Source organism: Mytilus galloprovincialis, chromosome 5, assembly GCF_965363235.1.
Source record: "Mytilus galloprovincialis chromosome 5, xbMytGall1.hap1.1, whole genome shotgun sequence".
Lineage (NCBI taxonomy): Eukaryota > Metazoa > Mollusca > Bivalvia > Mytilida > Mytilidae > Mytilus > Mytilus galloprovincialis.
Genome location: NC_134842.1, coordinates 76,595,335 through 76,739,513, shown reverse-complemented (window position 1 = coordinate 76,739,513; position 144,179 = coordinate 76,595,335). Strand labels below are relative to the sequence as shown.

General features: G+C 32.2%; 2 protein-coding genes and 1 long non-coding RNA gene across 3 annotated transcripts in view; 1 reads left to right on the top strand and 2 right to left on the bottom strand.

Annotated features, from left to right (window-relative positions):
* LOC143074730 (uncharacterized) overlaps nt 1–12,807 on the bottom strand; it is a 21,902-nt gene extending 9,095 nt beyond the window's left edge. Inside the window, exons 1-2 of the long non-coding RNA XR_012978039.1 lie at nt 12,540–12,807; nt 1,960–2,126 (exon numbers count right to left, since the gene is read on the bottom strand). This is a non-coding gene — a long non-coding RNA (uncharacterized LOC143074730). The remainder of the gene's footprint in view (nt 1–1,959; nt 2,127–12,539) is intronic.
* Nucleotides 12,808–18,034: 5,227 nt separating this feature from the next.
* Nucleotides 18,035–32,605, top strand: LOC143074729 (uncharacterized). Its single transcript, XM_076250044.1, has 5 exons — nt 18,035–18,321; nt 27,533–27,699; nt 30,403–30,563; nt 31,392–31,582; nt 32,362–32,605. Exons 1-5 carry the CDS (start codon nt 18,171–18,173, stop codon nt 32,400–32,402), a joined length of 711 nt encoding a protein of 236 aa, XP_076106159.1. The 5' UTR covers nt 18,035–18,170; the 3' UTR covers nt 32,403–32,605.
* A 29,720-nt stretch (nt 32,606–62,325) lies between these two features.
* Nucleotides 62,326–107,414, bottom strand: LOC143074150 (uncharacterized). The gene is made up of 9 exons (XM_076249698.1): nt 107,199–107,414; nt 103,819–104,234; nt 102,682–102,847; nt 100,091–100,200; nt 96,393–96,432; nt 72,017–72,052; nt 68,673–68,717; nt 63,423–64,952; nt 62,326–62,489 (listed from the first exon to the last, which is right to left on the bottom strand). Exons 1-9 carry the CDS (start codon nt 107,299–107,301, stop codon nt 62,326–62,328), a joined length of 2,610 nt encoding a protein of 869 aa, XP_076105813.1. The 5' UTR covers nt 107,302–107,414.
* Between the last annotated feature and the right edge of the window lie 36,765 nt (nt 107,415–144,179).

Below are 144,179 nucleotides of genomic sequence, written 5' to 3'. Positions count from 1 at the left end.
CAAAGAGCTGTACTTAAATGTTTATTTTTTAAAAATAATTTACCCATCCATAGAAAAAATGTTGACGGTAGACGTTTGCTTCAAGTCGTTGAAAGAACTAGAACGAAATCGTTCCATACTAAACCAATTGGAACTTGTTGAAAGGTTGCGATCAAAATAAATAGCTAAATCAAATTTTCCATTTGAAAATAGTTCAACTTTTACCTAAAATGATACTATACCATACTATATTTTTAAAGTAATTGTTATTATTTAAAGTAAGTCATGGTAAATACAATTCATATTTTGAGGCAGACCTCATGATTTCCTCTCACTAATTAATCAAAGGTTTGGTGACTCTATAGAAAGCATAAACCTCATCGAACTTTAAATAAAGAATGAAAAAGGTACATTGAATTTGCGTCACATCTTGACTTATATTAATGTAAGTGACAATAGATGTCAGTAAGGAACAAAACTTTACGACAAAAGAGATGATTGCAGTTTCTTCATTGTGAAATCACCATTTCAAAAGATTACACATTGTTACAACAGCGCATGTTCATGGAGTATGTATTTCCGGTTGATACGATATTCCAGAGCTTGTATATCTCATAATGATTTCCATGATAAAAGGTTACCGTTTACAAGGAAGATATAAAACCAAACAAATGAGGTCGTCCATTTCTAACAGTTTACGGACACCATCAGGAAATAGTTGATTGTAATGGAATATCTATTTTACGGATGACGACGGATATGTTTCATTTGTAGTAACTCAATCCTGTCTTCTATTCCTTGAATGTAACTTGACATTATCAGACTTATCACCAAATTTGAACTTACACGAGCAACACGACGGGGCCACACATGAAGCATCAGAAATCACCACCTATTGTTTGCCTTTTCGTCTTTGTTTTATTTTTGCAATGGCGTTCTTAGATTATGAACTTGTTATCCGTTTGGTATTTTCCGCCTCTGTTTCATTTCACATTAAAAGTTATTAAGTTCAAAACAGATTATTATTACTTTTCAATGTTTAGTCATACGTTTTGTTTCCAGATAAGAAATTCAGAAGTATTTATAACAAATTAATAAAGGCTATTTTATATCTTTGATTGATTCTAGTTTCACGCAAAGTTTCAGGATATGCATTCTTAGTTATTCTTAGTTATTCTTAGATTTGTTTAGACTATATTGTTGATTATGGTGACAGGCTAGATTATTTATTGACCATTTATATGTTGGGTTGCTATTGAAGTAGCACCAACACCACCTTTCAGTTTCAATTAAAGTGAAAAGTGTCAATTGTTTAAATGTTAAAGGTTTCTTGCTGTGTTTATCAGTACTTGGAGATACATTTACGCTGTATAATTCTTCACATCGATATGTTGTCATTTGAGACACTTTCAATAAGACAAATACTTTAACTTTCTACATTGCTGGCGTGGTATTGTACGTCAAAAGTCTTTATGCAATTCAACTACTGACTGATTAAGACTATTTTCGATGAAATATAATTTTTATTCACCAAGTTCTTAACATATTCAAAGTAGATTTTCTACTCATTAAATCTTATCTTAATATTATTTTTAAAGAAACTGTTTATTTTTTTTTATCCAAATACAGTTTGAAAGATGAGGCCATTTTTTGGTATGACATGGATGTAAGTATATATCTATGTTACATATATCAAATATGCATTGAAAAGTGTGTGTTTTTGGAGGAACCTTTGTCTCTACCGTTAGATATTGCATAGCTAACTGACGTGTCGTATTGTATGTCTGTCTTCATGTTTTTCTATTTTGCGTATGGTGTTGTCAGCTTGTCTTCAATTATTATTTGTCTGTATTTCCCTTTCGTCATCTTTTTTTTTTAACATACTTTTTTAGCTTTAAATCGAGTATTCTGTTTCAGTATTTACATAATTGAAGACACAATAGTTGTTTACGAGATGCACTTTGTTAAATCTTAATATACCTGATCAATTTGCGACTGATCCCAGTTGTCAATAATCGAACTTCTGAGATGTCCAGCTGTACATGAATCATTAATGTTTACAATTTCTCCACCCATAGACGGCGTTCTCCATGTATCCAGTACTGACTGTTGATTTCCACTGCATGCTACGAATATTGGTTTAAATTCTAAAAATAAAGAGCAATCTTACGTTAATTGACACTCTGAAAGGAAAAGGTATGATACGGTTATTTGTGAACCCTTGAACTCGAAAATAGTAAAAGTTAATAAATTTATCAAATAACATCATTAAAACGATCACAATATAGTTGTTCTCTTATAGTGAAAGAAAGGTAAATGATGAATATCTAATGGGTAATTCCACGACCATGTTTGTACTAAACCAACTAGATCGTATTATCTGTCTCTTGTGTGTCTATATTTGTCATTTCATATTTCCGTTTTATCATTTGGGTTTTTAGTTTTATTTTATTCTTTCTTTGTGTTCACACGTCCGAGTGGACAAACACAATCCTAATGATAAAAATGAAATGTAAAGTGACAAATATAAACACGCAAGAGAAGATTTTTTTGGTATATATACCATGTACGGATTCAGAAAAAATATCTGATTCAACTTGGATATATTTTGTAAACCGACAACCTATTGTGGAGTTTGGCACATTTAGTTAAAACAAATTATTTCAATGGGTAAATGTACTAATTATTTTCTCATTTAGCCATTTGTTTTTGCACTTATATAAAATAGAACATTATACATAATTTTTTTTAAACCAAGGAGATAAATCATCAAGCAAAACCCTCAACCTTCATATATTTAGATATGATGATGCGTCTTTTAGTAATTAAACACTTATATGTTATATATCGTTTTAAATTGTTTATGATACTAAAGAGAAAAGTGGATATGCTTTAGTTCTTTTTTTTCCCCTTCTTTTTAAAAATGAGGTAGTAAATTAAGACATAAAGGCCGAACAAAAAAAGGGATAATTTTTTTGTTCAATAACTGTCGTTAACGATCATGCACCAGTGTACACATGATGCGCATGTCAGGAAATCAGTATGTTTTATCAATTTGTTTGCCCTAATTAAAAGTCTTGGAATTACCTGAGTTCGTTTGTACATTTTAAAAGTACATGGACAGTTGTAGCATGCTTTTGTAAAACATAGTGGTCTTTGAACGAAAACAAAAAATGGATTTCTATGATGTTTTTAAAAGCAAATGAGCATAGATCGTCCTATTTTTAAGCAACCAGTTACGTTTAAGTTATGAAGAACATAACATCAACTGGACTAATGAAGATTTTGGTGAGTGGTATGATGTAAAAGGGTCCAAACAAAGAGTTTATAATTTAAAGTGGATTGCGCAGATGTGTATTCACAACCAGCAAAGATATGAGAAAGAACACTGAAATTAGCTTTCCAAAAATGTTCAAGTGGCTATCATTATTAAATGATCGTTAGAGCAATTATTCCAGTCTCGTTAAAGCCATTCATTTAACATGTTTAACTCTGTCAAAAATCAAACATTCTACTCAAGTCAATCTAAACTGTTTTTGTCTTTTGCATAGTTTTGACAATTTCTAATATTCTGACTTCGGATCATGTGGTTTATTGCATATATAAAGGGTTTTTTGTTGTTGAGACATGTAACCATAATATCAATTATTTACAATGGTTGTAACTCTAGAAATTGTTCTACAAACTAGTAACTATCGATTTGGCAAGGAATTTACACAAGCTGTTCGTATCTAAAGGTCGAAGGTTATTGGAGTTCAAAGCACGTGCAAGTGTTTATGATCGTGTGTTTTGAGGAAAAGCTACACATATCATTTTCTAGGTCTTTATTTTGAATTTGTAGATTTCAACAACAAACTAACACACTCGAGGCGATCAAACATCTGCAAGACAACTGAACTGTTTTGGAGTAATTCGGGTTACGGCAATGTAAGTTTAATACCTTCGTTATTTTGTTTAACGCCAATGCAGGTAGCGCAAACATCCTGGAGTAGATAATACTCATACTTTATAAAACGCCATCGGTTTCCTAGCAAAAAAGTATTGAGCCAAGGTTTTGTCAAAGAACATCTCGTCCTCTTTCTCAAAAAGTTAATCGAAAAGTACCAAGATATAATAGATAAAATATTCTACTGTGTCTTCTAAATAATACATATAATACAAGATGGCCTATAGTTATAGATTCTGGGTGCTGCATTTGTGTATCATTTTATCTTTTAATTTTACTTAGTTTCCCCGTTATTTTTCTTCGTGCTGTTATGTTTTTTTGGTCGTATGACTTTTGACGTGAATCCGTATTGATGCATCCCGCCATTGGGTTTTTTACTTTGTATTTTTATCTACTTAATTTTTACTCTACCGAGAAAGTGTATTTTTATACCGTATGTATTATCAACGACAAATTTACTACCTGCACCTCTTTTTGTTCGCGTTTCTTTTATATTTATTTGAATATATATAAATAAGAAGTCATATGTATTTGTAAATATCATGTATATATAAATAAGAAGAGGTGGTATGATTGCCAACGAAACAACTCTCCACAAGAGCAGAAATTAACAGAAATAAACAACTATAGGTCACCGTACGGCCTTGTATGAATTTTGTAGTCAGTTATGTCTATGATGTATGTTTACACAGTTTTGGCTGCTGGGTTCCATTTATTGTCATCTTAATCGTTTATGCCTGTTTGAGTTGCTCGACCAATTGTGTCAATATAACGGAACTATAAACAACTGTCATACAAGATGGAAGTTTCGCTAGCTATAAACCCAGGTTTAACCTACCATTTTCGTCGGAACTACGTCAGGAATACGGCAGTCGTTTTCACTTGTTTTGTTCGTTGAAAGCGTTTATATTTGTCAGTTTTAATGGACTTCCTCTTTTTGAATATGTCTTGGAGTTTGGTATTTTTGTTATACATTTTTCTAACATAAACTCTTAATGATGTACGTTCTAAAGAACAACTTTTGGTTAACATCAGATAAAAAAAACAAGTGAATCTGTCAGATACTGTTCACTTATGATACCCGCGACCAGCTTAAAGTATAAGGTAAACAGGAAGTTGTTGAGTGATGAATCACACGGTATAACTAACTCTCACTAACATGTTTAACCCCGCCACATTCTGTATGTATGTGCCTGTCCCAAGTCAGGAGCCTGTAATTCAGTGGTTGTCGTTTGTTTATGTGTTAGATATTTGTTTTTCGTTCATTTTTTGTACATAAATTAGGCCATTAGTTTTCTCGTTTGAATTGTTTTACATTGTCATTTCGGGGCATTTTATAGCTGACTGTGCGGTATGGGATTTGCTCATTGTTGAAGGCCGTATAGTTGTTAATTTCTGTGTCATTTGGTCTCTTGTGGAGAGTTGTCTCATTTGCAATCAAACTACATCTTCTTTTTTATATCATATAAACCCTGAAATCAAATTTCAGAAATCCTTGTATCATGGTTCCTTAGAGAGATGCGACGATAAAATATTCGCGGGACGGACGGACGGATGGACGGACGGATGGACAGACGGACAGACAGAGGTAAAACAGTATACCCCACTACTTTTAAGCGGGGGTGTAAAAAGAGATATATAAGATTAGGAGATGTGGTATGATTGCCAATGAGACAACTCTCCACCATAAACCAAATGATATAGAAGTTAACAGTTATATGTCACCGTATGGCCTTCAGTAATGAGCAAAACCCATACCGTATAGTAAGCTTCAAAAGGCCCAGATATGACAAATGTAACACAATTCAAACGAGCAAACTGACGGCCTGTTTCATGTGCAGAACAATAAACGAAAATCAAATATAATAAACAGCAACAAACGACAACCACTGAATTACAGGCCCGAGTCCTGACTTGGAACAAGTACATACAGAATGTGTCGGGGTTAAACATGTTTGCCGGCTCCAATCTCTCCACTTACCTGGTAGAGTAGTGTACCAGTACAACAGAAGAACAATCTATAAAAATCAGATCAACAGGGCTTACTAAGTAAGTCATCAGATCGATACAAAGCATATAAAAATCCTAACAAAACTCAAAATCCACAAAGTACAGATCTGAGAGTACTCACTGTTACTAAAAGCTAGTTCGAAGTCAAAGACATGTAATAAAAATTCATATGTTTAAGAATACAATATCAATCATCACATATCCAACTATGAACTTCCAATTACCTTTGCAATGCAAAACTGATCGCGATCTCATTATTTTTATAACATTAATCAACAGGAATGACGTTAATCATTTCATGCTTTAACAGTTACAAATTATTTCAGTTTAAACTTTGAAAATATCACATTCGAAAAAAAAAGTAAAATCACAAAAATACTGAACTCCAAGGAAAATTAAAAAAGGAAAGTCCCCAATCAAATGGCAAAATCAAAAGTTCAAACACATCAAACGAATGGATAACAACTGTCATATCCCTGACTTGTTACAGGCATTTTCTTATGTGGAAAATGGTGGATTGAACCTGGTTTTATAGATAGCTAAACCTAAAATCGAATTAATACTTCGGTGATGACTACGCAACATTTATTAAAAAGTAAAATAACAAAAATACCGAACTCCAAGGAAAATTCAAAATAGAAACTACCTTATCAAATGGCAAAATCAAAAGCTCAACCTCATCAAACGAATGGATAACAAATGTCATATTCCTGAATTGGTACAGACATTTCTCATGTAAAAAATTGGTGGATTGAAACGAAAGTAGATATTGCAACTTGTTTGATTTCTTAAGTAGAATTGAGAATGGAAATGGGGAATGTGTCAAAGAGACAACAACCCGACCAAATAAAAAACAACAGCAGAGGGTCACCAACAGGTCTTCAATGTAGCGAGCAATTCCCGCACCTGGAGGCGTCCTTCAGCTGGCCCCTAAACAAATATATACTAGTCCAGTGATAATGAACGCCATACTAATTTCCAAATTGTACACAAGAAACTAAAATTAAAATAAAACAAGACTAACAAAGGCCAGAGGCTCCTGACTTGGGACAGGCGCAAAAATGCGGCGGGGTTAAACATTTTTGTGAGATCTCAACCCTCCCCCTATACCTCTAACCAATGTAGTAAAGTAAACGCATAACAATACGCACATTAAAATTCAGTTCAAGAGAAATCCGAGTCTGATGTCAGAAGATGTAACCAAAGAAAATAAACAAAATGACAATAATACATAAATAACAACAGACTACTAGCAGTTAACTGACATGCCAGCTCCAGACTTCAATTAAACTGACTGAAAGATTATGATTTCATCATATGAACATCAGGCACAATCCTTCCCGTTAGGGGTTTAGTATCATACCATCATAACATATATGAGAAGAACATAACCCGTGTCATGCCAACAACTGTTTTAAGAATAAATGTGTTTAGTTCCGATGCAAAGACCTTATCAGTGACTCAATATTAACGCCAAAATATGCAATCTTTAATGACTTGACAACAGTATCGTAATTATATCCCTTCTTAATAAGTCTATTCAAAGGTTTTGTAAGTTTCTGAGGTGAATACTGACACCTTTGTGCTTTATAAAGAATATTTCCATAAAAAATTGGATGTGAAATACCTGAACGTATTAGAAGTCTGCATGTTGAGCTATATTTACGAATGATGTCTTCATACCGATGATAAAATTTAGTAAATGTTTTGACTAGTTTGTGATATCGAAAACCCTGGTGTAATAATTTTTCAGTAATACATAAATTTCTCTCGTTAAAATCTAAAACATTATTACATACACGAGTGAATCGTTCAAGTTGAGATATATAAACACCGTAAGATGGTGACAAGGGAACGTCACCATCTAAAAACGGATAATTAACGATAGGAAATGAAAATCATCCCTTTTATCATAAATTTTAGTATTCAGCTTTCCATTAGTGATATAGATATCAAGATCGAGAAAAGGGCAGTGGTCATTGGTAGTATTAGCTTTATTTAAAGTAAGTTCAACAGGATAAATTTCATTAATATACATACTGAAGTCGTCATTATTGAGAGCCAAAATATCATCCAAATATCTAAAAGTATTATTAAATCTGTTTATCAGATGTTGTTTCGATGGGTCTTTGCTTATTTTTGTCATAAAGTGTAACTCGTAACAATACAAAAACAGGTCCGCAATAAGTGGTGCACAGTTAGTCCCCATTGGAATTCCGATAATCTGACGATATACGGAATCCCCAAAGCGAACAAAAATGTTATCTAGTAAAAATTCAAGGGCATATATAGTATCAAAGCATGTCCAATTAACATAGTTTTTTTGTTTATTGCTACTAAAAAATGACCTAAAAGAGTTTGAACATATATATTCACATTCTGATTTTTTGAATGCCCATTTAATTAGGTGTGTGATTTTTTTCTTAATGAGAATGTGAGGCAATGTGGTATACAGGGTAGAAAAATCAAAACTCGCCTAGTGTCCCTTATAAATTGCAATCAACAATAGTAAATACAATGTAAATAGTTATCAAAGGTACCAGGGTTATAATTTAGTACGCCAGACGCGCGTTTCGTCTACATAAGACTCATCAGTGACGCTCAAATCAAAAATATTTATAAACCCAAACAAGTACAAAGTAACGATTATGCTTATTTTTTGTTTTGTTTTTTTGTTGTTTTTTTTTTTTTTTTTTTTTTGCGTAATGAGCATGATGAGAGGATATAACCTTGTTTTATAGCGAGCTAAACCTCTCACCTGTATGACAGTCGCATTAATTTCCATTATATTGACAACAATGTGTGAGCAAAACAAACAGACATAATAGGTAAAATGTCAAAAATTAGAGTACAGCAGTCAACATCGTGTTATTACCTTCATCACTATAAAACAAATAACTATTTCAACAAAGAAAAACAAAGTGGTATATATACAAATTATTAAATGTAACACTTAAGATCGTGTATTTCGAGAAAAACAGTCGTCTTTGTTTATTTACTAGTATCTGTTTCTTTAAAGAGAACAACATTAATCTCTATCTTCATCATTCAAACGTTGCAAAACTTTTCATTAAATATTCGCGTTCGAAAAGGTAAACTGTTATTTCCCTAACGTTTATCGTTTCATATAAATTAGGCAATGTAAACTTTTTAAAAGTGACGACATCTTTACGAAATTTTAAATAAAACAAACCGATACAGAGATACCAATGCTTTTTATTTTCTACATCAGTGTGATAATGTGGTTAAGATATTTGACATCGTATAATTAAGTATTTGAAAATTCCCGGTATATATTTCATAACTTTAGGTATATGTTATGTGCAGCAAAACACATTTGATTTTCATCAGATGAACATTTTCTTTTATTATAATCGGACGATCCCATCTTTTTACGAAATTCAATAGTTGTTTTTGGTTGTGTTTTACCATATAGTTAAGGATACAGAACAGTACATATATATAAATGATTTGATATTGCTGGAAGGATAAAATACATGTTACACATAGTATAGAAAATTTACGAATTTCAGGGACAAAATTGTTTCCGTCTGGGGAAAGATTGGAGGAATGTTTAATACAATAAAACAACCTATATTCTAACATGTGGAAATTCCATGACTAAGATTTAAAAAAGAAATATGCCTTTATTTGTCATCTTAACTTTTTTATAAGAGCGTCAATGATCAGTCTTTTGTAAACGAAACGCGTGTCTGGCGTACAAAATAATCAGCCTTGTATCATTGATGAGATCTTTTTTTATACATGCAAGATAATTTAACGCGTTTGTAAAAAAATCAATCACAGGTATATTTATTATTCATTTTCTATGAATTACCAGAAAACATTTATTTCAGTTTGAGTAAATATTGAGAAAATGTTGCAATTTAAAAAACACTTAAACTTCATTTGCTTTCCTATTATGAATCAGATTGTGTCTGACAAATGTTGTACTTAATTTAGTTATAAGGCTTTAGAAATTAACAATTACATATTTATGATATTCATATTGGAAGCGATGATGTTTGAAATTAAATATTGGCATGTTAAATAACTTTTATTTATTTTTTGAATTATATTTTTTTTATGGTGAATATGTTTAAGACCATATGAGTATTTGTTCTGGATCATATGCATACATTTTTTTCAAAATACGAATACGATCGGACTGTAAGCGTACGGTCTGTCTGAAGTTGGTCAAGTTTCTTAGATACAAATATATATTACAAATCAACATAACTGAAATCTAGAAATAATATACTTAATCTAGTAAAAGTTTAATTGTAATTGAAAAAACAACTTTTATACATAAAATATTATAATTTAAAAAAAATCACCTTTATTTAGTATGCCAGTAATACATGAAATTGAAATATGCTCACTAAAATTGAAGTTATCTAAAATAAATATGATACTGGAAGAAAAGTTTTAGAATATTTAGGATTTTTTACTACAAAAACCAGCTGTGTACTTGTTGAAGGAATTTCATGACATGCTGCCGCAAAACAAGAATTTCTCTTGCTAGAAAGAGATGCAAAACCAAAGGCACATGCATGAATAAAAAATGTTAATGTAAAAAATCTGACGTTTCTTGTGGCAGCTAGACATTAATGTCACCCTATACGAGAATGCCAAAATAGGAATCAAAAAGCCATTTATTTAATTTCAACTCATTGAATGTTCACTTGTTCACTTTATTCATCTAATTTTATTCATTTAATAATATTTATTTGTAAATCTCAATAAAAAAATTGGATAACTGTTGTCTAAAATTAATCATTATGGTCCAAATACATGTATGGTCTAGCTCGTACTAGACCAAATACTCATACGGTCTGGAACAGATATTATACCTTATAGTTTTGTATTTTTCTAGTCTTAAGTAAGAAAAAAATCATGGTTTCTTTGTCACTTTTTATTTTTATGAACTAAAACGCAGAGAATTAATCCAATAAGGTGTTGAAATGATACACGATATTGTACGTTAAAGGCATTGTGTATGGAACAGTCTGTAGATAAAACTGAATATATTTGAAAGATTTTATTTTGTATTTTGAAAATGCGACGGTAGTGCCTTTCATATTTGGTATATTTCTGTTACTGCTGTTGGACTGTTGGTATATGGCTAAATAGGTATTTAGTAGTAGTGTATGCCCTTATATTTTTTACAGTAAGAGGTTTTTTGCTTGTGTTATTCTATTATCATGATTAATGATCTATTTCTTATACTGTATTGTCATTTTGGTCCCTTGTGGACAGTTGTCTCATTGGCAATCATATCACATCTTCTTTGTTATAGACAGCACAATCATGTCAAACCAAAACTAATATAAAATAGACACAGAATGAGAGCAAAAAAGATTTGATAATATTAAGAAACAACAGTGGTACAATAACTATTTTATACTAATAAAGAGTAAATAAAGATTATGGAACAGACTTACCTGATATTTTTGTTTTATGGAAATGCCTGTTTATTCGTTGAAAATATAACTTAAATTATGATCAAGGTCAGATACAACTTACAACTTACAACTATTCCATACGCCAAACATAGGTGACTTAATGGTTGTAGTCTCTAAGATACGGACTTGACCACGTAACTTCAACCTTGATCCCTGATCAAGAAAATGAGGTTGAGATTCAGCTGAATTTTATTTGACGGACATATAAAACGTATACCAAATACAGTTATCCTATTATTCATAATAAGTGAGTATTTTACTTTACGAAAAAATCTATTTCAAGTAGTCAATGAACTATTGAAATTGACTCAAGGACAATGAACATATGACAAACGGAAACTTCGTAACATAAGTTTTTTTTGTAAAAAAAGGTATGAAGCGTCTACCTTCTGAAATGTAAGATTTTAACGAACAGTTTGTGTCGTCACCGTCGCCACCGTCGCTACCGCTGTATTGTTACCCTTATGTCTCGTATTCTGCTACTTCTGCTACTTCCGTCGTAAGCGAGACAAAAATATTTTGTCAAAGGGTAAAATGTAAAAACAAATAAAAGATAAAAACAAATAAAGATAAAAACAGTTAATAGATAAAAAAAAAAAAAAAAAGATAAAAACAAATAAAAGATAAAAACAAATAAAGATAAAAACAAATAAAAGATAAAAACAAAAAAAAAAGATCAAAACAAATAAAAGATCAAAACAAATGAAGGATCAACATGATCAAAACAAATAAAAGATAAAAACAAATGAAAGATAAAAACAACTAAAATATAAAAACAAAAAAAAGATAAAAACAAATGAAAGATAAAAACAATTAATAGATAAAAACAAATAAAAGATAAAAACAAATAAAAGATAAAAACAAATAAAAAATAAAAACAAATAAAAGATAAAAACAAATGAAAGATAAAAACAAATAAAAGATAAAAACAAATAAAAGATAAAAAGAAAAAAGATAAAACCAATTAAAAGATAAAAACAAATAAAAGATAAAAACAAATAAAAGATAAAAACAAAGATAAAAACAAATAAAAGATAAAAACAAATGAAAGATAAAAACAAATAAAAAATAAAAACAAATAAAAGATAAGATGCTTTTGCTAAATTAAAAAAGAATACAATTTGAATAAATGTACAAACCTCGTTTGCTACGTTTTCTGATGAATGTTGCAGTTGGTAAGACCAGTGTTTCCGGATTGCATGACGAAGAGAGGTTGCACGACGTCGTCTCAGAATCGAAACTTGCTGTTTTACAAAAATCATAACTGCTGCATTGAGAAGCGCACTCCATCAAAGATTTGACGATCACATCCCTTTTGATTAATTTTGTTGAAATGATCCCTTTAGATGACTTTAAATCAAATTTTGTTGTGTTTTTAGCTGCACTATCCACTGTGTATACAAAAGAAATAAGAAGACAAGCTATTCTTGTTACAAACATACTTTTTCGTTATCTAAGAATTATTGAATATATAATAATGACGTATAAATTGAACCAATTAACACAATGACAGACAGTTCATCTTTAATAGAAATAACAGTAAGTTTAATGAATATTACAACAAAAATATAATACATAACACATTAAGTGTTATACAATAGATTTATAAAGGTAACAAACTTGTTTTTGTAATTAGTTCTTTTAAGCCTGCTCGCTTACATTTCAACAATCATCTTTCTTAAATTCCCAGATCATTGATTACATGTATCATAAATTTCACTTATAATAAAGAAACGTTCGATTTTTGCAAAATACACTATTATGTTCAAGCTTATTTGTACGATTTGCTTGTACCAAGTCAGGAATATGATAGTTGTTAATCATTCGTTTGATGTATTTTAGGTTTTGATTTTACTATCTTATTAGGGACTTTAAATTTTGAATTTTCCTCGGAGTTCAGTTTTTTTGTAATTTTATTTTCTACACCTTTATACAATGTAATTAAACGTTTGGTGATTGTTGTATGCATCATACCATCCCTTCGAACCCGAGATAAAGGATACAACATATACAGTTGAGTCTGCTTCATAACTTGACTTACGTCTAGAAATCGACTACAAAGGTCTGTTAAAACAAAATTGGAAGACAAACAAGATGATATTTGATTACCAATTGTGAACTTTCCATGTATATGTCAAAATATTCCACCAGTGCCTGCTTATAGGGTATATATCTCGATTTTTATGCGGCATTCAAGGGCTTCTAGTTTCTGTAATGATTTATTGATAGATGGTTGCTGCTTACAAAGACGCTGTTGCATCAAGGGTTCCAAGTGGTAATGTTGAAATTGTCTCTATTTTACAGACACAATCACGAACTGGTTGACCGTTATTGAATATCCGTTTCAAATATGATGACGGATAATTATGTTTGAATGGCCGCTATTTGAAATTATACAAAAAGACTAATCACCGGGTATGTACGTACATGAGCAAAACGACTGGTGTCACATATAAAGCAGAATCTGCTTTCTCTTCCGGAGCATCGGAGTTCAACCCCCGTATTTGGTGTGGTTCGTTTCTAGCTTAATTAGTTTCGAGGCGGATTTGCAATTAATGCAAGACTTCCCTATGTGACTAGAATGTGCTTTTTTTCTGTCAGATCTGCTCTTGCACTATTTGGCACTACAACCCTATCACCTTTGAAAATCAATCTGTTCTGAATCGTTAGTTTTTCTCGAAACGGAAAATACCTCTGTATCTTAATATCTACGGCATCCTTGTTAATCGGCCATCTTTCCTTTATAACTTTAGAAAGAATTTGAAGTTCTTCATCTTCTGCGGTAGCTGATTGTAGTGTTTTACATCTTATGGCGGTGATCGGTGAGAATTGAATCGCATTCACAGTTTCAAGTTCCTTCTCGGTTTCCGATCGTCTATCTTGTCCACTTGATTCTTTGTTAATATATGCTCTACTTAATGTGTCTGCCATATGCATTTCAACTCCTGGTTTGAAAACAGCAGCATATTGAAACTTTTGTAAACGTAACAACATTCTTTGCAGTCGTTTGGAGCGATAAGCACAACTTGCTTACATGTAATCTCAAGCGGTTTGTGATCTGATTCGATAACGATTTTTCTTCCATATGTGTAGGTTTCAAATTTTTCCATTCCAAAAACTACTGCTAGTATTTTTTTTTCAATTTGAGCATAATTTTCTTCGGTTGGTGTTAAAGCTCTCGAAGCATAGCATACTGGTTGTCCCTCCTGCAACAAGGAAGCACCCAGTCCTGATTTCGATGCATCACACTGTAAAATGAAAGTATCGAAGTGCCATTGTATTTGAGCAAATGAAAGTCCGTGTACGTGAGGATCCCATCTGAAATCATTTTCGGGCTTGAGCAATTATCTCTCAACTGCTTGTCGGTCCTCAGGTATCGGCATTTCGGTAATAGCTTTTACTTTTTCAGAGTCTATTTGCAGTCCTTCAGCGGTAATTCGATGCCCAGGATAGGTAACTTCCTGTAATGTTAGTGTCAGTTGTTCTTTATTTAGTTTCAAACCTTTCTGTCTACACCGACCAATTAACCCTATCAGGTTCTTATCTTGATCTTCGTGTGCGTCCTTGTCGTTAGTTCCGCAACCATATATCAAAATATCATCATGCATAATTTTCACGCCTTTTAAGCCCTCGAGCGCTTCATCTATTCTACGCTTGAATTCCTCGGGCGCTGGCGATATACCGAACGGCATTTTCTTCCAACGGTATCGTCCCCACGGAGTACCGAAAGTTGTCGAGTAACTAGTATCTTCCTCTAACTGCACATGCCAAAATCCGTTTTTTGCAATTGCTACTGAGAATCATCTTGCTTTTTCTAAATCTTGTAGCAAGTCGTCAATCGTCAGATTCGGGTAATGATTCCTTTTCAACGCTTCAACACTTTTGGATTAAAAAGAATCAATGCAATTATGAACGTTCAAAAAAGCAAGTTAAGTTCTACCTCAACTGTGGATCGACCATGAATGTTCTTCCGACAAAAGACTACAAGATGATAATCAATGATAAAGAACTTGCGCAATTGAAACCGTCAAATCAGACACCAGTTATGTTCAACAAGACCGAAACTAAGCGGTTGAAAACGATATTATTTCACAAGTTGATGTTCCGACCGATTGGATATCGTCGATGGTTGTTGTCACGAAATAGTCCGGGCAAAATAAGACTTTGTATAGACCCGAAACCACTGAATGAAGCGTTGAAAAGGATTCATTACCCGAATCTGACGATTGACGACTTGCTACAAGATTTAGAAAAAGCAAGATGATTCTCAGTAGCAATTGCAAAAAACGGATTTTGGCATGTGCAGTTAGAGGAAGATACTAGTTACTTGACAACTTTCGGTACTCCGTGGGGACGATACCGTTTGAAGAAAATGCCGTTCGGTATATCGCCAGCGCCCGAGGAATTCAAGCGTAGAATAGATGAAGCGCTCGAGGGCTTAAAAGGCGTGAAAATTATGCATGATGATATCTTGATACATGGTTGCGGAACTAACGACAAGGACGCACACGAAGATCAAGATAAGAACCTGATAGGGTTAATTGATCGGTGTAGACAGAAAGGTTTGAAACTAAATAAAGAACACCACACTAACATTACAGGAAGTTACCTATCCTGGGCATAGAATTACCGCTGAAGGACTGCAAATAGACTCTGAAAAAGTAAAAGCTATTACCGAAATGCCGATACCTGAGGACCGACAAGCAGTTGAGAGATAATTGCTCAAGCCCGAAAATGATTTCAGATGGGATCCTCACGTACACGGACTTTCATTTGCTCAAATACAATGGCACTTCGATACTTTCATTTTACAGTGTGATGCATCGAAATCGGACTGGGTGCTTCCTTGTTGCAGGAGGGACAACCAGTATGCTATGCTTCGAGAGCTTTAACACCAACCGAAGAAAATTATGCTCAAATTGAAAAAAAGTACTAGCAGTAGTTTTTGGAATGGAAAAATTTAAAACCTACGCATATGGAAGAAAAATCGTTATCGAATCAGATCACAAACCGCTTGAGATTACATGTAAGCAAGTTGTGCTTATCGCTCCAAACGACTACAAAGAAGGTTGTTACGTTTACAAAAGTTTCAATATGCTGCTGTTTTCAAACCAGGAGTTGAAATGCATATGGCAGACACATTAAGTAGAGCATATATTAACAAAGAATCAAGTGGACAAGATAGACGATCGGAAACCGAGAAGGAACTTGAAACTGTGAATGCGATTCAATTCTCACCGATCACCGCCATAAGATGTAAAACACTACAATCAGCTACCGCAGAAGATGAAGAACTTCAAATTCTTTCTAAAGTTATAAAGGAAAGATGGCCGATTAACAAGGATGCCGTAGATATTAAGATACAGAGGTATTTTCCGTTTCGAGAAAAACTAACGATTCAGAACAGATTGATTTTCAAAGGTGATAGGGTTGTAGTGCCAAATAGTGCAAGAGCAGATCTGACAGAAAAAAAGCACATTCTAGTCACATAGGGAAGTCTTGCATTAATTGCAAATCCGCCTCGAAACTAATTAAGCTAGAAACGAACCACACCAAATACGGGGGTTGAACTCCGATGCTCCGGAAGAGAAAGCAGATTCTGCTTTATCTGTGACACCAGTCGTTTTGCTCATGTACGTACATACCCGGTGATTAGTCTTTTTGTATAATTTCAAATAGCGGCCATTCAAACATAATTATCCGTCATCATATTTGAAACGGATATTCAATAACGGTCAACCAGTTCGTGATTGTGTCCGTAAAATAGAGACAATTTCAACTTTACCACTTGGAACCCTTGATGCAACAGCGTCTTTGTAAGCAGCAACCATCTATCAATAAATCATTACAGAAACTAGAAGCCCTTGAATGCCGCATAAAAATCGAGACATATACCCTATAAGCAGGCACTGGTGGAATATTTTGACATATACATGGAAAGTTCACAATTGGTAATCAAATATCATCTTGTTTGTCTTCCAATTTTGTTTTAACAGACCTTTGTAGTCGATTTCTAGATGTAAGTCAAGTTATGAAGCAGACTCAACTGTATATGTTGTATCCTTTATCTCAGGTTCGAAGGGATGGTATGATGCATACAACAATCACCAAACGTTTAATTACATTGTATAAAGGTGTAGAAAATAAAATTACAAAAATACTGAACTCCGAGGAAAATTCAAAATGTAAAGTCCCTAATAAGATAGTAAAATCAAAACCTAAAATACATCAAACGAATGATTAACAACTATCCTATTCCTGACTTGGTACAAGCAAATCGTACAAATAAGCTTGAACATAATAGTGTATTTTGCAAAAATCGAACGTTTCTTTATTATAAGTGAAATTTATGATACATGTAATCAATGATCTGGGAATTTAAGAAAGATGATTGTTGAAATGTAAGCGAGCAGGCTTATAAGAACTAATTACAAAAACAAGTTTGTTACCTTTATAAATCTATTGTATAACACTTAATGTGTTATGTATTATATTTTTGTTGTAATATTGATTAAACTTACTGTTATTTCTATTAAAGATTAACTGTCTGTCATTGTGTTAATTGGTTCAATTTATACGTCATTATTATATATTCAATAATTCTTAGATAACGAAAAAGTATGTTTGTAACAAGAATAGCTTGTCTTCTTATTTCTTTTGTATACACAGTGGATAGTGCAGCTATAAACACAACAAAATTTGATTTAAAGTCATCTAAAGGGATCATTTCAACAAAATTAATTAAAAGGGATGTGATCGTCAAATCTTTGATGGAGTGCGCTTCTCAATGCAGCAGTTATGATTTTTGTAAAACAGCAAGTTTCGATTCTGAGACGACGTCGTGCAACCTCTCTTCGTCATGCAATCCGGAAACACTGGTCTTACCAACTGCAACATTCATCAGAAAACGTAGCAAACGAGGTTTGTACATTTATTCAAATTGTATTCTTTTTTAATTTAGCAAAAAAATCTTATCTTTTATTTGTTTTTATTTTTTATTTGTTTTTATCTTTCATTTGTTTTTATCTTTTATTTGTTTTTATCTTTGTTTTTATCTTTTATTTGTTTTTATCTTTTATTTGTTTTTATCTTTTAATTGGTTTTATCTTTTTTGTTTTTATCTTTTATTTGTTTTTATCTTTTATTTGTTTTTATCTTTCATTTGTTTTTATCTTTTATTTGTTTTTATCGATTAATTGTTTTTATCTTTTATTTGTTTTTATCTTTCATTTGTTTTTATCTTTTTTTTGTTTTTATCTTTTAGTTGTTTTTATCTTTCATTTGTTTTTATCTTTTATTTGTTTTGATCATGTTGATCTTTCATTTGTTTTGATCTTTTATTTGTTTTGATCTTTTTTTTTTTTGATCTTTTATTTGTTTTGATCTTTATTTGTTTTTATCTTTTATTTGATTTTTTCTTTTTTTTTTTTTTTTTATCTATTAATTGTTTTTATCTTTATTTGTTTTTATCTTTTATTTGTTTTTATCTATTGATTGTTTTTATTTTTTATTTGTTTTTACATTTTACCCTTTGACAAAATATTTTTGTCTCGCTTACGACGGAAGTAGCAGAAGTAGCAGAATACGAGACATAAGGGTAACAATACAGCGGTGGCGACGGTGGCGACGGTGACGACACAAACTGTTCGTTAAAATCTTACATTTCAGAAGGTAGACGCTTCATACCTTTTTTTACAAAAAAACTTATGTTACGAAGTTTCCGTTTGTCATATGTTCATTGTCCTCGAGTCAATTTCAATAGTTCATTGACTGCTTGAAATAGATTTTTTTCGTAAAGTAAAATACTCACTTATTATGAATAATAGGATAACTGTATTTGGTATACGTTTTATATGTCCGTCAAATAAAATTCAGCTGAATCTCAACCTCATTTTCTTGATCAGGGATCAAGGTTGAAGTTACGTGGTCAAGTCCGTACCTCAGAGACTACAACCATTAAGTCACCTATGTTTGGCGTATGGAATAGTTGTAAGTTGTAAGTTGTATCTGACCTTGATCATAATTTAAGTTATATTTTCAACGAATAAACAGGCATTTCCATAAAACAAAAATATCAGGTAAGTCTGTTCCATAATCTTTATTTACTCTTTATTAGTATAAAATAGTTATTGTACCACTGTTGTTTCTAAATATTATCAATTTTTTTTACTCTCATTCTGTGTCTATTTTATATTAGTTTTGGTTTGACATGATTGTGCTGTCTATAAAAAAGAAGATGTGATATGATTGCCAATGAGACAACTGTCCACAAGGGACCAAAATGACAATACAGTATAAGAAATAGATCATTAATCATGATAGAATAACACAAGCAAAAAACCTCTTACTGTAAAAAATATAAGGGCATACACTACTACTAAATACCTATTTAGCCATATACCAACAGTCCAACAGCAGTAACAGAAATATACCAAATATGAAAGGCACTACCGTCGCATTTTCAAAATACAAAATAAAATCTTTCAAATATATTCAGTTTTATCTACAGACTGTTCCATACACAATGCCTTTAACGTACAATATCGTGTATCATTTGAACACCTGATTGAATTAATTCTCTGCGTTTTAGTTCATAAAAATAAAAAGTGACAAAGAAACCATGATTTTTTTCTTACTTAAGACTAGAAAAACACAAAACTATAGGGTATAATATCTGTTCCTGACCGTATGAGTATTTGGTCTAGTACGAGCTAGACCATACATGTATATGGACCATACTGATTAGTTTTAGACAACAGTTATCCAATTTTTTTATTGAGATTTACAAATAAATATTATTAAATGAATAAAATTAGATGAATAAAGTGAACAAGTGAACATTCAATGAGTTGAAATTAAATAAATGGCTTTTTGATTCCTATTTTGGCATTCTCGTATAGGGTGACACTAATGTCTTGCTGCCACAAGAAACGTCAGATTTTTTACATTAACATTTTTTATTCATGCATGTGCCTTTGGTATTGCATCTCTTTCTAGCAAGATAAAAGCTTGTTTTGCGGCAGCATGTCATGAAATTTCTCCAACAAGTACACAGCTGGTTTTTGTAGTAAAAAAATTTTAAATATTCTAAAACTTTTCTTCCAGTATCATATTTACTTTAGATAACTTCAATTTTAGTGAGCATATTTAAATTTCATGTATTACTGGCATACTAAAAAAAGGTGATAAACAGATTAAGATAAAGTGATTTTTTTTTAAATTATAATATTACAGTAAAACCTGTATAAACCGGCCGGCTACGGGACCATGAAAAAGGGCCGGTTTGGACAGTGAGCCGGTTTATTCAGGTTTCTGTTTTGACCGAAAGTTAATGACTTGTGACGTCCGACATTTTGCATGAAAAAATTCTCTCTGATTGTAAATTATATCTGATAAATTAAAATACTTTCACTTCGTTTTTCATTGTTTGCATTTGCATCATAATGCTCGCGTTGTTTGGATTGTAAGACGAGAGTTTCGATTTACTCCCATGATCAATAATTTGAAATGTTGGAATGGCCGATTAAAAAGCCAGAATATTATCAAACGTAAAGTCATCACTTTCGAAACGTTGTCGTACAGTGTACAATATCCATTGATTGTTGTCATCCGGGTGTTTTTCATTATCAAGGTCATTTGTTTAGGGAACCAAGGATTTCGAAATTACGATGTGAACTTTTTACTTCGCGATTTCAATTTATTTATCCAAGTTAAAACGTAAGTTCAATCCGAGATATATATTCGGTATGTCTTTTCGTTTAATTGACACGTTTATAATGTTTTAATAAATAATACAGCCAACTACTGTACGCTTGTAGGTTCACAGTTTGACACCTGACTAATTGATTATCACGAAAAGTTATATTGTATCAACAAATATGTTTTGATTGCATATCGATCATTGAAATTAATTAGACAAACCGGTTTTGACAGGTAATAATTAATGTAATTAAGAGTATTGGGACTTCATAATAAGACCGGAATTCGGAATACACAGGGTCCGGTTTACAAAGGGTATTTTAACAAAGACTTTGAATGGAAAAATATGGGACTTTCATTTTCGGCCGGAATGGACAGGAAACCGGTTTATTCAGGGTCCGGTTTAATCAGGTTTGACTGTATATGTATAGAAGTTGTTTTTCCAATTACAATTAAACTTTTACAAGACTAAGTATATTATTTCTAGATTTCAGTTATGTTTATTTGTAATATACATTTGTATCTAAGAAACTTGACCAAATTCAGACAGACCGTACGCTTACAGTCCGACCGTATTCGTATTTTGAAAAAAATTGTATGCATATGATCCAGAACAAATACTCATATGGTCTTAAACATATCCACCATAAACAAAAATATAATTCAAAAAATAAATAAAAGGTATTTAACATGCCATATTTAATTTCAAACATCATCGCTTCCAATATGAATATCATAAATATGTAATAGTTAATTTCTAAAGCCTTATAACTAATTTAAGTACAACATTTGTCAGACACAATCTGATTCATAATAGGAAAGCAAATGAAGTTTAAGTGTTTTTTAAATTGCAACATTTTCTCAATATTTACTCAAACTGAAATATATGTTTTCTGGTAATGCATAGAAAATGAATAATAAATATACCTGTGATTGATTTCTTTACAAACGTGTTAAATTATCTTGCATGTATAAAAAAAGATCTCATCAATGATACAAGGCTGATTATTTTGTACGCCAGACACGCGTTTTGTCTACAAAAGACTGATCATTGACGCTCTAATAAAAAAGTTAAGATGACAAATAAAGGCATATTTCTTTTTTAAATCTTAGTCATGGATTTCCACATGTTAGAATGTTAGAATATAGGTTGTTTTATTGTATTAAACATTCCTCCGATTTCTTTCCCAGACGGAAACAATTTTGTCCCTGAAATTCGTAAATTTTCTATACTATGTGTAACATGTATTTTATCCTTCGTATTTGCAGCAATATTAAATCATTTATATATATGTACTGTTCTGTATCCTTAACTATATGGTAAAACACAACCAAAAACAACTATTGAATTTCGTATAAAGATGGGATCGTCCGATAATAATAATAAAAAAATGTTCATCTGATGAAATTCAAATGTGTTTTGCTGCACATAACATATACCTAAAGTTATAAAATATATACCGGAAATTTAAAAAAACTTAATTATATGATGTTAGATAGTTTAACCACATTATCACACTGATGTAGGAAATAAAAAACATTTGTATCTCTGTATCGGTTTGTTTTATTTAAAATTTCGTAAAGATGTCGTCACTTTTAAAAAGTTTACATTGCCTAATTTATATGAAACGATAAACGTTAGGGAAATAACAGTTTACCTTTTTCGAACGCGAATATTTAATGAAAAGTTTTGCAACGTTTGAATGATGAAGATAGAGATTAATGTTGTTCTCTTTAAAGAAACAGATACTACATTTTGTAGTAAATAAACAAAGACGACTGTTTTTCTCGAAATACACGATCTTAAGTGTTACATTTAATAAAGTGTATATATATCTTTATTTACCAAAGTCATAACAACTATAGGCATACAACATATAAACTACACAAAGTATACATAGTTAGCAGAAGGAAATGTGTTAAACATATTACATCATGTTAGATCTTAATTTTTGTGCACGAAATATAAATTTACCCAAATTACATAATTCTCTAAGATTATTAGAACTCATTAATTGTATATATTTATACATAGAAGGTTTTCTCCAATAATATGGTTTTATATATACCACTTTGTTTTTCTTTGTTGAAATAGTTATTTGTTTTATAGCGATGAAAGTAATAACACGATGTTGACTGCTGTACTCTATTTTTTGACATTTTACCTATTATGTCTATTTGTTTTGCTCACACATTATTGTCAATATAATGGAAATCGATGCGACTGTCATACAGGTGAGAGGTTTAGCTCGCTATAAAACAAGGTTATATCCTCTCATCATGCTAATTACGCAAAAAAAAACCACAAAAAAAGACCACAAAAAAAAAATAAAAAAAAAATAAGCATAATGGTTTACATTGTATTTACTATTGTTGATTGCAATTTATAAGGGACACTAGGCGATTTTCTGAACAAGTAATCAATCTTTGTCTGTTCAACTTAAGAAATCAAACAAGTTGCAATATCTACTTTCGTTTCAATCCACCCTTTTCTACATGAAGAAATGTCTGTACCAATTCAGGAATATGACAGTTGTTATCCATTCGTTTGATGAGGTTGAGCTTTTGATTTTGCCATTTGATAAGGGAATTTCTATTTTGAATTTTCCTTGGAGTTCGGTATTTCTGTTATTTTTCTTTTTAATAAATGTTGCGTAGTCATCACCGGAGTATTAATTCGATTTTAGGTTTAGCTATCTATAAAACCAGGTTCAATCCACCATTTTCCACATAAGAAAATGCCTGTACCAAATCAGGAATATGACAGTTGTTATCCATTCGTTTGATGTGTTTGAACTTTTGATTTTGCCATTTGATTAGGGACTTTCCTTTTTGAATTTTCCTTGGAGTTCAGTATTTTTGTGATTTAACTTTTTTTTTCGAATGTCATATTTTCAAAGTTTAAACTGAAATAATATATGACAGTTAAAGTACGAAATGATTAACGTCATGCCTGTTGATAAATTTATTAAGATATATACTTAGATCGCGATCAGTTTTGCAAAGGTAATTGGAAGTTCATATATGGATGTGTGCCGACAGATATTGTATTCTTAACACATTATAGACTTTGAACTAGCTTTTAGTAACAGTGAGTACTCTCAGATCTGTACGTTTTTTAGGATTTTTATATGCTTTGTATCGATCTAAGACTTACTTAGTAAGCCTTGTTAAACTGATTTTTATAGATTGTTCTTCTGTTGTACTGGTAGGGAGAGAGATTGGAGCCGGCCAACCTGTTTAACCCCCACACATTCTGTATGTACCTGTTCCAAGTCAGGACTCGGGCCTGTAATTCAGTGGTTGTCGTTTGTTGCTGTTTATTATATTAAATTTGCGTTTATTGTTTTGTACATGAATCAGGCCGCCTGTTTTCTCGTTTGAATTGTTTTACATTTGTCATTCCGGGGCCTTTTGAAGTTTACCATACGGTATGGGTTTTGCTCATTACTGAAGGCCATACGACGACATATAGATGTTAACTTCTATATCATTTGGTCTATGGTGGAGAATTGTCTCATTAGCAATTATACCACATCCTCTTATTCTAATATATTTCTTTATTTTTCTTATCTAATGCGAAGCAAAAGTTGTTCTTTGAAGCGTACATCATTAAGAGTTTATATAGGGAAAATACCAAACTCCAAGGTATATTCAAATAAAGAAAGTCCATTAAAACTGTCAAAATTATAAGCTTTCAACGAACAAAACAAGTGAAAACGACTGCCGTATTCCTGACCTAGTTCCGACGAAAATGGTAGGTTAAACCTGGGTTTATAGCTAGCTAAACCATCATCTTGTATGACCGTTGTTTATAGTTCCGTAATATTGACAATTGGTCGAGCAACTCAAACAGGCATAAACGATTAAGGTAGAAATGAACTGGATCCAGCAGCTACTTTCCGATTAACTTTTTGAGAAAGAGGACGAGACGTTCTTTGACAAAACCGTGGATCAATAATTTTGTGCTAAGACACCGATAGCGTTTTACAAAGGCTGAGTATTATCTACTCCAGGATGTTTTCGCTACCTGTATCGGCGTTAAATAAAACAATGAAGGTACTAAACTTAAATTTGCCGTAACCCGAATTACTTCAAAACAGTTCAGTTATCTTGCAGAAGTTTGATCGCCTCGAGTGCGTTAGTTCAAATCCCCAAAATCAAAACAAAGACGTAGTAATTGATATTTGCAGGTTTTCTTCAAAACACACGATCAATATCATAAACACTTGAAAAAAATGAAACAACACACATAAATTTAATGCGTATGAAGCGCTTCTCTTGATTAACCTTCATAAGGAACGATCAAAGCCGAATATTTGAAAGCCAATGATGTATAAATTTGAACTTACTTTGAACTCTCATAAACTTCGTCTTTTTGATACGAAGAGCTTGTTTAAAGTCCTTGCCAAATTGATAGTTACTAGTTTGTAGAACATTTCGTGCAAATAATTGAAATTAAGGTTGCATGTCTCAACAACAAAAACCCTTTATATATGCAATAACCACCACATGATCCGAAGTCAGAATATTTGGAATTGTCAAAACTATGCAAGAGACAAAAACAGTTTAGATTGATTTTAGTAGAATGTTTGATTTTTGACACAGTTAAATTGTTAAAACCGCCATTTTGTTATTGTTCTATGATCATTTTTGTATTTTTGGCTTTCATATTTGCTAATGCTTTGTCTATATCCCCTTTTGTGTTTCTTTGATACATAATGACGTGGCTCCTTCTTAGAAGAAATTCACAACAAACAAGGGAAATCTCGAATTTATATTATTTAGAGGATTTGCCTAAAAGAATTATAGACTATATTATGTTCATACTTTGAACGACAAAATTATTTTATATCTACCAGTGTGACGTTTACATGCTGATCAACCGATGTAAGTCAAACGCGCGATTCTACGTCAGAGTTAATGTTAACCTAACCATGTGCCTGTCAGGGTAATGATTCGGTCCCAGTACTTAAAATCATTCAATCCTTTATGAGTGGATTTAACATAGATGCCTTTTGGTGCTTCTTTTGTTACATATCTGTTTGTTTTGATAGTGACTAAGATTATAACACAATGTTGACTGCTGTACCTCTTATTTTTGACATTTTTACCTATTATGTCTGTTTGTTTTGTTCACGCATCGTTGTCAATTTAATGGAATTTGATGCAACTGTCATACAAGTGAGAGGTTTAGCTAGCTATAAAACCAGATTCAATCCAACATTTTCTACATAAGAAAATGCCTGTACCATGTCAGAATATGACAATGTTATCCATTCGTTTGATGTGTTTGAGCTTTTGAATTTGCCATTTGATTAGGGACTTTCTGTTTTGAATTTTCCTCAGAGTTCAGTATTTTTGTGATTTTACTTTTTGCACTAGCAATACTTGCTGTAACGATCATCTTGATAGTCACTTGAACATTTTTAGAATGCTAATTTCAGTCGTTCTTTCTAATAACTTTTTGGCTGTGAATACACATCTCCGCAATCTATTATAAATTATAAACTCTTTGTTTGGACTCGTTTACATCATACTATGCACCAACATCTTAATTAGTCCTGTTGATGTCATGTTTTAGTAACTTAAACTTAACCGGTTGCCTAAAATTGGACGATCTATGCTCCTTTGCTTTTAGAATCATCATAAAAATCCGTTTTTTTTATTGTTCATAGATCACGTCATCATAAATAATTTGAAACGGATATATAACATGTACGTGCTTAAATACTAAAACATTGTAAAAGACTGATTATCATATCTAAATATATAAAATTTGAGGATTTTGCTAGATGATTTATCTCCTTGGTCTTTGAAAAATGTATAATGTTCTGTTTTATATAAGTGCAAAAACAAATGGCTGACATGAGTAAAAAAATAGTACATTTACCCATTGAAGTACATGCTTTTAACTGAATGTGCCAAACGCCACAATAGGTTGTCGGTTTAAAAAATATATCCAAGTTGAATCAGATATTTTTTCTGAATCCGTAAATGTTGATATATAGACCAAATAATCTGTCTCGTGTGTGTTTACATTTGTCATTTCATAATTCCTTTTTATCATTAGTTTTTTTTTGTCCACACGGACGTGTGAACACAAAGAAAGAATTAAATAAAACTAAAAACCCAAATGATAAAACGGAAAATTGAAATGACAAATATAGATACACAAGAGACAGATAATACGGTCTAGTTGGTTTGGTACAAAAAAGGTTTTGTACGAGATGCTCGTGACATTTCCAATTAGATATTCCTCATTGACCTTTCTTTTGCTATAAGAGACCAACTATATTGTGACCGTTTTAAGGATGTTATTTGATAGATTTATTATCTTTTACTATTTTCGAGTTCAAGGGTTCACAAATAGCCGTATCATACCTACTCCTTTCAGAATGTCAATTAACATAAGACTGGTCTTTATTTTTAGAATTTAAACCAATATTTGTGGCATGCAGTGGAAATGGACAGTCAGTACTGGACACTTGGAGAACGCCGTCTATGGGGAGAGAAATTGTAAACATTAATGATTCATGTAAAGCTGGACATCTCAGAAGTTCGATTATTGACCACTGGAATGGGTCGATTATTGACCAGGTACATTGAAATTTAACAAAGAGCATCTCGTACAAAACCATTGTGCCCTCAATTATGTACGGACTGAAAACACATACTCGGTGCAGAGCTACAAAGACAATTAGTTGACCCTATAACATGTAGAAATGAAAAAAAGACAAGGGGGAATAAAAATATTTAATAATGCAAAGAAAGGCAGAAAATACCATGTTCAAAAGAAAAAAGCATAAAGACATACAATATGACACTTCAGTTAGAAATGAAACGAGTAAAGACAAAGTATCCTCCACAAAACATACATTTTCAATACATAACTAACACACGTACATGTAACATAAACATGATAAATATACATTTCATTGCAAATAATTGACATTTTTTAAAACTACAATAAGGTAAAAATGAGGTTAAGATTAAATTACTCCAGCAGACAATCTACTTTGAAGTTACAAAGAACTTAGTCTATACGAATAAATTTTCATCTAAAATGCTATTAATCTGTTAATATTTTAATTGCATAAAATACTTTTGACGTACAAAACAACTTCATTAATGTTGAAAATATAAGTATTTTTTTTTTAAATCAACGGTGTTTCCATCGACAACATAGTGATGTGAAGTGAAAGAGGGGTTATTTCTTTTAATATTATGTCTGTATACTTTTTCAATGTGATCAACTTTACGAACTTCTCCACATAAGCATATTTGTGACATGAAAAGTTTGCAGGCACGAGTTTTATGTAAAGTATTGTAAGCTGGAAAACAAGTGGATTGCTAACTTCAAATGTCTCGACATTAGCAGATTGGGGATGGCGGTCTTAATCCATACTTTTTTTCAATAATTAGTCAAATGGTTTTATCATGCATTTTTCCAAAATATGATAAAATGTATGGGTCACCGGACTATTTTTCACGCTACGGTCTGTGCAAAATTGTCAAATTTTGTATAGATTATGCATGGAAATCCAATTTTTTGTGATAAAAAGAAAGTTACACCATATAATTTTAAAATCTTTTAAGATGAAATGTGAGAAATTAGCTCTTATAACATGCTTTCAGATAAGAAAAAGAAAAAAATGGGATCACTGGACTTGTTTTCCTGCTACATATACAAATTGGTAAATTCACAACACTTTCTAATATAAAAAATTACCTCAGTTTTCTCCCTTATTATCTGGGTTATCTTACCTTATGTGGCAAAATAGAAAAAAAAATCAAACCAAAATATTGTGTATTTTTTAGAAAATATAGCCGTAAATATGATAAAACATTTAGTTTTCTATATCAACATGACAAGTCTTACACATAAATTATATAGTTCTCTCAAAATTTGCACATTTTATTAAAGATCTAGACCAATTGGTATCTGCTACTTCAAAATCCAAGATGGAGGAAGACACCCGAGCAACCTTAAGTGTTGTCAGCTGGAAAATAATTAGGACTATAAACTTCAAATGTAAACCTTTTTACATTTTATGTTAATTCTGTTATACTCAATTTTTTTTATTTCCCGTAACAATTTAACTTTTCATATAATTGAAAAATGTATACAATATATGGTCATGAAAATGACATATTAAGAGGGTAATACACTAACATTACCAAAACACATAATCTATCGTTTTTATTTCTTAATCATGTTAATACCAAGATCTCAGTCAAAAAACATTTCTGAAGTTTCCGAAAATCACACAAGGACTGGATCAACAATACATATTTCTACTATAGATAACTAATATGGAATGAAGTTAATAATCAATGGTTTATTAATAATCTAGCCTGTCAGCTTATTTTTTTCATAAAATATAAAGTACAAACTAATGAAAGAATAACTAAGAGTGCAAACCCTGAAGTTTTACTGTCGTAAATTAGTGGGAGGTGTCTGTTGTTATGCGGCGTTTTACATGTTGTAATATACTGTTAAATTATTTATCTATGTACATGTATGTATCTGTTATGAGTGTTCTTGTGTTTATTTGTACTATATTCCTGTCACGGAGTGTTGTCATTTGAGCGGTATTTTAAACATTGCCATATAAGCGGGAAGTTTGGCAAGCCATAAAACCAGGTTCAATTCGGGATAAAAGGGACGGCCTGGTGGTAACGACACTTTGGATTGTGTCTTTCGACATTTGTGAAACAGATATTCTATAACGGTCAACTATCGTGTGATAGCGTCCGTTAAAATTCAAAACGGATGACTTTAACTTGAGACCTTTAGTTTATATCTTCTTTGTAAGCAGCAAACCTCTATCAAAGAAACCGTGATGGAAAATGAAAGCTCTTGAATATTGTATCTAAAGTAGAGATTTTCTCCATATTCAGGCGCTGGTGTAATGTTGCTACGCAGAAATGTAGAGTCCATAATAAAGAAGCTGAAATTATTTCTTGTGTCGTAAAGTATTGTTTTCAACCGACCTTTATTATCATTTTCTAGATGCACGTCAAGTTTATGAAGCATACTTGACTGCATCTATAGTTCCTTTTATTGAAGTTCGATTAGAAATATGCGCTCAGAACAGTCATCAAACATTGAATTATTTAGTGAGTGGACATTATCTTAATAGCGGATCGTAAAGTTAAACGATAATGCTAGGTTCTTTAAATATTTTATAAGAAGCATCTGTATGAAGTCAGCCTTAAAATATGAATTTTCTTTGATATGGATTGGTTTAGATAATTACAATAACTTAGAAAATATAGTATAGTAAACTATCATTTTAGGTAAAAGTTGAGCTATTTTCAAATGGAAAATTGGGTGTAGAGATCTATTTCGATGGCCACCTTTCAACAAATTCCAATTGGTTTTCTATGGAACGGCTGTGTTATAGTTCTTTCAACGACCTGACACACACGTCTATCTCCAACATTTTCTCTATGGATGGGTAAATTATTTCATTTCTTTAGAGTTGCATGTTACCATTATAATGTCAATAATTGATTTTAAACATATTATGTTCAAATGTTAACATGCATATATTTTATAAGTAAAATACAAGACATTTACTCTCAACTAAAATACCAGCTTCATTAGTTGATACGCTAGAACGTATCGAAGGGCTGGCATTTTGTCTACATAAAAATCAGCAGTTGCAGTAGCAGGGGCTTTCCGTTTTGGGTTTTCCTTTGAGTTTGGTATTCTTGGTTATTTTCCGTTTTATACGAATCAAAGCTGTTCGAAGGCAACTTAAAACTTGGAATTAAAAAATGTTAAAAACATCAAACTCTTAAAAGAAATTTGTTAATTTGCTGTTTTAGAATCTGAAGAACCATGGGTAATTTCATAGTTCGTACCCCAAAAAGAAAATAACGTCACGTCATTGGTTAAATTGTCATTGTGTATGACATTTTAAACCAATCACAGCGTTTTGGTGTCCACTTTTGAAAATGTTACTCAGGATGCATTAGATTCTGAAACGGCGACTTATGGCTAAGGTATGACTAGAAAAAGGAAATCGAAGGTGTTTCGAATACATTTACATTTAATAAAGAGTACTGTAAATAGTCGTTACAATAACACTGTCTACAAGATCGAAATGCCACCCGGCAGTTGCTTCGACCCAATGGTTATAAAAACTCAACAAAAGCTAAAATAATTATAAAATCTCATACAAATATTTAGCTAAGCATATTTTTGGGGTCATTTGGAGTGCAAAATAAATATGTCTTTAAGTAAATGGGATAACATATATTTGTTTAATTTCTTTACACAGCGACCAAACCGTTGATCGCCATTTCTACATCAGCAGTAGTTATGGCGGCTGTTCAGAAGACACCATTTGGATGGTAGTGATTGATACGGCGAATGCTAATTATCGCCCCTGTTTCTACGATAAATTGACCGAAAGGGAATGCCCATACATATTATATGGTCCTGATCAGCATACGGTTAAATTGAACGATGGTATGTTGAATACTTTTTTGCTGTTAAGTTATGGATGTTTATCATACTTAATTTTGTTTGATTTATTGTAAAGTAGCTGATATTGATTTTAAGAAAAGTATACCGAGTCTATCTTTTTACCTCTTCATATAAAAATACGAACATAGGTTTTCATTGCACTACCTGACTACAAAACTGAAGAATAAGAAAAAAACAAATATAGTTCGCTGTTCGGATTTCAATAACGATTACCACAACGAGTGTACATGTGTTAGTTTTTAAATGTAACGGATGGCTGAACAAAAATCAGAGAAAGCTAAAGGTGTCGTATTCAACAGATTGACATAATTAAAACGACATGCACTGGAAAACTGAATATGTGTCGGACTTTTATATAAAAGTGTGTACTCAGCCCATCGTTGATATTCTATACCTTAGTGTATTTATTTTAAAAAGATAATCCATAAATATATAGCTGTCTCAACGCAGCAACTTCTTTACCGATTATAATGCGGAAACCATCAACTGATGCAATAAAATGAATCTTGTTATCCAGGGTAGAACTGGGAGACAGACAAATCTTAGTAAAGAAATAACTGAGACGAAAAGGCCATTGAAAGTCTTGATTATTTCCATTGAATTTTATCAATCATAAAATACTTAAACATTTAGGGTGAAGAATTTGATTATAGGATAGAGTTATGAAAATTAGGACGACGACATGAGATATATATAAACTAGAATTAAATTGTATTGAGAAGCATGACGACATATTAACATATTTATTCTTCTCATTTCAGGAACCTATGCAGTAGCTGATAAGATGGTGATATCAATATAGACATTTGCATAACATAAAAGGGAAATAACAATGACTAAATGCTAATATCAATATCGACATTTGTATAACATAAAAGGGAAATAACAATGACTAAATGCTAATATCAATATCGACAAATCGTATAAATATAAAAAAGGAAGTAGTATCATAGAGATTGTCTTCTTAAATGTATACGTAAAATTTAAAAAAAACTCGGAACTTTGCATTTAAGCGTACAATATACAACTTGAAAGCAGATTTGGCTATTTAAAAATTGAGTGCCAGAATAGAAGGAATCTCATGTCAAAGTATTTTAACATGCGCTCCCTAGTTTTTGAAGATCATACTGCATAAAAAGTATGTATTGTTAATTTAAAACTGTAATGCTTGTCTTTGGAAAGCTTTCCCATGAGGATGTCCTTAACAGAAAATATCTTATTTAAAGGAAGATATTTTGCCAATAGTGTTAATGGTATAGTTGACATTCCGTATTTTTAACTGCATATCACTTTAAAAACAACATGTTCACCACTTTCTCTATATTTGGGGATTTTCTTTTTAATAGCAACAAAAAGGACGAATAACCGACAGCATGCAGCATCTGCCTACGATAGTTTTCATATTTACAATCATGTCCCAAAATAAAAAAAAGTGCATCTCAACATATAAAATACACAATACGACATAACACAATGCAGTCACCACATATAAAATAGACAATACGACATAACACAATGCAGTCACCACATATAAAATACACAATACGACATAACACAATGCAGTCACCACATATAAAATACACAATACGACATAACACAATGCAGTCACCACATATAAAATACACAATACGACATAACACAATGCAGTCACCACATATAAAATATACAATACGACATAACACAATGCAGTCACCACATATAAAATACACAATACGACATAACACAATGCAGTCACCACATATAAAATAGACAATACGACATAACACAATGCAGTCACCACATATAAAATACACAATACGACATAACACAATGCAGTCACCACATATAAAATACACAATACGACATAACACAATGCAGTCACCACATATAAAATACACAATACGACATAACACAATGCAGTCACCACATATAAAATACACAATACGACATAACACAATGCAGTCACCACATATAAAATACACAATACGACATAACACAATGCAGTCACCACATATAAAATACACAATACGACATAACACAATGCAGTCACCACATATAAAATACACAATACGACATAACACAATGCAGTCAGTACATATAAAATACACAATACGACATAACACAATGCAGTCACCACATATAGAATACACAATACGACATAACACAATGCAGTCACCACATATAAAATACACAATACGACATAACACAATGCAGTCACCACATATAAAATATACAATACGACATAACACAATGCAGTCACCACATATAAAATACACAATACGACATAACACAATGCAGTCACCACATATAAAATACACAATACGACATAACACAATGCAGTCACCACATATAAAATATACAATACGACATAACACAATGCAGTCACCACATATAAAATACACAATACGACATAACACAATGCAGTCACCACATATAAAATACACAATACGACATAACACAATGCAGTCACCACATATAAAATATACAATACGACATAACACAATGCAGTCACCACATATAAAATACACAATACGACATAACACAATGCAGTCAGCACATATAAAATAGACAATACGACATAACACAATGCAGTCACCACATATAAAGGTTCTAATGTTGGTTACTCTAAAGTAAAAGAATTTATCTATAAAGTTTATCTAAGCATATTTTTCTGTTAAAGTTTACTATTCTTAAAAACACTATAATGTACTGTAAAAATCATAATCGCTCATTTGCAGAGTCTCATGAAGGAAGAAAGCGATCTGCCGTAACAAATTGTAAGATTGTGTCTTTTCATTTGTTTTTATCGCTCCTAGAAAGAAAAAAATACCAAAAATACCAAACACAGAGTAAAATTTAAAACAGACAGTCCTAAATCAAATAGCAAAATACAAAGCTCAAAAACTAGGTAAAAGCACAACCATTCTAAACTCTGAGGAAAGTTTTAATCGGGAAGTACCTAATCTAATGGCTAAATCATAAGACAAAACTGACCAAATAAATGGACAACGATTGTCATATAACTGACTTGGAACAGGCATTTTCTTACGATTTTCTACGTGAAATGAACCTGGTTTTATAGCGCTAAACCTCTGAGTTGTATGACGTTCGCATCAGAATCCATTAAATTTACAACGATGCGTTAACAAAACAGAAAAAATTGGGAAAAAAGGTCAAAAAAGGGGTACAGCAGTCATCACCGTGTCACAATCTCAATCAGAACAAAAACAAACAAAGAGAACGGTCATCAAAGATTCGCAATATTGAACTGTTGCATTAATTTTTCGAATAACAATAGTATATTAAAACCAGGCTTCATAATTCTGTCAGATTGACTGACCCTGCAGTAACCACGTGACAACTTAACACAGAGGTAATGCTTACATAAAATGAATGTCTGAAAGCCCACAATCTTATGCGGTTATTGCCTGAATACAGAATTTCAATACATCAAGCTACATTATACGTACGCAGGCTTAACTTTCAATCATGCAGGCAGCTCTTGGTTTTGGTTTGTTTTCTTTGGCAGACTATTGACTAAGTATAAAAAATGTGGTATGATTGCCAATGAGACAACTCTCCACAAGAGACCAACATGACACAGAAATTAACAAATATAGGTCACCGTATGGAATTCAAAAAATGAGCAACGCCTATTCCGCATAGTCAGCTATAAAAAGCTCCAAAATGACAATGTAAATATAAAAAGAAGATGTGGTATGATTACCAATGAGAAAACACTCCACAATAGACCAAAATGACACAGAAATTAACAACTATAGGTCACCGTACGGTTTTCAACAATGAGCAAAGCCTATACCGCAAAGTCAGCTATAAAAAGCCCCGAAATGACAATGTAAATTATTTCAAACGAGAAAAATAACGGCCTCATTTATGTACAAAACATGACCGAAAAACAAATATGTAGCATATAAACAAACGACAAAACTAAATAACAGGCTCCAGACTTGGGACATGCACATACATACAGAATGAAGCGGGGTTAAACATTTTAGCGGGATCACAACCCTCCCCTAACCTAAGATAGTGGTATAATAGTTCAACATAATAACAATATATAAAAATCAGTTGAAAAAGGCTTAACTCATCAGATTGACAAAACTACAAGTGGACTTGGCCGGGTACTTGTACATCACAATAACAAAAAGACACTTAGTACAGAAATGAGACTACTTGCAGTTAACTGACAGCTAGTTCAAAGCCACTAACGACTAATAAAAAGCATGCATCTAAGACTAAATTACACTTATGCACTATATATATTTCCTTACTACAGGTCCAAATTATATGAATTCAGTTTTGATTCCTGTTTTAATGTGTATTCACCATTTTCTAAGAGTGTATGTGGATGATGACTGTTAATCTTCTGGTATGTGTAATGGTCGTTTTCTTTTGTTGTATGTTTAATGGCACTTTTTTAGTGTTTAATGTGTAATGACCGTTTCTTCTTGTTTTATGTGCAATTGCTATTTCTCCCTATTTTATTTACATTGACCGTTTTCTCTTGTTTTAAGCGTAATTGCCGTTTCCAATTGTTTTAACTGTAGTTGTTATTTCCTCTTGTTTTAACTGTAAATGCCGTTTTCTCTTGTTTTAACTGTTATTACCGTTTCCTCTTGATTTAACTGTAGTTGCCGTTTCCTCTTGTTTTAACTGTAATAGCCATTTCCTCTTGTGTTAATTGTAATTGCCGTTTTTTCTTGTTTTAACTGTAATTGTCGTTTCCTCTTGTTTAAACTGTAGTTCCCGTTTCCTCTTGTTTTAACAGTAGTTGCCGTTTCTTCTTGTTTTAACTGTAATTATCGTTTCCTCTTGTTTTAACTTTAATTCCCGTTTCCTCTTCTTTTAACTGTAACTGCCGTTTCTTCTTGTTTTAACTGTTATTTTCGTTTCCTCTTGTTTAAACTGTAATTGCCATTTCCACTTGTTTTAACTGTAATTGCCGTTTCTTCATGTTGTGTGTCTACTGACCGTTGTCTCCTGTTCAATGTTAAATGTTTTGTATTCTCTTTTTCATGTGAAATTACCGTTTAATACATTTCTAGTTATCGTTTCCTCTTTTTTTAACTGTAATTGCCATTTCCTCTTGTTTAAACTGTAGTTGTCGTTTCCTATTGTTTTAACTGTAATTGTCGTTCTCCTTGTTTTAATTGTAATTGCCATTTCCGCTTGTTTTAACAGATGTTGCGGTTTCCTCTTTTTTTCAACTGTAATTGTTTTCCTCTTGATTTAACTGTAGTTGTCGTTTCCTCTTTTTTTTAACTGTAATTCTTTTCCTCTTGATTTAACTGTAGTTGTCGTTTCTTCTTGTTTTAACTGTAATTGTCGTTTCCTCTTGTTTTAACTGTAGTTGCCGTTTCCTCTTGTTTAAACAGTAGTTGCCGTTTCCTCTTGTTTTAACTGTATTTATCGTTTCCTCTTGTTTTAACTGTAATTGCCGTTTCCTCTTCTTTTAACTGTAATTGCCGTTTCTTCTTGTTTTAACTGTTATTTTCGTTTCCTCTTGTTTTAACTGTGCAATTGCTATTTCCGCCTGTTTTTTTTTTACATTGGCCGTTCTCTCTTCTTTTAAGCGTAATGGCCGTTTCCTAGTGTTTTAACTGTAGTTTTCGTTTCTTCTTGTTTGAACTGTAATTGCCGTTTCCTCTAGTTTTAACTGTAATTGTCATTTCCCCTTGTTTTAACTGTAGTTGCCGTTTCCTCTTGTGTTAATTGTAATCGCCATTTCCTTTTGTTTTAACTGTAATTGCCGTTTCCTCTTGTTTTAACTGTAATTGTCGTTTCATCTTGTTTTAATTGTAATTGTAGTTTCCTCTTGATTTAACTGTAATTGCCGTTTCCTCTTGTTTTAACTGTAATTATCGTTTCCTTTTGTTTTAACTGTAATTGCCGTTTGCTCTTCTTTTAACTGTTATTGCCGTTTCTTCTTGTTTTAACTGTTATTTTCGTTTTCTCTTGTTTCAACTGTAATTGCCGTTTCTTCTTGTTGTGTGTCTACTGACCGTTGTCTTTTGTTCCATGTTTTTAAGCGCAATGGCCGTTTTCTGGTGTTTTAAATGTAGTTATCATTTCTTCTTAATTTAACTGTAATTGTCGTTTCCTCTTGTTTTAAATGTAAGTGTCGTTTCCTCTTGTTTTAACTGTAAGTGTCGTTTCCTATATTGTTTTAATTGTAATTACCGTTTCCTCTTGTTTTAACTGTAATTGCCGTTTCCTCTTGTTTTAACTGTAATTGTCGTTTCCTCTTGTTTTAACTGTAATTGTCGTTTTCTCTTGTTTAAACTGTAGTTGTTGTTTCCTATTGTTTTAACTGTAATTGTTTTCCTCTTGATTTAACTGAAGTTGTCGTTTCCTCTTTTTTTTAACTGCAATTGTTTTCCTCTTGATTTAACTGTTACAGTAGTTGTCGTTACCTCTTGTTTTAACTGTAATTGTCGTTTCCTCTTGTTATAACTGTAGTTGCCGTTTCCTCTTGTTTTAACCGTAGTTGCCGTTTCCTCTTCTTTTAACTGTAATTATCGTTTCCTCTTGTTTTAACTGTAATTGCCGTTTTCTCTTTTTCATGTGAAATTGCCGTTTAAAACATTTCTGGTCAAACGTGTCAATACCGCCCCATTTTGTTTGATGTGCTATGTTTTATTTACATTGGCCGTTCTCTCTTGTTTTAAGCGTAATGGCCGTTTCCTCTATTGTTTTAACTGTAATTGTCGTTTCTTCTTGTTTTAACTGTAATTGTCGTTTTCTCTTGTTTTTACTGTAGTTGCTGTTTCCTCTTGTGTTAATGGTAATCGCCGTTTCCTCTTGTTCTAACTGTAATTATCGTTTCCTCTTGTTTTAACTGTAATTGCTGTTTCCGCTTGCTTTAACTGTAGTTGCCGTTTCCCCTTGTTTTAACTGTAGTTGCCGTTTCCTCTTGTTTTAATTGTAATTGCCGTTTCAGCTTGTTTTACTGTAGTTGTCGTTTCCTCTTGTTTTAATTGTAAATGCCGTTTCCACTTGTTTAACTGTAGTTATCGTTTCATCTTTTTTTAACTGTAATTCCAATTTCCTCTTGTTTAAACTGTAGCTGTCGTTTCCTATTGTTTTAACTGTAATTGTCGTTTCCTCTTGTTTTAATTGTAATTGCCATTTCCGCTTGTTTTAACAGTAGTTGCCGTTTCCTCTTTTTTTAACTGTAATTTTTTTCCTCTTGATTTAATTGTAGTTGTCGTTTCCTCTTTTTTTTAACTGTAATTGTTTTCCTCTTGATTTAACTGTAGTTGTCGTTACCTCTTGTTTTAACTGTAATTGTCGTTTCCTCTTGTTTTAACTGTAGTTTTCGTTTCCTCTTGTTTTAACAGTAGTTGCCGTTTCCTCTTGTTTTAACTGTAATTATCGTTTCCTCTTATTTTAACTGTAATTGCCGTTTCCTCTTGTTTTAACTGTTATATTCGTTTCCTCTTGTTTTAACTGTAATTGCCGTTTCCTCTTGTTTTAACTGTAATTGCCGTTTCTTCTTGTTGTGTGTCTACTGACCGTTGTCTCCTGTTCCATGTTAAATGTTTTGTATTTTCTTTTTCATGTGAAATTGCCGTTTAACACATTTCTGGTCAAATGTGTAAATACCGCCCCATTTTGTTTGATGTGTTATGGCCGTTTTCTTTTGTTTTATGTTGAATGGCATTTTTGTTAGTGTTTAATGTGTAATGACCGTTTCTTCTTGTTTGATGTGCAATTGCTATTTCCGCCTGTTTTATTTACATTGGCCGTTCTCTCTTGTTTTAAGCGTAATGGCCGTTTCCTAGTGTTTTAACTGTAGTTTTCGTTTCTTCTTGTTTGAACTGTAATTGTCGTTTCCTCTAGTTTTAACTGTAATTGTCATTTCCTCTTGTTTTAACTGTAGTTGCCGTTTCTTCTTGTGTTAATTGTAATCGCCGTTTCCTTTTGTTTTAACTGTAATTGCCGTTTCCTCTTGTTTTAACTGTAATTGTCGTTTCATCTTGTTTTAATTGTAATTGTCGTTTCCTCTTGTTTTAACTGTAATTGTCCTTTCATCTTCTTTTAACTGTAGTTGTCGTTTCTTCTTGTGTTAATTGTAATCGCCGTTTCCTTTTGTTTTAACTGTAATTGCCGTTTCCTCTTGTTTTAACTGTAATTTTCGTTTCATCTTGTTTTAATTGTAATTGTCGTTTCATCTTGTTTTAACTGTAATTGTCGTTTCCTCTTGTTTTAACTATTATTGTCGTTTCTTCTTGTTTTCACTGTAATTGTCGTTTTCTCTTGTTTTAACTGTAGTTGCTGTTTCCTCTTGTGTTAATTGTAATCGCCGTTTCCTCTTGTTTTAACTGTAATTATCGTTTCCTCTTGTTTTAACTGTAATTATCGTTTCCTCTTGTTTTAAGTGTAATAGCTGTTTCCGCTTGCTTTAACTGTAGTTGCCGTTTCCCCTTGTCTTAACTGTAGTTGCCGTTTCCTCTTGTTTTAATTGTAATTGCCGTTTCAGCTTGTTTTACTGTAGTTATCGTTTCCTCTTTTTTTTAACTGTAATTGCCATTTCCTCTTGTTTAAACTGTAGTTGTCGTTTCCTATTGTTTTGACTGTAATTGTCGTTCTCGTTGTTTTAATTGTAATTGCCATTTCCGCTTGTTTTAACAGTAGTTGCCGTTTCCTCTTTTTTTTTTAACTGGAATTGTTTTCCTCTTGATTTAACTGTAGTTGTCGTTTCGTCTTTTTTTTAACTGTAATTCTTTTCCTCTTGATTTAACTGTAGTTGTCGTTTCTTCTTGTTTTAACTGTAATTGTCGTTTCCTCTTGTTTTAACTGTAGTTGCCGTTTCCTCTTGTTTTAACAGTAGTTGCCGTTTCCTCTTGTATTAACTGTAATTATCGTTTCATCTTGTTTTAACTGTAATTGCCGTTTCCTCTTGATTTAATTGTAATTGCCGTTTCTTCTTGTTTTAACTGTTATTTTCGTTTCCTCTTGTTTTAACTGTAATTGCCGTTTCCTCTTGTTTTAACTGTAATTGCCGTTTCCTCTTGTTTTAACTGTAATTGCCGTTTCTTCTTGTTGTGTGTCTACTGACCGTTGTCTCCTGTTCCATGTTAAATGTTTTGTATTCTCTTTTTCATGTGAAATTACCGTTTAACACATTTCTGGTCAAATGTGTAAATACCGCCCCATTTTGCTATATGTGTTATGGCCGTTTTCTTTTGTTTTATGTTTAATGGCATTTTTGTTAGTGTTTAATGTGTAATGACCGTTTCTTCTTGATTTATGTGTAATTGCTATTTCCGCCTGTTTTATTTACAGTGGCCGTTCTCTCTTGTTTTAAGCGTAATGGCCGTTTCCTAGTGTTTTAACTGTAGTTTTCGTTTCTTCTTGTTTGAACTGTAATTGTCGTTTCCTCTAGTTTTAACTGTAATTGTCATTTCCTCTTGTTTTAACTGTAGTTGCCGTTTCTTCTTGTGTTAATTGTAATCGCCGTTTCCTTTTGTTTTAACTGTAATTGTCGTTTCATCTTGTTTTAATTGTAATTGTAGTTTCCTCTTGTTTTAACTGTAATTGCCGTTTCCTCTTGTTTTAACTGTAATTATCGTTTCCTCTTGTTTTAACTGTAATTGCCGTTTCCTATTCTTTTAACTGTAATTGCCGTTTCTTCTTGTTTTAACTGTTAATTTCGTTTCCTCTTGTTTTAACTGTAATTGCCGTTTCCTCTTGTTTTAACTGTAATTGCCGTTTCTTCTTGTTGTGTGTCTACTGACCGTTGTCTCCTGTTCCATGTTAAATGTTTTGTACTCTCTTTTTCATGTGAAATTACCGTTTAACACATTTCTGGTCAAATGTGTAAATACCGCCCCATTTTGTTTTATGTGTTATGGCCGTTTTCTTTTGTTTTATGTTTAATGGCATTTTTGTTAGTGTTTAATGTGTAATGACCGTTTCTTCTTGTTTTATGTGCAATTGCTATTTCCGCCTGCTTTATTTACATTGGCCGTTCTCTCTTGTTTTAAGCGTAATGGCCGTTTCTTAGTGTTTTAAATGTAGTTTTCATTTCTTCTTGTTTTAACTGTAATTGTCGTTTTCTCTTGTTTTAACTGTAAGTGTCGTTTACTCTTGTTTTAACTGTAAGTGTCGTTTCCTCTTGTTTTAACTGTAATTGATCTTTCCTCTTGTTTTAACTGTAATTGTTGTTTCCTCTTGTTTTAACTGTAATTGTCCTTTCATCTTGTTTTAACTGTAGTTGCCGTTTCCTCTTGTTTTAACTGTAATTGTCGTTTCCTATATTGTTTTAATTGTAATTACCGTTTCCTCTTGTTTTAACTCTAATTGCCATTTCCTCTTGTTTTAACTGTAATTGTCGTTTCCTCTTGTTTTAAGTGTAATTGTCGTTTCCTCTTGTTTAAACTGTAGTTGTCGTTTCCTATTGTTTTAACTGTAATTGTTTTCCTCTTGATTTAACTGTTGTTGTCATTTCCTGTTTTTTTTTACTGTAATTGTTTTCCTGTTGATTTAACTGTAGTTGTCGTTTCCTCTTGTTTAAACTGTAATTGTCGTTTCCTCTTGTTTTAACTGTAGTTGCTGTTTCCTCTTGTTTTAACAGTAGTTGCCGTTTCCTCTTCTTTTAACTGTAATTATCGTTTCCTCTTGTTTTAACTGTAATTGCCGTTTCCTCTTCTTTTAACTGTAATTGCCGTTTCCTCTTGTTTTAACTGTAATTGCCGTTTCTTCTTGTTGTGTGTCTACAGACCGTTGTCTCCTGTTCTATGTTAAATGTTTTGTATTCTCTTTTTCATGTGAAATTGCCGTTTAACACATTTCTGGTCAAACGTGTAAATACCGCCCCATTTTGTTTTATGTGCTATGGCCGTTTTCTTTTGTTTTATGTTTAATGGCATTTTTGTTAGTGTTTAATGTGTAATGACCGTTTCTTCTTGTTTTATGTGCAATTGCTATTTCCGCCTGTTTTATTTACATTGGCCGTTCTCTCTTGTTTTAAGCGTAATGGCCGTTTCCTATATTGTTTTAATTGTAATTACCGTTTCCTCTTGTTTTAACTGTAATTGCCGTTTCCTCTTGTTTTAACTGTAATTGCCGTTTCTCCTTGTTGTCTGTCTACTGATCGTTGTCTCCTGTTCCATGTTAAATGTTTTGTATTCTCTTTTTCATGTGAAATTACCGTTTAACACATTTCTGGTCAAATGTGTAAATACCGCCCCATTTTGCTATATGTGTTATGGCCGTTTTATTTTGTTTTATGTTTAATGGCATTTTTGTTAGAGTTTAATGTGTAATGACCGTTTCTTCTTGTTTTATGTGCAATTGCTATTTCCGCCTGTTTTATTTACATTGGCCGTTCTCTCTTGTTTTAAGCGCAATGGCCGTTTCCTAGTGTTTTAAATGTAGTTTTCATTTCTTCTTGTTTTAACTGCAATTGTCGTTTTCTCTTGTTTTAACTATAAGTGTTGTTTCCTCTTGTTTTAACTGTAAGTGTCGTTTCCTCTTGTTTTAACTGTAATTGACGTTTCCTCTTGTTTTAACTGTAATTGTCGTTTCCTCTTGTTTTAACTGTAATTGTCCTTTCATCTTGTTTTAACTGTAGTTGCCGTTTCCTCTTGTTTTAACTGTAATTGTCGTTTCTTATATTGTTTTAATTGTAATTACCGTTTCCTCTTGTTTTAACTGTAATTGCCGTTTCCTCTTGTTTTAACTGTAATTGTTGTTTCCTCTTTTTTTTTTACTGTAATCGTTTTCCCCTTGTTTTAACTGTAGTTGCCGTTTCCTCTTGTTTTAATTGTAATTGCCGTTTCAGCTTGTTTTACTGTAGTTGTCGTTTCCTCTTGTTTTAATTGTAAATGCCGTTTCCACTTTTTTTAACTGTAGTTATCGTTTCATCTTTTTTTAACTGTAATTCCAATTTCCTCTTGTTTTAACTGTAATTGCCGTTTCCTCTTGTTTTAACTGTAATTGTCGTTTCCTCTTGTTTAAACTGTAGTTGTCGTTTCCTATTGTTTTAACTGTAATCTTTTTCCTCTTGATTTAACTGTAGTTGTCGTTTCCTCTTTTTTTTACTGTAATTGTTTTCCCCTTGTTTTAACTGTAGTTGCCGTTTCCTCTTGTTTTAATTGTAATTGCCGTTCAGCTTGTTTTACTGTATTTGTCGTTTCCTCTTGTTTTAATTGTAAATGCCGTTTCCACTTGTTTTAACTGTAGTTATCGTTTCATCTTTTTTTTAACTGTAATTCCAATTTCCTCTTGTTTTAACTGTAATTGCCGTTTCCTCTTGTTTTAACTGTAATTGTCGTTTCCTCTTGTTTAAACTGTAGTTGTCGTTTCCTATTGTTTTAACTGTAATTGTTTTCCTCTTGATTTGACTGTAGTTGTCGTTTCCTCTTTTTTTTCACTGTAATTGTTTCGTCTTGATTTAACTGTAGTTGTCGTTTCCTCTTGTTTAAATGTAATTGTCGTTTCCTCTTGTTTTAACTGTAGTTGCCGTTTCCTCTTGTGTTAATTGTAATCGCCGTTGCCTTTTGTTTTAACAGTAGTTGCCGTTTCCTCTTCTTTTAACTGTAATTATCGTTTCATCTTGTTTTAACTGTAATTGCCGTTTCCTCTTCTTTTAACTGTAATTGCCGTTTCCTCTTGTTTTAACTGTAATTGCCGTTTCTTCTTGTTGTGTGTCTACAGACCGTTGTCTCCTGTTCTATGTTAAATGTTTTATATTCTCTTTTTCATGTGAAATTGCCGTTTAACACATTTCTGGTCAAATGTGTAAATACCGCCCCATTTTGTTTTATGTGTTATGGCCGTTTTCTTTTGTTTTATGTTTAATGGCATTTTTGTTAGTGTTTAATGTGTAATGACTGTTTCTTCTTGTTTTATGTGTAATTGCTATTTCCGCCTGTTTTATTTACATTGGCCGTTCTCTCTTGTTTTAAGCGTAATGGCCGTTTGATATATTGTTTTAATTGTAATTACCGTTTCCTCTTGTTTTAACTGTAATTGCCGTTTCCTCTTGTTTTAACTGTAATTGCCGTTTCTTCTTGTTGTGTGTCTACTGATCGTTGTCTCCTGTTCCATGTTAAATGTTTTGTATTCTCTTTTTCATGTGAAATTACCGTTTAACACATTTCTGGTCAAATGTGTAAATACCGCCCCATTTTGCTATATGTGTTATGGCCGTTTTCTTTTGTTTTATGTTTAATGGCATTTTTGTTAGAGTTTAATGTGTAATGACCGTTTCTTCTTGTTTTATGTGCAATTGCTATTTCCGCCTGTTTTATTTACATTGGCCGTTCTCTCTTGTTTTAAGCGTAATGGCCATTTCCTAGTGTTTTAAATGTAGTTTTCATTTCTTCTTGTTTTAACTGTAATTTTCGTTTTCTCTTGTTTTAACTATAAGTGTTGTTTCCTCTTGTTTTAACTGTAAGTGTCGTTTCCTCTTGTTTTAACTGTAATTGACGTTTCCTCTTGTTTTAACTGTAATTGTCGTTTCCTCTTGTTTTAACTGTAATTGTCCTTTCATCTTGTTTTAACTGTAGTTGCCGTTTCCTCTTGTTTTAACTGTAATTGTCGTTTCCTATATTGTTTTAATTGTAATTACCGTTTCCTCTTGTTTTAACTGTAATTGCTGTTTCCTCTTGTTTTAACTGTAGTTGCCGTTTCCTCTTGTTTTAATTGTAATTGCCGTTTCAGCTTGTTTTACTGTAGTTGTCGTTTCCTCTTGTTTTAATTGCAAATGCCGTTTCCACTTGTTTTAACTGTAGTTATCGTTTCATCTTTTTTTTAACTGTAATTCCAATTTCCTCTTGTTTTAACTGTAATTGCCGTTTCCTATTGTTTTAACTGTAATCTTTTTCCTCTTGATTTAACTGTAGTTGTCGTTTCCTCTTTTTTTTTATTACTGTAATTGTTTTCCTCTTGATTTAACTGTAGTTGTCGTTTTTCTCTTGTGTTAATTGTAATCGCCGTTGCCTTTTGTTTTAACAGTAGTTGCCGTTTTCTCTTCTTTTAACTGTAATTATCGTTTCATCTTGTTTTAACTGTAATTGCCGTTTCCTCTTCTTTTAACTGTAATTGCCGTTTCCTCTTGTTTTAACTGTAATTCCCGTTTCTTCTTGTTGTGTGTCTACAGACCGTTGTCTCCTGTTCTATGTTAAATGTTTTGTATTCTCTTTTTCATGTGAAATTGCCGTTTAACACATTTCTGGTCAAATATGTAAATACCGCCCCATTTTGTTTTATGTGTTATGGCCGTTTTCTTTTGTTTTATGTTTAATGGCATTTTTGTTAGTGTTTAATGTGTAATGACCGTTTCTTCTTGTTTTATGTGTAATTGCTATTTCCGCCTGTTTTATTTACATTGGCCGTTCTCTCTTGTTTTAAGCGTAATGGCCGTTTCCTATATTGTTTTAATTGTAATTACCGTTTCCTCTTGTTTTAACTGTAATTGCCGTTTCCTCTTGTTTTACCTGTAATTGTCGTTTCTTCTTGTTTTAACTGTAATTGTCGTTTTCTCTTGTTTTAATTGTAGTTGCTGTTTCCTCTTGTGTTAATGGTAATCGCCGTTTCCTCTTGTTTTAACTGTAATTATCGTTTCCTCTTGTTTTAACTGTAATTATCGTTTTCTCTTGTTTTAACTGTAATTGTCGTTTCCGCTTGCTTTAACTGTAGTTGCCGTTTCCCCTTGTTTTAACTGTAGTTGCCGTTTCCTCTTGTTTTAATTGTAATTGCCGTTTCAGCTTGTTTTATTGTAGTTGTCGTTTCCTCTTGTTTTAATTGTAAATGCCGTTTCCACTTGTTTTAACTGTAGTTATCGTTTCATCTTTTTTTAACTGTAATTCCAATTTCCTCTTGTTTAAACTGTAGTTGTCGTTTCCTATTGTTTTAACTGTAATTGTCGTTTCCTCTTGTTTTAATTGTAATTGCCATTTCCGCTTGTTTTAACAGTAGTTGCCGTTTCCTCTTTTTTTAACTGTAATTGTTTTCCTCTTGATTTAATTGTAGTTGTCGTTTCCTCTTTTTTTTAACTGTAATTGTTTTCCTCTTGATTTAACTATAGTTTCCGTTTCCTCTTGTTTTAATTATAAATGTCGTTTCCACTTGTTTTAACTGTAGTTATCGTTTCATCTTTTTTTAACTGTAATTCCAATTTCCTCTTGTTTAAACTGTAGTTGTCGTTTCCTATTGTTTTAACTGTAATTGTCGTTTTCTCTTGTTTTAATTGTAATTGCCATTTCCGCTTGTTTTAACAGTAGTTATCGTTTCCTCTTGTTTTAACTGTAATTGCCGTTTCCTCTTCTTTTAACTGTAATTGCCGTTTCTTCTTGTTGTGTGTCTACTGACCGTTGTCTCCTGTTCCATGTTAAATGTTTTGTATTCTCTTTTTCATGTGAAATTACCGTTTAACACATTTCTGGTCAAATGTGTAAATACCGCCCCATTTTGTTTTATGTGTTATGGCCGTTTTCTTTTGTTTTATGTTTAATGGCATTTTTGTTAGTGTTTGATGTGTAATGACCGTTTCTTCTTGTTTTATGTGTAATTGCTATTTCCGCCTGTTTTATTTACATTGGCCGTTCTCTCTTGTTTTAAGCGTAATGGCCGTTTCCTATATTGTTTTAATTGTAATTACCGTTTCCTCTTGTTTTAACTGTAATTGCCGTTTCCTCTTGTTTTAACTGTAATTGTCGTTTCTTCTTGTTTTAACTGTAGTTGTCGTTTTCTCTTGTTTTAACTGTAGTTGCTGTTTCCTCTTGTGTTAATGGTAATCGCCGTTTCCTCTTGTTTTAACTATAATTATCGTTTCCTCTTGTTTTAACTGTAATTATCGTTTCCTCTTGTTTTAACTGTAATTATCGTTTCCTCTTGTTTTAACTGTAATTGCTGTTTCCGCTTGCTTTAACTGTAGTTGCCGTTTCCCCTTGTTTTAACTGTAGTTGCCGTTTCCTCTTGTTTTAATTGTAATTAACGTTTCAGCTTGTTTTATTGTAGTTGTCGTTTCCTCTTGTTTTAATTGTAAATGCCGTTTCCACTTGTTTAAACTGTAGTTATCGTTTCATCTTTTTTAACCGTAATTCCAATTTCCTCTTGTTTAAACTGTAGTTGTCGTTTCCTATTGTTTTAACTGTAATTGTCGTTTCCTCTTGTTTTAATTGTAATTGCCATTTCCGCTTGTTTTAACAGTAGTTGCCGTTTCCTCTTTTTTTTTTAACTGTAATTGTTTTCCTTTTGATTTAATTGTAGTTGTCGTTTCCTCTTTTTTTTAACTGTAATTGTTTTCCTCTTGATTTAACTATATTTGTCGTTTCCTCTTGTTTTAACTGTAATTGTCGTTTCCTCTTGTTTTAACTGTTGTTGCCGTTTTCTCTTGTTTTAACAGTAGTTGCTGTTTCCTCTTGTTTCAACTGTAATTATCGTTTCCTCTTGTTTTAACTGTAATTGCCGTTTCTTCTTCTTTTAACTGTAATTGCCGTTTCTTCTTGTTGTGTGTCTACTCACCGTTGTCTCCTGTTCCATGTTAAATGTTTTGTATTCTCTTTTTCATGTGAAATTGCCGTTTATCACATTTCTGGTCAAATGTGTAAATACCGCCCCATTTTGTTTTATGTGTTATGGCCGTTTTCTTTTGTTTTATGTTTAATGGCATTTTTGTAAGTGTTTAATGTGTAATGACCGTTTCTTCTTGTTTTGTGTGCAATTGCTATTTCCGCCTGTTTTATTTACATTGACGGTTCACTTTTGTTTTAAACGTAATGGCCATTTCCTAGTGTTTTCGTTTCTTCTTGTTTGAACTGTAATTGTCGTTTCCTCTAGTTTTAGCTGTAATTGTCATTTCCTCTTGTTTTAACTGTAGTTGCCGTTTCCTTTTGTGTTATTTGTAATCGCCGTTTCCTTTAGTTTTAACTGTAATTGCCGTTTCCTCTAGTTTTAACTGTAATTGTCATTTCCTCTTGTTTTAACTGTAGTTGCCGTTTCCTCTTGTGTTATTTGTAATCGCCGTTTCCTTTTGTTTTAACTGTAATTGTCGTTTCATCTTGTTTTAATTGTAATTGTCGTTTCCTCTTGTTTTAACTGTAATTGTCGTTTCCTCTTGTTTTTACTGTAGTTGCCGTTTCCTCTTGTGTTAATTGTAATCGCCGTTTCCTTTTGTTTTAACTGTAATTGCCGTTTCCTCTTGTTTTAACTGTTATTGTCGTTTCATCTTGTTTTAATTGTAATTGTCGTTTCCTCTTGTTTTAACTATAAGTGTCGTTTCCTCTTGTTTTAACTGTAATTGCCGTTTCCTCTTGATTTAACTGTAATTGTCGTTTCCTCTTGTTTTAACTGTAAGTGTCGTTTCGTCTTGCTTTAACTGTGATTATTCGTTTCTATTTGAAATACATTGACATTGAGAATTTTGTGAAATATCGTTTTAACAGTAGTTGCCGTTTCCTCTTCTTTTAACTGTAATTATCGTTTCCTCTTGTTTTAACTGTAATTGCCGTTTCCTCTTCTTTTAACTGTAATTGCCGTTTCCTCTTGTTTTAACTGAAATTGCCGTTTCTTCTTGTTGTGTGTCTACAGACCGTTGTCTCCTGTTCTATGTTAAATGTTTTGTATTCTCTTTTTCATGTGAAATTGCCGTTTAACACATTTCTGGTCAAACGTGTAAATACCGCCCCATTTTGTTTTATGTGCTATGGCCGTTTTCTTTTGTTTTATGTTTAATGGCATTTTTGTTAGTGTTTAATGTGTAATGACCGTTTCTTCTTGTTTTATGTGCAATTGCTATTTCCGCCTGTTTTATTTACATTGGCCGTTCTCTCTTGTTTTAAGCGTAATGGCCGTTTCCTATATTGTTTTAATTGTAATTACCGTTTCCTCTTGTTTTAACTGTAATTGCCGTTTCCTCTTGTTTTAACTGTAATTGCCGTTTCTTCTTGTTGTGTGTCTACAGACCGTTGTCTCCTGTTCTATGTTAAATGTTTAGTATTCTCTTCTTCATGTGAAATTACGGTTTAACACATTTCTGGTCAAATGTGTAAATACCGCCCCATTTTGCTATATGTGTTATGGCCGTTTTCTTTTGTTTTATGTTTAATGGCTTTTTTGTTAGAGTTTAATGTGTAATGACCGTTTCTTCTTGTTTTATGTGCAATTGCTATTTCCACCTGTTTTATTTACATTGGCCGTTCTCTCTTGTTTTAAGCGTAATGGCCGTTTCCTAGTGTTTTAAATGTAGTTTTCATTTCTTCTTGTTTTAACTGTACTTGTCGTTTTCTCTTGTTTTAACTATAAGTGTTGTTTCCTCTTGTTTTAACTGTAAGTGTCGTTTCCTCTTGTTTTAACTGTAATTGACGTTTCCTCTTGTTTTAACTGTAATTGTCGTTTCCTCTTGTTTTAACTGTAATTGTCCTTTCATCTTGTTTTAACTGTAGTTGCCGCTTCCTCTTGTTTTAACTGTAATTGTCGTTTCCTATATTGTTTTAATTGTAATTACCGTTTCCTCTTGTTTTAACTGTAATTGCTGTTTCCTCTTGTTTTATCTGTAATTGCCATTTCCTCTTGTTTTAACTGTAATTGTCGTTTCCTCGTTTTTTTCACTGTAATCGTTTTCCCCTTATTTTAACTGTAGTTGCCGTTTCCTCTTGTTTTAATTGTAATTGCCGTTTCAGCTTGTTTTACTGTAGTTGTCGTTTCCTCTTGTTTTAACTGTAAATGCCGTTTCCACTTGTTTTAACTGTAGTTATCGTTTCATCTTTTTTTTACTGTAATTCCAATTTCCTCTTGTTTTAACTGTAATTGCCGTTTCCTCTTGTTTTAACTGTAATTGTCGTTTCCTCTTGTTTAAACTGTAGTTGTCGTTTCCTATTGTTTTTACTGTAATCTTTTTCCTCTTGATTTAACTGTAGTTGTCGTTTCCTCTTTTTTTTTACTGTAATTGTTTTCCCCTTGTTTTAACTGTAGTTGCCGTTTCCTCTTGTTTTAATTGTAATTGCCGTTTCAGCTTGCTTTACTGTAGTTGTCGTTTCCTCTTGTTTTAATTGTAAATGCCGTTTCCACTTGTTTTAACTGTAGTTATCGTGTCATCTTTTTTTTACCTGTAATTCCAATTTCCTCTTGTTTTAACTGTAATTGCCGTTTCCTCTTGTTTTAACTGTAATTGTCGTTTCCTCTTGTTTAAACTGTAGTTGTCGTTTCCTATTGTTTTAACTGTAATTGTTTTCCTCTTGATTTAACTGTAGTTGTCGTTTCCTCTTTTTTTTTACTGTAATTGTTTTCCTCTTCATTTAACTGTAGTTGTCGTTTCCTCTTGTTTTAACTGTAATTGTCGTTTCCTCTTGTTTTAACTGTAGTTGCCGTTTCCTCTTGTGTTAATTGTAATCGCCGTTGCCTTTTGTTTTAACAGTAGTTGCCGTTTCCTCTTCTTTTAACTGTAATTATCGTTTCATCTTGTTTTAACTGTAATTGCCGTTACCTCTTCTTTTAACTGTAATTGCCGTTTCCTCTTGTTTTAACTGTAATTGCCGTTTCTTCTTGTTGTGTGTCTACAGACCGCTGTCTCCTGTTCTATGTTAAATGTTTTGTATTCTCTTTTTCATGTGAAATTGCCGTTTAACACATTTCTGGTCATATGTGTAAATACCGCCCCATTTTGTTTTATGTGTTATGGCCGTTTTCTTTTGTTTTATGTTTAATGGCATTTTTGTTAGTGTTTAATGTGTAATGACCGTTTCTTCTTGTTTTATGTGTAATTGCTATTTTCGCCTCTTTTATTTACATTGGCCGTTCTCTCTTGTTTTAAGCGTAATGGCCATTTCCTATATTGTTTTAATTGTAATTACCGTTTCCTCTTGTTTTAACTGTAATTGCCGTTTCCTATTGTTTTACCTGTAATTGTCGTTTCTTCTTGTTTTAACTGTAATTGTCGTTTTCTCTTGTTTTAATTGTAGTTGCTGTTTCCTCTTGTGTTAATGGTAATCGCTGTTTCCTCTTGTTTTAACTGTAATTATCGTTTCCTCTTGTTTTAACTGTAATTATCGTTTTCTCTTGTTTTAACTGTAATTGCTGTTTCCGCTTGCTTTAACTGTAGTTGCCGTTTCCCCTTGTTTTAACTGTAGTTGCCGTTTCCTCTTGTTTTAATTGTAATTGCCGTTTCAGCTTGTTTTATTGTAGTTGTCGTTTCCTCTTGTTTTAATTGTAAATGCCGTTTCCACTTGTTTTAACTGTAGTTATCGTTTCATCTTTTTTTAACTGTAATTCCAATTTCCTCTTGTTTAAACTGTAGTTGTCGTTTCCTATTGTTTTAACTGTAATTGTCGTTTCCTCTTGTTTTAATTGTAATTGCCATTTCCGCTTGTTTTAACAGTAGTTGCCGTTTCCTCTTTTTTTAACTGTAATTGTTTTCCTCTTGATTTAATTGTAGTTGTCGTTTCCTCTTTTTTTTAACTGTAATTGTTTTCCTCTTGATTTAACTATAGTTGCCGTTTCCTCTTGTTTTAATTGTAAATGCCGTTTCTACTTGTTTTAACTGTAGTTATCGTTTCATCTTTTTTTAACTTAATTCCAATTTCCTCTTGTTTAAACTGTAGTTGTCGTTTCCTATTGTTTTAACTGTAATTGTCGTTTTCTCTTGTTTTAATTGTAATTGCCATTTCCGCTTGTTTTAACAGTAGTTATCGTTTCCTCTTGTTATAACTGTAATTGCCGTTTCCTCTTCTTTTAACTGTAATTGCCGTTTCTTCTTGTTGTGTGTCTACTCACCGTTGTCTCCTGTTCCATGTTAATTGTTTTGTATTCTCTTTTTCATGTGAAATTTCCGTTTAACACATTTCTGGTCAAATGTGTAAATACCGCCCCATTTTGTTTCATGTGTTATGGCCGTTTTCTTTTGTTTTATGTTTAATGGCATTTTTGTTAGTGTTTAATGTGTAATGACCGTTTCTTCTTGTTTTATGTGTAATTGCTATTTCCGCCTGTTTTATTTACATTGGCCGTTCTCTCTTGTTTTAAGCGTAATGGCCGTTTCCTATATTGTTTTAATTGTAATTACCGTTTCCTCTTGTTTTAACTGTAATTGCTGTTTCCTCTTGTTTTAACTGTAATTGTCGTTTCTTCTTGTTTTAACTGTAATTGCTGTTTCCGCTTGCTTTAACTGTAGTTGCCGTTTCCCCTTGTTTTAACTGTAGTTGCCGTTTCCTCTTGTTTTAATTGTAATTAACGTTTCAGCTTGTTATATTGTAGTTGTCGTTTCCTCTTGTTTTAATTGTAAATGCCGTTTCCACTTGTTTAAACTGTAGTTATCGTTTCATCTTTTTTTAACTGTAATTCCAATTCCCTCTTGTTTAAACTGTAGTTGTCGTTTCCTATTGTTTTAACTGTAATTGTCGTTTCCTCTGGTTTTAATTGTAATTGCCATTTCCGCTTGTTTTAACAGTAGTTGCCGTTTCCTCTTTTTTTTAACTGTAATTGTTTTCCTCTTGATTTAATTGTAGTTGTCGTTTCCTCTTTTTTTTAACTGTAATTGTTTTCCTCTTGATTTAACTATAGTTGTCGTTTCCTCTTGTTTTAACTATTATTGTCGTTTCCTCTTGTTTTAACTGTTGTTGCCGTTTCCTCTTGTTTTAACAGTAGTTGCCGTTTCCTCTTGTTTTAACTGTAATTATCGTTTCCTCTTGTTTTAACTGTAATTGCCGTTTCCTCTTCTTTTAACTGTAATTGCCGTTTCTTCTTGTTGTGTGTCTACTGACCGTTGTCTCCTGTTCCATGTTAATTGTTTTGTATTCTCTTTTTCATGTGAAATTACCGTTTAACACATTTCTGGTCAAATGTGTAAATACCGCCCCATTTTGTTTTATGTGTTATGGCCGTTTTCTTTTGTTTTATGTTTAATGGCATTTTTGTAAGTGTTTAATGTGTAATGACCGTTTCTTCTTGTTTTATGTGCAATTGCTATTTCCGCCTGTTTTATTTACATTGGCGGTTCACTTTTGTTTTAAACGTAATGGCCGTTTCCTAGTGTTTTCGTTTCTTCTTGTTTGAACTGTAATTGTCGTTTCCTCTAGTTTTAACTGTAATTGTCATTTCCTCTTGTTTTAACTGTAGTTGCCGTTTCCTTTTGTGTTATTTGTAATCGCCGTTTCCTTTAGTTTTAACTGTAATCGCCGTTTCATCTAGTTTTAACTGTAATTGTCATTTCCTCTTGTTTTAACTGTAGTTGCCGTTTCCTCTTGTGTTATTTGTAATCGCCGTTTCCTTTTGTTTTAACTGTAATTGTCGTTTCATCTTGTTTTAATTGTAATTGTCGTTTCCTCTTGTTTTAACTGTAATTGTCGTTTCCTCTTGTTTTTACTGTAGTTGCCGTTTCCTCTTGTGTTAATTGTAATCGCCGTTTCCTTTTGTTTTAACTGTAATTGCCGTTTCCTCATGTTTTAACTGTTATTGTCGTTTCATCTTGTTTTAATTGTAATTGTCGTTTCCTCTTGTTTTAACTGTAATTGCCGTTTTCTCTTGTTTTAACTGTAATTGTCGTTTCCTCTTGTTATAACTGTAAGTGTCGTTTCCTCTTGTTTTAACTGTAATTGCCGTTTCCTCTTGTTTTAACTGTTATTGTCGTTTCATCTTGTTTTAATTGTAATTGTCGTTTCATCTTGTTTTAATTGTAATTGTCGTTTCCTCTTGTTTTAACTATAATTGCCGTTTTCTCTTGTTTTAACTGTAATTGTCGTTTCCTCTTGTTATAATTGTAAGTGTCGTTTCCTCTTGTTTTAACTGTAATTGCCGTTTCCTCTTGTTTTAACTGTTATTGTCGTTTCATCTTGTTTTATTTGTAATTGTCGTTTCATCTTGTTTTAATTGTAATTGTCGTTTCCTCTTGTTTTAACTGTAATTGCCGTTTTCTCTTGTTTTAACTGTAATTGTCGTTTCCTCTTGTTTTAATTGTAAGTGTCGTTTCCTCTTGTTTTAACTGTAATTGTCGTTTCCTCTTGTTTTAACTGTAAGTGTCGTTTCCTCTTGCTTACCTGTGATTATTCGTTTTTATTTTAAATACATTGACATTGAGAATTTTGTGAAATATTATACAGATATATGGTAAGTATTGATTTGATCACCCATTCGTTTTGATTTATATAAAAAGAAATTGAGAATGTGTCCGAATGGACACAGATGATGTCCCCGCTTGCATACAATATTACAATGGGACTTTCCTCGAGAACTATAAAAGTGACGCTTGCCAAATTTGTACTTTATTTGAGTTTTTCTGTCATAAGTAATAAGGTTTTATAATGTTTGGATGAGAAAAATTCCACTTACAGAACTAAAAATACTGTTTTTGCAATTTTTCCATTGATAAACGATCTCAACTCGATAATGGTTGAAGTAACGCCACAAATATGCAACTTGATAGTTGTCTGGTTGTAATTAGCATTGTGTGTAAGTTTCATAACATTTAGTTGAGTTAACTAAAGTTAGAGAACGGAATGAAAAATTTTGTGTTTTTTTCCATTTATAAATGATAAGAGTGACGACATCAAAATTCAAACTTGATCTGTATTTTGTGATAATAAGCATTGTGTGTAAATTTCATACATTATTTGAGGCAAACTAACATTTTGTAAGTAAGAGAACGGAATCTAAATATTTTTTTTTTTTTTTTTCATTTATAAAGGGGCAACACTCTAGAACAGTTATAACAAGCACTGCATATATCTTTCATAAAATTAAGTACAGGCAAACTCAGGTTACAGAACGGAAACCAATTTTGGGAAGTACGGATGGACGGAACACTTAATGCCCCCTCCATTAGGGCATAAACAAAATTCAGTCATACGTAATTAAGTTTATTGGAAAGTATAAGTTAATATGACAAACTACAATAGTATATAATATCTACAGTATAAACTACGTACTTGTTCCACTTCAAAAAGTAAGAAATTGTTTGGTTTATTGAGGCTGTAGTGTGAAGCATGTGAAAGTTCAATCTTCTATTAAGAATATAAACACATTATCATGCTCTACTGTTTTTAAAGACTCCTTAAAAGACAATATACTATTAATGTCTATTTATTTTTGTTTTGCTTTGATAATTTCTAAGAATGTGTCAAAATAAATAAACAATTCAGTTATTTTCAGCTACGTGTCTACTAGTATTGAAATCTCATTTAAATCATTATTCAGAAATATGACCAAATGGAATAAATTATTTTGGTAAATATATAGATCTAAAATACATGTACTATACATAAAAAAAGAAGATGTGGTATGATTGCCAATGAGACAACTCTCCACAAGATATCAAAATGACACAGACATTAACAACTATAGGTCATTGTACGGCCTTAAACAATGAGCAAAGCCCATACACATATACTCTATTTATAAGATGTAAGTGCCTTTCGTTTCTTTTGAGGTAAAAATATACAAAACTTCAAAATCTTTACTTTTTCACCTTTAGATACAGTAAATCTTTAAAACGCTCATAAAAATATTATAAAGAAACCAGATGCTCCGCAGGGCGCAGCTTTATACGACATCAGAGGTTGAACCCTGAACGGTTGGGGCAAGTATGGACACAACATTCAAGCTGGATTCAGCTCTAAATTTGGATTGTGATTAAATAGTTGACACAGCATAGGTTTCTGACACAGAATGAATGTGGTCTAATGAACTTAAAAAAAAAAATTTGCCTTTGAGCAATTCACTATGCTGTTGAATATTAATCCTCTCAAAAAAATGTTTGAAGAAATTTTCTTTTTATTTATGAAATCTGAAATGAAAAAAATTGACCCCCCAATTTTGTTTTCACATCCCCCTTTCCCTTATTTCAAAACTGATCTCAATTCAAATTTCTAATGAAGTTTGCAACAATAACTACTCATTTAAATACATCATAAAATATTAAAATGTAAAAAAGTGCTTGTTATCACTGAATGGTAAAGATTGTTTTAATCTATCAGTTGGTAGTAAAAGTGAATATACGTTGTATATTGTATAAAACAATGATTTAAGTTGATTCAACTACTATTCTGGACAAAGAAAGATAACTCCAATTGAAATCCAATTGGAATTTCTTGCTATTGCACAATATTGTGCAATTAGATATTTCTTGTTATTGTGCAATACTGTGCAATTGAAAATATTTGCTATTGCACAATACTGTGCAATTGAAGATTTCTTGCTATTGCACAATACTGTGCAATTGAAGATTTCTTGCTATTGCTGAATACTGTGCAATTGAAAATTTCTTGCTATTGCACAATACTTAATATAATAATTTTGGATCGTGATTTGGACCAACTTGAAAACTGGGCCCATAATCAAAAATCTAAGTACATGTTTAGATTCAGCATATCAAAGAGGCCCAATAATTCATTTTTTGTTAAAATCAAACTTAGTTTAATTTTGGACCCTTTGGACTTTAATGTAGACCAATTTTAAAACGGGACCAAAAATTAAGAATCTACATACACAGTTAAATTTGGCATATCAAAGAACCTCAATTATTCAATTTTTGATGAAATCAAACAAAGTTTAATTTTGGACCCCGATTTGGACCAACTTGAAAACTGGGCCAATAATAAAAAATCTCTAGGTACATTTTTAGATTCAGCATATCAAAGAACCCCAAGGATTCAATTTTTGTTAAAATCAAACTAAGTTTAATTTTGGACCCTTTGGACCTTAATGTAGACCAATTTGAAAACAGGACCAAAAATTAAGAATCTACATACACAGTTAGATTCGGCATATCAAAGAACCCCAATTATTAAATTTTTGATGAAATCAAACAAAGTTTAATTTTGGACCCTTTGGGCCCTTTATTCCTAAACTGTTGGGACCAAAACTCCCAAAATCAATACCAACCTTCCTTTTATGGTCATTAACCTTGTGTTTAATTTCATAGATTTCTATTTACTTATACTAAAGTTATGGTGCGAAAATCAAGAAAAATGCTTATTTGGGTCCCTTTTTGGCCCCTAATTCCTACACTGTTGGGACCTAAACTCCCAAAATCAATACCAACCTTCCTTTTGTGGTCATAAACATTGTGTTTAAATTTCATTGATTTCTATTTACTTAAACTAAATTTATTGTGCGAAAACCAAGAATAATGCTTATTTGGGCCCTTTTTTGGCCCCTAATTCCTAAACTGTTGGAACCAAAACTCCCAAAATCAATCCCAACCTTTCTTTTGTGGTCATAAACCTTGTGTCAAAATTTCATAGATTTCTATTAACTTAAACTAAAGTTATAGTGCGAAAACCAAGAAAATGCTTATTTGGGCCCTTTTTGACCCCTAATTCCTAAAATGTTGGGACCAAAACTCCCAAAATCAATCCCAACCTTCTTTTTGTGGTCATAAACCTTGTGTTAAAATTTCATAGATTTCTATTCACTTTTACTAAAGTTAGAGTGCGAAAACTAAAAGTATTCGGACGACGACGACGACGACGCCGCCGCCGCCGACGACGACGACGACGCCAACGTGATAGCAATATACGACGAAATTTTTTTCAAATTTTGCGGTCGTATAAAAATAAATAAACACTATGCAATAAATATATACATGTATATACATCTATTGGTCTAAAATACATCAACATTATCAAAGCCTTTCATCAATATTTGATACAGATAACATTAAGCAAAAATATATAACTGGCTTTTATAATACATAAACATGATTTATTATTCTAAATTTACAGTTTATATTCAAATATTCTGATTTATTCATTTGTCATTTTTAAATTTATGAAAAAAATTATAGTAGATTAACAAAATTGTACGAACTTCAAGGAAAACTCAAAACCGAAAATTCTTAAAAAATATTTATCAGAACATTATCTTTATTTCCTTTTTTTCATTCTTTTATGTTGTTTATTTATTTAAATTTCTACAACATTTCCATTCTCAAATAATAAAATTTAGAATATCTGTTTGTATGTTAAAACTTTGTTATATTTGCATCATACATATTTTTTCGGTCCTTCTTTTGAACATTCTACTTCGTTATATTTCTTTTTAAATGCATAATATATACCTATAGAAATGTGTAAGTATACATAATATATACCTATAGAAATGTGTAAGTATACATAATATTTACCTATAGAAATGTGTAAGTATACATAATATTTACCTATAGACATGTGTAAGTATACATAATATTTACCTATAGACATGTGTAAGTATACATAATATATACCTATAGAAATGTGTAAGTATGCATAATATATACCTATAGAAATGTGTAAGTATACATAATATTTACCTATAGAAATGTGTAAGTATACATAATATATACCTATAGAAATGTGTAAGTATACATAATATTTACATATAGACATGTGTAAGTATACATAATATATACCTATAGACATGTGTAAGTATACATAATATTTACCTATAGACATGTGTAAGTATACATAATATATACCTATAGAAATGTGTAAGTATACATAATATTTACCTATAGACATGTGTAAGTATACATAATATATACCTATAGAAATGTGTAAGTATACATAATATTTACCTATAGACATGTGTAAGTATACATAATATATACCTATAGAAATGTGTAAGTATACATAACATTTACCTATAGAAATGTGTAAGTATACATAATATATACCTATAGAAATGTGTAAGTATACATAATATATACCTATAGAAATGTGTAAGTATACATAATATATACCTATAGACATGTGTAAGTATATTAAGTAGCTACAACTGATATCAATGAACTTACTAAAACTATCCTAACAGATATACATATACATGTTGTATTACTAACAATAACAAGATATACCTCTACTACAAATCATTATGAAAATTCAAATTCAGTGGTACATGTATCTGTTTTAAGACCTTTATGGGTAGTTTACCATGAAACATTTAAATACTTGACCTTTGATATAACATGAATATAAAAAAAGGGAATTTACCATTATTACATAACAAAGGACTACATAATGACAGTTGGAACTTAGCTTTAAAATTAAACTACATTGTTATCATGATAATAAAATATAAATCAGATAGAACTACTTTTTCTCTAATGTTGACCTTTACAGTTATTGTAACCTTCTTCAAACTATGTATCATCTTCAGGTTAAAAATGATACCATTACTTATAGTCATGGAGGAATGATTTGATTGATAAGTGTTTAACACCACTGTCAGCACTTTTGCTACCATTACTTATAGTCATGGAGTAATGATTTGATTTGATTGGTTTGTGTTTAACGCCATTTTCAGCACTATTAATACTAGTACTTATAGTCACTTATAGTCAGGGAGGTATGATTTAATTTGATTGGTTGGTGTTTAACACCACAGTCAGCCCTATTGATACAAGAACTTATAGACATGGAGGTATGTTTTGATTGATTAGTGTTTAACGCCACTGTCAGCACTTTTGTTACCATTACTTATAGTCATGGAGTAATGATTTGATTTGATTGGTTGGTGTTTAAGGCCCCTTCAGCACTATTAATACTAGTACATATAGTCACTTATAGTCAGGGAGGTATGATTTGATATGATTGGTAGGTGTTTAACGCCACTTTCAGTACTATTAATACTAGTACTTATAGTCACTTATAGTCAGGGAGGTATGATTTGATTTGATTGATTGGTGTTCAACACCACTTTCAGCACTATTGATACTAGTACTTATAGTCATGGAGGTATGTTTTGATTGATTAGTGTTTAACACCACTTTCAGCACTATTGATACCAGTTCTTATAGTCATGGAGATATGATTTAATTGATTGGTGTTTAACACCACTTTCAGCACTATTGATCCCAGTACTTATAGTCATGGAGATATGATTTGATTGATTGGTGTTTAACACCACTTTCAGCACTATTGATCCCAGTACTTATAGAAATGGAGGTATGATTTGATTGATTGGTGTTTAACACCACTGTCAGCACTATTGATACTAGTACTTATAGTCATGGAGATATGATTTGATTGATTGATTAGTGTTTAACACCACTGTCATCACTATTAATACTTGTTCTTATTATCATGGAGATATGATTTGAATGATTTGAGTTTAACGCCACCTTCAGCACTTTTGTTACCATTACTTATAGTCATGGAGATATGATTTGATTTATTTGTGTTTAACGCCACTTTCAGCACTATTGATCCCAGTACTTACAGTCATGAAGTTATTATTTTATTGATTTGTGTTTAATGCCACTTTATGCACTATTGATCCCAGTACTTATAGTCATGGAGATATGATTTGATTGATTGGTGTTTAACACCACTTTCAACACTATTGATCCCAGTACTTATAGTCATGGAGATATCATCTGATTGATTTGTGTTTAACGCCACTTTCAGCACTATTGATACTAGTACTTATAGTCATGGAGAAGTGATTTTATTGATTGGTGTTTAATGCCACCTTCAGCACTATTGATCCCAGTTCTTATAGTCATGAAGTTATGATTTAATTGATTTGTGTTTAACGCCACATTATGCACTATTGATCCCAGAACTTATAGTCATGGAGATTAATCTGATTGATTTGTGTTTAACGCCACTTTTAGCACTATTAATAGTAGTACTTATAGTCATGGAGATATAATTTGAATGTTTGAGTTTAACGCCACCTTCAGCCCTGTTGATACTTGTACTTATAGTCATGGAGAAGTGATCTGATTGATTGGTGTTTAATGCCACCTTCAGCACTCTTCATCCCAGTACTTAAAGTCATGGAGATATGATTTAATTGATTGGTGTTTAACACCACTTTCAGCACTATTGATACCAGTACTTATAGACATGAAGATATGATTTAATTGATTGGTGTTTAACGCCACTGTCAGTACTATTGATACCAGTACTTATAGTCATGGAGATATGATTTAATTGATTGGTGTTTAACGCTACTTTCAGTACTATTGATACCAGTACTTATAATCATGGAGATATGATCTGATTTGATTGGTGTTTAACGCCATTCTCAGCACTATTGATACTAGTACTTATAGTCATGGAGATATGATCTGATATGATTGATTGGTGTTTAACGCCACTTTCAGCACTATTGATCCCAGTACTTATAGTCATGGAGATAAGATTTGATTTGATTGATACTAGTATTTAATAATTTTTAATTCACTAGGTTTTATTGAATAACAAGTCAATTTGAAATTTGCATTTGGGTTTAAAATTTTTACAATTTTACAATATCATAGAACTATTTTTTCCAAGAGCAATGAAGAGATTATAATGTATACATTCACAAATACATTGTTTTTCATTTTCAAATTTATCCAACATAACCTTTGTTATTATCTATATAATTTTTTTTTTTGCATATATATCCATCCATCTCTGTTTTTAGAGGGTGTTTACCTATTTTGCATACTGCTAGTCAATCTTTAAATGCTTTCGATTCCAAATAATTTTTTTATTTTTTTTATTGAAAACAGTATTTTCACAAAAATCTTTCCAATTATTCAGAAAAACAAGATATGTATATATGCATAAAAAGAGATTTATTAATATAGACATCAACCTAACAATACAATTAAGAAAAACAAAAACGAAACAAAACAGCTAACGGTTAATGGAAGTACAATGTATTGACTAGTGCCAATACTTCAAACTATAAACTATTTTATATGCTATATGAGGGATTTTAATAAATGAAATTAAATGTATGAAAATGTCCAAATTCTAACAATAAAAACAAAACATCCTTTGCCACTTTCACTGGAATTGATCATTTTGACATCAAAGTTGATTTAATCCTTTTCCCTTTAACAATGATTCTATTTCTATATGTCCTTTCTCCTGTGCTACATTGAGAGCATTTTTACCTTTAAAGTCACACTTATTGACATCAGCTGAATGTTGTAACAGTTCTATAACAACATTAACATGTCCATTATAACTTGCTATAGACAGAGGTGATACATCATTATGTTTACACTTATTGACATCAGCTGAATGTTGTAACAGTTCTTTAACAACATCAACATGTCCTTTCTGACTTGCCCAATAAAGTGAGGAACATCCATCATCAGCACAAAGATCAATATCAACATCATCACGCTGAAGAAGTACACGTACAACCTCTATCCTGTTGTTGTAACAAGCAATCTGTAATGGTGGGGTGCCATCATTCATACATTTATTGACATCAGCTGAATGTTGTAACAGTTCTTTAACAACATCAACATGTCCATTCTGACTTGCTATATACAGAGGTGATGCACCATTATGTTTACACTTATTGACATCAGCTGAATGTTGTAACAGTTCTTTAACAACATCAACATGTCTTTCCTGACTTGCTATATAAAGTGAGGAACATCCATTATCATCACATAGATCAATATCGACATCATCACGCTGAAGAAGTACACGTACAACCTCTATCCTGTTGGTGTAACAAGCAATCTGTAATGGTGAGGTGCCATCATTCTTACATTTATTAACATCAGCTGCATGTTGTAAAAGTTCTTTAACAACATTAACATGTCCATTCTGACTTGCTATATACAGAGGTGATGCACCATTATGTTTACACTTATTGACATCAGCTGAATGTTGTAACAGTTCTTTAACAACATCAACATGTCTTTCCTGACTTGCTATATAAAGTGAGGAACATCCATTATCATCACATAGATCAATATCGACATCATCACGCTGAAGAAGTACACGTACAACCTCTATCCTGTTGGTGTAACAAGCAATCTGTAATGGTGGAATGCCATCATTTCTACATTTATTGACATCAGCTGAATGTTGTAACAGTTCTTTAACAACATCAACATGTCCATTCTGACTTGCTATTAACAGAGGTGATTCATCGTTATTGTTACACTTATTGACATCAGCTGAATGCTGTAACAGTTCTTTAACAACATCAACATGTCCGTTCTGACTTGCTATTAACAGAGGTGATGCATCATTATTGGTACACTTATTGACATCAGCTGAATGTAGTAACAGTTCTTTAACAACATGAATATGTCCTTCCTGACTTGCCCATAATAAAGGAAACCAACCATTCTCTATACAATAATTAACATCACTATTCCTACTTATCAACCATTTGACAAGTTCAATAGTACCCATATAACAACTTCCACTTAGTGCTATATCTTTATTGTAAATAGTTTTAGTACAAACAAGTTCTTGTTGCTTTGATAGATCAAGTTGGTTTAAATGTGTTATAAAGTTTTCAGTAAATAAAGTAGATTTCATGTTTCTGTTGACACATACATTGTTTACATTACCATTCTCCCAGTCTTTCACCAATCTTTCTATATATCTATTTATATATTTATCAGGTATTCTTATTACAAACTCTGTTTCTGTGCCCATGTTATCTGTTATCTGCCAAAGAAATCTTTCTCTAATAAAACCAGTATTAGCATGATCAATAAAAATCTGTATCATCTTCTCCCCAAAGTATTTGGCAAGGAAATCAAACAACTTATCATGGATTATTTTGTATTTATTATCCACCTTGACCACATAGGTACCTTCAAGTGTTTCCAGGGATTTCCTTAAACTTTTGATGGATGTTCCTTTATTCAGTTCACATTCTTTTAGTAAATCTTCTATGATTGCTCCTATCTTTTTTTCTTTTGTGGAAAAGTTTTCTTCTGTTAATGAGTTGTTAAACATCACACAAAGGACTAAGCTACAATACTTCATCTTACCACTATCACTTTCTCCATACATTTGTACAACTTGATCTTTAAAAACATCAAAAGGATTGCTGAAAAAAGAGCTAATGCTTACATTTTTCTTCAGGTTCTGTTTATGATATAAGCTACATAAAAGGGGGAAAAAGTCATATTTTTCTGACCATTCCTTTACTTCATCAGTATTTTCCTTAAAGTACACTTCAGCTAAAGCAAAGTTTTCAGCAGCACTAAGTTTGAATTCTTTTGAACTTAAATCGATGTTACACATTTTGAAAATAGAAAGATTGCTAAATAGTTCATCTTTGTAAACCTCCAATCTACATGTAGATATGATTTTACAACATTTGTCTTCAAGAAGAGATATTATGTGATCAAGTCTTTGTTTCCAGTCAGTGTAAATTTGTTGATTAAGAGTATATCGACCGCAGACGTCATCAAATACAAACAAAGTTTTACTCCCATGTTTAAACCATTTTCCAATATCTTTAGGTTTACTACATGGAATTACAGTATAGCCAAATGTCTTCATTATGAGGGCAATGTGTTTAGAAAGAAAACTTTTTCCAGTGCCAGAATTTCCCACCAGGGTAACTGAACTTTGAGTCAAAACTTTTTGCATTACATATTTCTCTGCTTCAGTACTAACAAACTGTTGATCATCCTTTTTCCACTTTTCCAAGCGTTTTTCGAACTGCTCTGCAAAAAAAATGAAATCAATAAATTAACTATATATTTGAAGCTCAAATTTCAAGGTGTAATAACACAAAAATATAGTATGTGACATCCAGTTTCATCATGTTCATGTATCTTGTGTGTTTTGAAGCACCATATATTGTTTTATTCAGTGTTCTAATAAAATATTTTTAAAACTTAAGATGAAAAGACCAAATACCAAATCATGACATCATATTCTACCTTTGTATCTTATAATTGTCTTTTTTAAATTATTTGATAATTGATCAGTAGTTTAACTCCTCTTTCAGCACTTTTGGATATTTTGTGGTGGTCAGGTTTTATTAGTGGAGTGCTCAGAAAGAAATATTTGACCTTCGACAGGAAAACTGACAATCCTAGTCAATTTAGACATGTTAGATTAGAGTCCAGCACATCTGCCACGTGTAAGGTTCAAACTTATACAACCTCAGTGTTAAAAGGCGAGTAATACAGAACAAATGAACTACTTAGACCACTTATCTACCGAGGCCCTTTTTTTAATTCCAAGAACTTTGAATGTTTACATATTTTGGTAGTATTCTTGAAATTTGAGGCAAACAAATGAATTGTTACACCATAAATTAATGCAGAATTTGAAGTCATACTTAAGAAGCAAATTAATCAAAGTGCTGGATAGCACCTCTGGAAAGTTTGCAACCGTAGATTGTAATATTTCAAATAGGTTGTAAATGTATAAATGTGTAGATTGCGTGGTTAACTTTTTTTCCGACTTAAAAAAACCAAACTTAATACAAGAAATAATTTTAACAGGATGCTGTTACGAAGTCTCCCGAACAAAGCTCCCATAATTTAGTCATAATTAGTCATTCCCACGGTCGCCTGACATTGGGCAAAGTCCAGTACAACTTGGTTTGGTCTAGTAAAGTTATATGCATAAGTGAAGCCTAGGGATGACTCCTGTATATGTCATTCACATCTTCTTGAAATCATGAACAGGAATATTTATTGATTAGGGCTGAGGATCTCGACCGTTAACAAGTTCTCAAACAGGAAAGGGGTGCTGTTAGAGTGACCCTAGGGGACTCACCTTTTATTTCATCTGATTTGTTTTTTTGTTCCGTACAAGATAATATATGGTTTTGGGTTGGGGATCTCGATTGTTTACAAGTTTACAAAAAGAAAGGGGGTGAGGTGACCCCTGTGGACTTCCTCTATATTTCATTTGATTTGTTTTATTGTCCCATACAAGAATATCTATGGTTTATGGGTGGGGATCTTGACCGTTTACAAGTTCTCAAACAGGAGAGGGTGGGGGTGACACCCAGGAACTCCCCGCTATATTTCATTTTATTTTTGTTTTGTCCCATACAAGAATATATATGGTTTATGGGTGGGGATCTTGACCGTTTACAAGTTCTAAAACAGGAAAGGGGTTGGAGTGACCCCAGGGAACTCGCCTTCTATTTCATTTTATTTGTTTTATTGTCTCGTACAAAAATATATATGGTTTCACGGTGGGGATCTTGACCGTTTACAAGTTCTCAAACAGGAGGGGGTGGGAGTGACACCCAGGGACTCCCCCCTATATCTCATTTGATTTGTTTGTTTGTCCCATACAAGAATATATATGGTTTATGGGTGGGGATCTCGACTGTTTACAAGTTCTCAAACAGGAAGGGGCTGGGAGTGGCCCCAGGGGACTCGCCTTCTATTTTATTTTATTTGTTTTATTGTCTCGTACAAGAATATATATGGTTTCAGGTTTGAGATCTTGACCGTTTACAAGTTCTCAAACAGGAGGGTGTGGGGGTGACACCCAGGGACCCCCTATATTTCATTTGATTTGTTTTTCTGTCCTATACAAGAATATATATGGTTTAGGGGTGGGGCTCTTGACTGTTTACAAGTTCTCAAACAAGAAGGGGGTTGGAGTGACCCCAGGGGACACGCCTTTCATTTCATTTGATTTGTTTATTGTCCCATACAAAAATATATATGATTTTGGGGTGGGGATCTTGACCATTTACAAGTTATCAAACAGGAGGGGGTGGGGGTGACACCGAGAGACTCTCCTTATACTTCATTTGAATTGTTTTATTGTCCCATTCAAGAATTAATATGGTTTAGGGGTGGGGATCTTGACGGTTTACAAGTTCTCAAACAGGTAGGGGATGGGAGTGACCCCAGGGGACTCGCCTTTTATTTTATTTGATTTGTTTATTGTCCCATACTAGAATATATATGATTTTGGGGTGGGGATCTTGACCGTTTACAAGTTCTCAAACAGGAAAGGGATGGGAGCGACCACAGGGGACATGTCTATACTTTATTTGATTTGTTTTGTTGCCCCATACAAGAATATATATGGTTTCGGGTTGGGGATCTTGATCGTTTGCATTAGTTCTCAAACAGAATGGGGTGGGTGGGGTGATCCCAGGGACTCAACCTATATTTTATTTGATTTGTTTTATAGTCCTGTGATCATTATTGAAAACGTGTGTGTCTATCACTTACTGTTTTCAAGTTATAGTCATTTGAAAATTAAAAAAAATAAATCCAATAGGGTTCTATCGTAAATCTCTCCCTTCTGTTGGCCCCTCAAAATACCCCTAAATAGACCCCTAGAAGAAAAATAATAAAAACTGAGCAAAAACAATAAATCTCTGATCTTTGTTTGGGAGACTTAATAGCAAGTAGTATAGTCATGATAGTTACCAATTTTGTTATAGTCCGATTTTTTGATGCCTATTAACATGATTAAGTAAAAGGCCGAGTTTATTATAGTCCGAGTTTGTTGTGGGCCGAGAGAGATACCAGGATACTTTCGATACATCTCAGTCTTTTACGTCTTTAATAAACATTTGTTAAAATCGTAGTAAGCGTCGAAAAATGTTCATTCAAGAAATATTTTAAACACAGTATTAATTTTCTCTTCAACCGGAGAACGGGAGGAAACCCCAGAAACCGGGATTATAGTACTCCTGTTTGGAGGCACACATATATCGATCTTACGTATGTCTGCAGAATACCAATAAAAGAATAACGTAGTAACTGCTGTCTTGTGTGCACGTGTGTATTGATTTTACTTTCCGTGCAGCGCAGATCTGAGAAGTAGTGTTTGTAATAGCCATTTTCAAAATGAAGTTGAATTATTTGAATTATCGATGAACATTCAATACGTTTTAATTCAAGCTGTAAGCTAATCATAATAGAAGTAACTCAAAATTTCAAAAGCATCTTCCTAGAATTAGTTTTCAAATACCAGTACTACATTATCTAGGAGTAGAACACACATCTTAAAGTAAGATAGTCTGTCACTTCCCGTTTCAGGAAGATGCCTAAGGAAAGTTTATTGCTATAGCTTGACTTTCCAAAAAACTGAAAATGGCAGCCAACAGTTAATTTTGACACTCAGAACTAATTTAGAATAGCATAATGTACTTGTTTATCAACTGAATGGTAGCTTGAAAGATGTTCCTCAAAATTCTTGATTTATAATATAGAACTGTCTACATATAATGTACAACAATTGAACAAGTTTGTATCTATCTTTGAGCAATACTTTTGGAATAATTGCATTTAAAAAAGTAGACAGGCAGACAAAGTGAAAAGTATATAGCGATTTTATCCTTGATACGAGCCCTTATCAATCAAAACATATGTATTTTCCAGTTATATGTACTGAAGATGCCTGATTGTAGGATTAAGTGACGTTCAAATGTTTTACATCAATAAACTTACCAAGTATATGTTTAGGAATAACTTCATCGTTATCCATCAGAATAACTAAAAATATAAAAACAACAAACTATAAAAACATGGTACTCTCAGATTTGAACTTGTTGTAAGTTGTGTTTTGTATTGATCTGGAGAGTTAATAGAAATACGAAGATTAGCCCTCGTAACTGATTTTTATTGTTTGTTCTTTTGCTGTACTGTTACATCACACTGTCCACAGTTAGGGGAGGGTTTGACACCGGTACACATGTTTAACTTTGCCACATTATGTATGTTCATGCCCCAAGTCAGAAGCCTGTTATTCAGGGATTGTCATTTTTGGCACTGTATCATATTTCATACATATATCAGGCTGTTAGTTGTCTTGTTAGAATTGTTTCATATTTGTCATTCCAGTGCCGTTAATAGCTTTCTTTGAGGTATGGATTTTGCTCATTGTTGAAGGCTGTATGGTGACCTATATTTTTACGTCCTTTAGTCTTTGGTGGATAGTTTTCTCATTGGCAATCTTACCACATATTCTTTTTTCCCATTAACAATTATGAATAGGTTTTTCCTTACACCAAAAATACATGGCCTAAAACTAGAATGAGTGCACTGACATGTCTCACCTGTTAAAACGATCATTACTGAATAATTTGTTGACAGTACCAAGTAATGTCTATGATAACTACAAATGTTAAGAAATGTTATCATGGTTATGGTAATACATAGTCCCCTATCGGTTAAAAGTTCATTTACTGAAACAAAATGCTAACTTCATCTATACGATGTCATGGTGTAAACTATATAACAAATATGAAGTCAATATCTTCAGGCATGACCAATGAGAAAATAAATGTTCACACAGAGATACGTCTCGTCTATGTAATTTTGATAATGCAAATGTTGAAATTAACATAGCAGTACGTTATCATTGAAGTTATGCAAATATTCAAAGTCAATGAACCATGACTGAAGGTACATGGCTAAACAATCTTCATAGAAATGAAATGTGCCAATACTAATACAACTGCATACAAAATACCATCGACTTATCATAATTCCTTCCCTTTAAACAAACCTAAACACATACATTAACTTGTAAACTATAAAAAATTTCCAAGTCAATGAACCATGATGAGATGGTGGGGCTTTTTAATCTCCATGGAAATAAGACTCGCAATAATGCAAATGCAAATAAATTTGCATACCAAATATCATTGACTCAACAGTATTAAGCGGTTCATCTTAAACTGATCTTATCACAAACTAATACATGTAAACTAAGCAAAAGTTTCAAAATCAATAGACCATGTAGGAGTGGCGGGCAAATAATCCCATTGGAAATGACATGTGCGAATGCCTATTTAACCAGGCCTCGACAATAACGCTTGTCCAATTGTCCGGTACCAGAGGGAAAAAAGGTCGGACAAGTAAAAGCTGTATCAAGCTTGTCCGTCGGGACAAGTCCAATCATTCTGCAGAAAATAAATTTAATCCAACTTTGATGAACAAAGTAATTATTAACAAAAATCAAGAAAACAAATATTAATTTGACATGTTTCTGTATTCTGTTTATTCAAATGCAAAACCTACTTCTCAGTCAACATGTTTACTTGCATGCAATCGATAATTTTTAACTGGTTCTTTGTCAGGAATTTTTTTAAATGTAAAAGGTATAAATACTATTCTCAGAAACCAGTCTTATTGATCCGAATCAATGATGCGCTTTGTAGATTAGGTAACTTTACAGGACAGTTCGTCACCTCCACAGGTTTAGCTCCAAGTTTAATAGACAGTTTGGCACCATATTTACCATAAAATTCTCAAAATCATATTTGATCATAAGTAGAAAAAAACAATACTTGCAATATGGTGACCTAAAGTTGTAAATTTCTGTGTCATTTGGTCTGTTGCAGAGAGTTGTCTCATTGGCAATCAGACCTTATCTTCTTCTGTTTGTTGATTGCATTTGAATAAACTTTGTTCAACTTTAAAAAAAAAAAAAAACAGGATACAAATCCAATGAGTGTGCAGGCCTATCAGATGGTGCCTCATGTACAGTGAGAGTCTGATGAGACTATCATTGATGAAAACTAGAACCTAAGTTTCAAAAGAAATACATCAAATTTTGTTCTATTGTTTAAAATTCGTTTTGTCCCTTTAATCAACTTAAGATGTAAAAAGGTTATTTTTAATAAAAATGTTTTGGACAAGTAACAATTTTATTCGGACAAGTAAGTTTTGGTTTGTACTTGTCCTACTGGACAAGTTGAAAAAAAAGTTATTGTAGAGGCCTTTCAACTGTATACCAATTAACATTGGCCTACCACTAATTGTTTCCTTTCAACTAACCTAATGACAAACTAATACATGTAAACTATTCAGTGGTTGTCGTTTGTCAGTTACACATTTGTTTTTTGTTCATTTTGTTTTACTTAAATTAGGCTGTTAGTTTTCTCGTTTGAATTGTCATTTCGGGGCCTTCTTTAGCTGACTATAAGGTATGGGCTTTGCTCATTGTTGAAGGAAATGTGGTGACCTATAGTTGTTAATCTCTGTGTCATTTGGTCTCTTGTGAAGAGTTGTCTCATGGGTAATCACACCACATCTTCTTTTTATAAGTAAAAGTTTCAAAGTCAATAGACCATGACTGAGGGGGTGAGGCCAAATGATCTCCATGGCAATGAGATATGCCAATGCTTATACAACTGCATACCAAATATCATTGACCTTCCACTTGCGGTTCCCCTTAAACTGACCTAATCACAAACTAATACATGTAAACTTAACACAAGTTTCAAAGTCAATAGACCATAACTGAGGGGGCAGGGCCAAATTATTTCCCGGACCATGAGATGTGCCAATGATAATACAATTGCATACCAAATATAATTGACCTTACACTAGTGGTTCACCATAAACTAGACCTAATTACAAACTTATACTTGTAAACTTAAGTAAAAGTTTTAAATTCAATAGACCATGACTGAGGGGACAGGGCCAACTAATTTCCATGACAATGAGAAGTGCCAATGATAATGCAATGGCATACCAAATATCATTGACCTAACACTTGTGGTTCACCATAAACTAGACCTAATCACCAACTAATACATTGTGGATGCCACCGCCGTGTGGAAAACTGATTTGACGGACGGATGGACAGACAGACGGATGGACAGACAGACGGATGGAGTGCAAACCTAAAGTCCCCTTCGACTTCGTCAGTAGTGGACTAAAAACACCTGTAGATAATCACACTAAGAGTAAAACTGCTATAAGACAATTAACATCAATTTGAAAAAATATACATCTTTTAGGCTTGCCTGAAGTTCAGTGAACTATATTATATATATGGTTACCTTTTTTCTCATGTCTGTCTTTGAGTTTCTTCATTCCTGAAACAAGAAAAACTGCCTAGATGTTTCATAGTCTTAATATTTCTATAACTGAAACCCAACATTGTTCAACATAATTTTGTCATAAAGGTAAAAGAAAACAATATTCATATCGCCAGTCACTTTTTTATCAATAATTTTACAAAATTGAAGATTTAACAAATTGAACACAACTGACGAAATGGTTCAAAGAATTAATAAATTACTATTAGCAGTTAAGGTACTAGTAGATGGGGTGTCTAAATATTGGCCAATAGATTTTTCTTAATCTTCTGTAAGACTTCTTTTTCAATGAACTTTCAAAATTTAGTATAAAAACTGGAAGTTTGGGACCATATTTTTTTGTTAAAATGTACATTGAAATTTACGAAACCACAGTTATTTTATAAGTGTAATATTAGGGCAACTTAATTCTTTTTATTGAGGAAACAACAAACAATAGAATTTTTTTAAATTCAATGAGGTGATTGCTTTTCAAAATACCTTCGAAATATCAAATAAAATAAGGGGGTCACAGGCCTTATTTTCTTGGAAATAAAACAAAGTGAATCTGTGAGCTACTGGTCACTTATGATACCCCTGCCCGCTAAAAGTATAAGGTAAACAGGAAGTTGTTGAGTGATCAATCTGAAAACACATCACACAGTATAGCTGACTCATATAAACCTTGAAACCGAATTTCAGAAATCCTTGTAATGTACTTTCTTAGAAAGACTGACGGATGGACGGATGGAAGGACGGACGGACAGAGGTAAAACTGTATACCCCACTTTTTTAAAGCAGGGGTTTAAAAACATAACTTGTCCTTTCAAATTCAATATAATTATTTGTCCTTGATTTCAAACGGACTTTCCAGAAAATTTTAAATACAAGAGTGCACACGATGAAATGTCTCGCCTTCTTTACTAACCATTGATTTTATGTTGATAGTCTTAAATATAAAGCTCAACTACAACTATCATATAAACTTAATAAGATCCAAGAAAATGAGGTCAAGGTCAGATAAACCAAACTGGAAATACATGTACACCTTGCAATCATTCCATTTACCAAATATGCTTTAAATATAGTTGACTTATCGCACATAGTATCTTAAGAAAGAAACGTAACAAGGAAAACATTTATCAATGAACCATGAAAATGAGGTCAAGGTCAGATGTACCCTGCCAGACAGACATGTACACCTTACAATCATTACATGCTTTACATATAGTTTACCTATTGCATACAGTATCCAAGAAACAAACTTAACCGAGAAAACTTAAGCAGGCCTCGACAATAACGCTTGTCCGATTGTCCGGTACCAGAGGGAAAAAAGGTCGGACAAGTAAAAGCTGTATCAAGCTTGTCCGTCGGGACAAATGCAATCATTCTGCAGAAAATAAATTTAATCCAACTTTGATGAACAAAGTAATTATTAACAAAAAACAAGAAAACAAATATTAATTTGACATGTTTCTGTATTCTGTTTATTCAAATGCAAAACCTTCTTCTCAGTCAACATGTTTACTTGCATGCAATCGATAATTTTTAACTGGTTCTTTGTCAGGAATTTTTTTAAAGGTAAAAGGTATAAATACTATTCTCAGAAACCAGTCTTACTGATCCGAATCAATGATGCGCTTTGTAGATTAGGTAACTTTACAGGACAGTTCGTCACCTCCACAGGTTTAGCTCCAAGTTTAATAGACAGTTTGGCACCGTATTTACCATAAATTTCTCAAAATCATATTTGATCATAAGTAGAAAGAAAAACAAGATTGCAATATGGTGACCTAAAGTTGTAAATTTCTGTGTCATTTGGTCTGTTGCAGAGAGTTGTCTCATTGGCAATTAGACCTTATCTTCTTCTTTTTGTTGATTGCATTTGAATAAACTTTGTTCAACTTAAAAAAAAAAAAGGATACAAATCCAATGAGTGTGCAGGCCTATCAGATGGTGCCTCATGTACAGAGTCTGATGAGACTATCATTGATGAAAACTAGAACCTAAGTTTCAAAAGAAATACATCAAATTTTGTTCTATTGTTTAAAATTCGTTTTGTTCCTTTAATCAACTTAAGATGTAAAAAGGTTATTTTTAATAAAAATGTTTTGGACAAGTAACAATTTTATTCGGACAAGTAAGTTTTGGTTTGTACTTGTCCTACTGCATGGACAAGTTGAAAAAAAAGTTATTGTAGAGGCCTGTAAAGATTGACCAATGAAACAGGAAAATGATGTTATGGTCAGATGATAATTTCCAGACAGACATATACACCTTTTAATCATTCCATACACATTGCTTTAAGTACAAGAAAAACAGACCAAAAAACAAAAACTTAACATTGAGCAATGAAACATAAAAATGAGGTTGAGGTCAAATAAAACATGCCAAACTGACATGTACATCGTAAAATATGTTCATTCACCAAATAAACATGATATAGTTGACCTATTGTATACATGGTATACAGTGTTAGAAAAACAGACCAAAACACAAAAACTTAACTTTAACCACTGAACCATGAAAATGAGGTCAAGGTCAGATGACACCTGCCAGTTGGACATGTGCACCTTACAATCATTTCATACACCACATATAGTAGACCTATTGCATACAGTTTAAGAAAAACAGACAAAACACAAGAACCTAACTATAACCACTGGACCATGAAAATAAAGTCAAGGACAGATGACACCTGCAAGTTGGACATGTACACCTTACAATCATTCCATACACCAAATATAGTAGACCTATTGCTTATAGTATCTGAGAAATGGACTTGACCACGAAAACTTAACCTTGTTCACTGATCCATTCAATGAGGTCAAGGTCAAGTGAAAACTGTCTGACAAGCATGATGAAGACCTTGCAAGGAACGCACATACATGTACCAAATATAGTTATACTTTTACTCATATTAAGAGAGAGATTAAGAATACTAAAATTCTTAACTTTTTTTCCAGTAGTCACTGAACCATGACAATGAGGTCAAGGACAATGGACATATGACAGACAGAAACTTCGTAACATAAGGCGTCTATAAACAAAGCAGAAGGATCCAGGTCTTCACTTTCTGAAATATTAAGCTTTTAAGAAGTTAGCTCATTCCTCTTGCACAGGTCGAGAACTCTAGATTTTCTGACGTCAGAATATATTTGCATAGTAATTTCCAAAACACAAGGCCAATATGGCCTTGAAAAACTGACCAATCGACTCAATGAACTACCAGAGCTCCAGATAAGAATTCACAAATTGGGGTTTTTACCCACCATTTTCTTATATAATTGGGTGATGAAGTTTTTTAATTGCATTATCAATTCCAATTCACCCCTCATGTTAATATCAAATTGGGTTTTACACCACCAAGCTCCTTAATGTATTGGGTTTTTTCATCAACATAATATTGAATATTTAGGCAATATCAACCCCAGATTTTTTTCCATCTTAAATATGTTTCTTTCTTTGTTTAGCTGTTTAATTTGGTTTAGGGTTAGTGTTAGGGTTATTTGCTAGCTGTTTTATTTGGTTTATTCACTGAGAAGCAGTTGTAGGTTTAATTTGTGTTCCGTTTCAAACCTTCTGCCAGTTTTGTATTTTCTCATATAAACTGTAAAAAAAAACCGGATATGTGTATTCACAGGCACTCGTCTTATACCTTTATATAATAAATTCTGAGACCAGTACCTGTGTGTGTGTTTATTAATTAACCGTAAAATGAAAAAAAAACAATAGTATTTAAACTCTAATTATACTTGAATGTTTTTGTTTTATTCCAATTTTCATAAATCTGGGTTTAGTTGTCTTTATGATGCTTTATCATGTCATAATTGATTTGGCCTTTCACTTTTTCCAACTGATTTCGTTTTTGAGGAAACCCTATTTTTATTAGCAATGTTCTCTTTAAGTTACGCACACACGCCCGTGTGTTCGATGGACGCTTCCTAAAAACACTGGCTGAGTCTTGTTATCATCACAACTTTCCCTCAGCCTTTCAAAAGAAGCAGGAAACATGCTTCTATTCAATATATTATTTTTACCGGACATTCACTATCGTTTTAATTCAATGTATGATATGATAAATCCTGAGCAATGCGGAAAAAATATGACTACATGACACACGCTAATTGGATAAACGCTGAGAAGATCGAAATGATTTCAAAAATACGTGTACCTATTGAGCAACCAGAAACTCTAACAGGGACCCATTTCAGCTACTTGATGCAGGGATCTATTTTTAGAACGAAAGGAAATTTCCTATTATAAATATTATAAAAATAGTAAACTGTAAACAGATAAGAGTAAATAACGCAAATGGTAGCCAACAAAAGGGTTGAGAACCCATGGTTTTGGCATATAATTGGGTTTTCCTTTGAATTAATTGGGTTATTGAACCCTGCAATGGGCAATTGAATTGGGTTTTTTATTATTTGTATTGCGTGGTCACGCAAATACGCAGCTTATCTGGAGCTCTGAACTACAATGCATTGTGGACTACTACGAGTAACCTACTACTTAAAACACGTGGAATTAGTGGGAAAACAGTCAATTAATATATTGTCTGGGACTCTCATTACCAAAGTTTTTATTCTGCAAATATATTTAATGTAAAATATATATCGTAATCTTCAATTTGCATGCTCAGATTAAAAAAATATTGTTTATTGGCTTCACGATTCGACTTTCTTTTTCGCCTTGCAAAAGTAGTTGAACCGGTTTTCTGCATTGTTATAAATTGAACCTGCATTAATTTCTTTTTTTACTTTGCTGAACATTATTGCTGTTTACAGTTTATCTCTATCTATAATAATATTCAAGGTAATAACCAAAAACAACAAAATTTCCTTAAAGTTACCAATTTAGGGGCAGCAATCCAACAACAGGTTCTCAGATTCCTCTGAAAATTGCAAAGCAGATAGATCTTGACCTGATAAACGTTAAATTTGCTCTATATTCTTTGGTTTCAGAGATATCAGCCAAAATCTACATTTTACCCCTATGTTCTATTTTTAGCCATGGCAGCCATCTTGGTTGGTTGGCTGGGTTACTGGACACATTTTTCAAACCCTTAATGATGATTGTGGCCAAGTTTGGTTTAATTTGGCCCAGTAGTTTCAGAGGAGAAGATTTTTGTAAAAGTTAACGAAGACCGACAACGACGAGGACAGACAACGGCCAGGTGAGCTTAAAATGAATAATTTCATCAAATAGATTTCAAAACAAATTGTTTCCTTAGTAGAAAATAAGTATTAATTATAAATAGTTTTAAAACAAAGACCCCTCGCCGTGAAGGGCAACGAGCAAGCTCGTCGCAACGAACGGCTACGCCGTACGCCAGTGTTGCCTGCTACTTTTATGATTTAGCCTCCTACTTTAAATTTTATTGACAACCCTGTATTATAAATAGTTTTGATCACAAATTGTTTTCTTAGTAGAAAATCATTATTATAAATAGTTTCGATCACAAATTATTTTCTTAGTAGAAATTTATTATTTTATGCTTTTGATTACCAATCAAAGTATTTTAATAAACGTACTCAAAGAAATAATTATCCAATTTTCAATTCTGCTTACCAAGATCTTGAGCAGTATTCCAAACCAACTATAAACATGAAAAAAAAGGCTTTGCTCATGTTTCGTTAAGTTTCTCAACTAAAAATTCATAAGCCCATAACCATGATAATTACTGTTAAAATGAAAGTAAATGTAAAAAATATCTATAAATTGATTCCAAAATAAGACAGACTCTAAACTTTTTTTTATTAGAGAAAACGACAATTGTGATTATGATTTTTTCCTTTTTTGTTTGTTTCTATTTTCATATGCAGGATATCATCAAGTTTTCAACTGAGACATACCATGAATACCGCATCTCCTTATTTAAAAAAAAAAAAAAATCAATTTCAAAAATATAAAATAACACGTATTTACACAATTTATGTCCTGCAACTTCTGTCCTACAATTTCCATACTTGCATGCTTACCGTAATTATTTGCGGGGGATTTTCCCAAATGTAAGTTCCTAAACGGAAATTTTGAAATTTTGAAAGAGCATGATTAAACTTTCAAAATTATTTTGTCCACAATGTACTAATAAATAGATTGCTGACATAGCATAGACATTCTCTTGTTACATGTATGATGTGGCCAATTAAATATGTAGAATGGAACTGCTTTGTGTTCCTAACCTCAAAAGGGGGGATAGGACCTTTATCGGGACTCCGGAATCAGGTGTTTTTAAGCTCAGGATTTCGGGATTGACCCTTTCGGGATCTGGGAATCTTTTTTTTCGGATTTCAGGATTTGCTTTATTTAAATTCGGGACCTCAGGATTTCTTTTTTTTAAGTCCGGGATTTAAGGATCAAGACCCCTCCTATCCCCTCCTCAAACCGTTCTGAAACAGCAACCCCCCTTTTTTTAATAAACCCTTATCATTTATACGATACAAATTTGCAGAGTTATTTATATTTTATTTCACATTGGGAATTCAATCGTTTTCAAAACATTTGAATTCCTGTGGTGTAGTGACCATTCAACCTCCTGTGAACAAGGTTCAAATATAAACTCATCAGAGCTTGTTGTGATTTACTTGATAATCAAATAATTCATACCTAATATACATCCCATACTGTGAAATTAAAATTTTACCATTTTAGCAATATGTTTTATATGTATAAACCCAGCACAAAGGAAGTTCCATTCCATGTTTGATGTATCCCGCCTTTTCCACCAAGGGATGAATAGACGCAGGGGAGTGAAACGTAGCCTATGCTTAAAATCGGTTTCACTAATTAGCGACAAGAAGAAGTTTAGCGACAAGAAGCGTCAAGAAGCGACAAGAAGCGACAAGAAACTATTTAGCGACAAGCAAACATTTTTTTTTCATTACAATTACTTATTCCAGAGACATATATATATATGTCTTTGCTTATTCCAAATAAATATGCAAAAGAAAACAATTTTATTAATAGAAAAAAAAATGAAGCATAGATCTAATTCAGTTGCTACATTTATTAACATGCTATTTTATTATGTATAACAGCAAGTATTACGTTAACCCTGTCGTATTGTGATATTACTTTTACTTGTGTTTTAGAACAATAATATATTTATCCTTTAACACATGGCAAGAGTTAAATCTCTTTGTTCTTACATGTGTTATAATCTGGATAATGCACAGCAAAGGTGTGCATTAACTACCTCAGATATACTGCACAGTTCAAATCTATTTTTATCTTAAGAGGCGGTTCCTGGATTTTAAAAGGGGCGTTATTCTATCAAATTAAAAAAAAAATATCACCGAGTGTAGCGAGACTAAAGACAAAATTGACGATTTTAAGCTAAAACACGATACTTTGTCCAATCCAAGGGTTAAAGACCTGTTCGCCCCACCCCCGAATCCGCTATCTGCCTTGAAATTACGACAAAGTTGAACTTCGTACAAACGTCGTAGTTTCAAAATAGGAAAACGAAAGGTTTCTCATTCCTTTTTTTTTTTTTATCTAAGCTGGGACATAAACTATTTTATTATATTTTGTGTACAACGTAAATCTAAATCAGTGTTTTAAAGTTAGAAAGATAGTTAAAACAATTTTTGGTAATTTCTGCCAAAAAAGAAATGTATCTTAGAATATCCGAATAAAAGAAATCTGATTTGGATTAGTTTAAGACTAAATGAAATTATAACGACTTTTTGGATAGCTATTCCTATAAAAGGACTATTTTTGGATCGAATTTAATGAGGATCATATTTAAGTTAGTTTTAAAACGGGGATTAGCTGGTTAAATTAGCTGGAGATCAATCAGACTTTATTTAGATGGACGTGTCTTAAAAAGTAATATAGTAGATAAAAAGGAAATTGGTTGGGGGGGGGGGGGGGGTAAATGTTTTAAAAGAGAAATGTATTTTCTGTTTATTTAACATTTAAAATTTAGGTAATATAACATCTTCCTCGGTTCTTTTTTTCTCTAAGCATATCATTGAGGGAAAGAAATTCAAAAGCAATTAATCTAATTTAAACTCAATAACCCTTGCAGTTATTTTTCTTTTCATACACCAATTTGAAAGTACACAATTTGTCAAAGTCTTAATCGTCACCAATTAAATAAAAATTGGGAATAAATTTAACGGAAACGATAAAAATAAATACACCATTAAATCGCAATTTTAGAATGAGTCTAAATATAAAAAAAAATATAAATTTTAAACTTACCAAAGTCGTATTTCCCTTACAAGAAACTTTCCTAGGATCAGTGGATTGCGGAATAACGTCCACATTTCTAAAACGTTCACGTAAATTGATTGCGTCATGTGTTAAAACAGTTATTGGCCAATCAAATCGGTATATGTAATTTAATCTGCACAGCACGAGATGACCCAATAACCCGAACTCCTACGTCGTTCGGGTTATTGGGTCATCTCGTGCTGTGCAGATTAAATGGCATATACCGACTTGCTTGGTCAATAACTATAAGATAATTTGTTTTTAAAACTATCTTTGTACAATATATAATATGTTACACCCCTTTCAGAATCCAGGAAACGCAGATTTGAACTGTGCAGTATATCTGAGGTAGTTAATGCACACCTTAGCTAAGCATTATTCAGATTATAGCACAGTAAGAACAAAGAGATTTTACCCATGTCATGTGTTAAACTCATTTAAATTTCACACTTAACACACATTAGTTGATGGAGAAATGTTTCCACTAGTCTTTGCAATTTTACTAGGGAAGTCAGGGGACACTTATACAACATTATCTGCACTATTGAAGACTGCTAACACTGGCCGAACCTCAGATTAATCTGAACCCAACAACTTTCTTTATTGACAACGTAGTTGCTGTCTAGAATTATGCCAGATCAGCCTTTCAATAAACACAGAGTGCACCTGGACTGATACTTATGCTTTCCCACAAAAAAGACTTTAAGAACAGATCTGAGAGTACTTGTAGTTACTGACAGCTAGTTCAAAGTCAATAAAAACTAATTAAAAAAAAGAGGCATCTAAGATTACAATTATATTACTTTATATCATACTCTGTGTTTGTTAATGCTTTAAATGTACACATGTTTTTTTCATATTTTATAAGTGTCATTGGTTAGTCTTGTAACCTGTAATTAACTGCTACACCCTTCTATACACAGTAGTCAATCACTATCAAAACACTTCCCGATTATCACACATTTAAACTTCACAATGTCCGACCAACATCTTCCCGATTGTCCCACAAAATTTCATTATTTTTTTTATCTGTAATTTCAAAAAGTGGGACCATCGGGAAGACACCCTCTGACGCGTATACAAAGTTGAAGGTGTTAATTGGATGTCATTGTAGCAATAAAACAAGGGACACGCGCCTCGTTAATCTCATTTGATGTTCTTCATTGTGTATTACCGTAGGGTGAAGCCACAGCTAACGTTGGTCCTATCAGGAAAAATGAATTGTACAGCTAGATAGGAAATAATATTTCATGTTTTTGTTTCAATAAATCCTTCAAACGAAAGGTGAACAATCTTTGTTTTTTATTTTCATTTTATAGCGTGTACATTTCCTTTGCTCTTACAAATGTTTAATTTCTTCATCTATCAATATAATAATAAAAACTACACAATCCCTTCCTCACAAATGTTTAATTTCTTCATTTATCAATATAATAATAAAAACTACACAATCCCTTCCTCGCAAATGTTTAATTTCTTCATCTATCAATATAATAATAAAAATTATCAATTTACTTCTGCCCGTATATTAAAAAAGACTAAATGCATATTTTTTTATATTTAATAAAAAAAAATTAATGTTTTCTCGTCGCTAAATAGCTTCTTGTCGCTTCTTGTCGCTAAAATTATCCTTCTTGACGCCTCTTGTCGCTTCTTGATGCTTCTTGTCGCTAATTAGTGAGCCCCCTTAAAATGATAGCTTAAAATAGTCTCTGCAGGTGAAAACCGTAATAAATATTTCAAGTGCAGAAAAGGCATTGTTAAGGATGTTCGCTAGCCTACTCTGTTTCAAAATAGCAAACTTTTTTAAAGACTGTTATAAATTGATAGTATATAAATAAAGAAACTATAAAAGCAGAAAAATATGCTTGTTTTCGAGATATTTAAAAAGCCATTGAAAATTTGGCGGGAAATAATTCTCTTTAGATTTTGCATACATTTAACATTAGCACCTTTTTTTCTTTCAAAAAAGATGAAAAAATAACAAGGATTTTACAAGATTTTCAAAGGTCACATTTAAAACTATATGTTATCAAATTCTGGAAAGAAAAGTAGGGGTTAAGGATGCTCGCACCTTTTGTTGTAGAATTTTTCCCAGACATTCGAAATCCTCTGGTTTTATCCATGTAGTCCCATTAAACATTTTTGCCCATTAACCCCTACATTGATTGCTTCGTCGTTTTCCTCTTATTCTTCACAACAGACTGAGCATTTTATTCATGTTTTTTTTTTTTTTTTTTTTGCAATACATTTTTTTAATAATGCACGCCGTTCCCCGGTGAAATTGGTTTTGAAAGTAGAAATCGAAATTATAGAAACGCAATGTGTGAAAATACGGGGAATTGTACCACAATTAATGCAATTCCGCTAAGAAGCCCATTCCGTTTTAAATGGTCACCGAAAAACGTCGCTAGCAAAATAGAAAAAGGACATTTATTTGGAAAAGAATACCGATAGAATTTTGCGGGGTTGGGAGGCAGACATATACAAAAAAGAAGGTTAGTTGAACTTGGCTATTTGGCCGAACAACTTTTCTTATGTTTCAAGTGAAAACTGTATTTAAAATTTATTGGACTGTACAGAAAAAGTCCGATATGGTTTCGGAAGCTTGTTTAAAATAAATCATTCAGATCCCGCTACATTTTTTTTTTTTTGAATTCCATTCTGAAATAAATTATTTTCTCGAAATTTACAATCAAACGATTCATTAAAAACCTGTTGGCATACAATAAACGAATGATCGTTGCTTCGATGGAGGTAAATCTAGAAAAGCGCTTGGAACGCAAACAAGTTACAAAAAAGATAGTTTCATTAACCTATCTATTCAAATGCCAAACATATTAAAAGAATAGAGTTCCAATCGCCCACTTTTTTCCCGCGTTGTACATATTGTATCTATCAATGGCCATTATGACTTAAACACATTTGCTTGTTCTTTGATTACTTTTTTAAAAACATCGTCAATAGAGAAATATTGTAGGCTTGAGAGCAAATGCAATGCAATTTCCGATATAATCAATATTTCATAGGGGCATTAATATTTTAAAAACATTTGATCGGCGCACTAACTATAGAAATTATCCAGGAGAATGCTGATATAAACCTTTAATATAAATGATATAAATTATTTAAAGATCTGGCGAAAATTGTACACGCGAGAGCGCTTACAAATGCAATTATCCATATAACTAATATTTCCAAGGAACATAACTCTTTTTAAAAAATAAAAAGGGGGTACCCTTCTCCCATCTCCCCCCCTCTCTTCTCCCACATACCGTCCCAATCTCCCACCTCCCACTTTTAGATTTTTTTTTTCTCCCACCATTTTTTTGTCTTCCACCTCCCGCACCTTTGCACAAAGTAGGGAGACAAAACGACTCACAGACGATTAGAAAAAGTGCTTTTAGGGGGAGTGGTATATTGCTCACATAGGCTTCGGGAAAAGCCAGAGAGTATTCGCAGTGTTATAAGGACAAGTATACAAGTGTTTATGTAAATTAAAAGGGTTGTTATTTCTGTGTGTGCATAAATTGAAATGTGGGATATACAATAAAACGGCAATTGGCGAATTAACGACTCACAAAACCAAAAACATCTAGATAACACGTGACTAATGTAGGATAGACGAATATTGTTTTACTGCTAATTTGTAGTTTTAATAAAGATTCATTGGTCTTATGAATTGGAAATTTATGTCTTGTATGGCAAGTATTAAATCAATCAAATTATAACATCACATGTTCACAACAAATGTCATATGTTAGTCTCCTAGCACGTATTTGTTGTTCTCTAAACTTCTTGTATTTCAGAAGAAAACGAAATCCATTATGAAATAAGGAGATGTGGTATGGTTGCCAATGAGACAACTTTCCATCCTAGTTTCCATTAAAGACCAAATGACGTAGATGTTAGCACGCCGCTACATTTGAGATCTCCCAATATTAGTTACATAGTGTGCTAGTGACCTAATACGGTATATATGGGGTATTACGTCACTAGCACACTATGTAACGAATTTATCTTACGGACTATATGAACGTGTGAAATCAAGACTAGTGATTCTCAGGGCCGTAACTAGGGTTCGAATTCAGGGGAGGCAGCGTTTTCCTTCGATTTCCTAACTTTAAGAAACATCAGTATTGCTTGAACCTGGAAGCAATTTTTATGCAAAAACAAGACGAGACTGCTGTTCGGGGTGAACCAAGGCTCCGTCTTGAAGGCCATACTTTGACCTATAATTATTAACATTAAATACATTGTGACCGCGGATTTTTTTCTCAATAACATCAGTTGCTAAAAATGACCCGTTTTTCTTCGATTTCCTTACTTTCAGAAACATCAGTATTGCTGGATCCTGGAAGCAATTTTTATGCAAACAATTATTATCTGTATTTAAAGATATTTTGGTAGAAATCAAACTGGTAAGTTAAAAAAAAAAAAAAAATATAAAGCAAGATCATTATAACGCAAGACATTTTTTTTTATCGAGAAACGGCTTTAATTTCAATATTGTTGAAAGCTGAACAGAAATGTATATAACTACAACCTGGGACTTTCTACAGTAGTATATACTTAGTATAGAAAGTCCCTGCTACAACGAATGGGAGTGTTTAACTACTAAGGCATTGACCAATCCATAATGTTCTCGTACGATCGGGAGACGTTAAAAAAATGACCCAACAGCTGATTCAGCCGGTAACGAATTTCCGATATCATAAAAGATTCACAATACAAAGGGAACTTCATCTGCTTACTTGAGCCCCTTTATAAGTGTGAATAGTTATGTTTTTTTCAAAATTGTCGAAAGCAAAGTTTTATGTGTCTTGTACGAATAATGAATAATAGACGGTCGGCCACACGAAAAAAATAAAATAAAGCAAATACTGAAACGGTTCACTATCGATCAAAAAGGAAAATGACAGACATATCACGTATCATGATAACACTGTTAAAACTGTAAACTTGTTTTGTTTATAATATAAATTCAATTTCTTCGTGTACATATTGTCCATATTTCATTTTATTACTTCAAAACAAAATTTGGTGTAGAAAATTCACGGGAGGCAGTTGCCTCCCCTGCCTCATAGGTAGTTACGGCCCTGATTCTCAAAATGAGCAAGTCTTCAATACTGTTAGCATTAAGAAAAAAGAAAATACTTTCATTGATCCTACAAAAACGACTTGTAAGGTTTAAATGTGTTTTATGAATTTATTTCAATCTTAATCATCAATTTCTTCGTCTGTTGGAACTTTTAAGATTTTTTCTCAGTACCGTTTTGTTTTTATAAAGGGACATAACACCATTACTAACCGAGTAAGAAATAAGCCCCGCCCCCTTCTTACTAATATGAAATATAAAGGGACGTAACTCCACTACTAACCGTGTATGAGATATGCCCCGCCTCCCTACTAACCTAATATCAAATATACACGGTTTGCACGCGGACGCTTTTAACTAATCATATTCCTGGAAATGTATAGGAGTTAAGATAATAGCCATTCCACTATGAACTACTTATTCAAAAAGATATTTTGTCACCACTAGATTTATAAAATAGAAACTCATCATACATGCTAATATATAGTTTGCTTCCTTGGCAAAATGCTGGGAGTATATTGTTTTAACCAGTTCGACAGTCCGTTCCGCACTTTGTATATATATATAGGGTTTATATGTCAGATTCTTATGACTACAGCTGTTAAACTTAAACTTTTAAATTATGTACATTGTACTTGGTGTTAGTATATAGTACATATATTAAAGATGAGCAACTTTTCAGATGTTTTTTATGACAGGTTGCTGAATATGGCATTTTGATAATATATTGCGCCAAATTTTTGTTTATATTGAGGGTGCATTTAAGAGGGGTATTAGGAGGGGGTCCTGATCCCGAAATCCCGGGCTTTAAAACACGATATCCTGAAATCCCGGGCTAAAAAACACGAAAAGCCGAGGTCCCGAAATTCGAAAAATAGAATTCCCGGATCCCGAAAGGGTCAATCCCGAAATCCCGAGCTTAAAAACACCCGATCCCGGAGTCCCGATAAAGGTCCTATCCCCCCTCATTTAAATTATTTATAGAATCATTTTGCAATAATTTTCCACGAATGACAAAATGTTTAACACGAGCATCACTTAAGAGACATGTATTGTCGAAATGCGCATCTGGTGCAGGACAATTAGTACCGTTTATGTTATTGTCTATTTAAGTGAAATTTGGCATACAGTTTGCAATGTTTATCCGACTAACTACGCACACAACCTACACGTTTACATCATTTGTTTAACCTTTTTTGATAGCTGCATCAAATGTTTCGTTTAGACACAATTATTTAAAATTGCATTGCATCGTCATGAAAATGCATGAAATATTTGCCACTGGACGCTAAGCAACCGCCAATCAGTCAATTAAAATTTTACTTCAACATCACTGTTTTCGAAAGAAAATTTTTTAAGCACTTTTTTTAATTCATGCATGGCTACATCGGTGACATCACCATTGTGTAGTTTTGTAGGGTAACGTTGAAGATTCAGTTTTGAAAAGTTAAAAGTGCACCGAGTTAAGACGAAATAAAATTAACTGGGTCGAATGTTATATTGAATTATTAGGATATTTATGACAGAGGGAATGAAAATAAAATAACAAACACCGTTCAGATCCCGTTACATATTTTTGTTCAATACTTTTGAATTAAAATAACGTTATTCTGTATTCGGTAACGTCACACGTTTTTTTTTGTTTTTTTTTTGTCAAATTCTAAGCATATCGGTCAACTTTGAAGGCAATGCATCTAAAAAAACAAGCATGGTGACATATGTGTTTCTATACATAGATATAGGAAGATGTGGTGTGAGTGCCAATGAGACAACCCATCCAAATAACAAATTTATAAAAGTAAACCATTATAGGTCAATGTACGGCCTTCAACACGGAGCCTTGGCACACACCGAACAAAAAGTTATAAAGGGTCCCAAAATTACTAGTGTAAAACCATTCAAACGGGAAAACCAACGGTCTAATCTTTATAAAAAACGAGAAACGAGAAACACGTATAAATTACATAAACAAACGACAACTACTGTACATCAGATTCCTGACTTAGAACAGGTGCAGACATTTGCAGCGGGATTAAACGTTTTAATGGTACCAAACCTTCTCCCTTTTTCTGAAACAATAGCATAACATCACAACATAGAAAACCACACGATAAAATATCAATTGGAAGGCTTAACTCAATCAAAAAAACGTAAATTAACACACTATGAACGAATAAATTTGACCTACGATACCTGAATTCAAATGCACAGTTAATAAAATATTAGGGACAAACATACAAGGCCAATGCATGGATTCAGTATACAATCCTGGATATTATGTTAGTTTTTTAGTCTTTCTTCGTATATAAGAACATAGCCATCCATTGAAAAATATAAAAAAAAAACTAAGTTTTAAAAATGCATTTCCCCTATATATCTATATAAATTAGTCGCCAAAATTGACGTTTTCTTATAAAAATTACAAAAAAAAAAAAAAAGGATGACCCCCATTTTTAATTTTATATTCCGATGTAACTCGATTCATAGTACCAGTGTGCCAAAATTATCAGTTGAATTATATCAAAATAATTAAAACGAATAACAGTTCATATACGAATATCAGTATTTTAACGTGAACATAACTTGGATGGATGAAGAAGTGTTTTATGTCCAGTGGCAAATCTTTCATGTAAATTAGGACGAGAACGTGAGTTATTTTGATCTCAATATGAATATTGATTTTGCATTATCGACACGCTGGGCAGGATTTGAAACGTGAAAATTCATAAGGCAACCGTGGTGAACTATTTAAAGCATGGTAAGAGCCTTCAGAAAGACGAGCCTCATCATGGGCCTTTTGATTATGTGGTTACTTGGCCGTTTTTATAATGATTTTTTTAATTACCAGACTAAACATGTCATGATTACTTGATAACCTAGGACTGTATTTTTGATTATTTGATTATCTTGTTTAAAGAAAATGAATAATAATTATGTGATTATATTGGCAAATAATTTGTGATTATGTGATTCCTTGGACACCCCCATGAGGGGTTTCAAAGACATGTCACCCAATGCGTGCACAATGTTCAGCCATTGCCTAGTAAATACGTACAACGTGCGTAGCTAATAAACAGCAAATGTCATGTGATGACCAAGTATGGTTTGCTCCTGTCAGGGATCGAACCCAGGTACTACCTCCCTCACTTAGCAAGAGCACATATCCTCAAAGGCGATTACCAAGTATGGTTTGCTTCTGTCAGGGATCGAACCCACGTACTACCTCCCTCACTTAGCGCGAGCACATATCCTCCAAGGCGATTACAAAGTATGGTTTGCTTCTGTCAGCTATCGAACCCACGTACTACCTCCCTCACTTAGCGCGAGCACATATCCTCCAAGGCGATTAAAAAGTATGGTTTGCTTCTGTCAGCTATCGAACCCACGTACTACCTCCCTCACTTAGCGCGAGCACATATCCTCCAAGGCGATTACAAAGTATGTTTGCTTCTGTCAGGGATCGAACCCACGTACTAAACTCGAGCACATATCCTCCAAGCTAAAGCGATTACCAAGTCTGGTTTGTCAGGGATCGAAACCACTATTTCCCACACTTAACGTGAGCACATTTCCTCCATGACATCGGGGTAGTTTCAAAAAATTACAACAGACACCTCTTAATCTATATGAACATGTTTAAAGAAAAAAAAACTGTTCCTCTCTCACAGATTGAGAGAAATTTAATCTCGTTTTTCAATTATTGTTTAGTATCTGTAATGGATAACGAACTTGAAACAGTCTAGAAACATGAAGAAATGTCAATTATAACTATATGTCAAGGGCAACTTTAAAAATTAGAGATACAACCTGTTTCAGTGTGTATATTGAGGACAGAGGGAAGAAGCTGAATGGAGATCTAGATCTACATTTATAAGATATATTTGCGATATTTATACATGATTCACATGATTACATTCTTTATTTCAAGTATAATATTTTGTACTCTTGAGATTATTATTACCTCTTGGAATGCAAGTACACAAAGTCGATAAGATATAATTACAGCACTAGAGCTATTAATGATTTAATAGCTTAGTTGACCTGGTAGATCTAATGAACCTGTCGGTGATATTTACCTACTCATGTATTAATGGCGAAGCCTACAAAATCCAAACAATTTGACAGTGTTGATAATGACACCGTCTTTTCTTTAAGTTATTCTATTATCTGGATAGTATCTTTTCTAGGATAAATTATATGTCCATAGCATTTATCTTTTTATCTTGTTTTTGTTCAATTCTGTAATTTCATCCTATCGGAGTTGAGATTTGTGACATCATGCATTCCGTTACCATAGTTAAGCTATTTTTTTAAAGAAAGGGTCCAAATCGAAACTAGAACTGCATACATGTACTGACTGTTAAAACAACACAATCTTTATACATTATAACCTAAGATCACTGAGCCCAAGTTTTGTTGAACTTGGTTCAGTAATTTAAGAGAAGATCTTTTATGCTATGCCCGTACCAGTTATACAAATAAAGTTCAATAACTCCTCAATGTCATATCAGAAATTTGTGAAAAACTAAAGGGAGGTTATCTTAATTGATATAAACCAATCACCAAATTTTAGCATGTTAAATGAAAACTGCTCAAAGCACTGTATAGGGATTGTCCGAAAACTAGAAAATCAAATCTAGAAAATCACCCCTTTTTTATGAATAAATCCCATAACTCGGAAGTGTAAAATCTAAAAAATTATAAAAATTGAAAGGAAGCTTACATCAATAGATATAAACAATTCTCCAAAGTTTCATGAAAACTGCTAAAAGCTTTTTTGAGTTATTGTCCACAAACAGGAAAATCACCTTTTTTTTTAATGAATAAAAATTCATAACTCGAAAACATAAAATCTAAAATTTATAAAAATCATGTCAATAGATATAAACAATTGACCAAAGTTTTATGCAAATTGGTTGAAGCGTTTTTGAGTTAATGTCCGACATGTTGACGACTAATAGAATTTTAAATTGTCTGCCCTTTGCAGATGTCTTTACTTATCATTTAAGTGTAATTTCATGGACAATGAAAATCCAATTTGTCCATTATCTTCAGAACACTGTTGATTTACAAGCCCCCAAGGAGCAATTTTTAAAGGCCTTGCACAAATACTTAAGATCTTTGCATAATTAGTTTCATTTTTTAATTAATGAAATTAAACATTGAACTATAATAAAAAATTATGAGCTAACCTTGCAAAAATCATTAAAGGCATGTTTGAACATCTCAAAACTTGAGAATTGTTGTGGGATTGTAAAAATAATTCACTTATACAAGTGAATTTTTGAGAAAATTAAGGGGAGATTATTCAAACATTATAATAACTTATATAAGTATTTGTTTTTACTTCTTCAAGTAAATAAAGTTGACTTGTACAAGTTGTACCCCTGACTGAATATGGTCTACCCTTGTTTAACTTTCAATTTTGTAATTTTTTTTCGTTTTGATAGGTTAATACGCCTGGTACATACGTAACACATCACTAGCTTGGGGGTTTAATTAAAGATCGCATGAATATGGATTCAATGCAGACCCTTTGGGCCAGGTGAGCTAAAAAATGTAAATATTGTCATTTAAAGCAATAACTCTTTTAAGAAGTCATTTGACAATTAGGAGCATGTTAAATTACTGGTAGATTTTGTTTTCCTAATCATTTTTTCTATTAAACTCTAATTAGAATTAAAAACCAATTTTTCAGAGAACAATTGAAGGTTTTTCCACCAACAAAAAACATGTATTTTGATATGAAAATAGTAAAATTCGGTTTTAATGTCATTTGCAGCGTGAAATGATAGCTTATTGTACGCTGATTCCAAAAAATATGGTTTCTTTACAATATTTTTTGAATAAGGGAGATAATGTGTTACTTCCGGTTTGAAAAATGTTACTTCCGGTATTATTTGAATGTTTACTTGACACTGATTCCAAAAAATAACTGGTTCTTCATACTTAAATATTCATTAAGTACAAAAATAGCTACTTCGGGTTTACACTAGGTCACTTCCGGTTGTTTTTTTCAAGGTTACATGGTTTGATACTTTTTGCCAAAAGTCTCATGGCTTTATCATGTATACATATGAGGTAAATGCAAAGGTCAAAATCTAGAACGTCAAGTTAAGCTATGACCTTGAGATCAATTTCAAGGTCATAAACCAAGGACCTCAAATCAAAAGACCATATGTCTTAATTATATATGGTTAATGAGTTATATCACCATACATGTATTTTTAAATACAAGAGGGGAGAAAACTTCATTTTACGTTCCACGTACCCTTAAAATCAAAATTTACGGGTCCATGTCACAACTAACAGTTAAGTTAAAATAATTTGTTGATATCTTATATGGTTTTTGGGAATAAGTGAAAATAAGCCAAATTCAAAAATTAGAATATGACCTTGACCTTTGACCTTTTATTTTTTTTTATTTTTTTGGACCAAGGACCTCAAATCAAAAGATTCTAGGTCTTTATCACTTATGGTTTAGAAGATAGAAATGCCTATCACTTATGGTTTAGAAGATAGAAATGCCTATCACTTATGGTTTAGAAGATAGAAATGCCTATCACTTATATCAAATGCATAAGGGGAAATATCTCTCATATGGAGTGTTCAAATTGCTTCGGTCAAAATAGGAAAAATCATGCGAAGGATGTAACAAGCAATTTTATAAAATCAATTTGTCGTAATCTTTTACGGTTGCGAAGGAGTAGTTGACACAAGGAAAACAGTGTTTGGGGAGATAACTCCTACAAAGAAAAGTATTCGGTTACCCAGGGTAAATTTCAAAAGCGCATTTACTGATCAATATCATATACCAAATGTCTAAATATTTATCGCAAGAACTAAATATTAGGCGGAAGAAAACAAAAATAATCAGAAGAAAAACAATAGGTCTTTCCACTTTACTAATTAGACTAACAATTTTTATGTAAATGGACAGTAGGTAGATCCCCACATTCTAAAAATTTTGATCACCTAGTTTTTCTCTATTTACATTGAAAATTGCTTATTATTATTATTATATTATAGAAGATGCTATTAAAACTAACTTAATAAGCAGAAAACTTAACATTGAAAATTCCTAATTAATTCAAAGTCACTTGACCATGACCTACGGGACAGGTCCCGAAATAATCATCAAACTCATATACTGATAGTAATGCAACTTTATATTAAATATCAATGTTCTATCACAAGCAGTTCCTAGTAAACCAATTTAAGCAGAAACCTTTACAATTGTTAACGCTATCACCGCCAAGCCGTCCCCATAAAGCAATCATAGTCTCGCTTTCCACGACTTTTGTCCCAAGCGAGACGAAACCTACAGTTTTTGAAACTGCAAGTAAATAACTTGAATTTAGTGAACAATTAAATCACAAGAGTGCAAACGCTGAAATGTCTCGCCTGCTTTACTGATCATTGATTTTATGTTGAAAGTCTCAAAGATAAAGGTTTTACGAAAAGCATTACAGAAACTTAACATTTAAAAAAAATCTATGACAATAAGGGGAAGGTCAGATGAATTGTAACAGACAGACATACAATGTATATGCACCTTACAATTCTTCCATACACCATGTACACCAAATATAGATAGCTGATCTATTGTTATTAGTATTTGGAAAACAGACCAAAACACAAAAACTTAACATTGACAATTAAACCATAAAAATGAGGTCAAGTTCAGATGATACCTTCCAAACAGAACTTTTTTTAGAACAGAGCCACACCCCCCCCCCCCCCCCCCCCCCACCCCACCCCCCTTTTCCATGTGTTCCTGCTTTCAATCTTGAAAATGAATAATTTCAGCAAAAAGATTTCAAAACAAATTGTTTTCTTAGTAGAAAAATATTATAATAAATAGTTATGATCACAAAATGTTTTCTTAATAAAAAAATAATTATTATAAATAATTTTGATCACAAATAATTTTCTTTGTAGAAATGTATTATTATATGCTTTTGATTACCAATCAAAGGATCTTAATAAAAGTAATCAATGAAACAATTATCCAATTTTCAATTCTGCAAACCAACTTGAAGAAGTATTCCAAACCAACTATAACATCATGTATAAACATGATAAAATCAGAGCACTGTAAGCGCTGTAGGCAGTTTACCAAAAACCAAGGCAAACATAATTATGAAACTGTGGCAATGTTGCTTCAATCATTTTTTTTAAAATGACAAACAAGAATGAATATGGTTTAGGAGTTGATATCTCAATCGTTTACAAGTTCTCAAAATACACACAAGAGGGACTACCCCTATATTTCATTTGATTTTTTATATTGTCCCATACATGAATATATGTGGTTTAGTGGGTGGAGATCTCGAACATTATCAAGTTTTCAAGCAGGCGGGGTGGGGTGACCCCAGTGACTTCTTCTATATTTTGTTTGATTTTTGTATTGTCCAATACATGCAAAACATATGATGGAGGGTGGGGATCTCATCTGTTTCAAAGTTATCAAACAGGAGGGGTAGGGTGACCCTAAAGACTCTTTCTATATTTCATTTCATTAGTTGTTTTGTCCCATACATGATTAAATATGGTTTAATTCAAAGGTGGGTATCTCGACTGTTTCCAAGTTCTAAAACAGAGGGGTGGGATAACTGCAGGGACTATCCCTATATTTCATTTAATTTAGAGGTGGGGTTCTCAACTGTTTCCTTATTCTCAAACAGGAGGGGTGGTGACTGCAGGGACTCCACCTATATTTCATTTGATTTGTTATATAGTCCCATACATGAGAATATATGGTTAAGGACTGAGGATCTCGACTGTTTCCAAGTTTTCATACAGGAGTGTGTACAGTGCCCCTAGGGACTCCTCCTATAATTCATTTGATTTGTTATATTGTCCCATACATGAATATATATGGTTCGAGGGTGGGGATCTCGACCGTTTTAAAAATCTCAAACAGGAAGTGGTACAGTGGCCCCAACAAACTCAACCTATATTTCATATGAATTGTTATATTGTCCCATGCATGAATATATATTGTTTATGGGTGAGGATCTTGCCCTTTTCCAAGTTCTCAAACAGGAGGTGTGGGGTGACTGAGGGAACTCTCCCTATATTTCATTTGATTTATTATATTGTCCCATACATGAATATATATGGTTTATGGGTGGGGATCTTGACCTTTTCCAAGTGCTCAAACAGGAGGGTGGGGTGACTGTGGGGACTCCCCCTCTATTTCATTTGATTTATTATATTGTCCCATACATGAATAAATATGGTTTGAGGGTGGGGATCTCAACTGTTTCCAAAGAATTTCATACATTATTAATACTAGGCTTAATTTGTGAATTCTGTTTATTGTAGCTTCGGATGAACTGGCAAACCAGTATAGGTTTAATGAAACGTAGCCCAATCATTCCACATTATATTGTATTTTTATGTGTATCCATCTTTGTATTAGTTTTTTTGACAACTTATCTGTGGCAGCAAGTTATATATGATGGGTTTAATTTAAATTTCTTTTATTGTCGGTTGATAACTTTTTAATTGTTAACGTAGCGCAGATTTTGTGAAAGCTGACAAATTGATGTCTAGACTTAAATTAACAATTAACATTCATCAGAAAAGTAGGGTCAGTTTAAAAGAATGAACACGTCGGGATAAGAATCCCAGCAACGTACATAAACCAAATAAAAACATCTAGTTTGTTAGTCAAAATTGCTCAAGCATGTTTATCTGATAATTTATAACCAGAGCCTTGAAGGATCCTAAATCGCTCATTTGGTTAAACTTAATGTGTTGTTACCAGTTCGATTAACAAATTGACTTAGTTGTAGATCTCATGATCATTTAGGAAGATAACAATTATTTATATTTTTTATAGTTTTCGGGAATTTAGCTAAAACAAATAACAAGTAGATTAAACATCAATTGAACGACATAATTTCTCTAATGGAGTTCATGAACATTTCAATTCTTTTAATGTTGACTTATTTGAAGATCTTATCTATTAATGTTTATATTGGGGTGTTCAGTTTTCATCTAATAAGAATCAAAATAAATTGAAGACTACACCTTATTGTGTTATTAAATAAAGAAAATTGGGGCAATTAGATGTCATAACAAAAAAGATTGTTGAAAAAAGCAATTAAGTATGTGATTGCAAAAACGAATGTCTATATGTGATTCATTATCTGTTAACATGATTCCCTTATCTATCTATTTGCATGACTTTTAGGGATGCAACATAACCAATTAAAATCCATATTTATGGTAATACAACACATCAAATAAAAAAAATGACACAAATAATAATGTCAAATTAAGTAAGTGTCAAATGACAGAGAAAAGAATTGTCTTCATGATTCAAGACAGCAATACAATTATCCATTGGATTGCATCATTAGATCAAACACATCAAACTAATGGAAAACAACTGTCATATTCCTCCTGTAGAAACTGATGGATTAAACCTCGTTTTAATGCTAGTTATGCCTCTCTTTTGTTATACAGTCGCATTACATCAAGTTATATTGAACAAACAGTTTAATAGGTGAATATTATCAAAAATAGGGGAAAAGCAGTCACCATTATGTGTTATAATCTCAATCACTATCAAATTAAATAAATCTATCAAAAAGAAAAACAAAGTGGCATAAAAACAACAACACAACGGCGATTAGATTAAATAGTAATTTTTTATACAGATCCAATTAACTTGACATTAGCTTATATTTGAAATTCAACTGATAACTGATTCAGCATGTTCAGAAGAATATCACGAATTCTCTAGGTACATTTTTCAAATTTAAAATCGGAAACAATTTAATTTTTCAAAATGCACTCTTCAACTGTGACATACAATAATAGAATTTATTTGCATTGTTTCCTGAAATTTTACATTAAAACAAATGCATAAAGGACACCTACGGGTGCGGGAATTCTCGCTTCATTGAAGACCCATTGGTAACCTTCGGCTGTTGTCTGCTCTATGGTCCGGTTGTTGTCGCTTTGACACATTCCCCATTTCCTTTCTTAATTTTATAAAACGTTAGTTATATCACTTACCTAATAGTGTGTCTTGATTTTCTACTATAGCCAACAACCTCTGCAAAGAAAGATGATATAACATGTGATTCCTAAAATAAACGATTAAACTTTACATTTGTCAATCTTGCATTGCTGACAAAGTTGCTTGTTTTTATTTTCTAACTTAAAGTGTTTACATAATATACACAAAATGGGTAAAACTAATTCCATAAGGATACAAACTCATATGAAGGTATTTCAGATTAAAAAAAAGAATCTTGATCTTCTGTAGTATTGGTTATATGGCTCCCAAGAGCATGGGTTGCACACCTGTATCTACTCTAGTTTTGGAAATCATGTAAATAAAATCAAAATTTTATAGATACATGTATCCTGAAAATGAGCCAAAACAAATTTTGGTTAAGGGTTCCATTGACCCCGACTAAACAACCAGGTCTGGGGGAAATCACTTGATATATGTAAGCTGACTGAAAAAGATACATATAATAGTTTACAGTAACATTAACACTGAATAATTTTGAAAATGAAATATATCGAGGAGAAATTATAAGCACCCTCCCCTGAATAAAATTACACCCCTGGAAAAAAGCGAGTCATTCTATAGTAGTCTTATCATTATTTAAATCTATTTTCAAGTAGTGACCATTTGAAATTATTTTTTACATTTTCCCCATAGAATTATATAAACCCTTATGTTTTATTTTTACCCAATGTGAACCATATTTTTGTAGTGCATGGTCTTCGGGTACATTTTCAATCATATTAATATACTCTAAAAATGAATGTGTCTATGTTTAATTCTGTTTGGCCAGGTAATTAAAAGGGAGTAGATTTTTATAAATGACTTTAAAATATATACGAAAAATAGTGAAAATTGACACTTTAAAGGGCAATAACTTCTAAAGGAATCAATTTTTATCAGGTTGACCTGCTTCATATTTAAGATGTAACATTTGCTCTAAATGCTTTCGTTTCAGAGATATAAGCTATACACTGCATTTTACCTCTTCGTACAAATTATATCTATGACGGCCATGTTGGTACCTTGGTAAAGTCATCTGATACATTTTTAACACTCGACACCCTGAGGATAATTTCGGTCAAGTATCCTTTACCTGGCCCAGGAATTTCAGGAAAAAGATTACCAAATTCTACAGTAAATTTTGAAAATTGATTTTAAAGGACAACAACTCCTTAAAAGTTTTCAATTGACCATTTCGATCTTATTTGTAGAGCATTGTTATTTGCTGTATTTTTTTGCTATTTACATTTGATACATTGTATCTATTTTTTATAATATCCAAGATAATAACCAAAAACTGCAAAATGTCCTTAAAATTAACAGTTTAGGGGCAGCAACACATCAACGGGTTCTCTGATCTGTCTGAAATTTACAGGGCAGATAGATGGTCACCTGATAAACATGTTTATTTATGTCAGATTTGCTTTTTATGCTTTGGTTTGCGATATATAAGCAAAAAATTGTATATCATGCCATGCTATTGTTTGCCCTTGGGGTCATATTGGTTCGTTGACAGGGTCATCTACGGACCTAAACTAAGGATGATCTAGGCCAAGTTTGGTTTAACTTTGCACAGTTATTTCAGAGAAGAAACTTTTTGTTAAAGATTACAAAAACTTATAAAATATTTTGATAATTTGACTTTAAAAGGGCAATAACTCCTTAAGGGATTTTGGTTTAAGTATTACAGAAACTTTACGTAAATAGTTGACAAAGGTATTGCGGTTATAATGTAATACGCCAGACGCGCATTTCGTCTACGTAAGACTCATCAGTGACGCTTATATCAAAATAGTTAAAAAGCCAAACAAGCGCAAAGTTGAAAAGCAAAATTCCAAAAAAAAAATTGTGCCAAATATGGATAAGGTATTTGTAAATGTAGTTAAAAAAGTAAAATGTTACAATTAAAAATGCTAAAAATTGCTAAGAACTAAACCTTAATGTTTTCTACATACAACCTATTGCATAGCTGTTGATTGTCATAAATAAACAGTTGAGGAAAGACTAAGCATATAAAAAATACTGAACTCCATGGTGAATTCAATTTAAAGCTTTGTGTTAACATCATTTAAACAAATAGTAAAAGACGACAATATTGACATTTTTGTAGATTTCATCCTCCTGAACATTTTTCTTTTTTAAAGATTCTATTTATCGTTAAATGACGAAAACTCCTATCAAGATATAACTGAATATTTCAACTATGATGGTTTATTTGTAAATCTTCTATTGCTGATTATTTATGCTTTTAACGTTCTATGTTTCTGTTATTGTTCAACAATAACAGGCAAACATGAAAATGTTTGGAAAGTGCAATAACTTCACGAGAAAGTCGATCAACGACTTCAGTCGAACAGACATATTATTTATCCTGTCTTGTTGATCTCTTTTTTTTTAATTCAAAATGTATATCTATCTATTTAGATTACAAGATAATAAGCAAAATAAGGCAAAACAATGGTACACATCGTCACAATAAGATGTCAATCTCAACCCGGATAACTTATTTAAAGATCTTGTCTTGCTGATCATTTTCACAATTTACATTTACATTTTCCTTCTATCTATAACATTATTGTGAATTAAGAGGTATTTTCATTAAAAAGTTAAATCCTTCATTTAAGGGCAGTGTCAACAGACATTAGGTAGAATATTTTTGCCCCTTTCAGAATTACTCTTTCCTTTATGTTTTTAAGATAATAGCCGAACATTGTATTTTACCGCTTTGGTCTTTTTTAGTCATGTCGGCAGGGTCATAGTAAAGTTGGTTTCCAGTTGGCACAGTAGTTTGTGATGAAAATATATTTGTAAAAGTTAATTGACTCCGATGGATGACAACGCCGAACGACAAAGTGCAGAGTAAAGCTTTCCGTGAGGCCAGGTGTGGTAAAAAAGGGAAAGTTAATAAAAACTGAAAAAATCAAATGTTATCAACCAGTTTTGTTTAAGGAAGATGGGGTGTCTTAATTATAATCCATAGATTTTTTTTAATAATTTGCCAAAATGAAGTTTATATTATGCTTTTTTTTAAAAAGTAATAAAAAGAATGGGTCACCGGGCTTTTTTTCATGCTACACGGTGTTCAAAATTGTCAAATTTTCTATAGATTATGCATGGAAACCCCAATTTTCTGCAATAAAGCGTAAACTACACCATATTATTTTGAGATAACATATGAGAAGATAGCTTTAATGGTATGCTTTAGGTTAAGAAAAAGAAAAAAAATGGGGTCACCGGACCTGTTTTCTTGTTACATAATAAAATAGAGAAATTCCAAACACATTCTATTGTAAAAATACCTTAATCAGAATTATCTGCCCTTGCATTTGAGTTGCCTCCCCTTATGTGGCAAAGTTGGAAAAAAAATTGTTCAAACAAAAAAATTCTGTTTTTTGTAAAATACAATCCTAAATATGATAAAACATGTCATTTTCTATGTAGAAGTGGAATTTCTTACACATGAATTATCTACTTCTCTAAAAATTTGCACATTCTATTTAAGATCTAGACCTTGTTTTCTGGTATTTCCAAATCCAAGATGGAGGAAGACACCCTATCTACCTTAAGTCAGAAACAATAAACAGTTGAAAGATTTTGTACGTTGATTGTTTAAATGTAGGCATTTCATAATTTCACTCAAAAAGATCCAAAGGTAAAACAAATCTCAAATAAATTTTACTAAATTCTTACTTACTTTGATCTCCGCAGAAGTATTATCTGATTCGTTTGCTATATGTTTAACACTTTTAACTAAAACATGTAGTAGTCGGCAAATCTCGTTTGTATCATTCAAAGAACTTGTACCTGAAAGGTTATAGCGTAGCAGTTTATTTAAACATTAAATTTCTTTACCATTGACATATTTATAAAGTACCAACATGTGTAAGTTCAACTTTTGAAATCCAACCACTGCTTGGTCCTTCTATCAGATTTATGATTGTCATGCACCAAATGTTTACCTCAAACATCAACAATTCTTTTTATACTCAGAGCTTGTTCATCTTTGTTCTCGATTTAAATACGGTTTTTGATATTACAGCTGGCAAGTTAAAATCCCTAATGATATTTTACTAGTCAGTGCTTCTGTATTGGATTGAGGGGTAGCAGAAGTATTTCTAAAATAGTTAAATATTTTCCATTGTTAATAAAATATATATATAATTAAGAATGGAAATGGGGAATATGTCAAAGAAACAACAACTCGACCATAGAACAGACAACAGCGGAATGTCACCAATAGGTCTTCAATGCAGCGTGAAATTCCCCACCCGGAGGTTTCATTCAGCTGGCCCCTAAACATATATATATATATATATATATATATACTAGTTCAGTGATAATGGACGTCATACTAAACTCCAAATTATACACAAGAAACTAAAATTAAAAATAATACAAGACTAACAAAGGCCAGAGGAACCTGACTTGGGCACGTTCAAAATTGCGGCGGGGTTAATCATGTTTATGATTCTCAACCCTCCCCCTATACCTCCATCCAATGTAGAAAAGTAAACGCATAACAATACGCACATTAAAATGCAGTTCAAGAGAAGTCCGAGTCCGATGGCATAAGACGTAACAAAAGAAAATAAACAAAATGACAATAATACATAAAAAACAACAGACTATGACTTGATTTATTTCACTTGACTGGGCGGAGTTAAAACGGTTGATCATCATTGACCAGGCCATCTACTTATAGGTGTTTTGGGATAAACTCATCAATAAAGTCTCCAGTTATGGTCATTGTAAATTCGTTTGGTGACACTGATAGGTGATTAGAAATCAATGATAATTATAACGGCAATCATCCTTATCACACACATCTTCGAATAGACTGTCCTTATGCAAATTAAAACATAAGCTCCACCCGATCAGTTGAAATAACATTGGTAATACTAGCAGTTTACTGACATGTCAGCTCCAGACCTCAATTTAACTGATTGAAGGATTATGTCTTCATCATATGAATATCAGGCACAATCCCTTCCGTTAGGGGTTTAGTATCATACCATCATAATATATGAGAAGAAAATAACCCGTGTCATGCCAACAACTGGTTTTAAATAAATGTGTTTTATTCCGATGCAAATACCCTATAAGTGAATCAATATTAAAGCAACAATATGCAATCTTTATTGACCTGACAACAGTATCGTAACTATATCCCTTCTTAATAAGTCTGTTCAAAGGTTTTGTTAGCTTTTGAAGTGAATACTGACATTTTTGTGCTTTGTAAAGAATATTACCATAACAGATTGGATTTGGAATACCTGAACGTATAAGTAGTATAGATATAGTTAAACGAAATTTACGAATGTCTACATTCAGAATCTTTTAAATTCTCTTTCGGTTTCTAGTGAGGTATTATTGCCTAATTTAATATTTTCTGTGTGATGGTTTGTAGACCACGGATTGTACTTTTTTATTTTGTATGCCTTTGTTCGTCAATACATGCATGTAAACATCCGTCCGCTAAACGATATTCTGTTTGGTAAAACAACATTTGTTAACAATTTTTCAAAAGGAAAACAGATTAGATTTCCGTTAGCTATCCAATAAAAGGCCAACCGTTTCAAAGCCAGATTTGATGTTTTGTTTTAACAAAATATGTGAGTTGAATCAAATGTATATATTTTTATTGATTATAATTTACTTCTGTCACGTGTCAATGTATTGATTGTCAGAATGATTTTGCTAACCAGTTATAGATATTTGAACTCTGTCCAAGATCAGTCTTCCGTCTGTTACAGCTGATTGCATTGAGTGTGTAGGTCAAGGTAATACATTTGGTTAGCTTGATTGCTAGCTGAACCGTGTAGTCATTATTATGTAAGGTATTGTGCCCTCTTTTTGAAGTAGCCTAGTCGTCCTACAGACAAATAGATTGGTTATCTGTCGGACTAGTCTACTCTTAAAGGAGGATAGTTCACAATACCTATAATATGCCTTCACATATCAGCTAGACAACAAGCTAACCAAAGATATTACATTTACCTACACAGTCAATGCAAACGGCTGTAAACGCGAAGGTAACAAATGCAACGTAAGTGTCTTTAACGTATCCCTTATATAAGTTTACATGTTCCTTTCATCCATTCATTCTAATCACACTCCTGCTTAAATACAAATTTTTTAATTAATATTTTGCTTGCAAATATGATAATGGATTTAGAACGATATCTGTGAGTGAAGTGTCAAGTTGTGTATGTAATATTCCCCCAGAGGAAACTTATCAGACTCTATTCTTTTCCCATCAAAACCCAATAAATATTAGTTCCTTACCATTTATTTCCCATTTTTCTATTTCCAGTAATGTTTGACTTTCCTCGGTTGAACTCAGACAGAGGTTCTTCACAAGGTCCGTCATCAGCTTGAATGAATCGGAATACTTAACAGCGTCCCATTTAGTGAAATCACTATGAGCCCATTCATTCCTTACTCCTCGTACCTGATATACAAAATTCATATTACATGTATAACTTGTATTTAAAGTCTATAATAATGAGTTTATCTGTAATCTCAATAGCAAGACATTACAGTGACCGGTCACCACATTTATTCATAAACAAATGCAAAACGGACTGATAATTGAGAGATTAAAGATTTGACAGCTTTACCAGCTAATAGTTATATTATAATTTTATCTTCAAATACATTTTATTTCCGTTTCTTTGGCCCATATTACAGCATTTCAAGCACCTTATTATGTTGTTACTAATTGAATATTTCTCAGTTTTGCAAATGATGATTATTATATGATTAATGTTCCAATTCCAAATTATGCATTTAACATGTTTAATCTGATCTGTGTTGTTATTTTGTGTAACCATACGACAGTCTTTTAATTTTTTACATTACTCTGTAAATAAGATTCTCTCTTAATTTAAAAAAAAAAACACTTTTCAAACTGTAAACGCAATGTGTCGTTGATCCAATCTAATAAATGAGCTGGATGATTAATTATCTTTAAAATAACACATGAATACAACAGAAAAGGAATAAGATTTACAATTACAAACGTTAAGACATTTGTGATAATCCGATGAGAATAACAAATATAACGTCAAAACTAAATACATGAATTTGGGATGGAAAAGTATCACGACACGTCTTATAGCAATGGGAATTCACACTCAGCAAAACAGTCACAAAAATTGAGAATAAGTCACGTTCGGTAATTAAAAGATCAGAAGACTTAATGACAACCCACAATCTAAGACGTGGTAAAAATAAAGGAACTGTCGACAACTTGTAACAAAAAAGTGACCTAGATTTTTTTGATATTGGTTATAAAAATGAATACCATTGCATTTATTAAACACTAGAAAAGTACATGTAAGCAATCAAATCATGGCCTCTTCCTTTTTTAGAGTGGTTCATATACGGTGAGATATCAGCTTTTATAGATACTACACGTACGTTTTTAGCATATGAAATTACTGTTGTAGGGAACTTGCCAACAATGTTGATGATTAATCCCAACAGGGCAGATAAGTCGCAAGTTTCGTCGAAGCCTGTATAATGTGCCATGTGTATCTGTAGAAATAGCTTGGACAAATCAACAACACTCTTGATTGTGTAGTCGTACTTTGCTTTTTGATAACCATACGTTGCTTTGTTGTTGTTGATATTTTCGTAATTCAGGAAGGTGTACGTTGGTTGGTAATGTGTTGAAAATGTTTGCGTATCAATCTTCTCTCTGAGGGTTAACTCTTCATAAAGTGAAGTTAAAATTGGAACAACATATTTCCTCAGTGCTGGTGATATTACGCTTTGAAGACATATTCCAACAACTAGGTATCTTTTCTGATTATCATTCAAAACTGCTGGTGTTGCTGAAAAAAAGGAATTAGATATAACTTTTATCATCAGTCGAATGCAGAAAGCATATCAATTTCGAACTTTGATTAAGTGTAATCATTCATTATGGGCCGGTACTAAGCCTTTCCGAACCAATTGTATAAAAATATTTTAATGAACGTGTGGCTGCCGACGATTTCAGAAGATGATCGAATGAGTTTACGGGTCATAACCTTTATCATCTCACTGAATGAATCAATTTGTCCTAACAGTGTTTAATGATATTGACAACCTTGTTGAATGTGGAAAGCACTCGACTGGAGTTTCGTTTATCAAAAGGGATAATTTGTTTGATAATCATATGAGAGACAAATTCCTACAGAGTTATTTATCGGGTTTATCCAATCTTGATAGTAAGTTTATCAATGATTAAACTCAAACATAGGTTTTTGTTTTGGACCCATTGAACAATAATGTGGACTTATTTGAAAACGGGCCTCAAAATGAAAACAATCTCGGTTACATTAAGCATATTTACATAATAGTGAACCCCAATAGTTCATTTGTTTTATGAAATCAAACAAATTTGTATTTTGGACCATTTGGTCCTCAATGTGGAGCAATGTAAAAAACGAGTTCCAAAATCCAAAGCACTAAATACACGGTAAGATTTATCATATTAAAGAACTCAAAATATTCGAGACTTTGAAGTTAATAAAGGCAACAGTAGTATACCGCTGTTCGAAATTCATAAATCGATTGAGAAAAAAAATCTGGGTTACAAACTAAAACGGAGGGAAACACATCAAATATAACAAAAGAACTACGACACAACAGAAACACACAACATTAAAATAAAACACACACAGACACGAACTATGATATAACAATTGCCATTTTCCTGGTACAGGACATTTTAATAAAAAAATGTTGGGTTGTACCTGGTTATTTGGAATGCCAAACCTCCCGCTTTACTGGTAATGCTAAATGTAACATTAAAATGACAACATTATCTGCCAGGACTGAAAATATAGGACAGAGAAACACACGAAAAATAGCTTACAAAAGTCTCAGGTTTAAGATTTAATACGTCAACTTGCGTTTCGTCAACACAAGACTAACCAGTGACGCTCAGATGAAAAAAGTTCGAAAGCCAAAACAAGTTAAAAGTTGAAGAGCACTGAAGACCAAAAGTCCCAAAAAGTTGTGACCAATACAGTCAAAGTTTTCTGCCTGGAATAAGAACATCCTTATTATTTGATTCATTCATACTTCTGCAAACAGCAATCCTGATTGAAATGTAATTTCGGGGCCTTTTAAAGCTGACTATGCGTTATGGGCTTTTCTCATTGTTGAAGACCGTACGATGACCTATAGTTGTTTATTTCTGTGTGATGTTGGTCTCTTATGGAGAGTTGTCTCGTTGGCAATCATACCACATCTCCTTTTTTATATATAGTATTTGTTCCCATTTAGCTATACGGTTAGGGATATTACCCCCTTAATCGATCCCAACCTTCATTTTGAGATATAAAACCTAAGGATATCCATATACTTTTACACAACTAAATTATGTTCCCTAATTCCAAAACAATTGGAGGAATAAGTTCAATAACCCTGAAAACCAATCATAACCTTAATTTTAAAGTTTGGAAACTTGTGGTACAATTTCATAGAAATTCATACACGTATACATAGGGGACCCACGTCAATACTTAATTGATATGGTTTGTCGTTAGGGTTCTGATACTCCAATCTTGTAATATAATTTTGATTTTGAAAAGTACAACTTTTGATATATTGCGTAAGTAGACAATCATGTAGCCATTTCACGTGTTGTTTGGGTGTCGTGTGATGTGTTGGAACAGTGGAATACCAAAGTGTGAAAAGAGGAATTTAAAGACAGTCGAAAACGCAAGGAAAGATAATCGAGAAATTATTACTTCTGCTGGAAGCTCATATCTGTTTACTTGAGTTATGTTTACTAACGCATGTTAGGACGAGACATTTAGCAAATGTTTAGCTATGAAAAAATACACACATTTCATTTAACAAGTAATAGGAACTTTATTTATCTTATATCTCTATTATAAATTAGAAAATACGTTGAACCACAAACGTCAAAATTAGTTAATCGCGTAGTGGAATGAGCCATTTGTGGATTATTATAAATTCTATAGAACTTTTGGACTATTTCAAATCTCGGTCTATTTCTGAAATTAATTCGTACATCCTTTTGATTTTTTAACCCTGTATGCTGACGTTGCCTATGTGAAATTTTAAAACTATTTGTATACACATTGAACGACAAAAATATGTGACGTACAAATTTTCTGACGTCAGACACGCGAAGCAATGAATGCGTTTTTAGTTTGATAGATGCTTTTGTGTTCTGTTAAATTGTTTCTTTTAAAATTGTCACACGATGATAAATGCTGTACTCATATTCTGTTTAGTTCACGCATCCTTGTAAATATAACGGAATTCGATGAGACTGTCGTACAAAGTACGAGGTTTAGCGCTATAAAACCAGGTTTAATCCACCATTTTCTACATTTCAAAATGCCTGTACCAAGATAGGAACATGACAGTTGTTGTACATTCGTTGTTGATGTGTTTTGTTATTTGATTTTGCCATGTGAATATGGCCCGGGACTTTCCGATTTGATTTTTCTCAGAGTTCAGTTTTTTGGTGATTTTACTTTTCATCATATAAATCTGAAAAATTTCCCCACCAATTAATAAGTTTTCAAGCTGGAAAATATGACCGATTTCAGCGGCACATCCCATCAGCTTCTATAAAGGAAGTAGCCTTTCCCATCACACCCAAGGTTTGGGACTGATACTGATACTGATAAGTTGTATGTGAACAAAATTTCTTCAGACGATGACGAAAGGTACGTCATACCATTATGCAACCAAACAATTTTGCAGTCGTAAGACAAATAAACTACTTTGTGATCATGCCATTTTATAATTATTGAATACGATATAGATACCTGCTACTCGCGGTAGTTTTGCATCTGTATCGTCCATTTTATCTAGGAGTTCCTTTGGAAATGATCGCTTTTTACCACCTGAAGTTGACGGTTCCTCTTCCATGTTGTTAGTAGTAACACAATATTAATATATGTCACAACATCTTATTTATTGTCTTCTATTTCTCCATTTGTGAATGTATACACCTTTTACAGCTATATTGTTATTGTCATTGCATACTGGAATAATAAAAACAATATAGAGCTTGTAATTTATTGTACGTTGACTCTGGTCTGCAAAATAGTTTACTTACAGATAATTGCGTAAGGTAACTAACTACAATTGTTGCCGGCATTTTATTTTAATAATAAACTGTTGTTAAATGGTGTCAATTCTTACACATTATTAACATAAAAAGTTTTCTTATGATGTGTTACTTTGCACAAGGCCAAGATTATACTGTAAAATTCACAAATGTAACCTATTTTGAATAGAATATTATTTGTGTCATCAGTTTGATTGCAATCATAACGTAAAAAAAATATTTTTATTTTTTAATTTGTTATTTGTTGCTAATTTCGAAAATTAACTTTTACCACATTTTTTTTTTAAAGAAACGAATGTTGATACGTGTTTTAGTCTTGAATATGTATTATTTATACATGTCAGTTTTCGTTGAAATCGTTGATGAAAAAAAATTTGATGTCTTACAATTACACAATTGTTAAATCGCCAAATAATTTTAAAATGTATCTAAATATTGTCTTCAATTTTCGTAATTTTTTTTTGTCGTAACTAAAATCCCGTCACCTTTTCACGAATGTGACCCACCGAATGACCGAATTAGACTTATAGCCGGGTTTGTACACGACGGGTGCCACATGAGGAGCATGATCTGCAAACATTTCCGGAGCACCTGACACCTCCCTCCCTGAAGTTTGTGATGGGGTTCGTGTTGCTCAGTCTTTAGTTATCTATGTTATGTCTTATGTACTATTGTCGGTCTTTTTCATTTTATGCACGCGTGGCAATGTCAGTTTATTTTCGACTTTTTGAATGTCCAAATGACTTTTTCGCCTCTCAGAAATGAACAATATTAAGCGTTTTTTCAAGAAGATTTATTTCTGTAACTCAATACTGTTAATTTCTCTTTTTATTGTTTTTAATAATTTTCTTCTTATCCCTACATTTATTTTCTGCAAACGTTAAAAAACAAATTCAGCTTAAAAATTAATGGACTGTTATGGACAACTATGTGTCATATCTGAATTCCAATTGTGTTTGCTACGGTCGATACCTCTGTGAGAATTGAGTTAAAATGTTTTATGTTATCTTTTGTCACCTTACTAACTTAGTTTTGACTGAGATATTCTGTTTACTGTTATTCAAGCCCTTATAAACCAAGGTAGCTCCGAAATGAATAAAGAGCTTAAATGTCTTTTGTCCTTTCTTCCGTTTGTAACAAAAAGAACAATTAAAATAATTAACTTACCATTTCTAGAATTCTGCACTTTTTGTAAAATTCTAAGGTCCCATCAAATCAATTATCATATGACATAGTATGCTATGAACTTCATCTGTTGAGTTTTATAAATATAAAGCGCGTAAAATGGCGTTCATTCTTATGACAGGGGGGGATTTCGAGGGTTTATATGTTACTGCATTTAGTATGCAACATTGTACGATACACATCTTTCTTTATCACTAGAATTGAATGAACAACTAAATTTGATATGAATGCAACAAGCTTTTTTCGAAACAATTCTTTTCTTTCATTTGTTTTCAGTAGTACATACCCTTAAAGAAACCTAAATAAAGTTGAAGTGTATGATCAAGTTGATAAAAGAAAACAATATTTTAAATATTAAATCATTCATTCGTGAATGTAATGTAAAGATTAAAGTACGATCTGATATTTTATACTATTGAAATGTATTCAATGGGGTAAGTACACATTACCAAGTAACGTACTTTGTTGGTATTTAAAAATCTTTCTATAGCATTCTTTTGTTATGCAAGATTTTTTGAAAATTTCAAATCTAACACGGGTATTTTCTCTGGTGTAAAGGGAAGGTAAGCTAAAAGTATTTATTACTGGGAGCATATTGGTGCTAATTCTTTTATTTTAAACACACTGAAAAATGGTTATCCTATTCCATTTATTGATACTCCTTCAAGCATGTACATGAAAAATAACAAATCTGCTCTTAAGAATGATGATTTTGTTAGCAAATCTGTAAATGAACTTGTTCTTTCAGGTTGCGTCATTGATGTCCCATTTCAACCTTACATTGTCAATCCGCTCAGTGTAGCTACTCAAAAGTCTGGGAAAAGGCGTCTAATTTTAGATTTGAGCACTTTGAATTTATCGGTGAAAAAGGAAAAGATTAAATTTGAAGATTGGAAAATAGCTGTGCAATACGTTCAGAAAAATGATTATCTGTATAAATTTGATTTGAAATCTAATAATTTTCATTTGGATATTATACAGCAGCACACGTATCTAGGTTTTTCGTGGGAAGGTAAATTTTATTGCTTCACTGTTTTAGCATTTGGTCTTTCAACGGGTCCTTACATGTTTACAAAGTGTCTCAGACCATTGGTCAATTTTTTAGAGAAAAAATGGTATAAAAATAGTTTAATATCTTGATGATGGATTTGGTATGAATAACGAAAATAATGAATGTATCAAAGATGCAGAATTCGTGAAACAATCAGTTTTGAGTGCGGGTTTTCTTCTGAACGAAGAAAAATCAGTTTTTACTCCTGTGCAGAAGTTGGAGTGGTTGGGAATCATTTGGGATTCATGTAATTTCACTTCATGTATTCCTCAAAGGAGAATTGACGAATTATTACAATCTATTCATAGTGTTTTCAGAGAAATTCCATACATTTCTGCCAGAAATTTAGCCCAGGTAACGGGTAGAATTATAAGTATGTCTCCTGTGATCGGAAATATTACTAAAATAATGACTAGATATTGCTATATTTCTATTGAAAGTAGAATGGTATGGGATAGTTATTTAGTTCTAGATAGTAAAAGTTTTGTGATATCAGAATTAAAGTTCTGGCTTGATAACATTGCGCATGTAAATTTTAAAACATTAAATCAATATAGTCAGTCGCATGTAATGGTATATTCTGATGCTAGCAGCATAGCTGCCGGAGCATGTACAGTAGAGTTGGAAAGTAAAAATTTTCACACTATGTGGAAATCCACTGAAATGTTAGAGAGTTCCACGTGGAGGGAATTAAAGGCCATATAATTGGCGTTGATGTCTTATCAACATGCATTTGCTAAAAAAATCCTTAAAATGGCTAACTGATAATCAAAATTGTGTCAGAATTGTTCAAGCAGGAAGCACGAAAGAAAAACTACAAGATATAGCAATTTCCATTTTTTCTGTTTGTTTACAAAAGGGAATCTCTATTAACATACAATGGATTCCGAGAGGTGAAAATTCGAAAGCTGATTATATCAGTAAAATCATTGATTATGAAGACTGGGGTGTTTCAGAAATTTTCTATACTTTTATTAACGACCTTTGGGGTCCTTATACAGTCGATCGTTTTGCTAGTTCTCGTAACACAAAATTGGAAAGATTGAACTCTTTATTCTGGAATGTAAATACAGAAGCTGTAGATTGTTTTACTCAGAATTGGTCTGGTGAAAACAATTGGATCGTACCACCTAATTACTTAGTGTTGAGAGCTATAAAACATGTAATTGCTTGTAAAGCTAGAGGTACTTTAATTGTACCAAAATGGATATCTGCGACCTATTAGCCTTTCATTTTTTATAAAAATATGAATTACAGCGATTACATATCTGATGTTATTGAATTTAAAAATACAAGTGGTATTTTTGTCAGTGGTTCTAATAGAAAATCCATTTTTGGCACTGAGCCTTTTATTGCTCCAGTATTGGCAGTAAAATTAGATGCGACAAGGATAACAAGGCCCAAGTGCACTAATGTGTATTGTAGCTGGCGAGGTTAAAGTAGCGAGTCCCTTGTATAGGAATGTGTATTGTAGCTGGCGAGGTTAAAGTGACGAGGCCCTAGTACACGAATGTGTATTGTAGCCGGCGAGGTTAAAGTAACGAGGCCCTAGTACACGAATGTGTATTGTAGCAGGCACGGTAGTTGTTGATAAGGCCCTAGTGTGTATATACATTGTAGAAAGCATGGTTATATTCAACACGGCACTAATGTATATAGCATTGTAGCTGGCATTGTCAAATAAATATTGGACAAGGTCCTGTTATTTTTACAGTGGAATGGTTCACTTGTATATAAATTTTAATACTTTGACATTTTATAATGTTTGTTTCACGATTGCACATTTGTCAGATATTTTTCGAGTTGGTAGATGGAAACAGAATTCTGATATTTCGGATGAACTTTCTACATTGAAAGCTAAATTACCAGAGTACTGCTTGAGCTCATGTTCTCTGAACACTCGTAAAAAGTACCAGTAACAATGAACAGTTAGTTAATGATAAGTATTTATATTTATTTTCTGAATTTGATAGTGATTATTGTTTAAATCGTGAAATTGAGATCTTCGACAAGTAAGATTTTTTGAAAATTTCAAATCTAACACGGGTATTTTCTCTGGTGTAAAGGGAAGGTAAGCTAAAAGTATTCAGTACTGGGAGCATATTGGTGCTAATTCTTTTATTTTAAACACACTGAAAAATGGTTATCTTATTCCATTTATTGATACTCCTTCAAGCATGTACATGAAAAATAACAAATCTGCTCTTAAGAATGATGATTTTGTTAGCAAATCTGTAAATGAACTTGTTCTTTCAGGTTGCGTCATTGATGTCCCATTTCAACCTTACATTGTCAATCCGCTCAGTGTAGCTACTCAAAAGTCTGGGAAAAGGCGTCTAATTTTAGATTTGAGCACTTTGAATTTATCGGTGAAAAAGGAAAAGATTAAATTTGAAGATTGGAAAATAGCTGTGCAATACTTTCAGAAAAATGATTATCTGTATAAATTTGATTTGAAATCGAATTATTTTCATTTGGATATTATACAGCAGCACACGTATCTAGGTTTTTCGTGGGAAGGTAAATTTTATTGCTTCACTGTTTTAGCATTTGGTCTTTCAACGGGTCCTTACATGTTTACAAAGTGTCTCGGACCATTGGTCAAGTATTGGAGAAAAAATGGTATAAAAATAGTTTTATATCTTGATGATGGATTTGGTATGAATAACGAAAATAATGAATGTATCAAAGATGGTGAATTCGTGAAACAACCACTTTTGAGTGCGGGTTTTCTTCTGAACGAAGAAAAATCAGTTTTTACTCCTGTACAGAAGTTGGAGTGGTTGGGAATCATTTGGGATTCATGTAATTTCACTTCATGTATTCCTCAAAGGAGAATTGACGAATTATTACAATCTATTCATAGTGTTTTCAGAGAAATTCCATACATTTCTGCCAGAAATTTAGCCCAGGTAACGGGTAGAATTATAAGTATGTCTCCTGTGATCGGAAATATTACTAAAATAATGACTAGATATTGCTATATTTCTATTGAAAGTAGAATGGTATGGGATAGTTATTTAGTTCTAGATAGTAAAAGTTTTGTGATATCAGAATTAAAGTTCTGGCTTGATAACATTGCGCATGTAAATTTTAAAACATTAAATCAATATAGTCAGTCGCATGTAATGGTATATTCTGATGCTAGCAGCATAGCTGCCGGAGCATGTACAGTAGAGTTGGAAAGTAAAAATTTTCACACTATGTGGAAATCCACTGAAATGTTAGAGAGTTCCACGTGGAGGGAATTAAAGGCCATATAATTGGCGTTGATGTCTTATCAACATGCATTTGCTGGAAAATCCTTAAAATGGCTAACTGATAATCAAAATTGTGTCAGAATTGTTCAAGCAGGAAGCATGAAAGAAAAACTACAAGATATAGCAATTTCCATTTTTTCTGTTTGTTTACAAAAGGGAATCTCTATTAACATACAATGGATTCCGAGAGGTGAAAATTCGAAAGCTGATTATATCAGTAAAATCATTGATTATGAAGACTGGGGTGTTTCAGAAATTTTCTATACTTTTATTAACGACCTTTGGGGTCCTTATACAGTCGATCGTTTTGCTAGTTCTCGTAACACAAAATTGGAAAGATTGAACTCTTTATTCTGGAATGTAAATACAGAAGCTGTAGATTGTTTTACTCAGAATTGGTCTGGTGAAAACAATTGGATCGTACCACCTAATTACTTAGTGTTGAGAGCTATAAAACATGTAATTGCTTGTAAAGCTAGAGGTACTTAAATTGTACCAAAATGGATATCTGCGACCTATTAGCCTTTCATTTTTATATAAAGCTATGAATTACAGCGATTACATATCTGATGTTATTGAATTTAAAAATACAAGTGGTATTTTTGTCAGTGGTTCTAATAGAAAATCCATTTTTGGCACTGAGCCTTTTATTGCTCCAGTATTGGCAGTAAAATTAGATGCGACAAGGATAACAAGGCCCAAGTGCACTAATGTGTATTGTAGCTGGCGAGGTTAAAGTAGCGAGTCCCTTGTATAGGAATGTGTATTGTAGCTGGCGAGGTTAAAGTGACGAGGCCCTAGTACACGAATGTGTATTGTAGCCGGCGAGGTTAAAGTAACGAGGCCCTAGTACACGAATGTGTATTGTAGCAGGCACGGTAGTTGTTGATAAGGCCCTAGTGTGTATATACATTGTAGAAAGCATGGTTATATTCAACACGGCACTAATGTATATAGCATTGTAGCTGGCATGGTCAAATAAATATTGGACAAGGTCCTGTTATTTTTACAGTGGAATGGTTCACTTGTATATAAATTTTAATACTTTGACATTTTATAATGTTTGTTTCACGATTGCACATTTTTCAGATATTTTTCGAGTTGGTAGATGGAAACAGAATTCAGATATTTCGGATGAACTTTCTACATTGAAAGCTAAATTACCAGAGTACTGTTTGAGCTCATGTTCTCTGAACACTCGTAAAAAGTACCAGTATGCCTTTAATGCTTTCTGTAAGTGGACTAAAATACATAATATTACTCCATTACCTTCATCGGAGCATACAGTTTCTCTATATTTGATTCACATTTCACAGGATGCAAACTCGGCTAGCAAGATAAATGAGGTAATATATGTCACGGCAAGGAACCATGTACCATACGCCGAATATCTATGAAAAATTATTGTACGCACAAGAGCCTGTAGAGGTCTTAAAGAAAAACAAACAGCCAGGCTGTTTACAGTTTTTATATTTATTTTCCTTACACAAAGAGTCGTAATGCTCATAGTTGATAAAGAATATGTATTCTTATACATAAATATTGTTGTAGTTATAGAAATTCATAGTAACATCGGTTTTGTTACAAACGTTATAACGGTTAGAGATGTGTATTGTAATTGTATACACATCTATGACATGGTCATTCTTTGGAATGTGACGTAAACAAACACTGTCTAGAACAAGGTAGATAATCTGGATGCAATAATCGTCGTTCTCGGCGTACATAAGTCTTACCAGCTTAAATGAATAGTCCATAAAACACACATAATCCTAGGAATAACTTCAGTTACGTAACAATTTCAATAGAAGGTGACAGCTGAATATACAAATAGACGGTCTAGAGTTGATAACAAACTGACGTTGTTCCAATAAAAATCTAGACGGCACAATATTCATGGCTGTTTCATGCGGCTGATCACTTAGAAAACTCGTATCATAATAAACGAGACATGCTTAAATCCCTCTCCATGTCTAGAATATAATTATACAAATTTCCCGAATATGTTAATACGGAATAAAGAGATATTTACAAAAGTCTGTTCAGGTAGGAAACGGAAATATGACGTTTCCCGTAGAAATCAGTTTCTGATTGGCTGATTGGTTGTTGAGGTAACCATAGGGGACCTCGTGAGAAGCACGAGGATATTGCACGTAAATATTATTATAAAACATCATGCACAGACTGTGTTAAAGAGTCTGGCTTCAAGACTCAAGGCGGAAGCTAAAAATAAAAAGAACTGCTAGGCGGAAGGCAAGAGCAGTTTTAATTAGTTGTCTAAAAGAGAAACAAGGAAAGGTTTCTATAGACGGAATATTTCTGAAAGAGAAATTAATTTAATATACAAAGAGGGTGTCTTTTACTTACACTTAGTTACGTAATAAATTGTGAAGGAACACCGTTCATAACAATTAAGGTTCAGAAGTACAAAAGTTGAATTTAAATATAAATTCAGCTAAAAGCAAATAAAGTATTATTTAAGGAAAAATATATGTATATTTATTTCCTATAGAAAATTCCTGAATATAAAGGAATTTAGTTACTTGTCCGAATTAAGGCAACAGTATAAATTATTATCGTACAAATAAATAACGTATCGAGTTAGATACTTTATAAATTGTATAGAGTTATAATATAGGATATTACTACGTCATAGCAACCGTCAGTTAAAGAAAGAAGACTCTCCGTTATTTCCATATCTGTATAAAGGTTCCGAGTATTTTTCCGCAGAAAAATACATTGTGCTAGAGGATCAGGCAGCTACCCAGAAATATATTGACAATAATAAAACATTTTTATACATAATATATTATAAATATTTTATATACGTAATTAATAAATTATATATTGTATATCCAACTTTCTCATTCATATTCACCAAAAGCCAGAGACTCAACGATCCCGTATATATAACATAATGTTGTGGCTATATTAAAGGTTCTTCTTGTATTTAGTAGTCTTGTCTGGATAGTACAGTCCTTTCTTGTATATTGGTGTAACTATGACCGGTAAAACTACAAACAGTCAAAGTCCCACTATTATACGAATCGTTTTATCACACGGTTTAAGGTACACAAGAACTAAGCATAGCCCTACGGCGTTACAATACGCCATTAGCTGGGCACAGCAAAAAATTGGGACATTTTATCACTAAGAAAGATCCTGTTACACCATACATTTTGCGAAAGATTGTTCATACTTATGGTCATCTTAATAGTAATCTTAAAGACTTAAGAACTGTTTGTATGCGTTTATTAAGCTTTGCAGGTTTTTTTTAAGGTTTTCAGAACTAGTTAATCTGAGAGGTATCGATATAACGATTTATTCTACACATGCAAAGAGTAAAACTGACATTTACAGAGAAGGGAGGGGTGTGGTGTGGTTATTTCTAAAACTAATCTTGTAACTTGTCCTGTCTCTATGCTAGAACGATATCTCAAATTAGCTAGTATAACATCAAACTCTGATGAATTTATTTTAGATCTGTTAATTTTTGTAAGTCTGATAATTCTTATAAACTTAGAAGTACAGGTCCATGGTCATACACGAGAGATCGGGAAATACTACTTTCAAGTTTACAGAGTAAAGGCTTAGATAGTAAAACATTTGGATTGCATAGTTTCCGTTCAGGAGGGGTATCGGCTGCTGCAGCGGCTGGTGTAGAGGACAGATTGTTCAAAAAGAACGGTCGGTGGAAAAGTGACACAGCCAAAGACGGCTATGTTAAAGAGTCTTTGAAGGATAGAATTTCTGTAACAAATAATATTGGAATTTAATTATGTATTTTTTCTTTTATTTTGTCCCTACCCTTACTTTATTTTTCGAAGCCTTGCTGCACACTGTCAGACGAGCTGATCCCATACAAAGGTGTTGACTTTATGTTCAAATAATATTTTTGTTTAAGTAATTTGTTGCTATTTTCGAAAATTTACTTTTTAAAGAAACGAATGTTGATACGTGTTTTAGTTTTTAATATGTAGTATTTTTACATGTTAGTTTTCGTTGAAATCGTTGGACTAACGTATGTTTCTCAGAACTTGTGGTGTTCCGTCCCAAACATAGTCCTATGACAAGCCGTAAAGCCAGGTTTAAACTATCATTTTTCTCAAAACTTCTTGTATCATATCAGAATATATCAGATATTATCAAATTGTCCGTTTCTATGAATGTATACGTTTGTTTTTAAAGCAGTTCGGTGTTTATGTTATTGCACTGGTGTTCTATAGTTGATGTGTTTCCTCGGTTTTGGTTTGTGACCCGGACTTGTTTTTGCTTAATCGATTTGTGACTATTGCACAGCAGTAAACAACTATTGGTTTTATTTACAGAAGGAAATTGTGTATAAGGGACACACTTGAATCCGCTATATAATCCTCTTATCGAAGTTTAACTAATGATAAAAAAAAATACACAGAAAGAACAATGTTTTTGGAGATCAATTTTGAGGGCCTATTAAAGTTAGATGAAAATAGATTAATTCGATTTTCAGAAATCTAACAGATAGATACATCATAATGTAACAATGTACGACAAGAGAGCAAACACGAGACGGGAAAAGAAAACAAACATTTCAAAATAGCAACGCTGAAAAAAAAATATTATGTCTTACAATTACACAATTGTTAAATCGCCAAATAATTTTAAAATGTATCTAAATATTGTCTTCAATTTTCGTAATTTTTTTTGTCGGAACTAAAATCCCGTCACTTTTTCACGAATGTGACCCACCGAATGACCGAATTAGACTTATAACCGGGTTTGTACACGACGGGTGCCACTTGTGGAGCATGATCTGCAAACCATTTTGGAGCACATGACACCTCCCCCCCCCCAAGTTTGTGATGGGGTTCGTGTTGCTCAGTCTTCAGTTTTCTATGTTATGTCTTATGTACTATTGTCGGTCTTTTTCATTTTATCCACGCGTGGCAATGTCAGTTCATTTTCGACTTTTTGAATGTCCAAATGATTTTTTTCGTCTCTCAGAAATGAACAATATTAAGTGTTTTTTCAAGACGATTTATTTCTGTAACTCAATACTGTTAATTTCTCTTGTTATTGTTTTTAACAATTTTCTCCTTATTCCTACATTTATTTTCTGCAAACGTTAAAATACAAATTCAGCTTAAAAATTAATGGACTGTTATTGACAACTGTGTGTTTATATCTGAATTCCAATTGTGTTTGCTACGGTCGATACCTCTATGAGATTTGAGTTAAAATGTTTTATGTTATCTTTTGTCACCTTACTAACTTAGTTTTGACTGAGATATTCTGTTTACTGTTATTCAAGCCCTTATAAACCAAGGTAGCTCCGAAATGAATAAAGAGCTTAAATGTCTTTTGTCCTTTCTTTCATTTGTAACAAAAAGAACAATTAGAATAATTAACTTACCATTTCTAGAGTTCTGCACTTTTTGTAAAAGTCTAAGGTCCCATCAAATCAATTATCATATGACATAGTATGCTATGAACTTCATCTGTTGAGTTTTATAAATATAAAGTGCGTAAACTGGCGTTCATTCTTATGACGGGGGGGGGGGGGGGGAATATCGAGGGTTTATATGTTACTGCATTTAGTATGCAACATTGTACGATACACATCTTTCTTAATCACTAGAATTGAATGAACAACTAAATTTGATATGAATGCAACAAGCTTTTTTCGAAACAATTCTTTTCTTTCATTCGTTTTCAGTAGTACATACCCTTAAAGAAACCTAAATAAAGTTGAAGTGTATGATCAAGTTGATAAAAGAAAACAATATTTTAAATGTTAAATCATTCATTCGTGAATGTAATGTAAAGATTAAAGTACGATCTGATATTTTATACTATTAAAATGTATTCAATGCGGTAAGTACACATTACCAAGTGACGTACTTTGTTGGTATTTAAAAATCTTTCTATAGCATTCTTTTGTTATGCATGATTTTTTCTATCGGTGAATTCCCTTACGTTTAAATTATTTATTATCATTTTGTGTAAATGACCGTCTAGAGTTACTTACAACCTGCTTGTCTTTAAGGTAGCACAATACAAAGATTTTATAACTCCAACTCCCAAGTTTTAAAATGTTGTAACTTTCTTAATAATGCTTGAAAAATTATAAAAGTGGAAGTTTTGGATAGCTAACAGATTACTCTTTAAATTAATGCAACGTTAGTATTATGCAACAATTATGTAAATAAAGGCAACAGTAGTATACCGCTGTTCAAACTCATAAATACATGGACAAAAAACAAAATCGGGGTAACAAACTAAAACTGAGGGAAGCGCATTTTAAAATATAAGAGGAGAACAACGACACAACACTACAATGTAACACACACAGAAACGGATCAAGCATCAGACAAAATCCCACGAGAATAACAAATATAACATCGAAACCAAATACATGAATTTCGGATAGACAAGTACCGTGACACGTCTTATCGCAATGTCAATTTACACTAAAAAATAAGAGAAAACAAACGACGCAACGTTAAATTGTTACACACACAGAAACGAACTATAATATAACAATGGCCATATTCCTGACTTGGTACTGGGCATTTTTTAAGGAAAAAATGGTGGGTTGAACCTGGTTTTGTAGCATGCCAAACCTCCCCTTTTATAGCAAAGTGAAATATAACATTAAAATGACAACTCAACACCACAGGACTACAATATGAATAAATTGGAGAACACAATTGACAAGGAAACACACGAACAACAGCCAACAAAAGGCAACAAGTTCAAAATTTTAATACGCCAGAAGTGCATTTTGTCCACACAAGATCTAATAGTGACGCCCAGATACAAAAGTTTGAAAGCCGAAACAAGCACAAAGTCGAACAGCATCGAGGACCAAAAGATAAAAAAATTTGTGCCAAAAACGGCCAGGGTTTTCTGTTAGTTACCAGAGCACCTATTATTTAGAATAATTTAAACTTTTGCAAACAGTCAATTTATAAAATTACTATACAAAAGGTTTACATGATGAAACTGAAGTATTAACTAATTACAGGAAACAACTGAAATACATTACATAACCAGACATTTGCAACACAAAACGTAGACACATCCGAATAAGTTTAAACCTCAACGCCAAGTGACGTCATATTTGAAATTGTAAAAAATGACAAAAAAAGACGTCATATGAATTTGTAAAACAGATCATTAAAAAATGAAAAATGACGTCACATTTGAATGAATAAGATAGAATAAGGATTGATTTAAGATTATATTGCATAATAAAAATAGTCCATTCATTTAAAAGATTAATCTTTTATCTATCTATATATACCTCTTTTATTATCTTCTATGCATTCATAAGAAAGTTACAGCATTTCAAAGGTTAGTGATTGGAAGTAAAAAAATCTTTGTATTGTGCTACCTTAAGTAACGTATTTTTAATAATTAACTGTTTACTGCGTATTGAGTCAATCATAAATCATATCTTCACTTATGGTAAACAAAACTATGCAATGTAGAAAATATTACAATTCTACGTGATTTGAATCAAGTTTTTTCCTTCATAATTGCATTAGATGAAGTCACGTCGTTTATGAGTGGATTCAGCCACGAATATAAAAGACGACTATTACCGATAACAAGAAATAAATAAATGATTGTTTCTTACTCTTTTAATGGCAATTAGTTTTCATACAAAGAAAAAGAGGATTAGGCATTATATAAATTTTCCAGATGCACTATCATTTTCAGAAGATTTTTAATAGTTATATCGGATATAGAATAAAATATTTATTGCGTTTATTTTTCCGTCGTCAAATTGACACCTTATCATTGTGTTTTTGTAGTAAAATTAATGATATTCTAACCACTTGAGACAGCTTTAACTGTCGAGAGTGGATAGGTATCATATTACACGAGATTTAGTGGTGGAATCTGTTTCTCTAATGATTGTAGACAATATGCAAACAATATCTTAATTCTTCTTTTCGAACAACTTCCAAAAGATGTGTTCTTTCTACTTGACGTGATTATGCATGAATGCCATTTTTCATGACGTCACAGAAGCAATTTCAGGGAACGTGAGAAACGTTTACGACAAAACCGATTTTTTACCAATGAAGAACTGAGATCAAACGTAACTCACATTGATTTAATAACATAATGAACATAAGGACAGGGATGAGTCGATAACGTGGCAGCTCGTCGTTCCATGTGAGTGACAGTTGTAAGTTGCAGGTGTATGGAGAAGGTATCATTAAATAAAATGATCATATTAATATCAAGTATAATGACCTCTAGATGTCATTTAGAAGTTAAGTGTTTTAAGAAGCTGAAACATTAACGTAAATCCAACCATATTACCTTTCGAGTTTGGTAAAGAAAGACGACTTTTTAACCAACGAAAGTTGTATAAATTATGTTTTTTATATCATTTTTTCTTCTTCATAAAGTTGAAAGAAAAAAAGTATTTAATTTTATTAAAATCTTTCATAAATTCAAAATATGAAGGATCAATGTGTCGAAAAAAAATCCATTTTTCCTTTTATTCTTTACAAGCGGGTAATTGTACTTTGTCGGCACTGTATCCATTATATTGCAACGCCTAACCTATTGACGCCTTAAACAATCAATTTCAAATTATGGCAACATATATAAGTCATTTAAATTTTATAAAACACAAAATGAGGTGTGTTTAACTTTGTGTAGCAGGTAATATGTGATATATATACTGGAGTTTTAAAACCGATCATCACAATTAAAATTATATGTATTTCATTTACATGCATTAACATTTTAACAAAAACTTCGATAAAATTCGCGACAACCTATTTTATGACGCCCTTATTTTAAGACCTAGCAGACGGACGACAGGTCAACTCATAGTTTGAAGTGTGTTATTCGTTAAAAGTGACCCCCCCCAAAAAAAAAAAAACCGACGAAATCAATTTTTAGTTTCTGTTTGATTATCAACAAAGAATATTTTTTTCTTTATTGATCAGCTGTTATTCCTCCAAACACATCCTTCGTGTTGATATTTGGTAGCAGTTTGCTTCGCCATACATATTATTCAAACATCTAGGATATCTTGAAGTCGGATAAAACATAATTTTCATAAACTAGTTTTCCTTGTTGTTTCATTTCGCAAAAGCCGCCTTCGAAATGTCTATGATTTTCGCAGGTAAAACCATAGCATCCTATTTTAACATCAGATTTGATATTTTTCTCAAAGCTGATGTACATGATGTATGACTCCATTTTTATTATTTCTTACCGTATAAAGTAATAACTGATAAATCTGTTTTATGTATTAATGATTTCCATTCGAATCAAAAATATTATTTTTCTGGCTCGTTGTCTTGTAAATCATTGTACACAAATAGTTTAGGGCGATATACATAATAATAAAAAAAAAACATTATCTTTTTAATCATAACCATACCAAATTGAAATATTTTACCCATGAGTAACTTTGCTTTCGTTTTTCAGATTCAACAATATGTATTATGTTATCTATGTTAATCATTATCATACGTTGGTTATGTATTTCCGTTTCCGCCTACTGCATTAAACATTATTTGATCCGGATTTCTTTTTCTTAAAGATATGAAATTTTCTTTGATAATTTAAAAATTTCTTTATTATTTACATTAACTTTATGTGACTGTCATACAGATGAGTGGTTTAGCTTGTTATAAAACCAGGTTCAATACACCATATTCTACATTTGAAAATGCCTGTACCAAGTCAGTAATATGGCAATTGTTGTCCATTCGTTTGATGTGTTTGATCTTTTGTTATTTTGCCATTTGAGTAGGACTTTCATCTAGCAATTAACTATGAGGGTCGGTCGAAAATAAAAACTTTACGACAGAAGAGATGATTTCAGCTACCCAATTTATTGTGACATTTTCATTTTTAAACCAAGAGATCCAAAAAGTGCATTTTAAGGACTCCGTCACGATTTGGTTGACCGTTATGGATTATTCGTCTCACAGATCATTGCAGATGATATCGGATATGTTTCTTATGTCGTAACTTCATCCCTTTTCCCTTTTCACGATTGTGACCTAACAAATAAGAATATAAACCGGCTTTGTAAAAACATGAGCAATAATACGGATGCCAAATGTGGGGTAGGATCTGCTTACATTTTCAGAGAACCTTAGACATGTTAGATCACCCACAGTTTTTGGTGGGGTTCGTGTAGCTGTTGTTCCCCAATTTATGGCATGTTTACCCATTGTGTCTGTTTTGTTTAGTTCATACATCGTTGTCAATAAAATGGAATTTGATGCGACTGTGATACGAGTGAGAGGTTAAGCTAGGTTTAATCCACCATTTTCTACATTAACAAAATGCTTGTACTAATTCAGGAATATGACAGTAGTTGTCAATCGTTTGATGTGTTTGAGATTTTGATTTTGCAAATCGATTAGGGATTTTCCGTTATGTATTATCGGGATTGTACTTTTTTCATCCACATTCATCAAAATACATGTCAAATCTAACTATCAGTCACATTTTAAATTTTCGAAGTTTTCTGTTATAAAACAACTACTTTCATTTTCGCCAATATACTGAAGTTTTTTTCTGTTGATGGGTTTGTTCAAGCACATAGTTGTATTTTTCATTCCAAATACATTATCAGTTATTAATGCAAATCTCTTTGTAGTCTTTAAACACAAGTTCAGACGAATCAATGTTTGATAAACTTAAATCTAGCTAGGTACAGATATTCTAGAGTTTAAAACTTCGTGTTAGATAAAGTGGTTACTCTTGGCATTGTTTTTCAATGCGTGAGTGTATTTGATAATGTAATTTTGCATTCTGATATGTGGGTTATCACAGTCTTACATTAGCTACATTGCTTACTACAGTAGGTGCAATACTGTATTGTGGCTGTGTTCTTGCCTTCAAGATAGCACAATTTCATTTATAATATTGCACGAGTTTGGCAAAGAAAACAGTATTGTTTATTTTGCATCAGGAGAGAACGGTTTAACATCCAATACTGCCATTTTTGACGTCGAGATTTATAGCACAATTAATCACCTCTTTAAGAGTAATCCATTGATAGAGTGCTTGTTTATTATTGTTCAGAAGTAGTTTTGGAGGACATCCATGCTTTGCTTTAATGTCAATACACTTTATCTACTGAGAAATATGATAGGGGAATGATACTTTTTAGTATGATATATTTTCCGACAAAGTAGATTCTATTTTGTAACCCTGTATTTCGTAGGCAAAACATAAAAATCATGTTTTTAGGATCTCAAAATAGTTTGGTTGACCAGTATAGAAAACTGTGTTGCAAATGACAAAATTAATTTTTGTTTGTGAAATCATGGAATACGACTAATACCAATCCGACTTTGACCGCATCTATACACGTCAAAGGCTTAACGACGAATGTAACCAAATTATTTTTACCCGAACTGATTTGTACTTGTAGAAAACCGAGAATATCTTAAACTTATCTCTTGTCTTGTTTTTTAAAATTTCGCAGCTGGTGTTACTAAATTAGTAGTACATGCGTTGCTTAGTATTCCGGTATACCTAAGTTTATCCCGAATTTATCTCCTGTGTTTTAAAAGCTTTGCGGTGGGTTTAAAATCAAATGTACACGTACTGCTTAGTATTTTGATAATACTGAGTCCATCTCGAACTCAACTCTTGATTTGAGTTAAAAGCTGTTCGGTGGGCTAAAAATCAAATGTACACGTACTGCTTATTATTCCGATAACTTCTCTCTTGTTTTGTTTTGAAAAGTTTCCGAAAGTTATCTGTAGTTGTATACCGATTTTGTTTTGTAAACAGATGTTTGTGATTTATTTCGTATGGTCTTTTTTTTTTCTCTTCTTGATACGAATAATAGAACTTGAAGGAGGGAGATATAAACAATACTGTCCTAAACCGATGTACAGTGCAACCTGTCTAATCAGACATCTGAGTATTCCAGCATCCTGCTTTTACCAACATTTTTTTCATGGTCCCAAAATATGCCTATCCTTGCAGAAAAAACTTCATATTCCGACAACCTGCTTAATCCGACATTTTTTTTCTAGGTGTGTCGGATAACAAAATAATTTTACATTGTATTTCAATCTTAAGAAAGTGACAGGAATTATACGAATCTAAATGTAATGCATGATGCAAGAAACTTATTACAGTGCCTTCCATATATGATTTATTGACGGGCTACAACAACGACATTAATTGTGGAAATGTGCATCAACTTTGTATAGTGTGGATCATCATATGTGTCCATGTATACTGTTGATGCAGTTAAAGATAAAATTAAAATATTTTATTGGTTTTGAATTCTTAATTTTGAATGTTACAATACTTGACAATAAAAAATAGCGATACATACACATACAAAAACATATCTAGCAACAGTTATATACAGTGTATATATACATTTGTATATTCCCTATTTACTAGTACTAAAAGAAATTATGTTACATTGATACATGTTTATTTACATAAATGTAAAATTGTATGTCTGCTTATTACTGGAGTGACCAAGTCAACAATTTTTCAACTTTAATGGATCACCCTACCTGCAGGCTAAATTATGACTTTTTGGAAAGAGAAATGTTTATTCCTTAATTTTTACCTGGTCGTAGAATTGAAATATGGTGCATTTGTTTTTAATAAGGTCAAAGGTTAGTGATTGAGTTTTTCACTATTGTTAATTTATTTCACAAGAGGTTATTAAAAGTCTCCAAAAATATCTGAATTGTTACTTAACAAGAAATTCATAATGAAATAAACTGTGAAACGTCATTTTCAACTTAATTTGAAAATAATGAAACCACCAAATGCACATTTTAAAGGGAATTCAGACTAGCAACAAAACAGAAGATGGAACAACCGAATCTCAATTCATTTTTATTTTACATCGCATGTACTTCTAAAGACATATTTCTGAATTTTACGGAATATATGTCTGGTTTGGCTGTACGTTTTTTTTTGCATGCTTTGCTATGCTAGTTTTTTTTGTTTTTTTTTTTGTGCATGCTTGTGCGTATGTGTGTGTAGGTTTGTTTGTTTATGTAAATTTAATATTGTTTCAGTCCAAAATAAGCATGTAGTTATAAATATCAGACGTTTAACAAGTGGTTTGAAAAACAAACCTATACACAGTGATACAAAATACCTCGGGCATTACAAGATTATTGTAAAGCCGCCTTCCCGGTAGTGTTCTTTCTTCACGTTTTCAGATAAATCTTTGTATTTGGGACATTTTATCTTTATTTAATTGAAATACATTTTAACAATACATCATTGAAGGAATTCTTAAAAAAGGAAGATGTTACAGATTTAAGTATCATTTCATTGTCGATAGAGAACAAATATTTACTTAATTATAACACTCACTTGTTTGGATATCGTATATTAACAAACGTATTCGTCTATCTCATCTAAACAATCATTCTAAAAATGCAGCATTTCGGAAGTTACCATACAGCTGACACGTTTTGTTGTGCTAGATCCGATGTGCACAAATAATATTAAAGGTAATAAACAAATAATCTTAAAAGCCTTTATGGAAATTATCGCTTTGTTGCATTTCAAGAAATACGATCTTCCGGGAAGATATGTTACAAAAATTTCCTCATCAAAACGCTGTTTAAACGTCTTGTGTTGATGTAACATAAATTATGTCACAACTGTTACTGTATATTGCTTATTTATTTTATTTGTAAAAATTTAAAAGAAACGAGTATCTTTATTACTTTTCACATATGCTTCCGCCATTTAAAATGTTTGACTGGAAAACGATAGATCGGTCGTCAACTTGCAGGAAAAGTAGCAGTCACTTTTAACGATGCACAGTGCTACTTTTGTTATTTGTTTTGTCAGATAACAAGTGTAATTAGACTTTAAATCTGTAGCTTTGTAATCGTCTCCGTTGGTACATTTATTAACAAAATAACAACAAACACCTAAAATTAATTTACGACAGTTATGTTTTTGTAATTCAAAATTGATTTCAAGTGAAAAACACGTCTATGCTACTCTTTGCAAAACGTCTGTTTTAGCAATTTGTTTCATAAAACTATCTGTTCAATAATTATGATAACATATAGCGCAGTGCTGTATATATGAGAATTAAAAGGAAGTCCATTTATCGGGAAAATGAACATAAAAAAATAAACATGATTTGGCATTATTTGTTCCCTATCCAGCGTCAATGATAACAATAGTTGAATAATAACCAGCTGCTGCCAGGAATTGTAAATTTCAAAACACAAAGTTTGTAGATAATGTAAAACATGTCAGACTATGAAAATGAAACGCGCGACAAAATCTTTATCCCGGTATCTATGATGAGTTTATTGTCACACAATTTACACCTGGTAATCACCAAAAGAAATCTATACTAACCTTTTGTTTAAAAAAATTGATCTACAACTTTTAGTCATGACAAGGTAATTGTTAAGGTAAGATTTAATCAGGTTTAGCGACTTTAAACTTTAAACGATATCGTTGTTTTTTTACGTATTCAATCTAATCATAGTATAGGGGACGTTTCGTCCTTTACTTTAAAGGAATGTAGTAACACATCACTGACAATATTTCCTTGTTTTAAAACAAATGTTAGTTTTCATATTTTGTGTGGGTGTACTTCCAAGGGGTACAATCAAAATCACGTGATGGATATACACACACCGGAAGTTACAGTCGAACTCGCCGCTTGAAAGGTTAGTAGTTGCATTTTCTTGTTTATATCAATTAAATTTTGATTTATAAGTTGGCACACCGAATGTCGGATGGTATGTAGTTTTAAAATACACAATTGTTTTTGCTAGAAAGCGTGCAGTTATTGCAAACACTTCGACGGTGAAATTTTGGAACTGTGTCGAAGTGTTCGCATTAACTGCACGCTTTCCAGCAAGGATAATTGTGTATTTCAAAACTAGATAGTATCCTACATTCGGTGCACTACCTTATTTATTAAATTCTATTGATATAAACAAGTAAATACGACTACTTACCTTTCAAGCGGTCTGCTCGACTGTTACTTCCGGTGTGTGTATATCCATCACGTGATTTTGATTGTACCCCTTGACTTCAAGATTTCAAAAACCATGGAAGATAAGACAGTTTTTAGTATAACTTTCAATGTTGAACAAAACTGTTAGGTTAGTAATGGTTTAAAAAAGTTCCAAATATGTCAGATTAAACAGATGTTGGCATCATTTTTGTGTCGATGTACAAGAAATAATTTTTTTTGTTTGTTTCTATTATTACTTGACTTATTTTTTCTCGATTGACATACACGTGCATAATATATATTGTGAGATATGTAACGCCTTACAATGGGTACAAGATAGGTAGCTCCAAACATGTAGTAAGCTGATAATTCTATATTTAAATCATCATTTATGTCTTGTGGTACGTGTGTCAAAATCGAGAACAAGATCAAGATAGAAAGCTGGTTATCTGTAGTTTTCTTAATATGATGTTCCATGGCATTGATGCGATGTAAACAAGCACATACAATGGGAGTATTGAGTGACAGCACAAACTAATGGTATACATGATCTATATTAAAGTTTAAGAAAGTTGTCAAATGCGTTTGAAAACTTTCAGCATGAAATACGTCAAATTAGAAAATCAAAAACAACTACATGAAAGGTATCTAAAAGAGTTGCACAATTAGTGCTTTAGTCAACCGAACTCAACTGTATAAAGAACCTAAGACCGGCGCTTATTCTTACATATTGATGTTACGACTATAATTCGTGCTTTATGAGAAGTTTATGTATTCAGTTTTCACACAAGTGTCACCGTTTTCTTTATGTTAGAAATTAAATAAGTTAGCGTATGGTAGACAACGATATAAAGGTTGGCTACGTCAAGTCGGTCATCTTTGTATTCACAAGGAAGCTATTAAACCAAGAGTTCCAAATGGTGAAGTTAAAGTCACCACTTCGTAAATTGTACGGTCGCCATCCCGAGTTGGTTGACCGTTTTGGAATAACCGTTTCACAAATGATATCGGATATGCTGCCTACGTCGTAACTACAATCCCTTCCCTTTTATGAATGTGACTTACCACATTACACTATTTACCGGATTTGTTATTACTTAAGCAACGTCAACGATAACAACGAATGAATCAATACAAATGTTGTGTCAATAATGTTGTAACCCTATAATTCTCAACAAGAAACAATAGTTTCTCAATTTAATAACCTAATGTATTTGTTTAATATGTCATTTGTCACATAACGTATACTGAGTAATTTATAATAACATATCCATTATAGAAACATTGACACAGAATAAATCGGGCATGGAAAGGTTATTGTAAAGCCGAGATTTAATCGAATATAAAGGCCCTTAATGGTACTGTATTTTTTACAAATATTTAGTCAAATCCTTGTATTGGGATCATTTATTTCTTTATTCCATTTAAAAAATATTTTAACAATACATCACAGACAATAGTTCCTTGTTTAAATATTTTTGAAATATAATCGTGTCCATTGTGTCAGTGCCGTGAAGGAACTCCTAAACTGTTCCAACGGAGTTTTAGCAGATTTAGTATCATTATTTTAGCGATAGAAACAACTATGCTAGGTTGTTATTATACATAATGAATAAAATACCTTTGCAAATTTTCCATGATGGACATACACAAGAATAATGTATAATTCCAGTCATATAAGGCCACACAATGGATACAGGGTACATAGAAGTATCACCAAAGATATAGTTAGCTAATAAATCGAAAACACATATTATCATGAATGACATTAATCTTGTATTTAAGTCCATCATTTGTGTCAAATCCGAGAACTACAATGTACATGTATAAAGCAAGTGTTTTGTTGTTTCCCTAATCTTAGGGTCACTGGAATTGATGAGATGCATACACGTGACAGAAGATAATCATGTTTTATTATGGTAATTTCATGTATAAAGTATACAGACAATTGTAATTGTTCTCAATGTTTTATGTAAGTATCGAATTAGAGACGGATAAGTGATTTTCTTATAATCCACTCTGAAGTGAATGATAACGTTCAATCGCTGAATTCAATATTAAACACAGTATTTTCCAGATTCCATATCGATAAACATTCATTGAGTCCTGAAAAAGGTGCACTAAAATATTTGCAAAGCATCAACGGACATTTATAATGTGTTTGATAAAACCAAGTATTAATAGATACTTAGAGAACAGACATTACTTAGGTTTATCTCATCATGATGCAATTTAAAGATAAGCAAACTTATGCCTATAAATAAATTTTAACTAAATTAAAGCTCACACCTTTTATCTTCAAAAGTATCATTAGCAAAACGTATTGGTTTATCTCATCTAAAAAATCATTCTGGAAAATTAGTATTTCTGAAGTAAATATACAATTTCAGCTGACTAGTTTATTTGTGTTTAATCTTATGTACACAATTAATATAAGCGATGTTATACAAATTAACTAAAAAGTAGTTATCGCTCAGTTGCATTTAAAGCAATACGATCTACTGGGAAGTTATTTTTTAAATGCTTCATCTTTAAATGCTTTTTAAATTAATGGTCGTCTAATGTTGTAACATGGATTATGTGACAACTGTTTATATATTGCGTGTCTGTGTTTTGTTGGTAAATAAATTGACAACGTTGCATATATCAATGGCCAATTCAAATTGTTGACCAAAGTTAGGCCGTTAACGCACAAGAAAATTGCAGTCACTACAAATAAGGCACCAAAATTGATTTGCTAGTGTTTTTCAGATTTAACATTTAACAAACTTTTGATATACCATAAAAGTAGGGATCGGACATTACATATAGCCTGAAACGATTAGTTGTCAGACCACCAATTAAAAGTCCCTATCTGTTCAACCAAATTTTGCAATTTTCATAGCTTTCTAAATTTTTTATCTTAAGTTTAACCTTTTACAAACCAGGTATCACCTTTCTTCATGCCAATTTTCAACATACCTTTAAAGCCATATAAAAAAGTAGAGACCTTCCGAACTGATGTACCACTAAAAATAACCCCTGGTTTTCTTGAAATCTTAAATAAGTATACTATGGAGCGCATTAATCCTCAATTTTTTAATGTCAACTCATAGACAAGTAGATTTGGGCTCAAAATGGTCTTAATATATTTATCTTTCACCAAAAGTTTTATTTCTGCAAATGTGTTGGGTAGTTTAAGTAAACAATGACATCAAATGCACTATTTTTTTGTCCGAGGAGGCCTTCTTTCACATACGTTCTAAATTTGGGGGAGTAATTGGTGGTGTGACACCTAAAGAGACAAAAATGTTGACTAGAAATCTTTTGTTTGCTTTATTCTTAATTCTTAGTCAATTTGTAGTTAAAACAGCCTATGTGAGCATAATGCGACTTATATTAAAAATTTTACAGCTCAATTTAAACTGACTGTTATGTATGACTTTGATAGAAAATACTTGAAAAAATTTCATTTAGGGCAACAGGAACATAAACTTTCAATATCAAGATCAGTTTTTGCTGATTTTTCCTTGTTTGTTCTACTACTATAAAGAATTTTCAAAATTTGGGGGAGTAATTGGTGGTGTGACACCTAAAGTCAGTGACTACCAAATCGTCGGAAGCAAATGACATTGCTGTAATTATAATTATGTGTTTTATATATGCAGGTATTTGTCGATGTGTACAGATCAGAGGGAGAATATACCAAAAGGAATATTCATACTCAAAGATCAAACAAAACGATCAATCAAAAAAAAAAAAAAAAAAATACACAAAGCGCTTACGAAAACTAAAGACTGAGCAATACTAACCACAGCTACAAATGAGGGTTATTTCGTGTGCTCTGAAGAGATACCTGTTTTCTTGTTCCTCTTTTCAAATATACTTTGTAATTTATCATTTCTGTTTTGAACCATTGTATGTATAAGCCATTGCTTTGATGAAGAACAAACAAGCTTTATCAAAGGACGTACTTTGTTCTAAAGTGACACCTAACATCAACGCTTATTACCTTATCTGTATTTGGCAACACTTCTAGGAATTTTGGATCTCAATGCTCTTCAACTTCGTACTTTATTTGGCTTTTTTTATAACTTTTTTTGATTCGAGAGTCTATGGTAGACGAAACGTACGTCTGGTGTATATATAAAATTTAGTCCTGGTATCTATGATGAGTTTATTTATCAACATCAATTTCAATCCAAATTGAAATAGCCAAAAAAAAAAACATATTCGGAAGACTCTGCATACATACTTTACGTAATTTATAGTAATTACATTACAAAATAATGATCACATATTGTTAGTATTAACAGAATTACAATTGTTTTCCATCAATATCTAGTCATTCTGTTTTTAGGAATACCAATGTCATTTTAAAACAAGATGGTCTTCCATAAAACACTTATTTGTATATTTTAGGACTGTGTAATAAGGAATGTCATATTTGGTTGTTAGACCAATGTTTGCTATGTTATCATCAGACTATTTACATTGTTTAAAACATTACTTGATTATAATACATTATTATATAATTTGGCGAAAAAGTAAACTTATACATCCAAGGAAATATTACTTAATTTAAAGCTCGTACCTTGTATGCAGCATAATTAACAAAACGTTCAAATTGTTCTACAAATTCAGTATTTCATAGGTTACTATTACAGCTGACAGGTTTTGAATAAAAGCTGTGGTTATTCCTGTGCACACAAGTAATATGAAAGACTGTACACACGTGAACTAATTCTAATTATCGCTCTGGTGCATTTAAAGTAATACGATTTACTGATAAGACATTTTCAAATACTTTGTTTTAAAACACTTTATAAATATCTTCTGTTGTTGTAGCATGTGCAGTGTATTATATGACAACTGTTTTATATGATATATTGCTGGTTTATGTTTTTTCTTTGGTAAATGAAAGAAAAATAATGAAATTCTTTATTTTGAACAAGTTATTGGACTATTTGAAATGCTGAAATTACACTGAGAAAAGATAAATATACTGTGGAGATCACTTCTAGCCTGTCATAAAATCTGCCAGAATATGTCAGAAGAACTGTTCTATCGATGTTTACATTTCAATTTCAAACACTGTTGCACGATTGATGTAACCAGCAAATCTCGAGAACAATCACTCACTTTTGTCATCAATTGTGGCCGATTTGATCGATAGAGTAACACGTGTTAAACCTGATCAACACTATCAAAGGCATATACAAACTTATTATCATGGGGAAAAAAATTAAATAAAAAATATTTGCCTCTATATATCTGAAAACAAAACAATTTTTTTTTCATAACATTTCATTCACTTATATAACGAGCTGTTTTATACATTTATATTGTTATTCAATTTATATCATTTGAATTCGTATTTATAGATTTAAATTTTCTGCCGCAGTCGTACAATTTTTAATTTCAATTTTAAAAAAAACCTATTTATTTTGAATTTCATTTTTTAACACTCCCCCAACCCCTTTTCCATTTTTCCACAATAAAAATCAACTGTTAGCTTGCTTACTTCTGGAACCGTTTTCATACATTACTTACTTGCGAAGTTGCATTTAAAAAAAATAGTAAATGTGTACAACATTCATCTTTCACTTGAAATTGTTCTTTTGCATAAAATTATTAGAATCTTGAATATTTTTCAAAAATTTCTCTGCTGAAGGAAAGTTAAAATATGTTTAACTTGCATTAATTGGTATATGACCATTAAAGTTTCTAAAATGTTAAGTGTATATATTTTTTTTAAATGCAAAATGTACTTCTTCTTTCTTGAAACGTCGTACAAGTCAGATACAAAACAAATGTAACAGAGAAACAGACAGGAAACAACCTGCCGTATCGTTTGTACTGAATCGAATACTTAGCCTCAAAATTTTCGTTTTCATCAAGTTTTAAAAATATGCACTATATTTTATTTCCACTAAGTGGTTACAACCTTTTTAAATTAATATTACATCAATATCGTCAAATTTGTTGGATGAAATAGTAACATTAGGTTAACATTGTTACGTTATGATGCTCATTTTTCGTAATGAATTCACATTTCAAAAATGAATAATTTTTAAAAAAAAATTTAACAGGCATTAACTAAAGTTTAAACATACGCTACAGAAAAAAATCATAATTAATCCTATAGATAAGGTGATATAAAAAAATTGTTAATGTGTTAACTTGGTCTCTCACTATATATAGTATACTGTGTCATTGTATTTATCTTCATACGAATTAAGGAAAGTATTGGGTGTTAACCAATGAGATATCAATAAGTTATCACCGCTGATGACAAGTGTCATCGTTTTCTGATAATGTATGTACCAAATAAAAGGACAGATAAGTAAGTGAACATGTTTGAGATAACGATTGATAAATAAAGATAGGGATGTTTAACTCATGAAGTCGGTCATAGATTCTATGCTGCTAATTAGAAAACGAATATATTGTAATAGTTGATATTTTAACCTTTTTCAAAATAACAAAAAATAGTGTAAAGTACAAATGACATGTATATTTAAATGCATTTGAACAAACCGTTTATATCGCCCTGACGTTGTAACAAAAAACCAGTAAACATGAGAAGACTAATTTAAAGTTGAGATTTAATCAGTTTTAAAACATTACATTTAGGTTATACTTTTGTTGTTTATTCAATGAATCATATCTGTTTGCAAAATTCCATTCATAAAATGGGTTTTAAGGGTAATCTTAACAATGCATCAATGCAGTCAATAGTTTCCAAAAGACGAATGACATGAATACTATAGACATTTCTTATCTTGACGGATTATCTGCCAAGATAAAAAGTAATCTTTAGATGTCTTTGTATTTCTTATGTGAATTATCACGGAATGTATCATTACTATTATGGCCAAGTATACGTAATTGCACGACTCTAGCGGAAATCGGGATACAAAACGTACGTCGTAAGTTACGCAAGTTATCTCCCTTACTACCAGAACGGGAAATGGGCGCATGAAAGAGAAATCATCAATTTATAGACTTTGTGCGGTCTCTCTATGATCATGAACCCTAACAAGTATTCCTGTGCTATCTCCAAATTTCAAAGAAATTCAGACTCCAATCAGAAATTTTAGTACCACAGGCTCATATTGTGTGTTAGTCTGCAACTGTTTTTGTTTTAGTCTCATGCAGGAGGGGCCGGGTACATAATATTGCTCGTATTTATTTCAACCGAAATTAAAAATAAACAAATAAACTAACGACAATTTTGCTTCTTGTCGTATGATACTCGTTAAAATCAAACCAGAATTGACTCCACAATATCCACAATTTGAATGAAATTTTGAAGCGTAATCTTGAAGGTAAAGGAAAATAACTGTAAATACGAGTGTTAAACTAGAAAGGCTTGAGCATATCCCGTTTTTTATGCATGCAATTGAAAATTTTTGGATAATTTATATTTGTGTGAATAGTATAGATGATAGTGAAGGGTAATCGACTTCAAGTGAGAAAATCAGATTCCGTCTACAAAACACTACACAGAAACTACAGATTTAGCACTGCGACATTTATCTCAAAATAAGTAAATCATTTATTTCATCCAAATCTCAGTTCTTACGGAAGCAGAAACTAATTAAACATGTGTCTTCTATTCCGTTCGCAATAGTTGGGAAAAGTAAAATCTAAATTTAAAACTATAGCTGAATCTGAACTACACATGTATGATAAAAATAGAACATGCAGTTTTTTTCTTGATCATATTCAAATTTCTAAATGATAGCGAAATGTGCATTCTTGTGTTGTTCTTTTGTGAATCATTCAGAAGTAGAGAATACAATTTTAACGTATTTTGTTCTTCTCAAGTCTCAATATTGAAGATTGCTAGTATTGTAGAATTATAGAATATAATATAGAGGGAAAAAGATATAGGGTGAAGAAAATAATGTTATTATGTCGGGGCCTTTTATAACCGACGAAATTTCCGGCGATGAATGTTTCGTAAGAATAATTCTGTAATGGACCTTTTGGTCAAAGTAATTTTAAATTTCAATAAAAAAAACGGGGGTCACGGACCTTGTTTTTTTTCGTAACAATACATTTAAATTTACCACATGTAGGGTATTTCATTTTGTTTATATATAGGAAACTTAAGTTGTTCTTATTGAAAAAAAAACATGACAATATAATTGTCTAAAATTCTACGGGAAATATATATAAGGAAAGACGCTCAGAAAAAAATACACCCGATAGATCTACCTTAAACCGTGACAAATTGTTGTCCAATTTACAATGATACCACATCTCCTTATTTTTATATAACATAAACAAAACCAATTTATTTGCATTAGACATAATACGCAAGATAAACTGGTAAAGCATTACAGTATGAACAGTCTCCTTGCCATTTTCCGTAGCAAAATTGACGCCTTTCCGAACTTTCTAGAGGTCCTGAGTTTATTGCAGAGCTAAGACATAACTCAGGCCGTGATCTATGCAACGGGAAGTTATATTAAAAAAATCCGATCTGTTTTATTTTTCTGAAATTCATATACGGGTCCTTCTTTTGACCTTATGATAGCCATTCCAAAGATGATATGCATTTGTAGATTCCTAATTTTCTATGAGTCGTACATGCGGAAATTTAAGAAACAATGGTACAATACATTATTTCATTTGTTCATGAATCTCCAGCAAACATTGCTACCATAATAATGCCTTGTATGTCGTGTAGTTAAAGAAAATAACAAACTATTGAGAAAGGAATTTTTAAAGAAACATGAATCATGTGCACGTGTGTGACATTTGCAAATAGAATGGGTTGTGTGCGAATAGCGCAGGAATTGGTAAGCATTAAAAGAAGAGAGTCCAATATTATAACTGAATTTTTCAAATATGTGTAGAATTATTCTGTTTTAATCTAAACAACTTTATATTTGATTAAAACTACCAGAACAATACAAATTTTTAAAACAAAAGATGTGGAACCCTGTCTAATGAAGAAACGATGGAGTTAAAGTTTATATAGTAACTTCTGTTCACTTGCGGTATATCTATTTAACAATTGTGTATCATTATCAACCATGTCAACCGAATATGCTTTTATCTTTTTAGCATTTTTAATACTTAGGAAAATGTGTTTATCACTCACGATTTGTATGACAATAGTGTACGGTACAATGGGTATAACAGCGTGTGTAGAATTTGTGGTGATGTTACGGTGGACATCAATTACGATGCCGAATATTTTATAATTCTCCGCTAAAAATCAATTTTCAAGAGAGTTTAGCTTGAAAACCAGCCCGGGTGCTCAGGACTCTCTTTGCACCAATGAAATTCTCGTTTATGTTTTAATCGAATTTCGAATATTAAAAAAAATGGTTGACCAACGAATAAGAAAATCATAATAAAGTAAAAAAATCTGCCGTTTTTAATGATTTTACCTTTATATCCTATGTATTTCTGGCGTATTATGCTGTTAGTTTCAACAACTTGTATCTGAAAAACGAAAACGGTTACCCCCCTTTTTTATTTTAAATTCTGATGTATTGTTACAAGCAGAATCCACATGTAAAATTTAAAAACAAATCTGTTGAATAGTTATATTACGTACAGTTCGCCTTTATATGTAAGAAGGAAACGAAACAACGCATTGTTAAAAAACAAAAAATTATTTAACTATCCAAATTCTTGCTTTTTGCTTTACGTTTTGTAATTTAAGTTTTATTATGTTTTAACCATTTATTTCAACTTGACATTTATATAAACTAATTCGGCAAAAGAACAAAAATGTATCAAATTATCTTCTTATACTAAGAAGTAATTGTGTATTGTTTACAGTAGATACTTTCCTTATGAATTCTTTTTCCGCAACGGTATTTTCAGCTCCATGCATTTCCATTATAGCTTGCAATGCTGTTTGAGTTGTGATTAATAACGAAACAGAACGCTTATCTATAGTTTGTATCTTCTACCTCATTTTTGGTTCTGATGGGAGGTTGTCATATTGACATGTATACCATATTTAATTTGAATAACTTGTCACATAAAGATTATTAAAAAAAATTACAAAAATATCCATAATAAACCTCGTTTAAAAAAAAAAAAACTATACACTTTAATACATAATTACATCTTATGTAAGAATCCTAGGTTTTCATTGGTTGATAGCCAGTGTATTTTTCTCCAATTAATTGTTATCAAATGAATATCGTTCACTTTTTAACGCCGCCGGGGTATTTGCTAAAAGGATATGACTGTTTTCTATCCTCTGTGCCGTGGTATTTACCAAAAAATACTCTATCCGACTGGACGCTTGTAACGTCGCGAACATCAATGCGTTTTTGAGCATTAACATTCGGTGTTATTTAACAGATATAGCATTTTCTTGAGGAGTATTAACGAAAAATATCAGTCTTAAGAATGAATTTTCCTCGCCTTACGGCTCACGAAATTTAACATTCTCTCTATTGATATTTTTCGCAAATACCCCTCCTTAACATGATATATCTGTTTAAAATACCTCGGGCATGACAATGTAATTTAAATGCCGAGATTTAATCAGTTTAAAAGGACATGAACGGTATTGTTCTTTATTCACGTATTTAGTCACATTTTTGTAATGGAGACATCTCTTTCTTTGTTTATTTGAACAATAGTTTTAACAATACATATCTGACAATGTTTCCTTGTTTTTAAACAAATCTTCAACTATGGAAAATACTTTGTTTTTGTCCTTTGTGTGGGTTTCGTGCAGGAATTTTTAAAGAAGGAAGATGTTACAGATTCTAGTATCATTTTCTTGTCGAGAGATAGCAACATTTTGTTTTATTTTATTATTTATTTTAAGTTAAATTCCTTTGCTAATTTTCCTTGCTGGACATACATAAGCATTATGTATGATTTGAGATATTAAAGGGGTACAGGGTTGGTGTCTCAAGAGATGTAATAAGCTGATCAATTGGAAACTCATCCAATCATGCATATCATTGGTCTTGTTTTTAAGTTTTTAATCTGTCTGAAATATCATTGGTCTTGTTTGTAAGTTTTCAATCTGTCTGAAATATCATTGGTCTTGTTTGTAAGTTTTCAATCTGTCTGAAATATCATTGTCTTGTTTGTAAGTTTTCAATCTGTCTGAAATATCATTGGTCTTGTTTGTAAGTTCTTAATATGTCTGAAATATCATTGGTCTTGTTTGTAAGTTCTCAATCTGTCTGAAATATTATTGGTCTTGTTTGTAAGTTCTTAATCTGTCTGAAATATCATTGGTCTTGTTTGTAAGTTCTTAATCTTTCTGAAATATCATTGGTTTTGTTTGTAAGTTCTCAATCTGTCTGAAATCTGAGAACAATAACAATATATGAAAAAGAAAGATCACAAAAATTATGAACTCAGAGGAAAATTTAAAACAGAAAGTCCCTAATTGAAGGATATGAAGCGATTTTTTTGCTAATCAGCATATTCTACATGAAGTAAGTTCATATCAACATTTAGACAATTAAAGACCATTATTTTTTTTCAATAAAATTGAGAATGGAAATGGTGAATGTGTCAAAGAGACAACAATCCGACCATAGAATAAACAACAGCAGAAGGTCACCAAAAGGTCTTCAATGTAGCGAGTATATACATTGTCTTTCTGATTTTTACATGTATGTATACAGAAAATTGTTATCATTCTTATTTACATGTTTTATGTTAGTACTGATGAGAGGCGGATAAGTGATTCCTCTGTATTGACTGACAACGGTCAATCGATGAATTCGATATTCAACGATTTATTCAAAGCAACAATATCCCGAACATAAAGCAGACACTTAGAGACAACGGCCACCAATGAGTCTTCAATGTAGCGAGAACTCGTACCCGGATGCGTCCTTCATCTGGTCCATAACCAAATATTTATACTAGTGCAGAAATGATGGACGTCATACTAAACTCCGAATTATACACAAGAAACTAAAAGTAAAAATCAAACAAGACTCACAAAGGCCAGAGGGTCCTGACTTGGGACAGTCGCAAAGTTGCGGCGGGGTTAAACATTGTTTAAAACAATACTTCAGTTAAAAACATCATCAAACAATTTGGTGAAAAAGCAAACTACTTCATCTACAGAAAAAAATTTAAAGCTCTCACCTGTTTATCTGGTATAAAGTTATCATTAGCAAATTGTATTGGTCTATCTCATCTAAACAATTCTTCTACAAATCCAGTCAGAAGATATCATGACAGCTAACACCTGTTGTTGTGCGTAATCCTATGTGCTGAAGTTATATATGAAAGACTGTTATGCAAATAAACTAAAAACAATTATACTTGTAATTATCGCTCTGTTACATTTAAAGCAAAACGATCTACTGGGAAAATTCGTTTTTAAAACTTCCTTTAAAAACAATTTTTAAAAGTTTTTTGTTTTTGTGACATGAATCATGTGACACGTGGTACTACATGCATGATTTCTTATTGTATTTGGTGAATAAAAACAAAAGACGGATACCTTTATTACCTTTCCCATTTTATTTTCAAATTTTAATTGTTTGACTTACACTGAAAAAACGATAAGGAATTGCTCTCAAAAACAAATTAATTATTAATAACCTTGTAATATTCTCCTCTGGCACATGATTTATAATAAGTTATATGCCAGTTATATTGATGAACTTTACATATGTACAACAAGAGTGTAGGGAGTTTTCTTTTACCCTTACATATGTAAAAGGAAATCCTCAATAGTTTAAGAATACGTTGACCATTCTACATCTTCTACCTCTCCTTACGTACAACACAATGATAGAGCATGCTGGTATATACGTATAGTTTACATTATATTTTGACAGCTTATTGTTTTAGTTCCAACATCAAACGTGCAGCATAACTGCAGGTTTAAAATATTTGTTGTTAAAGCCAACACCTTATTTTTACTTTTTTTGACGGTCGAAACCATTTTCTATGGTGTAGTTTTCATAAAATAGAACTAAACAATTTTTTTTTGTGTTGTTCTTTAACTCTTAAATTTAATGTATGAAGCCATTCAAGAAATAAACCATTTCAAAATCGGATACACACTGTCAACTGATATTGAGAAAACCATCATAAAATAAAGACCAAAAGGTTCACGTGGCCGCTCCAACAGTTCCTAATTAGATGCAGTCCTTATATATAAATTGGGACAAACACAATAGGATCTGAAATATCTATTACATAATCCGACAACACTATCCTTGCTAACTTACAATGTTTTTGGTGTGGATGATTGACTATACAGTTTACAATGGTGTTGGTAATGCTTTGGAACCTTCCGACGACACGATATACTTTCAGTTTTCGATTTATGTACAGTTATTTGTAAAATAAATGCAAAGGTCAGTTTAAGGGTTAAAACCAAACTCATAAATCGAAAACAAACTGACAACGCCATGGCTAAAAAAACAGACAAATAATAGTACACAAGACACAAAATAGAAAACTAAAGACTAAGCATCATGAACCCAACCGAAATCTGGAAGTGATTGACGGTTCCCCTGGTTTGTAAGCAGGTCCTGCTCCACTTTTAACACCCATCATGATGCTCGTATATTAACAAACCCGGTAAATAGTCTAATTCGATTGGTCACGTTCATTAAAAGGGAACGGGATTGTAGTAGATACATACAAGGAACATATCCATTATCCTCTGTGAACGGATATTCAATAACAGTCAACCAACTTGAAATGGCGTCCGTAAACTTTATGACGGGATGATTTCAACTTCACCAATCAACTCAAACACATCCCATACATGTATGTTAACGTCTTAGACAGTCAAAGAAGACATTATTTGTGCAATGCCAAAAACTAAAAGTATCGACAGTCATTTGTAGTCAAATTTGAAGTTTATTACAGTTTAATGGCATCAGTATACTTGTTGTAACGTAATGACCATCTGAAAATAATTTGGAAAAGACCAATTTTGATATGTTGATTTCAGTCGATCTTTTTCAGTAATTTACCAAAGTGGTCGGTGTTATATGTACGTACATGTTCCTTCTCTTTTAAATAAGCTCTTTATTTTGCTCATGATACATCAAAAACATTTAAACTAGTCCAATTGATGAGTACCTGAAAGTATAAAAATGTAATAACTTTAAAGACAAATCAGAACTCACCTCTTCAACGATTGGATTTCTCTACTAAGATAGAATATGTCGGGACAGAACTAAGCGATTATACATTTTCATGTTTAATACTTAACGATAGAGAGGGCCGAACCAGTTAATACAAAGTTGATGGCGTTGAACATATTTATAGAAGTTTAAACGTCTGATGTCATTATTGGATATGGTCACTTGATTGTAACAGTGTTATCATGGTTATAGTACATTGAATGTAAAATTGTCCATTATATGTCCATCTTTTTTTTTAACAACGAAAGACCAAATATATATATTTGTGATAGTAAATTTTGACATTACATTAAACTTATGAAAACATTTTATGGCAGTTATAAGATAGATGGAGTGTGTTTATGTTCGACATTAGATATTTCTGAAAATCTGAAATAAAACTTCTGACTCAATTGTCGTTCAAATTTCAATATATAAAACTGAGGATCTCGGACTTTTTGTCCGTTAAAATACATTGATATTAACAAAAAACAATTATTTTACATGGGTTTTATAATGAAAATTTAATTTGCCTACTTGTGGAAACATTATACGAATTAGTATTGTAATTGATTGAGTAAATTTGCTTTATATATATACTTCCGAAATACCAAATAAAAATAGAGGTACGCTGGCCTTCGATCAAGAAAACACTAAATGTCGTATGAAATTCGCTATAATTATCAACCCTTGATTTTAAAAGAATTGTTTTCTGAATATTGTGAATACACGTAATTTATGGAGAGCTTATTTAATCTTCAAATACTAAATGTATGATTTTGCTGTTGTATATTTAATAGTACGAAAAATGGAAGATAAATCATTATTTAGTGTTTTCGAGTTCAAGGGTCCACACATATCCTTTTCATACATTCTACTTTCATTATGTTCATTACCATGAAACTGTTTTTATTTAGAATAAGAATATAAACCAATATTCGTAGCATGCAGTGGAAATGGAAAGTCAGTACAGGACACATGGAGAACGCCGTCTAAGGGAAGAGAAATTGTAAACATTAATGAATCATGAATAGGTGGTTATATTAGAAGTTCAAGGCAAAGTTATTCTTGGAGGGGCCCTAACAAAAACAAGGACGTCTTGATTATTTTTGTATTTCTTCTGACTTAGAACCGTTTGTTGTGACATCATATATTGGGATTAGTTATAGATCTGACCAATCACCAGTGAGGATTGAGCTCAAATTTATTAATCAGACCAGGGGAAAAGGGACTTGGAAATTTAACAATAGTTTATTGAAGGATATTGATTTTATTAAAAAAAGTCAAGCATGATATTACAGAGGTTATATCTGAATATGAATGTGATCCAAATGAAGATCCTGAAAACCTTAATAAAGCATACAAAATTGATAATCAATTACTTTGGGAAAATATTAAAATGAAAATAAGAGGCACAGCCATTTCTTGCTCTTTATTCAAGAAAAAAGAAAAAGACAAGATGGAGAATATGCTTTTTGGAAAATTAGAAAAATTAAACCGCCTATTTGCTTTAAATAATTCAGATGAAAATTAGACTTGATATTGAAAATGTTGAAACAGAACTTAAAATTTTAAGAGAAGACAAAATTAATGGAATTATAATAAGAGCAAAGGCAAAATGGCAAGTTGAAGGGGAAAAGAATACACGTTTCTTTTGTAATCTTGAAAAAAACATTATACAGAAAAAAATATATTAAAATTACTTTTGGAAGGAAATCAAGTTATTCAACATCTAAATGCTATTCTTAGGGAACAAAAATTATTTTTCTGAAACTTTGTACAGAAGTTCTAACCCAGGGGAAGAGGAGAATGCTAATTCATGAATGAAAATAACCCCTTCTTAAATAAACCTAGCAGATAAGAGATTAATTCCTGTGAGGGTCAAATTACCTTAAAGGAATACAGTATTGCCCTTAAAAATATGAAAAATTAAAAGTCACCAGGCATAGATGGTTTTACTGGGGAATGTATATATAGCAAAAATATTTGGATAGCACTTCAAGATTTATTATTAAAATGTGGATTTAGCCTTAAACATATAGAGGCAAAAGATGTTATTTTTGGTATTGGGAAATTTTGACTCATATAATGTAGTACAACATATAATGTAGATTTTAATATTTTATATTTA

Excerpts from the sequence above, each read along its gene's own strand:
- LOC143074729 (XM_076250044.1), top strand. The coding sequence starts at position 18,171 with ATGGAGTGCGCTTCTCAATGCAGCAGTTATGATTTTTGTAAAACAGCA. Across the intron at positions 27,700-30,402 it reads ATGGGTCGATTATTGACCAG|GTAAAAGTTGAGCTATTTTC; the intron begins GTACATTGAAAT and ends CTATCATTTTAG. Across the intron at positions 31,583-32,361 it reads TACGGTTAAATTGAACGATG|GAACCTATGCAGTAGCTGAT; the intron begins GTATGTTGAATA and ends TTCTCATTTCAG.
- LOC143074150 (XM_076249698.1), bottom strand. The coding sequence starts at position 107,301 with ATGGAAGAGGAACCGTCAACTTCAGGTGGTAAAAAGCGATCATTTCCA. Across the intron at positions 100,201-102,681 it reads AGAAAAATGGGAAATAAATG|GTACAAGTTCTTTGAATGAT; the intron begins GTAAGGAACTAA and ends ATAACCTTTCAG. Across the intron at positions 62,490-63,422 it reads TTCAGCTGATGTCAATAAGT|CAAGTTATAATGGACATGTT; the intron begins GTAACAATAACG and ends CTCTGTCTATAG.